The sequence below is a fragment of the Artibeus jamaicensis genome, unplaced genomic scaffold (genome assembly GCF_021234435.1).
Source record: "Artibeus jamaicensis isolate MK-2021 breed Jamaican fruit bat unplaced genomic scaffold, CSHL_Jam_final scaffold_1031, whole genome shotgun sequence".
NCBI classification, from domain to species: domain Eukaryota; kingdom Metazoa; phylum Chordata; class Mammalia; order Chiroptera; family Phyllostomidae; genus Artibeus; species Artibeus jamaicensis.
The window spans coordinates 4653592-4796752 of record NW_026522026.1 but is presented as its reverse complement, the minus strand read 5'-3'; the positions used below and the strand labels follow the sequence as shown (position 1 = coordinate 4796752).

General features: G+C 41.0%; 5 protein-coding genes across 13 annotated transcripts in view; all 5 read left to right on the top strand.

Annotated features, from left to right (window-relative positions):
* The window catches only part of CXCL10 (C-X-C motif chemokine ligand 10), a 2324-nt gene extending 1390 nt beyond the window's left edge, over nt 1–934 (top strand). The window contains exon 4 of the mRNA XM_037150232.2: nt 142–934. Within this exon, the coding sequence (XP_037006127.1) occupies nt 142–175 (34 nt within the window). The 3' untranslated portion in view covers nt 176–934. The remainder of the gene's footprint in view (nt 1–141) is intronic.
* A 27125-nt stretch (nt 935–28059) lies between these two features.
* On the top strand, nt 28060–32946 carry CXCL9 (C-X-C motif chemokine ligand 9). The gene is made up of 4 exons (XM_037150237.2): nt 28060–28181; nt 29725–29851; nt 31329–31413; nt 32677–32946. The coding sequence occupies exons 1-4, from the start codon at nt 28118–28120 to the stop codon at nt 32743–32745; spliced, it is 345 nt and encodes a 114-aa protein (XP_037006132.2). The 5' UTR covers nt 28060–28117; the 3' UTR covers nt 32746–32946.
* A 13470-nt stretch (nt 32947–46416) lies between these two features.
* Nucleotides 46417–87009, top strand: SDAD1 (SDA1 domain containing 1). 2 transcript variants are annotated; one of them, XR_008389804.1, is made up of 23 exons: nt 46417–46639; nt 48165–48269; nt 48718–48816; nt 51064–51174; nt 53602–53673; nt 53759–53859; nt 54607–54664; nt 55268–55342; nt 56318–56419; nt 56980–57049; nt 58204–58307; nt 60452–60509; nt 63039–63097; nt 63694–63770; nt 65157–65254; nt 65363–65439; nt 66069–66198; nt 67627–67721; nt 67856–68046; nt 68151–68235; nt 69313–69474; nt 73213–74497; nt 86948–87009. XR_008389804.1 is itself a non-coding variant. In XM_037150188.2 (22 exons), exons 1-22 carry the CDS (start codon nt 46550–46552, stop codon nt 73258–73260), a joined length of 2067 nt encoding a protein of 688 aa, XP_037006083.2. In that variant the 5' UTR covers nt 46417–46549; the 3' UTR covers nt 73261–76667. The 2 variants fall into 2 exon arrangements, 1 of the variants encoding a protein (XP_037006083.2); XM_037150188.2 differs by lacking the exon at nt 86948–87009 and having other exon boundaries at nt 73213–76667.
* Nucleotides 86950–108774, top strand: NAAA (N-acylethanolamine acid amidase). Of its 2 annotated transcripts, none has more exons than XM_037150199.2 (11): nt 86950–87205; nt 87850–88014; nt 90443–90569; nt 94727–94817; nt 98994–99070; nt 102123–102295; nt 102652–102714; nt 103474–103540; nt 103946–103974; nt 107396–107477; nt 108112–108774. In XM_037150199.2, exons 1-10 carry the CDS (start codon nt 87009–87011, stop codon nt 107469–107471), a joined length of 1065 nt encoding a protein of 354 aa, XP_037006094.2. In that variant the 5' UTR covers nt 86950–87008; the 3' UTR covers nt 107472–107477; nt 108112–108774. The 2 variants fall into 2 exon arrangements, with proteins under 2 accessions (XP_037006094.2, XP_037006093.2); XM_037150198.2 differs by having other exon boundaries at nt 107396–107511.
* A 4135-nt stretch (nt 108775–112909) lies between these two features.
* On the top strand, nt 112910–142566 carry PPEF2 (protein phosphatase with EF-hand domain 2). Of its 7 annotated transcripts, XM_053655707.1 has the most exons (17): nt 112911–114412; nt 118685–118822; nt 123257–123384; nt 123526–123583; nt 124630–124805; nt 126187–126301; nt 127304–127350; nt 128182–128348; nt 128812–128848; nt 128941–129090; nt 131340–131726; nt 133922–134107; nt 135782–135924; nt 137064–137170; nt 139085–139248; nt 139958–140045; nt 141808–142566. In XM_053655707.1, exons 2-17 carry the CDS (start codon nt 118768–118770, stop codon nt 142059–142061), a joined length of 2262 nt encoding a protein of 753 aa, XP_053511682.1. In that variant the 5' UTR covers nt 112911–114412; nt 118685–118767; the 3' UTR covers nt 142062–142566. The 7 variants fall into 7 exon arrangements, with proteins under 7 accessions (XP_053511683.1, XP_053511682.1, XP_037006074.2 ...); XM_037150179.2 differs by lacking the exon at nt 123257–123384 and having other exon boundaries at nt 114268–114412; XM_037150178.2 differs by lacking the exons at nt 112911–114412; nt 123257–123384 and adding an exon at nt 114426–115574.
* The last annotated feature ends 595 nt before the right edge of the window (nt 142567–143161 follow it).

The window sequence follows — 143161 nt, the reverse complement described above, 5'->3', positions numbered from 1 at the left end:
TGGGTTGAAGCAGGAAAGCTCACCCCACACTTTACCTGAGGATTTGGGGTTATCTATGAAATCAGTAAATTTCAAGTAGAGTCCAGACTGAAGCCCTAGTTAAGTGTTTCACACTTTTACATCTTCTTTCTCTTCTTACAGATTGAAAAACTCTTCAACCCAGAGCAAAGCATAATCACTGCACTGCTGATGAAGATGGACCATCATTTCCTTACAAACAGTATTTGTCAACCCAAATGGTCTCTGGATTGCAGTTCTCCTGAAAGGTGACTAACCACAGTCACCAAATTAGCTGCTATTACTCCTGCAGGGAAGTGGATGGCTCACCATCCTGAGAGGTTCAGTAGTAACTCAGCCTTGGTACTATACTTACTATAAGCTATGCTCAGGTGCTAGAGTCTTAGTGAACCTGCCAAGACCTAGCACTGCTTTCCTCACCTTTCCTACCTTCTGAAGCTTATTAGGAGATCTTTTTACTTCTGGACTTACCAGAGTTTTTAAAATCTCAAATAACTAAATGGAATGCAATCAAAATAATACAATCTGCTTTTAAAAGACAGATCTTTACTCCATGGGCTTCTGGGGCCATCCTCTCCAGGGGCTCAGATTCTTCTAGTGGTCATATTACATATATTAAAAATATGCAGAAGCTAGAAATGTATGAAAATAGTATTATTTAATGAAAGACTATACAAAGTAGAATTCTTAGATGTATATGTTTCTTACATTGTTTTCAGTGTTTATGAAATAACTTGTGTAATTAAGTACCACACATGAATGAGCATTGGAAGAAATTTTAAAATATAGATATTTTATTTTCATGTTTTGTAAGAAAAATATGCTGGATGTTTTTCAAAATAAAAATGGTGTGCTCTTCTGGAAATATTAAGAAAGATTATTTAACTGTTGAGAAGCCAAGAAGGTAATAAAGTAATTACAACTATGATGAAGTTTCTGGTGGCTCATTTGACTGGGATATTTATTTCATAAGAAGCTTAAATTGGAGAATTCATAGCCTAGAGAAGCAGGGATGGGTAAAGGACAAATAAGTTCAGAAATCACATTCCTTTTAACTGTACTCTCCTGAAAGGCCCATCATACAAGATTCCTTCAGGACCACTGTGGCATGCATGACTGATGTGTCCTGAGCTTCAGACCCTTACAGCCAACTTTCTATGAGACATCTCCACCTGGATGTCCCATAGGAACATCAAACTCCAAAATATCTTAAACCAATCCCCCTCTCTCCCACATCTATTTCTCCTCCTCTATTGTATGTCCTACTTTAATGGCACTATTATCCACTCTTGCCCAAGCCAGACACCTGGGAATAATTACTATACTCCTTCTTCTCCCTCACCTCACATATCCAATTAGTCAATAGGAAGATATTTAAAAATGCATTTAGTTGGCAAATTATTAGTATCAAGGATATATTTTTAAAACCCTTATGAATAAAAAAGGAAAATGTATACAAGTACTTGACAGAAGAAAAACAGAAGTGAATAGGAATTTCACGGAAGGGAAAAAGCATACAACCTTAGCATATGAAAAGATCACACCTCATTAGAAATTAGGGACATATCCATTCAAATCAATAGGGGATATCATTTCACACCACCAGACTGGCGAAATTTTTTCAGTTGAATAATACTAAGTGTGAGGAAGGACTCAGAGCAGTGAAGAATGCCTCTCACTGCTGGTGAAAGAGAAAATAGCTATGACTACTTTGGAAAACAGTTTGGTATTACCTTATAAAATTTAACATGAACACACCCTGTGTCCTAGCAATTCTACTACATAGATACCATAAATAAATTCTTGTATAAGACATATATGAAAGAGTGTTACAGCAGCACTGTTTATAACAGCAAACTCTTGACACAAGCCAAATGTCCATAAATAGAACAAGTAAATTAGAGTATGTTAATTCAATATAATATTATACAGCAGTGGAAATAAATGAAGTACTACTACATATATCAACATGGATGAATCTCAAAAATCATCTTGTACAAAAAAAACTATATCACAGAAAAGTACATGTGCTATGACTCCATTTACTATAAAGTTTTAAAACCGGCAAACTTTACATTGCATTGTGGAGTTAAGATATATATATGATAAAAACAAACAAAAAGCAAAAAAGAAAATGATTTCCATAAAATCCAGTATGGTGACTACATCAAGTGGGAAGGAAATTCAATCAGAGAGGGGCACGTAACAGGCTTCTGGACTATGATAAAGTTCTATTTTTGACCTAGGTAGTGGGTATGTGAGAATTTGTTCTTTAATCTGTACCTACACATTTTAATTTTTAACTCATGTTCTATTTTACATTAAAAAGGCAAACAAACTAACAAAGAAACAAAAAAACTCTTGAATATTACCAACTGTGAAGTGTATTCACAATATCAAGCAACACTGTATAGCAAAATGGAGGAATAAGAGAGCTATCACTGGAGGTGTAATGTATAACATGGTGACTAAATAATGCTGAACTGCATATTTAAAAGTTCCTGAGAAAGTAGATCTTAAAAATTCTCATCACAAGGAAGAAAACTTGTAACTATGCATGGTGACAGAAGCTAACTGGACTTACTGTGGTGATCATTTCACAATACATACAAATATCAAATCATTATACTGTACAACTAAAACTAATATTATGTTGCATATTAATTATATCTCAGGGGAGGAGGGAACCAGAAGAAAATCTAATGTGTAATATCAGAAAGAGAAAAAAGAAAGCAGAGAGTGCAATCACCTTCTGGTATATGACGAATAAATGCAGAGTACGACCATCACTATGGGAGCCTTGACCGGAACTTCTGTTCAGTGACAGAACTATTAAGTAACAGAACTTCATCTTCCTGTCCTCTCATTTTCTCTTTCTTCCTTACCCCCAAATATATACAAAAGCCCACCTGTCTTATTCTCAACTATCAACTAATTTCCAGGACAGTATTAACCAGTAAAGATTTAAACTGCTCTCTGTTTAAAAGTAGGGTATTTATTTAACAAGTATTTATTTATGCTCCCTATATGCCAGGTTATAAGAAATGACTATATTGCAAGTTTATAATTTACTGTTAATGACAGAGATAAGGTAAATAAATTTGAAATGAAAAACTCCAAAGATACAAAGAAAATGGAGAAAATCAGGGAAGCCCTTCCTGGAAAAGGCATAGCAATGTGGAGTATGACAGACACACTTGTATCTGATAAGTAGAAGGTGAAAAGTCAATTCTAGTACAGGAAACAGCATGTGCAAGGACATAGGTGTGATGCAGTGTACTGTGTTCCATCTGGAAAAATGTAAGTATAAAGTTAGAGGTATGAACATTGTGGGAAATAATGTCGGAGAGACAGATAGAATTACATCACGGAAGACTTTCTATGCTATGCTAAGTATGCCAGCACCACCATTATATAGTTATCTGCTACATTATTTTCAATGTAGAAGATTGCCAGACCATGCTGTAGTAAACAAAGCTCCCAAAATATTAAAGACCTAACACAATAAAAGTTCACTTCTTGCTCACACAAAGCTCCATGTAAGTTGGCAGGGTCCCTGTGCTAACTCAGGAATATAGTCTCCCTCTATCTCAACTGATGGCTGCCACGACAGGGAAGAGAAGGATGGAAGTGGCATTCTGGCTCTTAAATGCTTCTGTCCACATTACCTTGTCCAGAGCAAAGTATTGCCTTATTTAATTGTAATGAGGGATACACACTATAAGGGAAAATATACTTGTCTCCACTACAAATGTAAAAATTATAAAATGAGATTTTAAAAAGTTAAAATAAAGCCAGAAAACAAAACTCATGCAGAAATCTAGCTCAGAAAGAGAAGTCTAGACAGATATTTAAAACAACAAAAGATTATCTTATTAGGGGAGTTAGATTAGATGTGAAGAATTATTCCTCTTCTGGTAGAAAGTTCACCATGTTCTATGCAAGTAAAATTTGATGCACACAGTGAACAAATGGACACATCTATGGTAGTAAGGTTTGTTATAAATCTCAGAGGGACAATCTCTTTTCCCACGGAAGTATATGGCCCACAATGATCAAATGTTGCAATCTGATCTGAGAACATTGGTCTACAAAGAATGGAAAGGGGAAAATGATTGTATTTTTGTCTATTAATTTTCCTTATCAGGCCATATTTAGTTAATTCACTGTTCCGTATCTAGAGTTTGATAATTGGTTGATGCTGTTCTCCCTCTGTTCAGGGGCTGGCTGAGAACCTCAACAGAGCAGTAAGAACATGACAATAACTATTTTGGTGATTCTGAACAAGTCATCAAAGTGTGGTTGGGCTTCTGTGTTCTCATTTATAAAAGAGGAGTAGAACTAGTAATCTTCCAGAAATGTTGTAAGGATAAATAACTATCAGAGTTAATTTTTAAAGTATTTCTAGATCATGATTATAAATGGGTTTTTTTGCTTTTATTTATTTTCCCAAATGTCTACACAGAACATTTTTTAGCATTTTTAATCAGAAGAAAAATTTTTAAGTAAATGGAAACCAATTTTCAAAAATATTAAATTATATTAATTTAAAGGGCTAGGATTTACGTTCTCAGTGACCTTCATTAAATTACTCATCTCTAAGAAAGAATGGAACTGAAAACAGAGCCATATACATACCAGAACTTCTTCATTCTAGGCTTAAAATTAGTGACTTGTGTTAAAAAATTATTAAACTATTACTGGCTATATTTCACGTAACCAGATGATAGTGTTTGTCATTATTATTAATCTTTTTGCTAACCCTCTTGCCCACTACCATTTATTCTGTAAAAAACAGCCAAGATAATACTTCTAGAACATAAATGAGATTATGGCTCACCCCTGGTCTCATCCTTCCAATAGCATAGCATCACACTCTAAATGAAATCCAAAATCCTTCCTCAGAGTCTGCATAACTCTCTCACCTCATTCCTTTCCTCTCCCCCTCCACCTTTCTACTCCAGCCACACTGGCCCCCTATTGCTTCTCAAGCACAGTGAAAAAATATTCTCATCATTTCCATAGCTCACTCCACTTTACTCAGATCTCTGCTCAATATTACTTTCTCAGAGAAGGCTTTTCTCACCTATCTATTGAAAATAGCACCATTTCTATTACTCTCAATCTCTTTACCCTTCTTTAATTTTGTTTATAGCCTTTATCACTATCTGTAAATATTTATTATATAGTTACTTCTTTATCCACATATTTTCTATCCCCACAAAGTTCTATGAGAGCAGGGACTACCTGTCTTATTTACCACTTTATCCTTGGTACCTACAAGAATACTGGGTGTACAGAAATGCTCAATAAATACTTGTCGTATGAATGAAAAAAATGAGTTACTGACATGTGCCATAATCAGAATCCTTCAGAAATCAGTGTTCCCTCCAATGACAGACCTTAAGTTCTTAAACCTTAAAAGAACATAAACTTGGAAATAAAGAGAAGCTTACTAGTTTAGGTAGTTTTGTTGAATCACCAAATAGGCAACAGAGGGAATGGTGACCTTCTCTCATTATAATATCCAATATGTGTATTGGCAAATAGTTGACTAGATAATGGGAGCCCCTATTCGGGAAGAGAATTAAGGTTTTGGGCAGGGGTTTATATGATTTTCAAAAATAAAACCATTTCAAAGCAAAGTTTAATGCAATAATAGCAGCAGCTGTTAAGAGGAGGGGAAATCCATATCCCTTGGGGTTTCATCCTAAGAGAGACTTCATTCCAAAAAAAAACTGTCTTACTTTCGCTTGTGATAGACACAGGAATATTATTTTTATATTATGCAACATTTTCCCAGGACACACAAATCTAATTAAGGAAAGAATAATTTGGCCATCTCATTTCCCAGGCTCAGATGTGAGAAAGAAACTCCCTAGTCAACTTTAGAATGGGAAAGGGGGGAAGAGGTAATCGAAAAAAGTTAAAAATCAATCTAAACTTGAGAGTTAAAGAGTCTCTGCAATGCAATCAGCACCAGAGCGAAAGATTTTTATCTTGGGATCTGTGGTTTTTAGGGTTCAATGACTTCCCTAAGATTACTATAAGCAAAATGTATAAATGTACATATATCAACTTTTACCAGATTCTCACCAAGTTCTATAACCTCCAGTGGTTAAAAATTATGAGTGACTTTTCACTAATTCATTGACCTTGAAAAGACCGTATCAGTTTGTAGAGCATTCACTTCAGGCTACAAGGATACCAACACACATGCCTGACAACTGGGTGGACTTTCATGCAAATGAGACTGGAAATAAATACTTGGCTAGTTTGAGGATTTATTTAAGAAATCTAGGCTGACCTCAACAATCAGGACCTTCAAGGAGACCTTACTTATTCTCATTTCCAAGGTACTCCCATAATTTCAAAGACTGCCTGGACATTTTATTGGCCCTGATAACACACTTTTTTTTTAAACTTCTAGAACCACTGAGGTACAAACTTGCTCTGCTGTTAGAAATTAAAGACCTCCTTCAAATTACTGTATGAGATGAAAGAGAAAGATTTCTGAAATATTCTCAATTTAATCAAATTCAACTTAATAAATAACGTACATCTGCTCTCTTTAAGATCCAATAGCGTAAACAAAGAGAATCAAGACATGATACCTGACCTTGAAATGATAATAATCTAGCTAAGGAAACAAACCCCATATATAAAACAAATGTCACCACCGACAAAAGGTAGGGAATAGTAATATTCAGATAAGTGGTATTTGTTAGTAATCTGATAAAAAAGGAAATCTATTATTTTGGAAGTAATAGATGTCTTAGATACATTTAGTAGAAATATAACATGTTAAATCAAGGAAACAAGTAAATATCACTAACATGCTGTAGAGATACAAACAGTGAAGATAAAAAAAATGTAATATAAAATTAAAGAATATTATATTCTTGCAATCACAAGAATGAAAAGAACAGAGAACAAAGTTATAATCTGTCTAAGTGGAATAAGGGGTATATTGAGACTAAGCCATGAATGTGCCACCCTAAATTGTGTGGTAATAGGTCTTCTCATCTTAATGATGCTTTATTTAAAAAAGTCCACACAGCCTAGGCCAGTGTGGCTCAGTTAGTTGGAGCATCAGTTGGAGCACTGTCCCATTACAGAAAAGTGGCAGGTTGGATTCCCAGTCGGAGCACGTACCTAGGCTGTGGGTTCAGTATCCCATCAGGTGTGTACAATCCCCAGTCTGGGTGTGTATGGGAAGCAACCAATCAGTGCTTCTCTTTCACATCGATGTCTCTCTCTCTCCCTCTCCCCTCCCTCTCTCTCTCTAAAAAGCGATGAAAAAAATGTTTGCAGGTAAGGATGTAAAAAAAAAAAAAAGAAAAACCCATGTAGTAATAAAGTCCATCATAAATAGGCACAGAACAGTATGTGGTCTAGCTAGCTCCATCTTAGAAGCAGCTCTAGGGAAGAGTTGGGAGGGCTTCTAACAAGGGCAATCCTGTTAAAAGGTGGAAACCTTCTATACAATAAACAGGGCAATCCAGTCAAAAGGTAAACTAAATTTTTTTCTCCAAGTGTTTATTTGAGCATACATGAATTCAAAACAGGCAGTGCCAAATCAGAGATGGTTAGGAATACTCTACTGACAGGAGCTAGGGCAGAAGTTTTTATAGAGAAGACATGAAAGTAAAGCAAGGAGATTATTTGATGGCTAGAGCTTAAGCAGTTTCCTTATTTGGGAAAGCCCAGTTGGCTGTTCACTAATAGTTGTTTTATTTCATTTTCTCAGATTTAAGTGCTCTGATTCTGGCTTGGGTTTTGGTTTGCTTACATAGGTTGCCAAGGCATATAGCCACCTTAATCTAATGGTATCCCTGTTTAATTACACTACACAAGAATCTTTGAATATAGTCATAGAAATTATACTAAGCGTATATACCAATGAATTAGGTATTGCAAATCAGTTATATTTCCTGATGACTGGTACTGATGAGTATAAATAGCATGCATGTAGATCCTTGTCTCATCATTACTTTTTCTTGTCAATGTTCATCATTACTCAGAAGGAATGCTAATGGGGGTTGGGTAAAAGACTCAACATTATAAATGCTAAAATAAGTATAAGAGTTATTCAGGTAAGGGAGAGATGACTTAAGGCCGTGGTGAGTTCAGGAAAAATCTGACAAAGGAAGCAGAATTGGAAATACTTCCCTGCTCAAAGTAACATAACGAAATGAAACTATCATTAAACATACAGAAGTTAATTTTGACTAGGGAACAAGAATCACAGAATTGGCACTGTAGACATACACCATCATATACATGTACAGATCTCTGTAAATAGCTCAACATGCCTCTGGGACTAAGTTAAAAAAAACACAAACCTTTACTTATTTCAGGAATGAATTAAGTATATATTGCAAAGGATGAGATCTAACTTTCTCATATTGAGAAAAGTCTCATATTCCAAATAATTTTTGGAATTCAAATTTGATTCAGGTCTCAAAGATAACTTCCAGAAGTTTACTTTTAATAAATTTTACCCTAACACACAAGAACAGGCTTTGTGTGCCATTCTACTCATAATGACTTATATTTATAGAAATACTCTGGTCACTGGCTGACCACAGAGATAGTGTAACAGAAACTTCAGTGACCACACACAACAAGGAATATCCACTTTGCAAGATCTATGGAAAAATAACAAATAGATGGCTCTAGACATCAACAAACAAAATCAATAATCCCTGAACAGTGTGAAATTCAGATTTCCAAAGTTACATTATAACATTCAGAATGTCTAGTTTTCGACAACAACCAATCACAAAGCATACAAAAAATACCAGGAATATATGGCCAATTCAAAGGGAAAGAATAAATTGAACCATTCATGAGGAAGTCCAGACATTCAGTGGACTTACTTGACAAAGATATAGAATCAACTGTCATATATATGCTCAATGATCTAAAGGAAACCATGGACAAAGAATAAAAGGAAGAAGAAAAAAATAAAGAGAGAGAGGAACATAGGTATAAAGAATAAAATGGCAAAAAAATAAGTACCTATCAATAGTATCTTTAAAGGTAGATGGATTAAGGGCTCTAATCAAAAGACATAGAGTAGCTGAATGGATAAAACAAGACCCATGTATATGCTTAATCCATAATGCATATACATTTTAGATCCATAATCTAAAATGGATCCAACAGATCCATTTTAGAACAAAATATGCAGCCCTGGCTGGTGTGGCTCAGTGGATTGAGCACAGGCCTGTGAAGCCCAGTTCGATTCCCAGTCAGGGCACATGCCTGGGTTGCAGGCCAGGTCCCCAGTAGGGGACACATGAGAGGCAACCACACATTGATGTTTCTCTCCCACTCTTTCTCCTTCCCTTCCCCTCTCTCTAAAAATAAATAAATAAAAATATTTTAAAAAATAAAAATATGCACACAGGATAAAAGGGATGAAAAAAGGTATTTCACACTAATGAAAATGAAAAAAGAGTTGGGGTAACAATACTTTTATCATACAAAATAGATTTTAAAACAAAGGCCATACAAGTGACAAAAGAAGACATTACATAATGCTAATGGGATCATTCCAACAAGAAGATATAACCCTTGTAAATACATATCTATTGAACATAAGAACACCTATAAATATAAAACATTGATGAATACAAAGAAAGAGATTGACAGTAATACAGCCATAACAGGGAATTTTAATACCCCATTGACATCAATGAACAGATCTTCCAGACAAAAAAATTAACAAGGAAACAGCAGCTTTAAACAATACATTAGACCAGATGGATTTAATCAATATTTACAGAACACTTCATCCCAAAACAGCAGAATACATATTCTTTTCGAGTGCACATGGATCATTTCCTAGGACAGAATACATGTTATAGGACACGAAACAAGTCTTAATAAATTCAAGAAGCTTGGAATCATATCAAGCATCTTCTCTGACCACAATGGTATGAAACTAGAAATCAGTGACAATGAAAAAAAACTTCAAAACAAACAAACACACAGAGGCTGAATAACATGTTGCTAAACAATGAAAGGGTAAATAATGAGATCAAGGAATAAATCAAAGAGGTTTGTTTTATTGATCAAATAAAAATCAACACACAACAACCCAATACCTTTGGGACACAGAGAAAGCAGTCCTAAGAGAAAAATTCATAGCAGTACAGGCCTAACTCAAAATACAAGAAAAATCGCAAGTAAAAAATCTAAACTATCACCTAAAAAGAACTAGAAAAGAAACAACAAAGCCCAGAGAAAGTAGAAGGAAACATGAGATCAGACCAGAAGTAAATGAAATAGAGTCTAAAAAACAATACAAAAGATCAATGAATCCAAGAACAGACCAGCAAAATGATAAGCCTTTAACCAGACTCATCAGGAAAAAAAACAAGAGGACCCAAATAAATAAATTCAGAAATGAAAGAGGAGAAGTACAACTGACACTAAAGAAATACAAAGGATTGTTAAGAAAAGATAAAGAACAACTATATGCCAACAAATGGGACAACCAGAATGAAATGGATGAATTCCTAGAAACATACAATCTCCCAGAATTAACCAGAAAGAATCAGAGAATCTGAATAGGCAGATTCGGCTAGTGAACTTGAAGCAGTAATAAAAAAAAAGAACTCCCAACAAACAAAAGCCCTGGACTAGATGGCTTTACAGATAAATTTTACCAACATTCAAAGGAGAACACCTCTCCTTCTCAAACTATTCCAAAAAACTCAAGAAGAGGAAAGACTCTCAAGTTCACTTTACAAGGCCAGCATGATCCTAACTCCAGACGATAAAAGACACTAAAAAAAGAGAAAATTATAGGCCAATATCCTTGACGAAAATAGATGCTAAAATCCTCAACAAAATATTACAAACCAAAATACAGCAATGAATCAAAAAGATCATACACCATGATTAAGTGGAACAATTTTTTCAGGGATGCAACTTTGGTACAATGTTCACAAATCAATAAATGTGATACACCACATAAACAAAATGAAGGATAAAAAACACATGATCATATCAATAAATGCAGAAAAAGCATATGATAAAATCCAGTAGTGATTCATAATTTTAAAAAGCTCTCAGCAAAGCAGGAAGAGTGGGAAGATGCCTAAACATTATAAAGGTTATATATGACAAACCACTGCCAGCATCACACTCAATGGGCAAAAACTCCAAGTGTTCCCTTTATATCAGGAACAAGACAGGGATGTCTGCTGTTACCTCTCTTATTCAACACAGTAGTGGAAGTCCTACCCATAGCAATCAGAAAACAAGAAGAATAAAAGGCATCCCAATTGGAAAGGAAGAAGTAAAACTGTCATTATTTTGCAAATGACATGATACTCTACATAGAGAACCCTAAAGATTACATCAGGAAACTACCAGAACTGACCAATGAGTTCAGTAAAGTAGCAAGATGCAAATAATATCCAGAAATCAGTTGCATTATTTATACCAATAACAAACTATCAGAAAGGGAAATTACAAAAGCAGTATCATTCACAATTGCTTCAAGAGAAGCAATAAAATATCTATGAATAAAATTAACCAAGAATGTATAAGACCCAAACTTAAAAAATTATAAAACACTGAAGAAAGAAGTTGAAGAAGATACAAATAAGTGGAAGCATATACCACATTCATGCATAGCAAGAATTAAACATCTTTAAAGAGTCCATACTGCCCATAGCAATCTATAGATTCAAACTCAATGCTTATCAAGAGTCCAGTGATGTACTTCACAGAACTAGAACAAATATTCCAAAATTTATAAGTAACCAGAAAAGACCCTGCAAGAAACAGAGAAAGAATAATGAAGTTGGAGGAATCATGCTACCTAATATCAAACTATACTGTAAGGCCATAGTATTCAAAACAGCATGGTACTGGCATAAAATCAAACGCATAGACCAATAGAACAGAATAGAGAGCCCAGAAATAAACCCGCACCTTTATAACCAATTAACATTTGACAAAGGAGGCAAAAACATACAATGGGCTAAAGATAATTTGTGCAATAAATGGTGTGGGGGAAATTGGACAGATGCATGCAGAAAAATGAAGCCAGATCACCTTCTTACATCACACACAAGAATAAATTCAAAATGAATAAAGACTTAAATGTTAGACTCAAAAACAAGAGAATCCTAGAAGAAAATATAGAGAGTAAAATCTCAGACACTGTTCATAGCAATATTTTTTCTGATGTATCTCCTTAGGCAATGCAACAAAACAAAAATAAGCAAATGGGATTATATCAAACTAAAAAGTTTTTGCACAGCAAAGGAAACCATTAACAAAATGAAAAGATAACCCACTGAATGGAAGGACATATTTGTCGATACCTCTGATAAGAGGTTAATATCCAAATTTATAAAGAACTTGTAAACACAACACCAAAAAACCAATCCAATTAAAAATGTACCAAGGATCTGAATAGACACTTCTTCAAAGAGAACATACAGATAGCCAATAGATTTTTTAAAAGATGCTCAATGTCACTAATCATCAGAGAAATGCAAATTAAAACCACAATGAAATATCACCTGACATCTGTCAGAATGCCTATCATCAATAAATCAATAAACGAGAACTGTCAAGAATGTGGAGAAAGGGGAACCCTTCTGCACTGTTGGGGAGACTGCAGATTGGTGGAGTGAATGTGGAAAGCAGTATGGAGTTACCTCAAAAAATTAAAGATGGAGCCCTGACCAGTGCAGCTCAGTTGGTTGGGCATCATCCTACTGATCAAAAGGCGGCAGTTCAATTGCCAGTCAAGGCACATGCCTGGGTTGTGGGCCAGTTCCCAGTTGGAGGCATGCAAAGACAACTGATCAGTGTTCTCTCACAAATCAATGTTTCTCTCCCTCTGTCTCCCTCCTTTCCCTCTCTCCAAAAAATAAATAAATAAAATTAAAAAAAAATACAGAACTGTCTTATGACTCAGCAATTCCACATCTGGTAATTTAGATAAAACACTGATCTGAAAGAATATATGCACTCCCAGGTTCATTGCAGCACTATTTACAATAGCCAAGATTTGAAAGCAGCCCAAGTATCCATCAGGAGATGAAGGAATAAAATAGCTATGCTACATTGACACTATGGAATACTACTTACCTGTAAAAAAAAAAAAAAAGAAAAACTTATGTCTCATCACATACAAAAGATCATCAATAACATTAATAGCCTATTTCTCATCAGAAACCATTGAGACAACAATGTAGTAGGATGACACATTTAAGATGCTAAGACAAAAAAGACCTGTCAACCAAAAATTCTAATATCTGGCAAAACTATCCTTTAAGAATAAAGGAGAAACAAGACATTTCCAGGTAAACAGAAGCAAAGGGAGTACATTACCATTACAAATGCCCTAAAGGGAATGTTAGAGTCCTTCAGACTAAAATGAAAGAATGCTGGACAGTAAAAACTAGTGGAGCTAAAATGAAAGACACTAGAAGCTGTATGAAGAAATAGAGAACACTGGTAAAGATAATTACATAGTAAAAGAGGAGTTGAGGAGAAAAGGAAGAGGAGAAAGAATGACAGAGGGAAGGAAGTGAAAGAAGTGAAGAGAAGGAGGAGGAGGAACAGGAGCAGCAGCAGTGGCCAGAGCTATAGGCTATATTGCTAAAGAAAAGGCCACATGGAGGGCATTTAATAACCTGGGGCATTTAATAACCAGAGGGCATTTAATAACCTGGGCCATAATACTGGAGAAAGAAACCACAGGAGGAGGCCTGTGATGCCACTTTGGGCATCAAGCTGATTCCAGGCCCAGCCACTATCTGATGGTAACTGTACAAAAATCACTATTTAATAAACTTTGGTTGGGACAGTTAGATACTAAGTGGAAGTTCAAATAACTAAAATCCACATGTTATACCATACTGGGCAACAGGTCATAGTTTAAAATAATTGTGGAATTAGGACTTCCGCCAAGAGGGAGGCGTAGGTGGAAACACTCTGCCTTCTCTCACAACCAAGTTTAAAAACAACAAAGTTTTAGCAACAAAAACGCAGCCAACCCACAGAAAATTGAACCATATGGAAGCCTGACAACAACAAACCATTCAGCCAAACCGGTAAGAGGGGCAGAGCCAGCAGCAGAGTGGGGTCGGGCAGGAAAGATCCACCTGACCTACCTGGGTGCGCGACCCAGGCACGCAGGCAGTGGGCGGATCCCAGGTGTGGAGTTGCAGCAGACGGACCCACTGAGGGCACAAGGCAGCAGGCTGATCTCAGTCACACATTCACGTGCAGATAAACCGGTGAAGGAGCCAGTGGTGAGAGGAACCGAGCAGGCCCCAGCAGGCCCCAGTGGGGAGAAGCAGCAGAGGGGACCGCTATTGTCCCTCTCTGACCCCGCCCCCACATACGCGTCACAAACTAGCAACCTAGGTAGCCTCGCCCTGGTGAACACCTAAGGCTCTGCTCCTCATACCTAACAGGCGCGAACAGAGCAAAACATTATGGCTCAAGAAGAACAGCTCAAAGCCCCAGAGCCAATAACTCTAAGCAATGAAGAAAGAGCCAAACTTTCAGATGCACAGTTCAAAACACTGGCGAGCAGGATGCTCACAGGACTGGTTGATTTTAGTCACAAATTAGAGGAACAAATGAAAGCTAAACTAATTGAAATGAAGGGAAATGCACAGGAAACCAATAGTGATGGAAAGAAAACTGGGACTCATATCAAGGGAGTGGACCAGAAGGAAGGAAAAAATGACCAAACAGAAAAGGATGAAGAAACAAGAATTCAAAAAAATGAGGAGAGGCTTAGGAACCTTCAGGACATCTTTAAACGTTCCAACATCCGAATTATAGGGGTACCAGAAGGGGAAGAGGAATAGCCACACGTGGAAAACTTATTTGAACAAATAATAAAGGAGAACTTCCCCAATCTGGCAAAGGAAATAGACTTCCAGGAAATCCAGGAAGCTCAGAGAGTCCCAAAGAAGTTGGACCCAAGAAGGAGCACACCAAGGCACATCATCATTACATTAGCCAAGATTAAAATGAAGGAGAGAATCCTTGAAGCAGCAAGAGATAAGGAGACAGTCACCTACAAAGGAGTCCCCATCAGACTGTCAGCTGATTTCTCAAAAGAGACTTTAAAGGCAAGAAGGGGCTGGAAAGAAGTATTCCAAGTCAGGAATCCAAAGACTTACAACCAAGATTTATCTATCCAGCAAAGCTTTCATTTAGAATGGGAGGGCAGATAAAGTGCTTCCCAGATAAGGTCAAATTCAAGGAGTTCATCATCACCAAGCCCTTATTATATGAAATGTTCAAGGGACTTATCTAAGAAAAAGAAGATAAAAAAGATGAACAGTGAAAGGACAGCAAACTCACAGTTATTAACAACCACACCTAAAATAAAAGCAAACTAAGAGGACAGCTAGATCAGGAGCAGAACCATAGAAATGAAGATCACATTGAGGGTAAGCAACAGGGGAGTGGGAGAAGGAGAAGGGGGGAGAAGGTACAGAAAATAAGTAGCATAGACGGTAGGTAGAAAATAGATAGTGAGGAGGGCAAGAATAGCAGGGGAAATATAGAATCTAAAGAACTTGAGACACGTGGTCATAAACTAAAGGGGGGAATGGTGGGGGAGGGGGTGTGCAGGGTGGAGGGGAATGAAGGGGGGAAATAGAACAACTGTAATGGCATAATCAATAAAATATATTTTAAGAAATTGTGGAATTATCTACATGATATAGAAGAAAACAGAAATAAGTACCATATTTTTAGGACCATAAGATACACCTAGGTTTTAGAGAAAGAAAATAAGAAAAAATTTTTGAAGCAGAAAATGTGGTAAAATATTTAATAACATAAATAACAATATTTCACCAATGTAAATGTAAAGCTACATTTGGAGTATAAGATGCACCCTCATTTTCCTCCCAAATTTGGGGGAAAAGTACATCTTATAGTCTGAAAAATATGGTATTAAGTATAGAAATAAACAGAAGTTAGTATTATGTAAAAATGAAAAACTTCTAAGCAATTACAATCTAAATATTAAGATAAAAAGAAGGCAATAAACCTGATGATATTAAATATAAGTGAGAATGTAGGGTCAATAAAATTTTTATTTACTCTTGATTCTGATGGAATCATAAAAGGCACACCTTCTTAAGCTGAGTATACACATACTCTATGAACCAGAAACTCCACTCCTAGTAATACGCTCAACAGAAATGCATATGTATATGTAGAAAATGACATGCACAAGAATATTCCTAACGGCAATATTCATTTTAGCCCAAACTGAGAAACAATAAAAATGTCCATCAACTGGATATATACCTTCTGGTATAGTCACATAGTGGAATTCTACAGAGCAATTAAAATGAACAGATCACTTCTCTAGGCATGACATGGATGAATTCCACAAATAAAATATTTAGTGAAAGAAATGAGACACTAAATTGGACATCATGTATAATGACACTTATATAGTTCAAATACAGGTAAAACTCATCTATGATACAAGTTGCCTTTGGGGAAGAAGGGAAAGGTACTATTGTGTTACCGACAGTCCCCATACTGGTGCACATTTCTATATACAAACGTTTTTTTCTGTATATAGATTGTATTAGTGAGTTAGGGCTGTTAAAACAAAATACCACAGATTGGGTGGTTTAAGCAACAGAAATTATTATCTCATAATTTGGGAGACTGGATGTAAAAGATCAAGGAGTTAGCAGTTTTGGTTTCTTCTGAGGCATCTCTTCTTGCCTAGTGATGCCCATCTTCTCCCTGTGTCTTCACATGGTCTTCTCTATACCTGTCTGTGTCCTCATCTCTTCTTATAAGAAGGGTGGGTCCCATCATAATGGATTAGGACTCACCCTAATGACCTCATTTTAACTTAAACACCTCTTTAAAGACAGACACTATTTCTAAATACAATCACATTCTGAAAGTAATGGCAGTTAAAACTTCAACATGCAAATTGGGGAGGACACAATTCAGTCTATAACATGTGTATGAAATTAAGGCAACAAAATAGAAATGGCAGATACTTAAACTGAAAATAGATTAAAGATTCCTATTCAAAATATGTAAAGGTTTGACATACACTTATAAGATCAATACTCTGACTCTACTTGACAAATGATCTTGAAAAAGTAGAAGATGCAGGTATCAAGCAAACAGGAATAAAAATGTCAATAAGAAATTGAAATAAACACTGATCTCAGTTGCTGTGTTTCACATATTAAATTTAAAAAGTAAAATACAAATGACAAGAGAATTGGGAAACTGGCATATGTACATAACAATGAGGGCATTACAAAATTAGCCTAATCTTTCTAGTGAGTAATCTGTTAAAATATTACAAAAGTTATACGAATGTCTTTAATGTTTGTCTTTATACTCCCCAAAAGAGGAAAATATCCCAAGAAAATAAAATCTTTAAAAAAAAACAGTGAGAGCATTTGTTATATTCCTGAAATTATAAAAACAACTCAATGTCTACCACCCGGAATAAACAAACTAAAAATGTAAAGAACCATATTTTAAAATATATAAACTATGTAGATATAAAGAAATGTTTATATACAATATGATTGATTAAAAGATACTATTCAGTGCCAAAGGTCAGACATAGATATGTGTGTTCATGAATCTCCTCACATCAGTCCCTTGATGAAATCCTTCAATGTCTCCTCACCAAGTAGGGACTTTCAATCAACCTCTGGTTCTTGTTCCATTGCTCTCTACCCTTCATCTCTGCCAAAGATCTTATCTGAAATGTGGCATACTTTCTCATGCCTCCTCATCAGAATGCTTCCCCCACAACCTTCTTCTAGTAATAAATTCCTGCCAACCCTTCCTTCCAGACCTAGTCCAAACACCTGTGTTTGAGCCCATCAGCCAGAGTTTTGTGGCCTCCAATAACTGTGCACAATCCTTTATATTACACGACTTCCATTGCTAATGCACTGCAGCTTTCCCCCACTAAACTATGGGGGCAGAGATTGTTGTTCATATGTGTGTCTTTGGAGGCTGGAATTACAATAAAAGCTTAATGAATTAAATAAAATGATAAACAGTAAATGAAGGGTTTCAAGGACATGGACTTTTTTCCTTTGTAAAGGTGCTTAGATAAGTGATTTTAATGTAAATCACTTTAAATAAATTTGGATATTTAAACAAAAGTTATTTTTCTCCCTTTTCAGAATAATGTTCTTCAAGTTAGGCAGCAGCTTCTTAATGGCTATGGTTATACGTCCATCATCAGGCCATAAGCTGACTTGCCAAAAGTCACAGAGCAAAAATATTCTGCCAGCATTTAGCCACAGCTGTCCTCTAAATGATGTCCCGACATTCCCTCCCAGGATAATTTATTCACAGATTTAATCCAGTCCCTAAACTTTAGATAAAAAGCATAAACCGGCCAGGCCAGATATGAAGATCGGTGAAGGAAGAACTCGTTCCCTTCTCTTTGTTCCCTGAAATGCACATACGACATGAAGCCCCGCAACTACGGCTTGTTTACCATACTATAGTATTTTGGAAGAAAGGAATAACTCCCTGAATGGGGAGAAAGCGGAAAAAAGAAAAACCAGAATGCTAAGTAGAGGCTTCAGGCACTTTCCAGAAATCGCCCCTTTTCAAATCAGCCTCCTTCGGGACCAGCCGCAGCTGCGGACAGCAGGGGGAAGTCCGCACTGCGAGAAACCCCAACGGCGCGGGGGATTTCACTCTGAGAAAAGCTTCTCCTTTCACAAGTGAAAGGAAGACTCTGACTTGCAGTGTGACAGTGCGGGCGCGCTGCCTACAGGCCCGAACTGACCCCTGGCGGCAAACCAGAAAGAGGGAAGGCGGGGGCGGGAGGCACACGGGAACCACGGAACCCGCTCGGCCCGGCGCCTGCCGTGACGTCGGCTCGCGTTTCTTTCGGAGCAGGCCCTGGAACTGTTCCAGGCAAAACAGTTAAGACTCTGTCCAAAGACAAATCGGTGATTATGTGATTTCGACAGCGCTGATAATCCCTGGCCCCTTTCCCAGGCCTGTGAGAAAAGCCTGCAAAATCTTCTCCCTGGGTTTCTGTTTCTCCTAAGAGCCCTGTCTAGCCATAAATGCCACTTCTGTGGGACTTCCTCTGTCCTTCTGCCCCCTCGGAGACGTGTTTTCTCTGAGTTTTCAAGGACGACTTCCACAAGGAGGCAGGCCTGGAGAACCAGGACAGAGGAGGCCGCGGCCGGGCCTGGGGCGCCGCGGGCGAACAGCTCCACCCCTCGGCCGCGCACCCGGAAACCCTCCGCGGCGGCTGGTCACCGCGGAAAACCAGCGCCCCGCCTGCTTACGCCTAACTGACCCCGACACCTTCTTCCCACCCGCCACGGCCTGCGGCCGCAGGACCCCTAGGCCGGGCCTGGCGGCCTCCGTCCCAGGGAACAGGCCCTTCTAAAGCCGTAGTGCCCTTCGGCCTCAACCCCTGGCTGGCATGGAAACTGCCCAGTGGGCCCCGCTCGGGCCCAGCGTTCCCCACGGAAGCGAGGCCTCCGGGGTCGGGAGGCTGTGGGGCCGGCAGGAGACAAGGCGGAGGGGTCCCCAGGGGCACAACCAGTACCATTCAGACGACGTGCTTCTGCGGGAAGCGGGAACACAAGAGCAGTGCGAGGTGTGCAAACTGTGGCTGTCGCCTCACCACCGAAGGTTCTGGAAGTTGGCTGTCCAGGCATGCGCAGTGCGCCCCTTAGCCCCCTCTGGGAGCCAGGCGGCCTTTGCAGGCACAGGGGGAGGCCAGGCTGGGAGTCTTTACTGGTGGGCTACTGCTCTCACCTCTGTGTGCATATCTACCGAGCGAGCACTGTGTGCCAGGCTCAGTGCTCAGCCCTGGGCCCAGGTGCAGATTCCCACACCCCTCCCTCGAGGCAGAAAGAGATGTTAGCCGTAGGATTACAGGTAACATTGCCTTGGAAATGAGCTGTACGAGGACAAGCGTGAGGTGTCTTGAGAGTCTGTGGAGGAAGGCCTGATCAAATCTGGTCATCAAGGAAGTCTTCCCAGGGGACATGTCAGACTGGATGTCTAAGGTGGCAAGATTACTAGGCCGTGGGGTAGGCAGGCACAGCGTTTCAGGAAGAGAAACAGCAGGAGCAGAACAATGCCATGGGAAGGAGCATTGTCCCTTTAAGGAACTAAGCAAAGAGAAGGTGATAGAGCAGTTATGCAAGAAGAGGCTGGAAAGGTGGGCAAGGACAGACCATGGTGGGTCTTAGTCTTTATTCTAAGAACTTTTCGTCTTTCTTGCTTTGCTAGAAACAATGGTCATGAGCATTATGATGCTTTGCATTTGATAATGCATTGTTCCCATTAATTTTAACAATCTGAGAGGTCACTAATAGTTTTCCCAGCTGAGGGAACTGACGCTTACAGAAGTTAAGTATTTTGCACTGTCATTAACTAGCAAGGCTGGACCTGAACCCACCTCCACCTTTTGTGTGGTCACAGTCACTACCACAACTAAGCATAACCAAGTGAATAACCACAAGTTTTCTTCAAAAAGATTTCTGTGATGTTGTATTTAGGCAATAATCGATTCATCTAGAAACCAGTCCAAAAATGTGCAGCATGTAACAGAAAATGCTAATATCCATTTCTCCCTTAATTTATAGTATGCATTCTCAATTGGGGAGATGGGAAGTGTTGTCCTTGAGGGAAAAAATCGGTTCTTAGGAAGACTAAAACAATTTTTTAGATTTAACAATGATTAGTGGCACACCAAAGTTCAACCCTACCCAGCAAAATCTTACTTCTTTTCTAATACTGTCATGTATTGCTTAATAACTGGGATACATTCTGAGAAATGTGTTATTGGCAATTTCACCACTGTGCAAACATCAAAGTGCCCTTACCCAAACCTAGATAGTGTAGCCTAGTATACACGCAGGCTACGGGAGTACTTGGCAGATAGTGCAGTGTGGTTGCAGACCACTGCTATGAAGCAAGTAATGCAATTAAGCAGGTCATAATCTCTTTGCTAGCGAGGGGCTTGCATTTCTTTTACATTTGTTGTAAAAAATGCAATACCTATGAAGCACAATAAAATGAAGTATGCCTGTCTATGGTATAGTCTGTTGCTCCGAGGCTACAAACCTGTACAGCATGTTACTATACTGAGTTACTATAGGCAGTATAATGCAACAGTAAATATTCGTGTATCTAAACATAGAAAAGGTACAGTAAAAATACAATATAAAAGATTAAAATAGTGGATTGGTATAGGACACTTATGAATGGAGCTTGCAGGACTGGAGTTTTTCTGGCAGAGGTAGTGGTTGGTGAATGCAAAGGCCTGGGACACTACTGTATACCGCTGTAGATGTTATAAACACCATGCACTCACACTATACTAAATTACTTTTTAAAACTTTCTTAATAATAGATTAACCTTGACTTTTAACTTTCTAACTTTCTAAGCCTTTTAATTTTTATAACTTTTGATTCTTTTATAACACATTAAAACACAAGTGCATTATATGGCTGTACAAAGATATTTTCTTTCTTTATATTGCTATTCTATAAGCTTTTTTCTACTAAAGAATTTTTTAACTTTTTTGTTAAAAATGAAGACGCAAACATACCCATTAGCCTAGGTCTACACAGGGTCAAGATTATGGATATCATTGTCTTTCACCTTCACATCTTGTGCCCTGGAAGGAAAGGTCTTCAGGGGCAATAACATGCATGGCACTGTTGTCTCTTATGATAACAATGCCTTTTTCTAGAACACCTCCTGAAGGGCCTGCCTGTGGCTCTTGAGGAGGTGTCAGTCTTTTCAGAAATATGTCCATGGTGTTTTGCTTCATTTCTTTCTTTCTTTTTTTTAATTTAATTTGGGCCCATTTGAGGACATGCCCAAGAACAGAGTTCCAAGAAGCCATGAGACAGTGCTCCAACTTTAGGCAAGTGACGGGATGCTTATATAAGCAGGAGAACAAAAAGAAATATAGCTATGCATCAGCAGTTTGTTACATACATTCAAGGATTAGAAGTTTTGTATTGAGTGAAGAGGATATACAAATAAGGTAGGGTCATCAAGCACCTGGAGTGGGGAGCCATAGAAAAAAGTGTGGAAGCAACTATTTCTACATTTTTATCAGGGTGTAGAAAGAATAGCCACTGCCGTCTGTAATCATTAGTATTTTCAATTGGAACTGTTGGAAAGTGTACATGGATGGTCTGTGGATGGCCATGGTTAGGAATTTACTGTATTCCCTTGGTTACTGATCAAGTTGGAGCAGCAGCTTAGACACCTCTCCCTTTGCTTCCTCACTCTCTATTAATAAAAACCTTTTGGTGTCGAAGTCCATGTTTTCAAACTTTTTAAGGAGCGTGCTAAGGTCTGCAAAAGCTTCTCCTTAAACCCTTCACTGTGAATTTTCTTGAGGTTTCTTCTTTTCCTTATCCTGCAGTTTCCTTTTCTCTTGTGTCTTCTTCAGCTATGCATTCCTGCTCCAGTCCCGACAACTTCTCATCAGTCAGTTCCTCGGGAGCAACTTCTATGAGCTCCTCAGTGTCATCCTCATCCACACCCAGGTTGAGGTTGTTTACCGTCTCAACCACAGCCTTGTTGATTTTTGCAACTCTATACTATGCTGCTACAATAGGTACAACATCACTACATTATAGAAATTTTTCAGCTCCGTTATAATCTTATGGGACTGCTTCGTACGTGTAGTTCGTTGTTGATCAAAACATCATTATGTGGTGCATGACTATTTTCTTGAGGGAGAAATTTAACTTAATTTAAATTAAATTAATTCATCTCAAGAGAGGCACTAATAAAAAAAGTTTGAAAAACATTGTTCTACAGTAATGAAACCTACAAATTTTAGTGGATCAACCAGAATAAAGGTCGCATTTTTAAAAACTTCTCTTGCAGCTAGATGTGATCATATGAATAAGTTCTGGCTCATGGGAAGTAATAGAAAGTGTTGAGTACAACTTCTTGGATGGGTCTGAAAATGAGGGACAGCCCTGGCCGGGTGGCTCAGTTGGCTGGAGCATCATCCCACAGACCAAAATGTTGTGGGTTCGATTCCCAGTCAGGGCATATTCCTAGGTTGTGGGTTGGGTCCCTAGTCAAGGCACATATGGGAGGCAACAGATCTCTCTCTCTCTCTCTCTCTCTCAATCTCTCTCCCATTCACCTTCTCTCTCCCCCTCTCTCCCTCTTCCCCTCTCCTTCTCTCTCTCAAAACCAATAAATATAACCTCAGTGAGGGTTTTTTAATTATAAAAATAAATAAATAAAAATGAAGGACAGCTGTTTTCTGTCTTCCCATCATCCTGTACTTGGAAAGCAGACGTGGTAGCAAAGTCCTTTTCAGCCATGTGCAGGAGGACCACAGCCTAGAGATGTCAGTGAAGCAATGAGACAGAAAGAGCCGAGGAACCTCATGGAGCAGAACCACCCTATGCGCTCTAATCCACCTGCCTCCATCAGGGAGAAATGCACCTCTATCTTAATTAGCCACTATTAATTTGGGACTCCATTATATATAACTAACCCCTTACTCTTTATTATTATTATTGTGGTAAAAAAATATACATAACATCAAATCTACCACCTTACCCATTTCTTTTTTTAAATTATATTTTATTGATGATGCTGTTACAGTTCTTCTGACTTTTCTCTCTCAGCTTCCCTCCACTCAGCATGCCCCACTCCCTCGAGCCATCTCCACACCCTTGTTCATGTCCACACATCACAACTGTAGGTTCTTTGGCTACTGCCTTTCCTATACTGTACTTTACATTCCCATGGCTATTCTGTAGCTGCCTATTTATACTTCTTAACCCCCTTACTTGTCACCCATTCTCCCACACCCATCCTCCCACCTTTTTATCTTTAACCTTTGGCATTTTAATTATGATGTGTATTAGGGTGGGCCTCTTTGTAGTCCATCTTGTTTGGGACTCTGTGCTTCAGTACTTGCATGTCTAGTTCCTTCACCGAATTAGAGAAGATTTCTTTCATTGTTTTTTAAATACATTTTCTATTTCTTGCTCTTTCTTTTCTTCTTCTGGCACCCTTAAGAAGCGAATGTTGAATTGCTTAAAGTTGTCCCACTGGCTACTTACAATATCTTCATTTTTTTATGGATTCTCTTTCCTTCTTATTGTTCTGATTGGATGTTTTCCCTTCCTTATCTTGCAAATCATTGATTTGATTCTCAGCTTCATTCACTCTACTGTTGTTTACATATAAATGGTTCTTTATTTCAATTAGTGTATCCTTCATTCCTGACTGGATCTTTTTTGTGCTGGTGAGGTACTCACTAAGTTCCTTGAGCATCCTTAAAACCAGTGTTTTGAACTCTGCATCTAATAGATTGCTTATCTCCATTTCATTTAGCTCTTTTTCTGTTTTTTTTTTTTTTGTCTGTTCTTTTATTAGGGCCATGTTTCTTCGTCTCCTTGTTTTGGCAGCCTCCCTGTGTTTGTTTCCATGTATTAGCTAGGGCTGCTTTGACTCTGTGTCTTGATAGTGTGGGCTAATATAGTGGGTGTTCTTTAGAGTCCAGTGGCATAGCCTCCCTTGTCAGTTAAGGTGAGTACTCAAGGCATGCCCTTTGTGTAAGATGAGTACACTCTCGTTTTGTAGTTGAGCCTTGATTGCCATTAGCAGGTCAGTGGGAGGAGTTTACCAAGGCCAGTCAGCTGCAAGAATTGAGTGTGAACACTTACCACCAACCTCCACTCTCTGTGGAGGATAAGCTCTATAGGGGCAGGGTGGTGGTGCTCCTACATGGTCTCTAGCTGTCCACTGGATACACTGGACCTGGGGTTTCACAGGTGTAGGCCAAGATCAGCCCACACATATATTTTGCCCTGGGTTAAGCTGCCTGAGTTATAAAGCAATAGGTTGAGATGGCTGCTACTTGGGCTAGGATTGGACATTTCCAGGGGAAGCCAACCTATGAATCTAGACTGCTAGTTCCAGGCTTGTGGCTCACTGGGGCCAGCTGCTGCTTGTTTGAGATTTAGGAAGTTGTGAAGCATGAGCCAAGACCATTCATATGGAAAAGCATCTTGGGTGGGCCTATAAGTTGGGTGGGACTGAGTCTCTGGGGATCTCCAAGGTGGGTCAAACAGTGCTAGCCAAGTGGTTGGAATTTCAGATATAACACCAGTTTGCTGGCTCTGTGGGGTAAGGGCCAAGAAAAGGGACAGTGGCCTCTGCTTTCCTTGATGCCTGATGCTTCAACCTCCCTCTGTATACCACTGTATGCCCCTCAAGCTGCTACACCATCACTGGAGCCCAGAGGTAGTAAGACTGAGTAGGTGAGTCTGTGTGTGGGTTCTTTAAAAGGAACTGCTAGGGGCTCCAGAAGTTTCCTCCACTGACTCAATCTCCATTGGTTTTTGCAGCCAGCAATTGTGAGGACTTATCTTCCTAGCGCTGGAACCCTGGGCTGGGTGGCCTGGTGTGGGGCTGGGACTTCTTGCTTTGGAGATGTCCCTCGAATTTTCATCCACCACATATGGATGTGGAACCAGTTGGTTCCATGTCTGCACCCCTCCTACCAGTGTGGATGGATGTGATTTCTTTAATTTTATATTTGTCAGACTTCCATTCAATTCAATTTCTGTTGGTTCTGAGTTACAGCCATTCTACATTTCAGCTGCAATTTATTTGTGGTTGTGCAAAGAGGTGAGCCATGTCTGCCCACACCACCATCTTGACCAGAAGTTAACCATTTCTAAGTATATAGTTGAGTTGTCTTAAGTATATTCACATTGTTGTATAACAGACCTCTAAATCTTTTTCATTTTGCAGCACTATAACTCTATACAAACTAAAGACTAATTTTGCCTCACCCTTTCCCCCTACTGTAGACACCCACCTTTCTACTTTCTGTTTCCAAAATTTGATTTTATATATTTTGGATGAATGTTTGTCCTTTTGTGACTGGCTTATTTCACTTAGCATAACCTCCTTGAGGTTCACCCGTGTTGTAGCATGGAACAAAATTTTCTTCTTTTTAATGGTTGCATAAAATTCCATTGCATGTATATACCACATCTTCTTCATCCATTCATCTGTCAATGGACATTTGGGTCACTTCACCTTTTCAAATAAGGCTCTTGTGAATAATGTGCTACCATGAACACAGGTGTACAAATATCTGAGATCCTTCTTTGAATTATTTTGGACCTGTTCCCAGAAGTGGAATTGCTGGATCATATGGTCATTTTATTTTTAATGTTTTGAGGAGCCTCCATATTTTTTTCCATAATGGTTGCGCTATTTTATGTTCCCACTAATAGTGCACAAGGGTTCCAATTTCTCCACTTCTTCACCAACAATTCTTATTTTCTATTTTTTAGAGAGTGGCATACTAATGAGTATGAAGTGATGTATCATTGTGGATTTGATTTAAATTTCCTACTCTTTCATGTTTGTAATGTTGAGCATTTTTTCATGTGCCTATTGGCCATTTGTATATCTTCTATACAGAAATGTCTATTCAAGTCTTTGCCCGCTTTAAAATTTTTTTGTTGTTGTTGCTGTGTTGTAGAATTTCATTTTATATTCTGGATATTAACTCCTTATCAGATATGTTTTGCAGTTATTTTCTCCCATTCCATAGGTTGTTTTTTCACTCTGTCGATTGTTTTCTTTGATGCAAAGAAGTTTTTAAGTTTGATGTAGTCCCACTTGTCTATTTTTTAGCTAATTCCTTGTTCTAACTTAATCATTAAAAATAATAATAAACTAGACTTCCAGTCAAGATGTAGCCACAGGTAGATACGCTTTGCTTTCTCGCACAACCAAAAGAAGGAAAACAAACAATTTAAAAAGAAGAAACAGCCCTGGATGGTGTGGTTCAGTGGATTGAATGTTGGCCTGCAAATCAAAGGATCGCTGGTTTGATTCCCAATCAGAGGTTTGGATTCATGGACAATAAAAACCCCAAGTCAAAGGTGAATAGTTAAGCAATTTATTGAGCAAGAGCAAACAAAAAGCAAGAGTCAAGAGCATAGATCACCAGACAGGAAATCACCAACACCCAAGTACAGACACTTTAAATTAAGAAATGCTGGAGACAGTGGCATTCAGGATTTGTCTAGGAAAAGTTCTGAGCAAAGCATTCTTCTCTTGGGTGGGATTTCAAAGTCACTTTGGGGGCTCTGGTTAAATATGTTTTAGACAGTGGTGGCTATATGCCAAGGGCCTTTCGTGACTTGATTGACCATTCCCTCCAAGAGAATAGCCGGTTCTTCCCCAAGGGAATGATCAGTGTTTATAGGTACTGAGTTAAATATTAATGGTGCTTAGTTTTCCATGGAGAAGGGCTAGTTCTCCCTGGAAGACAGCACATCTATACTTCATTCTTACAATAAAAGGTCACGGCTCAGGCATAAACAGGGGGGATCTTAATATTTCTTTAACCCATCAGGGTTTCAGTACAGAGAGTGAGAAAGGGGACAAAAAAATGAGACAACTGTAATAGCATGATCAACAAAATATACTACTACTCTAATAATAGTAATAATAATAAACTAGCATAAATAACAAAATGAGCTTACCATAGTAAAAAATGATCTGGCCCTGGAAGAAATTAAGATTCTTTTTAGTATACCATAGTAGATTAAGAAAACATAAATAAAGCCATATATTATATAAATGGCATGGAAATTTGAAAAGTGCATTACTTATCTAGACTTTGATATTTCCCATCTGGAAAACACATCTCCAACTCTTGTTTTTTGATATTATTATTATAGTCGTTATATAACCTATTCTTCACCCAGGTGAGCAGCTGTGAGTATACTGAAGGCTCCCAGTGATACTGGTTTCACATCCCTTACTATAAACCATCCATTTATGTGAAACGGAAGTAAAGCATGCAGAAATTCCCTTGGATCTGAGAGTAGGGTTTCCCCCCAGCAGAATCATTTGATCAGCATAAATTGGCTATGAATACCAGCCAATCAGAGTTTAGGGGGGAATAGTATTTCCTAAATAAATATGATTCCCAAGAGCATGTTGTCTAAAGAATTTCTCAGGCTTGAAATCCAATAGAGGACTGACTCAGTAGAACTTCCTTCTACCACTATGAAGAAAAGTGGTGTTCTTCTGTTTTTAGGCATCACTTTCCTGATTCTGATTGGAGTTCAAGGTAAGGAGTTCTGAGTCACATTAGGTTAGTAAAGTCAGATTTAAACTGCCTTAAAAGCCTCTTGATTTGCACAGTAGAGGTGATTGTTTTTTGTGCATCAGAAAGTGATATGAGTCATTCATAAAAGCTTCTCAGTGATGTTATATATTACACAAAGTTCATATCTTACACTTTCCAAATTAAAAAAGTCTTCTCAGCCTCAGTCTGTAAATTCCTGGCATGTTGTAAGTGTTTGTGCTTAACCAATTAAAGATCCAATAATCAGAAAAAAATTCCTAATCTGTTTACTATTTATCTTTGTTACTTTGAGCAAATTAGTGAACTTTTCTAGATTTAAATTTTATCAGCTGTAAAGTAGAGATTTATAGTTATGCTTTATCTGCCTATCTCATGATGTATGGTATATAGTAAGCACTGAGTAAATATATATATTTATAAATATACTTATATAATTATATATTATATAATTCTTACTAATTGTTATATAATTCTTATATATCTTATATAATTTATAAATATACCATCAAGCATTTATATAAAGAAGAAATTAAACCCTTGCTGGTATGGCTCAGTTGATTGGAGTGTTGTCCTGTACACCAAAAGGTTGTGGGTTCTATCCCTGGTCGCAGCACCAGCCAGGGTGCTGTTTGGGGTGTGTAAGAGACAACCAATCAATGTTTCTTTCTCTCTCTCTCAAATTAATAAACATATATTTAAATTTTTTTTTAAATTAAGAAATGAAGATAGTCCTGGCTGGGTAGCTCAGTTGGTTAGAGCATCATCTCAATAGGCCAAGATTGCAGGATTTATCTCTGATCAGGAAACATACAAGAATCAACCAATGAATACATAAATAGATGGAATAACAAATTTCTTTTTTCTTTCTTTCTTTCTTTCTCTCTTTCTCTCTCTTCCTTTCATTCTCTTTCTCTCTTTCTCCCCCCATTTCCTGTCTTTCTCTCTCTCTCTAAAATCCATTTTTAAAAAATGAATGAAGATAGTGTATTTTAAAGAATTTCCAAAACTTTAAAGCACTATTGAAAAGCAAGGCAGTGGGGAGCATGATGATGGTGGTGATAACTGGTTGTTATACATAGAGCTTTCTGTCCAAACCAACACCAAGTGTATTCTACTAAGGTCACATAGTACATGGCTTTGGGAAATGCTTAGGAATGTGGTACATATAGCACACATGAATTAGGTATCTATGTGTCTGGTCTGCAATAGGCATTTCTTAAATATTCGAACATCTTTTTTTCCTAAGGTTGTATAATGTGGTTAAGAGTAATGACTTAGGACTCAAAATCTGTATCTGCCCCCTAAAAGCTGAATGACTTTGTACTTTACTTAACTTATGTGAACTTTAGCTTTTTGTCTATAAAATGGAGGTAATATTTACTTTAAAAGTTTGTGGCAATGTTTATTAGACACTCAGTAAATGGTAGTAACAACCATAACTAAGTCAAATACATAATTTCTATGGATCCCTGAAGTTGAGACATTGCCCTAAACCAGTGTGTGCTACCCATTCTCTTTCCCTTAGGGTCTCCAGTGATGAGGAACAGACGCTGTTCCTGCATCACCACAGAAAGAGGGATGATCCACTTCAAAGCCTTAAAGGACCTTCAGCAGTTTCCCCCAGGCCCTTCTTGTGATAACACTGAAATCATGTAAGTACAATCTCATCCAATGTGTGTGTGTCATACTGGCAGAAACATAAATTGATTGTGATTATTACCTCAGAATGCTTGCCCATACAGACACTTACAACTCAGATAGTTGCTTCTCTGTAAATCTAACCTACTTCTTTTCTTTCTTTTTTAAAATATATTTATTTAATTGTTGTTTAAGTACAGTTTTCTGTCTTTTACTCCCATCCCACCCCCCAATCTTTATTTTCTTTAAAAAAAAGTAAGTAATTTTTTAGGGATTAGGAACAAATGTTTACATATTACAAAAATAATACATGTTCATTGTAGAAAAGGTTTAATGCAGATAACCCAAAAGAAGAAAATCAATATTTATAATTCTTTCATCCAGTGACAAGTACTGTTAACTCCTTGATATGTAGTTTTCCTTATCTCTCACATTTGCTTTGTGTGTACATATATAAACACAAAGTATATATACATATATTTATAAATACAATGTATATACACAAATAAAATCATACACTACATACTGTTTTGTAATCAGTTTTTTCATTAACATTGTGTCATGAACATTTCTTCATGTCAGTAAATCTTTTGTAATGATATCATCTTTTTATAATAGTGTCACTTTAATGGCCAAATTATATTCCAGCATATTGATGTACCATAATTTGTATGATCAATGCCCAAATGTAGGTTACTTCCAGTTTTTAGCTATTGAAATTAAACTCATTATGGCAGTATTGTGTCTTAAATTCATTTCTATTAATAATACCTTTCTAGAGAGTAGAATTTCTAGGTTAAAGTATATGCATACTCTAAGTCTTCTGAAGCCTAAATCAAGGATGATATGGAGAATGGCTACTCTCAGAGTGTACTGAAAAATTAAAGAAAACAATCTTTGAATTATCCCCGGAGACTCTGCTGGGTGATTTAAACAATTCAACTAGTCTTGTTTTAGAATAATATTTTATTATGTTTTAAGTAGTTTCATTAGAAAATGTGGCAAAATTCATGCTGATTTTATTGTTTTTGAAAAAAAGTAGGTATTTTATTTTGCTTCTTCAGTTAAGCATAAATAGCTATTTCCAAAACAAAAGAACCAGTATCATCTTTAGATATGAATTTCTCCCATTGCATACACCTGTTCAATTTTTTAAATTTATGGTTATGTGTTATCCTAGAAATTCATCTATGTCCCCTCACACATTTAGAAAATGAAAAGGCAGTTGAAGGGGTTAGTCAAAGAATATATATGCCTAGCTCTTGGGCAGACAATAGTGTGGTGAAGTCCGGGGGGGGGGGGGGGGCTGGGTGGAGGTGGATAAAGGTGGAGGGAAATGGGGGACATTTGTAACTATTGTCAACAATAAAAAGAAAAGAAAAAAGACTGGAAGTCTCAGATGCTTATAGTAAAGCTGTAAGCACAATCTAACTGAGGAAACACTTAAATTATTAAAAGTTTTTTAAAAATGTCTTGCTATTTCTTTGGCAGTGCTACAATGAAGAATGGGAATCAAACATGTTTAAATCCAAATTCAAGAAATGTGAAAAAATTGATTAAAGAGTGGGAGAAACAGGTTGGTGAAAAGTAGGAACAAAATGTTCTTTCTCTTAAAAATTAACTGGAAAACAAAGAATATATGTAGTTCTTTTAAAGGTACATTTTTAAAATTTATGTTATTGTGCTCCTATCTTGTTCCTAGAATGATGTCTTCACTTGAGGTATAGTTATATTCCTGCAGAGAGTATCTCTTGTCTATCACACCACTAGAATGTAGGTACCATGAGGGTAGGGAGCTTATCTTTCTTATTCAACACAATAAATATGCATTGAACTGAACAGTAGTCTACTGAGGATAGAAAGGTAATAAGATATACTACTTTCCTACTGTAGAAAATATTCTGATGATAAATTAAAGTACAATGTGGCCTTGGCCAGGTATCTCCATTGGTTGAAGCATCAACCTGATATGCCAAGGTTGTGGGTTTGATGCCCAGTCAGGGCACATACAAGAATCAGCCAATGAATGCATAACTAGGTGGAACAATAAATCTCTCTCTCTTAAAAAAATATATTAAATAAAAATTAAAGTACAATGTGAAATATAAAATAAAAATATGTACAAGAATCTTGAAGATTATAGAAGGAGTAATTAATTTTGCTGGAGAAAGGGACAAGGATAAACTATTAAGGGTTAGTTTTTATATCAGGTATTTGATTTGGGTCTTGAAGGAGGGTAAGGATATCATGAAAGAAAGAATAAAATTATGAGAGAGCTTTCCATGTTCAGGAAACCTCAGGTTTATATGGAGTTTGTAGGGAAGGAATTAAGGGATTGAGGTTACAAGGTAGACCAGGACCAAGTGGGAAGAATACTGTATGACACTCTGAGGTGTTTTGTTTGAAGAGGACCTCAGAATATCTAGTGCGGAGTGTGGCTTCTGGAGTCCGACGGGCAAGTGGTTCTGCCAAATACTAGCTATGCAACTTTGGTCAAGTCACCCTCTCCAAGCCTCCGCCTCCCCATGAGAGAAAAGTGGATGATAATAGTACCAACCTCAGAAGGTTGTACTTGGGACAGTTGGGCCATAAGCAAGGTTGGAGTGAGGGTAGTAATAAACTAGGAGAGTGGGCAAAAGAAGACCAATTGGAGGACTTTACCTCCTCCTCAAAGTGGGCAAAGAAGAGAGAATCAAAAGGAGCCCCTTTGAAAGTAGAGCAACTTTAAACCAGTTTTGAGGATAAGGAAGGACCACAATCTGGAGAGTTCAAATATTGTATAAGAAAGGAAAAATGGTAAGATGAAGAAACATCAACCTTTCTCCCCCTCTCTTTGCAGGCCATCCGAAAGAAAAAGCCAAAGAAAGTGAAAAACATCAAAAAAAGCAGGAAATTCCAAAAAAGTTAAAAGATCTCAGTGTCCTCAAAAGAAGACTACATGAGCAACCACTTTACCAACAAGCATTTTGTGTTAAAAAGGTTCTTTTTCATTATACTGAAATAATTCCAATAGGGGATGGCCCCTTAATCCATAAACTTGCTTATCTGACTGAAATTTTTAAAGCATCACTATAAAATTGTAATTAAAGCTAGGAAGTGGCTTTTAAAATCCAAATGTTAAGAATTATTAGAGGAGACTTCCGCCAAGATGGAGACGTAGATGGAGGATCCACCTCGCCTCTGTGCACAACCAAATCTAAGAACAACTATTTTTAACAGCAGTCACAACCAAGCCACACGGAAAATCGACAATACGGAGTCCAAAGGACAACTAGATACTCGGCTGGACCGGTACGAGGAGCCAGGCCAGCAGCGGAGCAGGTTAGCAAGAAAAAATTCCCGGGCGGCGCGCGGTGCGCGCAGGGAACCGAGAGCGCAATTGCGAGCGAGCTGGCTGCCGGAGCGCACAAAGAAAGGGGCGCGGTGGGTCGCTCAGTCGCGCGCATTTACGTGCGGAGAAGCCAGTGAGAAGGGAAGCCGGCGCAGGGCAGCAGGCTCGCGCAATTCCGATCGGATAAACCCCAGGCGTGCGGAGTGACTGGAAACACTGGGCTAGCGGAGAGGAACGCCATTATTCCCTCTCTGACCCCGCCCCCACACACAGCGTCACAAACCAGCGACCTGGGTCGCCCCGTCCTGGTAAACAACTAAGGCTTCGCTCCGCTCACTTAACAGCGCGAACAGACCAAAAATGGCTCTAGGACAACTCAGAGCCCCAGAACCGATAGACCTAAGTGATGAAGAAATAGCCAGTCTTTCAGATGCACAGTTCAAAACACTGGTTATAAGGATCCTTACAGAACTGGTTGACTTTAGCCACAAATTAGAGAAACATATGGAAGCTAAATTAATAGAAATGAATGGGGATACAAAAGATTCCAATAGTAATGGAAAGAAAATTGGGACTCAAATCAAGGGAGAGAACCAGAAGGAAGAAAAAAATGGTCAAACAGAAAGGAATGAAGAAATAAGAATTCAGAAAAATGAGGAGAAGATTAGGAACCTCCAGGACATCTTTAAACGTTCCAACATCCGAATTATAGGGGTACCAGAAGGGGAAAGGCACAACCACCAGTTGAAAAATTATTTGAACAAATAATAAAGGAGAATTTCCCCAAGATGGCAAAGGAAATAGACTTCCGAGAAATCCAGGAAGCTCAGAGAGTCCCAAAGAAGTTGGACTCAAGAAGGAACACACCAAGGCACATCGTAATTACATTAGCCAAGATTAAAATGAAGGAGAGAATCTTAGAAGCAGCAAGAGCTAAGGGGACAGTCACCTACAAAGGAGTTCCCATCAGACTGTCAGCTGATTTCTCAAAAGAGACCTTACAGGCAAGAAGGGGCTGGAAAGAGGTATTCCAAGTCATGAAAACCAAAGATCTACAACCAAGATTGCTCTACCCAGCAAAACTTTCTTTAGAACGGAAGGACAGATAAAGTGCTTCTCAGATAAGACCAAATTCAAGGAGTTCATCATCACCAAGCCCTTATTATATGAAATGTTAAAGGGACTTACCTAAGAAAAAGAAGATAAAAAAGACGAACAGTGAAAGGACAGCAAACTCACAGTTATTAAGAACCACACCTAAAACAAAAGCAAACTAAGAGGATAGCTAGATCAAGAGCAGAACCATAGAAATGAAGATCTCAGGGAGGGTTAGCAATAGGGGAGTGGGAGGAGGGGAAGGGGGGGAGAAGGTACAGAAAATAAGTAGCATAGACAGTAGATAGAAAATACATAGGGGGAGGGTAAGAATAGTAGGGGAAATACAGAATCTAAAGAAATTGAGACACATGTTCATGAACTAAAGGGGGAAATGGTGGGGGAGGGGTATACAGGGTGGAGGGGAAGGAAGGGGAATAGAGCAAATGTAATGGCATAATCAATAAAAAAAATTAAAAAAAAAAAAAAAAAAAAAAAAGAATTATTAGAGGTTATTGTTTGTCTTTATTCTTCCACCTACAACCAGCTGGATTTCATCACACTTAAGAGCATAATCTTAGTAACACCCACATGTGAACAATTCCCACATGAACACATCCAACAGTCAACAGCTGGTTGAGCAGCCCTATGCTTCCAAGATCACAGCCTGCAGTCTCCAGAGAGTATTCTGAGGCAAGCCAGCAAGCCCCAGCTTGTCAGCATGCTGATAAGCCAAGCAGTTTGGAGTTGAGCTGGACCTCGCCAAGCTGCCTTGGCCACCGGCATCTGTATTTGAATCAGCCTATAGGCCTCCCATGCAATGCATCTGAGAGATAAATGCTCTTTCTTTTTTCTGGGGACCACCACTGGAGAACACTGGCACTTCACTTTTAGAGTCTTCTATCTTGCTCTTGAGACCATGCGACTCCATCTTTGCCTGCCTAGGCTGACTACGTTATTTATGTTATTCCCTTTTGCCTCAGTCAAGACAGTTCCTCCCTGTTCTACCACAATTCATCGCCTGCCTCCTCTGCTACGTAGGCCATAATCTTGCTGACCGGAGTTGTAACTCTCATTCTTTCCCCAACACCCCACAGGCCTGCAGTCTTCTTCCCACTCATCTTCACTTGACCCAGGCTTCAAGATTCAGTTCGCTCATGACTCATAAATGAAACCTCCCAGACACCTGGATTATCTTAAAACTCCTATTTCACTTGTGCTCCACACCACTCAAGTGGGCACTTAATTATTTTGAATCGTTTTTTGTGTTAATCTATTTCTCCAACCAGATTGTCAGTTCCTTAAGGATAGAAGCCAGACTTTATTTCCCTAAAACTGCTACTGTGCTTCATATACTGTAGAACCAGGTTTTAGATAATTTCCTAGTTGCAGGTGTTACAAGTAGGAGGACAACCAGACCATCTCTCAGAGCAGGAGCTGGCTATCTATTGGCTACTCAATATTAAGTAATCCCTGGTAACTTCTTTTAGTCATTATCTTCTGGCCGCTGTCCCTGCAGCCACCGGGGATGATGCAATATCCTTGTCTTATTATGACAGGATGTAACTTGGCCTCTCAGCAGGTAAGAAGGAAATGTTTAAATATTGGTGGATATTCTGAACCGTTTTCATAAAATATACAAGGAAGGTAGAATGGTAGAATCTTACAATGAGACTCTTCCAAAGGGCTTTAGAAATCAACCAGTGTCCGACCTTTCCCCACCCTCTACAGAAATTCCTTCAGTACCATTCCTGACAAGCTTGGTTTTCTATGATCTGACAAGAAAGCCACTAACATCCTTTCCAAAACTCATGGTAAAACTCATCCCTACTTATTTGTAGGTAAATAGGGATGTCATTGTCATTAAATGTCTTTAAACTTTTTTCAGAGTTTGTAAAGTATAGTGATTATTGACTGCCCCACCAGGTCTAATGAAGAAAGGAGGTTTTAAGATACCAAGAGCTAGATAGAGGGAGCAGCAAATCCTGTTAGTGGAGACCTCTACAGGGCTCAGAAACTGTCTTAAAGAGGAGGTTCAGTGAACTGTGTAGGATAGGATGTCTTTGGCCAGAATTTAAACATACACCTATTTTCCCAAGTTTAGTTACTCCTTATACCCCAGATAATTTTCAGTGCTGGCCAGTGGTGATTCCACCCACACAGCGTCTTAGCTAATCCTGAAACTCTAGCTTCTTTCATGTAACTTCCCTGAAAAATCTAAATGGTCCCTAATTTGAGAGTCTGTGACCCAGTCACCATGCATCTCACAGGTAAAGTGGACAGTGTATAACTAAGAACCAGAAACCACATGTTATGACATATATGTAAATGATAATCATTCACCATCTGTGTATGTATATACTCTCCAAGCAAATAATTAAGTTCAAAGCAGTAGTACCATATATACCTTGTACTCTGAAATAATTTCTTTGTTAAGACAATGGTATCAATAAATGAATCATTAAGCAGAAAACAAATCTTGACTTTTTTATTGTCTTGAACATACACCTCAACTATGATGTGCTTAACAGTAATTCTCACATGTCTTTATTCATTTGCTTTCATCTCAAATAAGGTGTAATTAAGATACGGACATGGAAGCCCTTTAAAAGGCTCTTTGGGAACAGAAAAACAGTCTACGGAAATGTGACAGAAATGTGACAACAATGCCTTATAACAACATTGACTTATAAGAGTTTATGTGGCATGAAATTTATTTTCTAATCCAGAAGGATAATTCTATTCCAATGAGATATATACCCAGGGAACAAACAAAAATGTCTGCTTTTATGTATTCTAAAAGTATATATGTTCAAATATTATAAAAACTTTAAGTAATTATGGTGGAGATCTAAGCATAAGAGTGCAGGAAATTTGGGCTGGAGGTATGCAGTATGGGCTCTAAGAAGGTTGGGGGTGGGCAAAGAGTATCAGCCTGGTACGTTTGAAGCCAGATGTTTGGGCAGGTGGCAGCTGCTGATTGTGGACATGACTACGCACAAGGGCCTTAACCTGAAAAACAGCAGAATGCTGGGCACAGAGCTAAGATTCTGGATTCTGAGATATCTGGGTTAAGATCAAAAGCCTACCACTTATTAGCGGTGTGACCTTGGTTCACAGATGCTGTTCAACTTTCCTGTGCATCAGTTTCCTCGCTCAGGGCTGTGGTGAGAAACAGACCCAGTGCAGGTCTTGGTGCACACAAAGTAGTGAGTGTCAGTTCCACCCTTGACTGTTTACCTGTGCTGCCTCTTCCGTGCAGTGAAGGATGTTTCTAGGACTGAAAAAAAAATAGTATGCAGGAAAAAGGAGATTAACAGCCTGACTGACCAGTTCTCAATATCTATACTTTTATACTCAAAGTCCAGGCCACCGGTTTCTCTGTCTGAGGCTGTATAATAGCCTCCTCTTTTCCCTGCTGCCCTCTCTTCAACTTTCATCTTCCTTCCTCACCATTCATGACAGTCAGAATGCTCCTTTTGAAGAATAACTCACAGAATACCACCACCTTGCTTAAAATTCAGTAATTTAGCCCTGACTGGCTTAGTTTGTTGGGCTGTGCCCTGCAAAGCAAAAGGTTGCCAGTTCAATTTCTCGTCGGGGCATGTGCCTCAGTTGTGCATTCATTCAGTCCCTGGTCAGGGCACAATAGATCCAAGTTTCTCTCTCACATTGATGTTTCTCATCCTTTCTTTCCATCCCCCCCTTCCTCTCTCTCTAAAAAATAAATTAATTAAAAATATATATATTTAAAGTAATTTAGAATGACACCAACCATACCATGGCCTACCGAGCCATATATGAGTTAAGCCGTGCCTGCTTCCCTGACCATGCTCCCTCCCTCACTTACTGAGTCCCAGACTCACCTTTCTGTCTCTCATACACACTGAGTTCATTTCCTTCTCCGCACCTGTGCATATGCTCTTCCCTCTTGTGCTGGGTTGTGCTATATATCCACTTGGTTAAGCTGGGACCTCTTCCCCAGAATGCCCTTTCCTGTGTGATTCTAGGTTAGATTTAGCCAACGAGACACTTGTGTGACATTCATGAAAAAGAAGTGAAGGAGTGGCCATTAGTCTTGACTAGACATAATGACAGACTTCCCATGGTAAGTTTGGTCTCCCCGGATCCCAGCTTCCCCTTGCTCCCTTCTGTGTTCACCTGTCTTCATGACTGTTGGCCTCATGACCGACCACGGTCCCAGGCCCCCCACCAGAACTTGGAAATGTTCCCACAGAGGCTGTGGTTACCAAGAAGCAGTGGCTTTCCACAGGCCCTTAGCAGGCCCAGTTTGGCGGCTAGACAGGCGTGGCTTCCTGGATGTCTGTCCGGAGCTCCTGTTTACCCAGCTGTACCAGTGCTTCTGACAGCTGCGTCAGTCAATCTCTCTCCAGTCCCTTGACTGTCCTCCCAGACTTTCCCTTCCTGAGATCACCCCCTCATCTGCTGTAAGATCTGATTCCTGTAGTCAATTCTTTATTTCTGTAACACTCAGAGTGGCTCTGCTTCCCTGATACACCTGTACCTGAAATATTCCTCTTTGCAAGGCCGTTCCCACCTCATCATTTGAGTTTCAGCTTAAATGCCACTTCAGTCTCCTTCCTCACCACCCCTGGTGAAATAGCCATCCTCTCCCAGACCCTCTAGTGTGGTGCTTTCCAAAGTGGGGTGTACGCACCCTATGGGTTGATAAAATTAGAATATTTATAATGTTTAATGTATTAAAACATATTTGAACATAATATATGTAACGTATAACACTTTAACAAATGAAAAAGGAACTGAGGATTTTCTGAACCCAGCAATTATACTGGCATCTTCAGTGAATGCCTCTATCTGGCATCAGTCTGTCATGTGCCAGTTCCATAATGGGGAGGGGCTGACAGGTGGCCTCATTCAGTCACTCGCTTTCTGCACATTGCAACGATGAGTTGCTACTAATGTGGGCACAGTCCTCTTCAGCTAATTCTAAACTACAACCAGGATTATGAAGATTATAAGACACATTGCTAACTAAGCCAAACTTCATGAAATGGGCAGGTGGCTTTCAAACATATCTGCTAAGACAGCCATATAAAACGTAATACTAATAATGTAAATGTAAACGAGTAAAAGAATAAACTTACGTGCAGGGATTGACTGTTCTAATGTTACCTAAAAGAACCTTCTGGCTATGGTCTGTTTCATTCTCTTTTATCACATTCAGAAAAATCAATCAAACTTCATCACAATCTGAAATTATCTTTTACAATATTTACATCGTTATTTTCTGCCCCCCATCACATCATAAACATTAAGTTTCTTGCCTGCAGAAAACCGCATCCATAGTGCCTACAGCAGTGCCTGGCACTTAGGAAGCACTTAATATATATATTTTAGTTGATTTTATGCTTCACCCCAAATTGTTTCCAGGCCTTTGCAAATCAATCTCAAATACTCTTATCACAATCATCCAAACTTGCCATGATCACTGTGCCCCCATCTCTGCCCCTGCTCCATTATTCATCTGCTCCCCTCAACAACTCCCCACCCCACCCCCATCAATCTGACCCTCACCCATGTATATTCAACTTTTGCTTTTCCATGATTCCATCCCAGAATGCTCCTGGTCACACTGAAATCCTCTCCTGTGACTTCCCTGCATAAAGTGACTTTAATTATTAGGAATTGTTCTCTGAAATAAAATTTAAATTATTTTGCTATACCAGAAAGCAGTTTGTATCTAAACAAAGTTTATGCATTAGAGCAATCGGTAAAGAAATCAGTAAACATAGTTCATCTGTAAATTGTGCTTTTGAATTTAAATGCCAGTGTTATCTCAGTTAATTAAGAGAGAGGTATTTCTTTATCCCTCCAGGGAAAATGCAAATTTGCCTTCTTATTAAAAAGGAATATTAAAAGGCAGATTGCAAACACAGTGCTTTAGGGTGCTATCACTTTCCATTCTGGCATATCTACAGACAGAATGAAATAAGGCGAGAAAGATAAAAAGGCAATCTTCCAGTACTGGTAAGGAATTAATTATCTCCTAGTTTAAGGGAACACCTGAGGCATTTGGACACCAAGTTAGTTGAAAATTTAAAGGAGGGTTTTTGACCCTCCATTTTAAGGAGGTAGGTAAATCACAAAGGAGCAATCAAACTGAAGTCTGTAAATAAGACCATGAACTGGGGTACACTGATAAGAGAGCAGAGGGAAAGATGTCAAATTATATATAACTTTCTTTAAAAGTCTACTATACAAATAAAGAAATCCCATTCTTTAAATATAGTACTTCATTATACTGTTTTAAGTTCACTGTTTGTTTGTTTTTTAAATTTTATTTAGTTATTTTTCAAGTACAGTTTTTTTTGTCTATTTCTCCCATCCCAGCCCCCCCCCCCCCCCCCCGCCCCGTCTCCCCACCTCCCTCCCATTTCCTCCCCGCCCCCCCCCCCCCCAGTCCTCATCCCTGTGTCTTTCACACTTGCTCCTCAAAATCCCTCCCCTTTTTCTTCCTTAAATTCCCTTCCCTCTCCCCTCTGGTCACTGCCCACTTGTTCTCTATTTCGGTGTCTTTGTTTTTATTCTGTTTGCTTGTTTGTTTTGTTGTTTAGCTTCCTGTTAAAGGTGAGATCATATGGTATTTCACTGTTTGTTTAATAAAGAATTTGTTTTGTTTTGTTTTGTTTTCCAAAAAGGATCTGCACTCTCCCTCTTGGGAGCACGCCTGAGGTTTTCCTGTCCACTCTTCTTCACCACCCCCAGATGAGCAAAAAAAAAAAGAGAGAGAGAGAGAAAAGAAAGGCCAAAGTTGCTGGTATGTCCTTCTCCAGGGTCCAGACCCCGCCTCTGTGTGGAGGTGCTCTCCTGCCCAACCAGGGCTCGTGCCAGGCCTTTCCCTCCCCCTCCTGTTTGTCTTTCTCACTCCTAACCCTGAAGGGCCCTTCTTTGGCCTCTGTAACTTGTTTCCTGAGCCTACACAGTCCAGCTGGCTCACTTCTACTACCCCTGTACATTTCTAAATAAACTTTCTGTTATAATTTGGAAAAAAAGAATGAGAGATGATGATCTTTAAGGTTTCTCCCAAAACATTATTCCCTTTCATGGTCTGTCCAGGATACCGTACTTTTTGCTTAGTAGATACCTGATGGCTTAATTTAGCCACCTTTTATAGTGATGCTTCCTGTACTCTTAAATGTTTATATTTTAAAATAACTGCCATGTGGAACTAGTTTAAGACCACCAGAATGTAAGAAGGCCACTTCTCTGGTCTTAAATTATTTTGATAACAATAAGATGGAAATCAGAAGACTCCAAAGGCCTTTATGCAATGCCAAATAATGCCCAGATAGTTCTCACATTGCTCCATTTCTCTGCTTGAAGGTAAGATTCTCTAATTGATGAACATGAGATAAAGGGGGGGGAATGTGGGGGGAGGGAGTGTGCAGGGTGGAGGGGAATGAAGGGGGAAAATGGGACAACTGTAATAGCATAATCAATAAAATATATTTAAAATTTTTTTAAAAGATTCTCTAATTGTCCAATTGCCCCCGTGGGTCTCACAGGTGGAGGAAGACAACAGGGGGAGGCTGTTCCTTTCGTAACTGAGTCCCTGAGGACAGTATAACCAGGGGAGGGGAGAGAGGTGTGCACACCACTTTTAATTATTTCCTGAAGTAAGAAAGATCTTTGAGGTTGTGGTCCCTAGAGGACTTCTCACCACAATTTTCATATCATTTCCGTCACAGGGGAACCAGCTTCTTCCTAATAATTTCTAGAAATAAAAAAAAGCAAGTGAGCATGATTTATAAGCAAAGAAAGAAATAGGGAATTTATACACATTACATGTTCTCTCCCCCTATTGTAACTTGTCTTCTGAAAAGGGCACAACAAATCCTTACAGACCTGTCTTAGAAATAAAATTTAAATATACTAGCCACAGACTATTACACTTTCCATGAGATGGGTCTCAAGACAGGAATTTTCCTAATGGGTTTCTATACCAGTGAAAATCAGGAACAGCCAGACTCAATCGCATGAATAGTCTTTCCATCGTCTGAATTAATTTTGTAGTAACCGCAGAACAAAGCAGCAAATGGCAGCAGGTTCAGCCCGCACAGCCAAGAAATTTGGCAAAAAGCTAAGGGAAGCCTCTGTTTCTGTTACCCATTGCTGAGATTAAATAATGACATTTGGTACAGTGGTCTATTCACCAAATTATCAGAGATCTTTCAAGGGCAACTAAAATGTTATCATGCTTTGAGGTTTTAAGTGTAGAGATATAGAAAATAAAACCATTAAATGATTCTTGAGAATAATCTTGACTTTAATAAATTGAATACGATGGTTTAAGCAAAAAACAAATCAAAGAAAGATGATGGCACTAGTCCCTGGTGAGCTTGGGGTGATAGATGTGTCCAAAGGCAGACCTGATAGTTCTCACCATCCACAAAGAGGAAAGGTAGATGCAATTGTGGGCAAAACTCACATGAAGCTGGAGAGAGAGAGGGTGGGGAAAGAAAGAACAATAAAAAATTAAACTTGTCTTGAAAATAACTAAAATTTCTTCTAGTACCAGTTTTCTGTCGAGTTCCTATGATGTCATTTTGTAAAAGCGTGTGATTTTCTCTTTAAAAAGAAAAGCGTGAGCTCCCTCTAGTGGTTACACTAACAGTTTTTAAAAACATGTTTTTATTAGAAAAGTATTGACACATGCCTAGCTTTTCTGAACATAGCTCTAGTAAGAGAGACAATAACTAGAACTCTCATGTTCATCACTTACTGTTTTTGAGGTAGATTTTGACTGTGGATGTCTAAAATATTTTAATTTCTTACTTTAATAAGTCACACAATTTAAGGATAAGAAGAAACTAGAGATTGTTCATTCATTCATGCAACCAATACTAACTGATTACCTACCATTGCCATGCATTGCTCCAAATGCAAAGGCTGGGACAGTGAACAAAACAAAATCCTGATTAAACTCATAACCTAGTGCAGAAAGACAGGCAATAAACAATTAAGCCTTCTAGTCTAGACTCCTTCAATAAAGAAATTTTTAATCCACTTGAACTAAAATATTATGATTCATTCTACAATTATAATAGGGTCTCTTCTGCAAAGCTATAAAGGATATTTTCTGTTCTAGAATAATTTACTTAAGGTTAAAGATAACTTTGGGATCAAGAAAGATGGAAATTGCCTTTTATAATTTAAGACTAAATATAGAAATGAATGTGGCATTGATCTGGCTAATGTATAGTAAACATATGTATATCACATTGCACATAATATAACCATTATTAACATTTTTAAAATGCATATTCAGTTAGTCACTCTAAATACATAGAGTTGTCCCTCGTGATCTGTAGGGAGTTGGTTCCAGGACCTTTTGCAGATGCCGAAATCCACAGGTGCTCAAATCCCTTATTTAAAATGGCATAGTATTTGCATATAACCTACACACATCCTCCTGATTACTTTAAATCATTTCTGTAGTACTTATAATACCTAATAAAATGTAAATGCTATGCAAATTGTTGTTATACTGTATTGCTTAAGGAATAATGACAAGAAAGTCTGTACGTGTCAGTACAGATGAAACCATCATATGTAATTAGCTACATAGTACACATCAGCAACAATGCAACTTTTATTTCCCAAATGTTTTCCATTTTCAGTTGATTGAATCCAAGAATAAAGAACCCATGGACATGGAGGGCTAACTGTATTCAGTTAGCCACTCTCAGCCTTAATTTTTTTTCAATCTTCAACCAAGGACATTTTTTTTCATTGCTTTTAGAAAAAGACAAAGGGACAGAGAGAAACAAGCATTAATTGGCGGTTGCCTCCTTGGCACGCCCAGACTAAAGAAGGAGCCCACGTCCAGGTAGGGGGTCCCAAGCACTTGCACCTCGACAAGGGATTGAATCCACAACCTAGGTGTGCACCCTGACTGGGAATGGAACTGCAACCTTTTAGTTGTGGCATGACACTGTAACCAACTGAGCCCTATCAGTCAGGGTAGCCTTAATTGTTTTTATCTATCAAAAACAAACAAAAAAATACTGCCATCAGGGTGTTTGGGGGTAAAATGAGCCAATCTACATGCCCTCCTTGGATTAGCATATAAAGAGTTTCATCTCCTGTTGCATAACCTCTCATCTGACTCATTTTCCTCATCTCCTTCTGTGATGCACACTCCCCTTTCAACCCTTAGTTACACCAAAATTCTGGCCATCCCTTAAATCCACTAGATTTTTTTTTCAAGCCTTTGCAGCTGTATATAGGCAACTTTCTTTATTTAGAAAGCCTTTCCTTCCTGCAGAACAACTCCTCATCTTTCAGAATTTCAATCAAATGCTACCAAAACTTGTGAAACATTCCGATTCCTCTATGCTGTTTTGTCCTCTTGCTTCCATTGATCTATTGTAAGAACTTTTTAATTCGCTTTAAACTGTGTCCATCTATTTGTCTCCCTCACTGATCTGTGAGTTTCTTCAGGGCAAATGCCCATGCCTTATTTATTTTTGTATTTCCAGCACCTACCCTGGTGCCTGATGTATAGATTGTGAATAAAAGCTTGTGACATAGCTGGAGTGCCTTATTCACAAGTCACATTTTGGTGACTTAAGATGAATATTCATAGCATATAAGCTTACAATTTTGCCAGGCAATATATTAAATAATGTTAACATATTCTACTTTGAGAATGCTTTTTCCTTCACTAATACAACCTAAACAAATTTTTTGGAAAAATTATGTATATGAATTGTTTTAAAAAAAGATTTATTGCTTACTTTTCTTAATCACTACACAAGCACTAGATTCAATGATTAATAAAAAGAAGTCATTTCCCAAATGCAGCTGAAAACCTAATCATGTTTTTGCATAGTGTTCTTGATTTTGCGTGTGCTCAGATGTAATCAGAGTTGTCTTGTTTTGTCTGGGTCACAGATGACCTTGACTGCAGTTGGTATTCTGTGAGACTGTTTATTGTAAGCAGGAAAACACCACGGTCCACGGACTAAAGCCAGATTAGTTACCAGCTGACAGCTGTCAGGCTACTTTCTTATCTAGATACAATCAAGACTGCCTGGATTGAAATCTCAGCTTCCTCATCAGCTATGAATTCAGGCAGTCAACTTGTCTGAGGCTGTTTCCTCATTTACAAGGTGCAGGTAATTATAGTACTTATTTTAGACAGCTGTTCTGAGGATTAAATGAGTTAATACACGTAAAGTGCTTGGAACAGTGCCTAGCGTAGGGTAATCAAGTGTATTTTTGTATTAACAACACCCTGTCTCGTACATTCATTCACCATATTTATTTTTGCCCTGCAACATTGTATAAATGTGTTTTCTTCAGATTAGCAGGATCTGAATTTAAAACTCTAGCTGAAGAGTACTTACAGAGGTTATAACAGTATCTGATACTTAAGCACAAATTCATTTTCATTTTTTAAAATTTTATTAAAGATTTTATTTACTTTTAGAGAGAGGGGAAAGGAGGGAGAAAGAAGTGAAACATCAGTGTGTGGTTGCGTCTGGAGCGCCCCCTACTGGAGACCTGGCCCAAAACCTAGATTTGTGCCCTGATTGGGAAGGGAACCAGCGATCGTTTTGAACCAGGACCCTTGCTTTTGTAGGCTGGTGCTCAATCCATTGAGCCACTGCTAACAGGGTTACTTTGCATTTTAAACCAATTAATATACCACTTTTTTCCAGTCCGCATTCTTTGTCCTTATCTGGGTCACGCTGAGTTGAAACAACACGAAACAACACAAAAAAACATTTTTTAAATTATACCCCCAAAACGCCCCCAATTTACGCCTGTCTTTGCGCTCCCCCCCATTAAAAATAGGATAATACTATCTACTCCCAAGGATATTTTTAGTTCCGAACTATGGGATGTGAGATTAAAAATTTTAAAAAGCAAACGAGTAATCCTAATCTGTTTCGCAGGTTTATCGGGATGATGAAATAAACTAATTTGCGTGAAAAAGCGCTTTCCATTTCAGAATATCTCGGGAACGAATACGTAGTAGCAGAGGCTGGCCGACAAGTAAAAATATCGTAAAATCCAACGCTGAACAGTTCGGCCGTGAGAGTAAGTTTGATACTCTGAGGCTCCCGTAGTCTAGGTCACTGTAAGAGCCAAGATGGCGCCGCTTGCTGAGCATCCCACGTGCTGTTTCCGGTCGTACTCGGAAGTATGATTCCCGGCCACAGCTGGACTGGTTACTAGTTTCCAGCGGTGCACGTTTTCTTAAAACTGCTCCTCGCGGAGCTAGTCAGCAGCCAGTATGTCCAACAGGAATAATAACAAGCTGCCCAGCAATCTTCCGCAGTTGCAGAATCTGATCAAGAGGGACCCGCCGGCCTACGTGGAGGAGGTGGGATTGCGGCGCGGGGATACCAGAGGCCGAGGCGCGACTGGTTGACACCCACGGGGTTGGGGAAACGTGGAGTGAAGTTCGGATCCTGGATCGCCGCGTGTTCTATTTTCGGGAAGAGGAAAAGGGCTGGGGAAGGGACATGCCTTATGATTCTTTCCCCACCTCTTGGAAATTTGCTGTCCATTTGGATTTTTCCTACTCGGTAGACCCCGCTGCCACAAGTCCTTAAACATCTCATTTTGCTTTAAGGTTTATCTCCCGACCTCACAGAGATAGACAAATAAATCTTCCCCAATCTCCAACTTCCATGTAGGTTTCTGTTTTCTTTTCAGAAACTCTTAACTTGAATTAATTAGTGACACGATGAATCGTGTCTTAGAAGGCTTTCAACCAACTGTTTCCGAGAGCCTGCGCTTTGCACTGGGCTGTGGTGGGAAGGAGGTGACATTCTCAAGTATAAGGAACAGACCCAGGAGCTTAGTATATCTCGTTAAGCCAGGATTCAATCTCTTTGGAAGCTTACCTGAGCGGGATGACAGAATTTGCTTCGGGAAAGGATGAGGTTGAAGATTAGGTTCAGTCCAGCTTGTGAAGGAATTTGTATACTGACCTCATACAGGTCAGGTCTTAAGTCCTGCTCTTGGAGAAAGCCGAAGGCCTACCAGTTTTATTGGGGAGATCAAGAGTTATGTTTTAAAATATCTGGTAAACATCCAAACAGAGATATCAGACAAGTAATTGGATATATGAATTTGGAGTTCACTAGACTCTTTAGGGCTTATAATATAAAGAAACATTCATTCTCACAGTGTCACTGTGTCTCGCTTTCCCTCACTCTCCCATACACAGACACACTCAGAGCCGTGGTCTAGGCATGAAGAGTGGGTGCAGGGACCCAGCTGATGCCTAGTGTTTCAGCGTTAGATTGTTGAGTTATTGTTACGATTAAACATGATTAAATGAGATCATGTACACTGAGCTTGACACATAGCAAGTGCTGAATAAAAGGAAGCTTTTATCATTATTTCTATGTGTCTGTTACTTTTGGCTATTAACACACCTTATCTATAACTCCAGGATAAAATCTTAGTATTTAAGAAGGGAATTTTGACTTGAGCACTTCATGTACTTGGGAAATACATAATTTATATTTTCTGACACTGTATTTTTTAGAGCATAGACATGAGTGCTCTGTATACAGAGACAGTGTAGTAGGGGTCATTTGGATGATAAATGTCAAAATAGGGCCAGAATCTGAGTTTTTGACTTTTGGTTTCACCGTTTGTTACACTACATCACCTAAATTTCTGACAGTAAAGGAAAGGATCTTTAGATGATCTATGATGTGCATAGTTTTCAGAACTTATTTTGAAATGTGAGGGCAAGGAAGAGGTAGTGTTTCTGCATACTTTGCTACATGATTTTCTCCATGCCACTATCAAGGACTTTAAGTAATTTTTCATTCTGTATTGAGCAAGTCATATAATAAAAGGTGACTAACTTGAATTTCATTTTTCTATAGTTTCTGCAGCAGTATAATCACTACAAATCCAATGTGGAGATTTTCAAATTACAACCAAATAAACCCAGCAAAGAGCTGGCAGAGCTGGTGATGTTTATGGCACAGGTAAGAAGATAATTTCTGTATAAAACAAATACCAATTGTTACACACAGTTTGCAGGGTTATTTTTCCAGTAATATTCAACCCCATTCCACTCAAAAGTGGAAGCTTTATTTTTTTAAAAAAAATTTCACTTTCCCTTCTTGCAAATTTTATTTTCTTTGCATGGTGAGTTAGAAGATTTTGCAAGAGCTTTTCACAGAACCACCCAGAGCAAAACTTTCTTCAAATTCATTATAAAATAGATTCTAAATTATGTCACACATATTTTAATAAAACTAGAGGAAATATGAAAGGGGTTACAGAAGTTGGCATGTTGAAGAAAAAGATGTGATTTGGAACCATCTACCTCTGTGAAATAGCCTTTACTCTCCTAGTGCAGAAAGTCCGAAGAATGTGCATATGAATTACAGGAGAGAAAGAGAGACTTTAGGAGTCTTTGCTTTGTTACAGATTGGTCACTGCTACCCGGAGCATTTAAGTAACTTTCCTCAAGAGCTGAAAGATCTTCTCTCCTACAATCACACTGTCTTGGATCCAGATCTTCGAATGGTAGGGCCAGTAGTTGTATTGATAACTTGTGCTGTTTGTTTGTTTGTATGTGTATGATACATGTTTAGATGAAAATAGCCTCTCACCTAACCCTCTTTTTAAAATGTAAAACAGGATGTGTCACCCCTTTCTTAAAACTCCCCTGTGGCTTCATATTTATACTTAGAATAAAACTTAAACTCATGAAGGCCTGTAAGTCCCTAGATGATCTGCTTCCAGCCTGTTTGTTTGTTTGTTTAATCTTACCATCTTTCCTGCTATACTCCTCTCTCTCATCTTTCTGTTCTTCCAGCATGCTAACTTTTCCAGGGGGTCTTTTCCCTCTTTTGAATAGGCGATTCCTTCTAGTCATTCAATTCTCATGTGCATGAAGAACCTTAATTATAACTTATTGTTTGTATATTGCTTATTTTAATACATTTATCCATTAAATAGACAGTTTGAACATTGTCGCTTTAGTGGTTGACATTGGCTCCTGACCCAGATCCTCTTTACTAAGCCAGGGCACCCATTTCCCCCACCCAGTGGCCCCCAGCTGCCCTCTCTCTGGAGTATTGTCCTCCCCTAGCTGAGAGACCTCTCACCTGGGAGGTTGCCCTTGCAGCTCACAACCAGTACCTGACCGACCTAGTGAAACGGACACCCAGCCCCTTCCCTCAGGGTGGGTCCCACCTTGTGTTGCATTTTGTGCTCCAGGACCTCTCTGTGTTCAGAGTAAAGCTTGCTTCCAACCAGGGACACGTCTTGCTCCCGCTGCCTTAGTTCCTGTCTAGAAGAGAGAACACCCCAGGCAAACCTCTGTGTTGAACTGGAGTCTGCTTCTAGGGATTCAGCCTTTAGCATTTTTAAATTTTATGCATGAGCTTTTCAAATACCTTTACCACAAGTAGAACTTACATAAATATTAGGATGACAAAACTTACAGAAATGCTAAGTCCATATATGCAACTTTGTTTATAGTTCTCTAAGATTTTACTTAATTTGATTAGGCCTGAAAGAAAAAGAGTATCATCTCAGACAGATGAAGGTTGCAGGCTTAGAGTTGTCAACTAGGACCTGGCAGCCCAGCCCCAGAGGCTTCAGACTCAAACCATTAGTCAGAGGACTTACGCTGTGGACATTTTCAAGTTCCTCTAGGTTGTGTAGATTTGAGACCAGACTGGTCTGCAGGCATTATTAAATAAGTAAAGGTGTGTGCATGTTTCTTTATAGTATGATAATTAGTAGGTTTTTAGAACAATAATTAGAAATTTTCTTTGCTAGGAAACAAGGAATTTAGTCTATGTAGTTAGTATTACTCTTTAGAGGAATCATTTAGAACACCCTGGTGGGTCCTTTTTTTAACTGGCTGTTATGGTGGCCACCAGTCTTATTAACGTCTGGACTGACTTTCTACCTGGTATATTTGCTATTTTTCTAGGACTTTTTGAATCATTTGTAAGTTTTTCTTCATTACACAGATAGAAGCAGACTATTTCTAGTGAAAGAAACAAAATACCCATGTATATTAACTTATTTACTTAATAAAATCAGTAAAATGAAATTTTTATGTTACTCTTTCTTCAACAGTGTAACTACCTTTTAATATACTTTTTATTAGTTTCTTTTGAAAGCATTGCTATTTTTACTATTTTACATTCAAACTGTTAACCTCCTGGCCTGTGGGAGGCTTCTTTTCTCAGCAACACCCCTGATGTTTTTGAAAGCATCCTTGCATTCTGGCAGAAATACTTCCAGACTCTTTGTTTTTCCTGCTCCAAGACTTGGAATTAACTGTTCTCCCAGGATTATTTGTTCCGTCTAATGGAGAAGAGAAGTAAAGGGAAAATTTTTGCTACAAGAGTGCTATAACCACTGTTAGGCCATTCTTAGTACTAATAATACTTCAGAAGAATGCCTTGTAGGTCACAAACTCATTCCATTTTAGTGTATTATGTTATGGTTACCCCACCTTACCTTTCTGGATTCATTGATCACTGGGTTTTTTGTATGCTGACCTCCCCGTGTAAAGTAGCCACAACAACCTTGTTTTACTTCCTTTGTGGCACTGAGATACTCTTGTTTATGTGCTTACTTGCTTGTCTGTCCTGTCTTCTGTTGCACCCCCAGTGTGTAAAGTCCTGAGGACAGAGATTATCTGTTCTGTTCTGATGCCTAGAATAACGTCTGGTTAGTAGGAGACATTATGCTCTATTTTCTTACCTTAACTTTCATTACCTTACCATATGTTTTCTTTTCCTTCCTAAGACATTTTGCAAAGCTTTGATCTTGCTGAGAAATAAAAATCTCATCAATCCTACAAGTTTGCTAGAACTCTTCTTTGAACTTCTACGTTGCCATGATAAGCTGCTGCGAAAGGTAAAGAGCAAAATTGCTTATCTTCATATATCATTTTTCCTTGCAGTGACATACAACTTGTAGAGTGAATTCTTGATGTTTCACATTGTTGGATCCAGATAAGAATAATTTCAATAGGAAAAAAAATCAACCGTTGTGTGCATGCAATATGTTGGTAATGGCTAAACATTTACTGAATGCTTACTTTTGCCAGGTACCATTCTCAGAGCTCTGTAAGTATTCACTTGTTTACTTGCAGAATTATGTAGAGTTTATTGGTAGTAGTAGTAGTGGCGGTGGTAGTGGTAGTAGAAGTATTTTGTAGATGAAAAGGCTGAGGGAGAGTGACATGCCCAGACTCATGTGGATTTTGAGTGGTGGGGCAGGAATATCCTCGTGAACCCAGGCAGGCTGGCTCCAGGACCCAAGCACTTTTCCACTGCGCTTTACTGTCTCACTGAATCAGAGCACAGACCAGACGCTCACAGCCATAACCACCCCAACCTTAGCCCCCAAGACACTGACTTTTTTTATTACTGTTTCCTTGCAACTTTGCTTATATAAGTAAGATCAGAAGCTGAAGGTTTATGAAAGAAATTTAAGAAAAAAATATTGAGTTCACATTTATTAACAATAATTTTTTTCAGAGTGCTTAGAGACTGCTATTTGGTTTTAGCAGTTGTACTCCTTTATCTAACTTGTGAGATAAAAGTTGTCTGTGAGAGCATATTTTGGACACCTATGATAAATGGAGCAACTTTTGTTTTTTATCCTCACCTGAGGACATTTTTTCATTGCTTTTAGAGAGAGAGGAGGGAAGAAAGAAACACCAGTTGGTTGCCTCCCTCATGTGCCTGGACTGGGGAGTGAATGCACAACCTAGGAATATGCCCTGATCGGGAATTGAACCTGCAACCTTTCAGTTATGGGCTGACATTACAACTGAGCCACAGTGGCCAGGGCACAACTTTCCTTTTTTTAAAAAGATTTTATTTATTTATTTTTAGAGAGGCAAGAAGGGAGGGAGAAGGAGAGGAAGGGAAACATCAATCAATGCGAGGGAGGAACATCTCTCAATTGCCCCTCACATGCCCCCATCTGGGGATGTGGCCCACAACCCAGACATGTGCCCTGACTGGGAAATAAACCAGTGACCTTCAATTCACAGACTGGCACTCAGTCCACTGAACCATACCAGCCAGGGCTTCTTATTTTAAAAGACCAATTTAATTGAGATGAAATCCACATGCAATTCATCCATTTAAAATGTACAATACAGCAGTTATTAGTGTATTCACAGAGCTTGCAAATATGTAGTGTTTTGTATTTGGCTTCTTAGCATAATGTTTTCAAGGTTTATCCATGTCGTAGCATGTACTAGTATTTCTTCATTCTTTTTGGTTGCCAAATACTATTCCATACTATGTATGTTTATTCTACATTTTGTGTATTTATTCACCAACTAATAGACATTTGGGTTGTTTTCACTTTTTGGCTATTATGAGTAATGCTGTGAATATTTGTATGTATATTGGTATGGAGCTATGTTTTTATTTCTCTTGGGTATGTGAGGTCTGTCCAGAAGGTATCCAGCCCTGTAATATAAAAAATAGAAACATTTACTGAAGATAGAAGGTACAAGAAATATTGTACATAGGACAGTGACACCTCAGTCCCCTTCAAAGTTGGCACCTTGGGACCTCACACAGTCGCCATCAGCTGCACTGTCATCTTTTCCTGAATCTCATCAACGGTCTGAAATCTCTTCCCTTTCAAAGGTGATTTTAGTTTTGGAAAAGCCAGAACTCACAGGGCACCAAATCTGGGCTGTAGTGGGGCTGAGTCATCTGAGTGATTTGATGTTTCGCAAAAAAACTGCTCTAGTCATGATGCATGAGTGGGCATGTTGTTATGATGAAGCTGCCAGTCACCAGTTGCCCACAGATGCAGCCTTCTGAATTATCTAGTTTTCACGGAGGAATGTTCCAGCTTAACACAAAATTTGATGTATAGTCATTGCTCTACTCGCTCAGTCATTTTGAATGCAGTGGCCACACAGTGCACATGCTCACTCAGTAGTGTCTGCCGCCCTCACTGACCAGTACAGTAGAGTCGTCATTGTTCCTGCATGTTCAATCCAGTCCACTCTCCTTGGCTGCCAGGTTATATGAATGTCACGCAAACCATTGTCATATTAACAATGGCTGGACTTTTTCTGGACAGACCTCATATAACTAAGCAGGAAATTGTTGGGTTATATGGTAACCCCATGTTTAACCATTACTTTTGCATTTAAGGTGCTGCTTTTTTGTTTTGCTTCTGGTCTCTTTTGTGATAAAATGAAAAGTAGATAATATTAAATCCTCTTGAGCATTTGTACTTTTCTCCAAATTAATCAAAGTTTGAAATGTTGGTTAATATGTGTATGTTTTTATTTCTTTTTCTTAGACATTATACACACATATCGTGACTGATATCAAAAATATAAATGCAAAACACAAGAACAATAAAGTGAATGTAGTAAGTACCCTTTTGTTTTCCTCATTTGCAGCATGGTACCATCAGTGAGTGTATTAGGGCTTCTTTCTCTTTTTATTTCCTGTAGGTGTTGCAAAACTTCATGTACACCATGTTAAGAGACAGCAATGCAACTGCAGCCAAGATATCCTTGGATGTGATGATTGAACTCTACCGAAGAAACATCTGGTAACGTATATGTATTTGGCTCTTGAGAAATAGAATCTTTCGTTCATTTGTAATTACTATAGAGCATATACACAAATATTTTTCTTGATCTTGAGCTCTTTAATATACTTGTTATAGGTGAAGTCGGAAGTAAAAATAGAGACAACCCAAATAACTAGCAAGAACAAGGGCTACCATTTGCTGAGCACATACATTTTATATTACTTTGTTCGCCCTTCAGAACAAAGTAAGGCAGCTTCTCTGGAATCATTCTCATTTGATAGGCAATGAAACTGAAGTTCATAGCACTTAAGCTTAGGAGATAATAAAGGGCAGAGTTGAAATTCAAAATCAGATCTTTTTGACTCTGAAATCTGTGCTCTTTCCACTTTGTCACTCTGAAGATTTTCAAGTCAATTTATCCTATTTTTGTAAAATATAATGTTTTATGAATTTAGTTTGTTGGTACAATGTTTCCATCTCATGTCTTTTGCTTTTCTTACTCATTTTTTTAAACTATAAAGGTAGTGGTATCCATGACAACAGAAAACTTGGAAAAGCTGGAAAAGTTTTTTTTTTAATATTATTGACAGTCCCACTACCCAGAGACAATCACTTTTAATAGTTTATAATAATTCCTTCAGCCTTTTCTTTAGCATGAATTTTTACTGTTAGAATTTTGCTATATTGTTTTTATTCTGCATTTTTTGTTTCACTTCTCTTCAGTAGGTTCCTCTGTCATTAAAACACTCATTTGTGTTCCCCCAGGAACGATGCCAAAACTGTCAATGTGATCACAACCGCGTGTTTCTCTAAGGTCACCAAGGTGAGTGCCTGTAGGGCTGTGTGAAGGCGCTGCGTGCCGGCCTTCTGCTCCCCAGACAGAGGTGAAGGAGACGGTGTATGAGGAGGAGGGCCTGTGCAGATACACAGCTCATGTTACCGGTGCTCATGTTAGGCCGCTTCCCTGGTTCACCAGTGTGTGCTTTAGAGGAGTCAGACAAAAGTATTACGAGTTTTTAAAATGCTATGTGTTAAACAATAGCTTCAGCATTTATATTTGTCCTATAATTCTTGACTGTTCTTTTATTGGGCTCAGACACAGCTGAAAGAAATTCAAGGATATGTTTGCTTTCTATTAAAAGGATCACTTTTTGTGTGTGGAGGGTGTGGAAATTTTTGACAGTTTGCTTGAAGTGTAGACCCTAGATGTTTTTATCTAAAGGTTTTTTTAATTAATATATTTTTTAGGACAAGTAATGTTATAAAAGCATTATGTTCTAATCAACAAAATGAGCTCAAATCCCATAACTTTTGTATTTTTTCTCTTCAGATTCTAGTGTGTATTCATGTGTAAAGAGTAGACAGAAGTATTCATTCTTGTTGTAAGGTGGGAGGAGTCATTGACATTGTTCTGATTGGCTGTTAGATATTAGTGGCTGCTCTGACATTCTTCCTCGGGAAAGATGAAGAGGAGAAACAGGACAGTGACTCAGAATCCGAGGTCAGTTTAATCACAGATGCTTCTGAATTTTACATTTAATCAGATTTCACTGTTGCTCTTGTTATAAAATCTATGACTGTTTAAGTTAGAAGCTTACATGTTACCTTTATCCTTTATTGAGTTCTTTAGTGCTGAGATTTGATTGCTTGGAATCTGTCACTTAAATGCACTAAGATCGGTTAAGTAACTAATAAAACTTAGATTCACTGAGCCTCCTGAGTTCTAAAGTAATACCTACATCTCACTATATAAACTTAGAATGAGAATTGCTGCTAACATTTTTGAGGTGAGTGCCGACATCTTGGAAGTTCAGAGTAGGGTGATAGAAAGGAGTGATATCGTGGCATCTTTAATGGGGAAATCAAGATAGGTAATGTTATGAAATTTTCTTTATTAAAAATATTTTGTATTAAAATTTAGAAGGCTAAAACCAATTTTTCTTATCTCCACTTACCAGTTCCTTCCCCTTGCATTTATTTATATATGTGCGTACATTGTCTTATAGATGCAGTAGGTTTTTAAAAATATATGTAAATAATATATGATCGTTTGGCACCTTGCTTCCTTTGTGTCCATGTATATATAGAGGTACCGATGCATTTAGATCTTATTCTGTTAGTGCATACAGATCTATCTTATGCCTTTAACCATTAAATGATATTTCTGAGTATGAATGTGTTATAGTTTGAGTATTTTCCCGTCGATATTTGTTTCCAGTTTCTTTTTTCAAATAAAAACATTTGCATCCTGTCAATATATTATACTTCAGTGAAAATACAAAAATAATCGTAGTAAAAAGTCTTCATATGTGCTTGTTCATGCACATGAAAAAGTATTTTTATTGAATTTTAGAAGTTATGTTTATTTTTGTGGCTTTGTGCAGAGTATAAGTATGAAGAAGCTGTTGAAAGGATTACTCTTTGTTTCTATGCATGTTTTATTTATTTACGGTTTTACAAAGTAGTTTTTCTTTAGGATGAAGGACCAACCACACGAGACCTGCTGGTGCAGTACGCCACAGGGAAGAAAAGCTCCAAGCACAAGAAGAGGTTGGAGAAGGCTCTGAAAGTGCTCAGGGTGAGGCTCATCTGGGAGCGAGTGTGGGGGTCGTTAGACGGGAGGACAGGCTTCTCACCAGAGCTTTTAAAAAGAACTCGAAATCACGTATTTGAAAGTCTTGTGTAATGAATTTCTAATCACTAATTTTAGATAAATATTTTCAGCTCTAGCAAAATCTGTGACTTGAATAAATTAATTGATTAAATTTATTTGTCACTAGTTCTGATAGAGATGACCTGTATTAGGGTGTCATTGGTAGCATGTCTTCTCAGAACAGACACACAAAAAAAGTACGTTTCATAATTTGTGGTATTTTGGAAATCATTAATTTGACCCTCATGTGGTTTTTAATGTTTGTATTTCCAAATTCCTTTAAGTCTTACAGGTACTAGTAGATGATTCTTAAAAGACAGAAGCCATCTGTACTTCTAGTTGAAAGAAAGGTTTTGAGAACAACGATTTTTTAAAATCATGTGGACTTGATAACAGCTTTTAGTACATTAGCACATTTAACCCCAAGGGCCTTCTGAATTATTGTGATTCAGAAGGTAAATATTTTTCCTCTCCCTTTCTTTCAGAAACAAAAGAAGAAGAAAAAACCAGAGGTGTTTAACTTTTCAGCGATTCACTTGATTCATGATCCCCAAGGTACTATAGTTATGACTTCCACAGTTCCTCATTCATCTGATCTCTGCCTGTTTAGTTTCCTACCTTCAGAGCTACCAGGGAATAGAAGATCTCTGGTGCTTATAGACAATCAGTCAGTCCTCAGTTGCTACTATTTGGTTGTAGCCTAGAGAATTATGTTCTGAAGCACTGATTCTCAGTCCACAGCAATATAAGGAAAATGTGGAAGAGAGTTTTACCTTTAATAAACACAATAGTGGTAGGACATTGTATTTGACAAAATGAAAAACGGACAATTTTTTGTTAGCCCCTTTTTTTTTTTAATCTGATCTGTGGAAACCAAGTTTGGGAAACTATGTTCTAGAACACTACTTCTCAAACTGGAATGCAAATTGGAGTCACAGAGACAATATATGAACTATACTGGAGCTTGAGTCCTGTTATCCCCAGAGACTGATGAGTTGGTGTTGGGTGCAGATGGGCATTGGAACTTTTAATGCTCCGTGTACTCTCATGTGTAGTAGTGTTCGCTAGCCCTTCCTCTACCAGGGGTGTCCAGCCTTCTGGTGTCTCTGGGCCACACAATAAATACACAAAAACTAGTGAAAACTGACAAGCAAAAAAAAAAAGGTTTTAAATAAATTTACAATTTTGCGTTGGGCTGCATTTATAGCCGTCCTGAGCCACATGTGGCCCACGGACTGCAGGTTGGACCCCCTAAGCCATTGTTTCTCAAACTTCAAGGTACATAGGAATCACCTGGAGATGCTATTAAAGTGTAGATTGATTTAGTGTGTCTGGAGTGGGGCCTGAGATTCTGTATTTCTAATAAGCTGCCAGCTGATGGTGGTCTGTGGACCACATGTCGAAAAGCTGGAGTTGTAACAGCTGTTACATGGAGTACCTATTAAACAGTTCCTCAGCATGCTGATGCTAAAAATCTTAAGCATCCTTAAAACTTAACTCTGGGCACTGTGGAAACCATGTTGATCTGTGTGTAAATCTTTTCACCTGTCATGCTGCTGTTTTTACCCTCGTGACTCAGCACAGTGATTTGAGGCATAGCCCTGTCAAAGTCTCTAATCAATTGTAACCACTGCCTGTCTCCACATCTGTAGATAATGTTGTGCAGACCATGGACTCAAAGCGTACTTCTCTGACACTCTCTTTTTTAGATTTTGCAGAAAAACTGCTAAAGCAGCTAGAGAGCTCTAAGGAGAGGTTTGAAGTGAAGATGATGCTCATGAACCTCATTTCCAGATTGGTGGGAATTCACGAGGTTTGAATTACATTATGTTTCTCTTGGTGGATATTAGATAAAAAGTTTGTCTTTTTCTTTTAAGATTTTATTTATTCATTTTTATAGAAGGGGAGGGAGGGAGAGGGAGAGAAATATCTCTGTGCATGAGAGAAACATCAGTCAGTTGCCTCTTGCCCCTAACTGTGGACCATCTGCAACCCAGGCATGTGCCCTGACTGGGAATCTAACTGGCGACCTTTCAGCTTGCAGGATGATGCCAAAACCACTGAGCCACACACCAGTCAGGGCAGAAATAGCATTATTCTTGGTAAAAAGAAAGCTAGCACTAAGGTAGAGGAGTGGCTTAATTTTATCCACCCACAGCATTTAAGTCCATGGAATTTAGAGAAGAATAAAGTCTTCCACTCCGAAAATATCTGTTTTTATTATTTGGTTTCCTTATCAATAAGTATGGATGTTAAATTGCATATATATTCAGATTATGGATAAACTATTTTGTGTTCTGTTTTTATATGTACTTTATTGAACCTGATTCCACATACACATTTTTCTGAGCCAACATAACCTATGTATTTTTATTGACTATTACTACATTTTGCAGTTGGTTTATTCCTTCATAGCTTTTCTGACTTCAGACCACTCTAGTGGTAGATTGTCACATTTGCAAAGCTGAATTCTGTGCTCGTTTATTTTATATTAGATTACAAGAGGTCTTCGGTGGTACAGTGTATGTATATTTATAGTGTATTTCACACATACTTTTGTACTAAATGCCATTGTGGAAGAGATTGCCAAATTCTTAGGCTGTAAGGAAATGACCATTGAGGTTGTTCCCTATTATTTTGCTCTGGTGACTATTGCTGTTCTGAAAATCATTGACTCTTTTGCTTCAAAAACATTTTTTAATGAAAAAAGCAAAATGGGCTTGACTTGTTTATTGAACATCAAACAGTAGAGATGTCAACTTAAATTCGAAAGTACATGAGTGCAAGTACTCATTCCTTTTTTCTCTAAGGAAAAAAACACAACATTTTGGTGAATAAATTGCTTTTTCTCCATTGTCAACATACCTTAGTAATACCAAATCAATTCTTGATATATTTGTGTGGAAATTCTATGTTTGGCCTAAATTTCAGTTTGCTAAGAAAGCAAAAGTGAGTTATAATTTAAGTATACTTAGCGTGATGGAAATGATGCCAGTGTTTATAGCTGCTTGCAGTTCAATATCTATCCTTATATTGACCCCAAGTCTTCCCTGTTACTTCTCTGGTTGTGGTTTTGCTCTGTGGCTAAAAGTTTTTTTAAATTATTTTTACATGATGAACTTTGAAAAAAAGACCAGCCCACTTCCAAAGTTTCTCTTCTTAATGTTAAAAATTGCAATTACTTTAATAATTGGACCCATGTTACCTTTACCAGGTAGACTCCAGAGTGGTAGTATTTTTTCTCTAAAGGAGAGGGCTCAGAGTAATTCTTCCAAAGTGGTTGGTCTGGTATCTAATAACAACCAGAACTGTGGGCAGTTTTCATGATCTGACTGCAGTCATACCTCAGTACTCACCAGCTTCAGAATTCGTCACACCCTGTACTTGTATTTTGGTGAGAAGAACGTATTGGTTCTCAGTGCTTGCATGGGACTTGTCACACTTGGTAGAAGTTGTGTGAGTCACAGTGCTGCCTTGCAAGAGAAAGTGCTTCCTCGTTCCGTACTTGTCGGTTTCAGCGCCTGTCCTGAGTTCTGGAATGAATTAACGACATGTACCACTATATACTAGATGCTATTCTCATTTGAATGACTATTTTGTCCCTTGCTTTGGAGACTTAAAATGAATGCTCTTCCTCCCTAGAATCCTCTTTATCTTTGTAGACTAAAGAATTACTACTGCAGCCACACAAATTTTAAAAGTAGTAAATGTTGCATTTTGGTTGCTTTTTCCCCCTGGCTTATTTTGCATACAGAATAAAGTTCTTTCTTCCTTGGCATAATTAGGATAGCAGCATAGCCTTCTTTTCCTTGGTTAACGTAGTACTTTGAATGATCCTGGGGCACAAATGCTTGTTGAGGAAAAAAAGTGAAAAAATGATTCCCAGTTAGTTGAACTTGGTGATATAATTGCTTCAGTTACATAAATATTAAAGTCAATGCATTTATTTCCCCACAGCTTTTTCTCTTCAACTTCTATCCCTTCGTGCAAAGGTTTCTGCAGCCCCACCAAAGAGGTGAGCCTTCCACTTGCTGTCTTCCTTTGGAGCCTTGGAGTTAAAATAACCACCAGAATTTTTTGTTCTGGAATTAGTGAAGACAAAGAGCGAGGGGTAAAGTATATGTTCTGTTTCAGAGATGAGGGGAGGAGCCCTGTGTTTTCTTCCCAGAATCTGCCATGTTAATTGTTCTGTTCATCAACTTTAAAAAACAATTAGAGGTGGGAGGGGATGGACCAATAAATCGCTTTTTCAGAGCAAGTCTTTTTTTTATATAGTAGCTCTCCATTATATGCAGTTTTGCTTTTCGTGGTTTCAGTTACCCAAGGTGAAAAAAATGTTAAGTGGAAAATTCCAGAAATAATTCATAAGGTGAAATTGTGCACCATTCAAGTAGCATCTTGTATTGTCTTGCTCTGTCCTGCCTCATATGTGAATCATCCCTTTTTCTAGCACATCCACACTGTATATGCTACCTGCCCATTAGTTACTTAGTAGCTGTCAGTTACCAGATTGACTGTCAGAGTATGACAGTGATGGTGTTCCAGCAACCCATATTTTAATTACTGGTGGCCCAAAGCACAAGGGTGGTGATGTCGAGAAGTGCTATAAAGTGCTTCCTTTAAGTGCAACTACATCCTTTCAGTGAAAAGGTGGGACAGTGCAGTAAGATATTTTGAGAGAAGAAACTACATTCACATAACTTTATTACAGTATATTGTTATAATTGCCCTTATTAGTTATTATTGTTAAACTTTTACCTGATTTATAAGTTAAACTTTATCATAGGTGTGTATACAGTTGACCCTTGAACAATGTGGGGATTGGAGGCACCAACCCTCCACATAGTTGAAAATTCCTGTGTAACTTTTGACTTCACAAAAACACAACTGTTACCTGTTGACCAGAAGCTTTACCAATAACATATGCAGTTTATTAACACGTTTTACATGTTATGTGTGTTACATACTGTATTCTTACATAAAGTAACCTAGAGAAAAGACAGTGTTAGTAAGAAAAGTATAAGGGCCCTGAGTGGCATGGCTCAGTGGGCTGGGCATTGTCCAGCAGATCGAAAGGTCGATTCCCAGTTAAGGGAACAGGCTTGGGTTGTGTGCCAGGACCCTGATTGGAGACGTGCAAGAGGCAGCCTATTCATCTTTCTCTCGCACGTCGATGTTTCTCTCCCTCTCTTTCTCCCTCTGTTCTCCTCTCTGTAAAAATAAATTTTTTTAAAAAGAAGTGTAGGGAAGATGTAGGAGGCACCTCTCCCTTAGTCCTCCACCTGTGTGGAATGGGGCTTTGGCTGAGGTCCCTTCCAGAGTGGAGAGATTCTTCTATTCACATTATCTCCAATCTCCCTCCACCTGGGATGTGAGAAAATCCACAGTATCTACCAAACGCCGAATGTGCCTGAGTCTACCAACCTGAACCCCATGGCAGTGGAGCATAGCCAGGTGAAAAAGAAAAAATAAGAAAAACCATTAGGAAGAGAAAATATATTTACTGCATTTTTTGGGAAAAGTCCACGTAGAAGTGTACCCATAAAGTTCAAACCCATGTTGTTTCAAGGGATGGCTGTGTATAGGAAACAACCTATGTGTGCAGGGTCAGGTGCTCTCTGAGCTGAGGTGTCACATCCCCCGGGGGCTCTTGAAATGTATCTCCTGTGGGCATGACAGTACTACTGTAACACTCATGTGGAAAATTCTAAAATAAATGCTCATGTGGAAAATTCTAAAAAAGAAGTTTGTCCTTTTGCTGTAATTTTGTAATAGATACTAGGATTTTATCTTACTGTTTTCATTGCCCTCGTGTGTATTCTCAATTAAAAACAACATGAAAGCAGGAAAGAAGAGAGGTTTGCTTTTGCCTTTGAACTTGAACCTAGGTAGGAAGGAACTGAACATTTCTTGAATATCTAACGTGAGCCAAGCACTGTGCCAAGTGCTTTACATACATAATTTCCTCTAATCCTCTCTTCAGTCTTGTGGAGTACAGGGAAAAAGAAAAGGACAAGGTCACTCAGCAAATACATGGCAAATGAGGATTGACTTCACTTACTTTTGCCAAAGGCGGTGTTCTTTATATATACTGCCCCTTTGTAGGGACAGAGTGTGTGTGCGTGTGTGTGTGTGTGTGTATTCACTTAGTGATTTCTAGGCCGGGAACTGCATTAGGCACTAAGAATTTCACAGTGAACATCCTCACCTTCATGTAGCTTACATTCTAGAGGGAGATCCTGAGAGTGCTGCATGTATGTGCAGCAGGGAGATGAAGATGAGTGTTTGAGGAAAGAGGAAGCAAAATACAGACAATGCTGGGGCAGGTTCTATTTTAGATTATGTTGTTAGAAAAGACTCAGTACGCTAGCAATCGAGTCGGGACTTGAAAGAAGCCAGGGAGCCACGCAGCCATCGGGGTTGGGTGTCCGTGTGGAGTAAGCAGCAGTAGCGTTAAGGCCAGAATGTCCTCACCATGTTTGCTGTGGTTGGGAAGGCAGAGCAATAAACTGACTATAACCTTTCTGACCTCTTACATTTTTAGAAGTAACAAAGATCCTTCTGTTTGCTGCGCAAGCATCTCATCACTTAGTACCCCCAGAGGTGAGAACTTTAAACCTTACTTCTGTCTGGACCTGGAGCATGGTGCATAGGAGTGTTACTGTTAAGCCTATCATGGTGGCTTTTTCCACAGGTCTTACTGTCTCTTCCCCCACCCCTTATTTTTAAGTGAGTAGAAGAGGCATTTACTCTTGAGATATACACAATTTAGTTATAGAAACTGAAAAGAAAACTACTATAGAAGGTAAACTTTGTTTTGGACAAGTTGTTGACAATTCTGATGTTAATTTCCAAATTTTATGGTGGGAGGGTAAATTAATAGTGATCATTTTTCAAAGCTGATAATTCCTTCTTTTGATTAAAACAGTATTTGGATTGCATTGTCCATGGTCATAGCAATTTCTTTATATTGAAAACTAACATTAAAGGAGAGACAAATTTAATCCGAAGTTAACCAAGAAAATTAAAACCCCAAGTGGAGTATTTTTATCTGTTTTCTTCAGTCTTAATTCTTTCAAACTCTCAAACGGAAGGTGGAATGCTATTTTCCTGCTGTGAATAATCTATTGTTCTTCATCCTTGGGTGTTTGAGTGGGTACAGGTATTTTACCAGCGCTTTTCTTCTATTCCCAATTCAGATCATTCAGTCACTGCTCATGACCGTGGCCAACAATTTTGTCACCGACAAGAACTCGGGGGAAGTTATGACAGTAGGGTATGTAGAACATGGCTGGTGGCACTGGGTGTGTTTTTAATGTGCCAGATTTGCTTTAATATGTCCAGGATTTCAGCTGGCAACGTGGCCTCTGGGAAACCAGTTTAAAATACACTTCAGCCTTGGCTGGTGTGGCTCAGTGGATTGATCACTGGCCTGCGAACCAAAGGGTCACTGGTTCGAGTCCCAGTCGGGGCACATGCCTGGGTTGGGGGCCAGGTCCCCAGTAGGGGTCTTGTGAGAGGCAAACACACACTGATGTTTCTCTTCCTTTCTTTCTCCCCTCTTTTCCTTTCTAAAAATAAATGAATAAAATCTTTAAAAAAATACACTTCAGTCTTCTCGGGAAGCTTGATAGTGTTATTGGTCAGAATTTTGAGGAAGGTGCCTTGACTGGCAGGGCTCACTTGATTGAGCATCATCCAACAGACCGAAAGGTCACTGGTTTGATTCCCATTCAGGGCACATGCCTTGGGTTGCAGGCCACGCCTGGTTGGGGTGTGTAGGAGAGGCAGCTGGTCAGTGTGTCTCTCACATTTTGATGTTTCTCTCACTCTCTTTCTCCCTCCCTTCCCCTCTCTCTAAAAATGAACAAAATAATTTGTTTTAATTTTGAGGAGGAAGAGAAAAGATATTTCTCTTTTAAATCAGCATTTTGTTTTTTTATTAGCTTTACTTTTTTAAATGAGTGATTGTTTGGCAGTCTAAGTGTTTTTCTCCTACCTCTACCCTGAATTCATATCTTCCCTTTGGACAAATGATTTGTTAATTGAATCGCTATTTATACATTTTTTTATTTCTTTTTTGTCTTTTAAAAAAATTGTTCTTGTTTATTCTGTTACTGTTGGCCCAGTTGCCAGGTAGAGGGGAATAGTGGAAAGAAGGGGAAGGAATGAGTCAAAAAATATGTATAAATCACTTTTTAATCCCTAGGCAGTGCAATAGCCCTTTTGATTTCATTCAAAAAATCTTAATGAGTGTGAGCACTGGTTTAACAGTGATCGAATCTGTCCTGATAACTAAGCAGTATGTTAGGAGCTGCTTTTTACTGAAGTCTTGTTGGGGTAACAGCCCTAAAGACATTTAGCTTTTCTTATTTGACCTAGTCCCTTCTCCCCCTAGAACGGGTGAATAAATGCTGCCATTATTTACTTGACAAAGAAGATACTGTTTCTTATTGCACAAGTAGAGGAAATGGCTGTGAACTCTCTGGAACAAAAGCCCTCTGAGGCTGCCCACCCTCACATTCTCCACCATGCTGCAGCTTTGGAGACCTAAGCTCTACAAAACCCAACTTCTGGACCTTTTTCGTCTTTTTTAGGAAACCTGTAGTTGGAGCATATGAAATTGCTGTTTCAGTTTTTTAACACGATTTTCCTTTTCTAGAATCAATGCTATAAAAGAGATAACTGCTCGATGTCCACTAGCTATGACTGAAGAGCTTCTCCAAGACCTGGCACAGTATAAAACTCACAAAGATAAGAGTAAGTAGCACGTTTGTGTCCGTAGACCAAAGAATATAGAGTGATTCATTTTTTATCTCAGTAGACTCTTTGCTCTGGAGTTTCTAAATTAAAGGTATTATTTTACAGATGTAATGATGTCTGCTAGAACTTTGATTCAACTCTTCCGAACACTGAATCCTCAGATGTTACAGAAGAAATTCCGGGTAGGTGAAGTGTACACATGTTGACCTAATGGTTATAGTCTCAGAAGAAGGTAAAGAGTAAGACCCTACAGTTTGAGTTTTAGTATTTGTCATGCTTATGAGTATTGGTGATACGCATAATTTTATTCTTTCAGCTCAAAATATAGTTAATTGAATACCATTGCCTTAAATATTCTATACTTGACATGTACTCTGATGATGAATGAGTCTTACAGACCAGTCTGGCTATTTTATCTTGAAAGCTTTCGACATCACTAACAGATTAGAATCTCAAAGGTCAGTCAGTAGCTGATGCCAGTATTGAATGGTCTGTCTCTAGCCAAATGCCATCTCTTGGGAATTGGGAAGGAAGAGAGATGGTGATCTCAAGACTTAAGAAGTGGAAGAGTTATTCTCTAATACCTTCCAGTTTCCTGAGCTGGGTCAGAAGAAAGCAGGAAAATAGTAAACAGAGTTCTGGCTTGGGGTATTTACTTGGACCCAAGGTGTGAGTGGACTGTTTCTTGTCATTAGATTACTTCATTTTTTTGTGTGAGTTTCTCTTCTAAATTCATAATCCTAGAGAATCCTTTTCATGAGTGATGTTTTACAATCTCATGACCATATTAAAAACGATTCCTTTCCTTTAGGGTAAGCCTACAGAGGCCTCCACAGAAGCAAGAATACAAGAATATGGAGAGTTAGATGCTAAAGATTACATCCCAGGAGCAGAAATTCTGGAAGTTGAAAAAGAAGAGGAGAATGCTGAAAACGATGAAGGTTCATGTTTATTTTACTATTGTTCAGAATATCATCTTGCCAGTATCGTATTGACTTTGAAATCTCTGTGTTGTTTGAACCTTCATTCAGCAGGTTTGTATTGAGCGGTGAATATGTGCCAGGCACTGTTACAAGCAGTGGGGATAAAATAGGCATGGCTCCTGCTGTTAGGGACCTTACACTCTAGTGTAGGAGAGGTCTCTTCAGGTCCTTCAGGGTGGCTGCCCCTTACCAAGGGTATGCTGGTCTGTTGGGAAAGATAACAATTTTTTGTTTATTGCCTGGAAAAAAATTGGTGAGGACTAGTCCTTAGCAATCCTCCAAGGTTCTCTTGTTGACAGAAAATGCTTATTGAATGTGTCAAATGCTTGAGGAACAACATCATTCTGCTTTCTAGGGTTAGCCTTTATTACATTGGTTGCCAAAGGCTTTCTTTCTGTTCATTCATTCACGATTTCCTCAAAGCTTTCTTAGGCATTAGCTGTGGGCTGGCCACTGTCAACACAAAGAAGAATGATATGGTTCCTGCCCTGAGGGCCTTTCGTGAACAGCTGGGGATCAAGTGTTAATACGATTTATGATTGGAATGGGGCAGAAGGACAGGAGAGAGGTCAGGTCCATCTCAAAGGTTCAGAAAAGACCCCAGAGAGATGGTGACTCATGAGCTGCATTTTGAATTGTAAGTGAGGAATGGTAGAACAGTAGAGACTTTCCAGGCCAACTGTGAACAAAGCCCTGAAGGGTTTAGGAAACGATTGCAGTACAGAATGCAAGGTAGAACATAGCCAAATAGCCGGCTAGAGACTGAGTTGGAGCCTTATCATGAATGGTTGTCTATATTGCACCAAAGGGCTGGGACACTGTATTATGGAACATGGGAACCACTGATATTGCAAGTGTCTGTGGTGGCTCTGTTAATAACTCTAATACCCCTTCATTGTGGTGTCTGCAAGACATCCAAAATCTCCCACCTCCATTTCTGAATGACTCCTTCTAACTAGTTTCTAAAAACATTTGTTAATATGCTTAGAAGGGATGGATATTTGCTATGTAGCCAAAATAACTGTACAAGTGCAGTTTTGATGTTCATGGTTTGGTGGGAGGAACTTGGCCTCTATAGAGTCACATGATTTCCGTGATTTCAGTGTAGGCTGTGTTTTGTAACTGTCTTGGGGCAGGTTACTTAATTCAAGAGTCTGTTCCTCTTCTGTGTGGAGGAGGTTTCAGCTCAGGGTAGATACTTGGTCAGTTCTTATTTTCTATTCCTTAAATTAACTCAATTGATGTGACATATTTAACAATAAATATTGCTCGGTTCTTGGTTCGTAGAGCCAAGTGAGATTGTGAAGGTTAAGGTTTCACTCGATTTATCTTTATTTGCCATGAGTCCTCGTGTGGTAGACTAGCGGTGTGCTCTTTCTCGCACAGACGGGTGGGAGAGTGCCAGTCTCAGTGCGGAGTCAGATGACGATGGGGAGTGGGTTGACGTGCGCCACTCTTCCGACGAAGAGCAGCAAGAAATCGTAAGTTTCAAAATTCCCTTCTGTCAGTGTGTCACTCAGATATTCACGAAGACGTGATCTGTGCGGGGCCTCGTGGGGGCCTCAGCTCCCTCTGGAGCCAGTAGCCGAGCAGTCGTTTGTTCTGTGCTCTGCAGTCCAGGAAGCTGAACAGCATGCCCGCGGAGGAGCGGAAGGCCAAAGCTGCAGCCGTCAGCACCAGCCGGGTTTTAACACAGGAGGACTTCCAAAAAATCCGCCTGGCCCAAATGAGGAAAGAACTCGACGCCGCCCCTGGGAAAGCCCAAAAGAGGAAATATATCGAAATAGACAGTGATGAAGATCCCAGGTACAAAGCACACACCCCAGGTCTTCATTGGGCTCACCTGGTAATGAAAGTGTCAGAGAGGAATTCTACCCTTGTGTCATGTTACATTTTTTCCTTCATTCCAGGGGTGAGTTACTTTCTCTCCGGGACATTGAACACCTTCATAAAAAGCCAAAGTCTGACAAGGAGACAAGACTAGCAACTGCAATGGTGAGTGAGGCATATCGTTCCCTGGTCCTTTTTAAACAAACAAAAAAAAAAAAAAAAAAAAAATGGAATGTGACCCAGAACTAGTATAGGCATGGAATGGTAGGTAGTATTTTATTTTCATGTTTTGAATACAGGTATACTGAACATAGAATAAAATGCATAGGGGTGAGACGTTCAGGTAGATTGAGTTGAACAGCTGGCTAGCCACTATCCAAACCGTATTGTGGAGCCCAGAAAGCACTATTACATGAATGGTAGCGGGAGGCTCATTACATTTGTAAAAGCCGTTAGAGAAAAGGAGGGGGGTGTTTACAGTTGTTAATGAAAAGCCAGTCAGTTGGATTCTGCCTCTGGCAATTGCACCCTGCCTGCATTTCCATCTTCATTTTCTGTGCCTTTGCTTTTTTTAAGGCATCAGTGTTACTGGCTCCACATAACCCTCTGCATTTCATTTGTACTGATACCTGTTGAGATAAGTTTAAAAAACCCGTGTTCTTTCCATGACTAATGTCACTCAGTAGGTTGGGCATCATACCACAAACCAAAAGGTCACCTGTTTGATTCCCAGGCAGGGCACATGCCTGGGTTGGGGGCCTGGTCCCCATATGCAGGGGGCACACGAGAGGCAGCCAGTTGATGTTTCTCTCCCTCTCTTTTCTTCCTCCCTTCCCCTCTCTCTAAAAATAATAAAATCTTAATAAAAAACAAACCCGTGTTCTTTCTCTTCCATACCTTTGCGTATACCATTATTCCTACATTCTGAAATGCTCTACCCCGCTGTCCTCCTTTCTCCCCACCACGAATGCCTTCAGTCTGCAAAAAACAGCTCACAGTTTTTCCTTTCTAGGAAGTTCCTCAGACCTCACCAGGCTGATAGGACCTTTTCTTCCATTGAGCTGCCCTTGCCCCATTCCACTGCATCAGGGTCTGTTTCCCCTGGGCCGAGTCCCCGGAGAGCAGGGACTGCTTCCACTCATCTTTGTGTCCTTGGCATCCAGTAGAGTGGCCAGCACAGAGGAGACGTGTATGTTGATTAGCTGTCTCCTGAAGTATTTTCTTATCTGCTTGTGCTGGTAGGCTGGGAAGACAGACCGAAAAGAGTTTGTGAGGAAGAAAACCAAAATCAATCCATTTTCCAGTTCTACAAATAAAGAGAAGAAAAAACAGAAAAACTTTATGATGATGCGATATAGCCATAATGTCCGCTCAAAAAATAAGCGTTCCTTCCGAGAAAAGCAGGTAAGTTCAACTTCAAGCTTGACTGGCTAGAGTAGTATTGTCATTCTAAGATACCTTTACACTTGGAGTGGACTTGTGCCTGCTGAAGACCTTGCACTGTGTGTCTTAGGGTTCATGGGAGGTGTTTTTGGAGAGGTGGAAGATAGGGCATGTAAACTCTAGACCTGACCTGGCTGAGACTCGTGTGAGTGACCAGAGTGGAGTCTGTTTTTCTCTGTAAGTACAGGGATGCAGATTTCTTTGCTAAAATTCTGACGTTTATGTGAAATGTCGAAATTAACTGAACACAATTTTTGAGTGCTTATTATAAGCCTGATACATTTTATAAAAGCAGTGATTATGTGTGGTGTTATCTTGGAAACAGTTTTAGTGAAGCAGTGCAAACTGAATAGTTCTGTTGTTGGTACATGTCTTTCTGTAAAGCCTTTATGTTTACAGGTCTTTGGGATTCCATTTCACCCATTTTTCATCGTTGATGGTTAGTCTTGTGCTGGGCTGGTTTATTTCAGTAATTCACTATATAAAACAAATTTATATTTCTGCTGGGGGTGTTTTCTAACTGTATTCTGAAGAAGCTCCAGGGAATCCGGTCATGGGTAAACTGCTCCCACATTCTGAACCAGTCTCTTCCAAAGTGCTAGTCCAGGACAAGCCTTCTGGGCCTGAAATAACGGCCAGCTCTCCAGGGCAGTGTTCTGTGTTAGTATTAACTGAACCACGTCAGTAGTAACTGAATTCAGGCACCACTTTAAAGTCTGCTGTCTGTTTAGTATTTCTAGTTCTAAACTGTGTTTAACAACATTAAATAGTAAAGTGACAGCATTTTGCATACAAGTTGTTGAAATTGAGGTAAAATGAAAGGTGCCATTTAAGATTTAAAATTTCCCAATTCAATTTAAATTCATAGTTGAGTTTATTAACTCCACGGGTTTATCTTTCATCAGCCCTTTGTAAGAGTTTATGGTTGAGGGAATAGTAATAGTCGATGGGCCTTGCTTCACTGTGAGGTCTTCGTGACCTTGCTGCATTTTAGCGGGGCCATTCCTGCACTCCCACCTGCTCTGTTTCTGGGACGCCCTTTGGGCACGACCAAGAAGCCTGGCTTTGTTCCTTGTCAGCATGTTAATGTAGCCAGTATGTATCAGTATGTGCTGCTACTGCAGCTCTTTTCTTCCTTTCTTATTAAATTTATTGGGTGACACTGGTCAGCAAAATTATACCGGTTTCAGGTGCACAGTTCTACAACATACTATCTCTACACTGTATTGTGTATTCACCATCCCGAGTCCTGTCTGCTTCCATCACCATTTAGTCGCCCATACCCACTTCCAACTCTTTCCAAACCCCTCCACCGAGAGTCACCACACTCTGCTGTCCATGTCCATGAGGTTTTTTCCTCTCTCTTGTTTTTTTTCTTTTGCTTTTTTCTATTTTGCTCAATTCTGTCCACCCACATCCAGCCAGATACTGTGATTAAAATGATATTATAGATGAGAAAATAAGACCCACAAAAATGAGTCTGAGAAATTACTTCCTTAGCTATGCAAATTAGGTTAAAATGAATTTGTTAAATTTTTCTACCTTAAGTGTTCTAGCTATTCTGCCTGTGTACAAAGAAATACCAAGACCCAGATATGAGCCAAAGGCAGGGAATCAATAAGATAAAATCATAAAATTTTAAAACTTTGAACATTTACATGACAACTTCCAATCCCCTCCCCACCCCCAAAATGAATACCTTCCTCTTGTTACAATTCAAAAGCTAGCTCTGGCTGGTGTGACTCAGTGGACTAAGTGCCAGCCTGTGAGCTGAAAGGTTGCTGGTTCGATTCCCAGTGAGGGTACATGCCTGGGTTGTGGGCCAGGTCCCTACTTGGGGACATGTGAGAGGCAGCCAATTGATGAGACCTCTCACACATTGATGTTTCTCTCCCTCTCTTTCTCCCCTTTTATTTATTTCAAATAAATAAAATATTTTTTAAAATTCAAGTGTCTAGGAACGAAGGAGTGGTTCTCAGGAATTAATGGAATAGTATTCATTACCTACTTGAGATGCGTACACTGCCCTTGGCTATCTCTTTCTAACTTTGGATTTATTCTTAATAATGTTTTACTTTATATTCTGTGTATTTTCTTCAGGGAAATGTAAAACTTTATTAAGGGCTTTCATAGATGACTTTGAATATTGGTCCTACAGTCTTTTTTTTTCCCCCAGATCTTAAGGTTTTCATTTGCAAGTTCAAGAACCCAGTTTTTGTGGTTATAATTACTGATTTCATTTCATCTTATGTGTATCCGTGAGCCGATGGTAGTTGCTTTCATCTGTCAGCTGATGGTTGTTGGTGCCAAGCCAACATCTGCAGGAATCTCCAGTTTTGGGTGCGGTGAAGAAGGAAACTTTATTCAGTGCAAAACAAGCTAGCTCAGTTGTGATGCAGCCCTGGGGCTGGGTGTCCCTAGGGCCAGGCCCCTCTCTAGCTGTACAGCTCTGCTGTGCTCCATGCTGGTCTGCTTTGTGCTGTGCTGGTCTGTTCTGGTTAGATATCTTTCTGGCTTCAGTTCAGCCAAGGAGACTCAGTCTTCAGTGGGAAGGGAAAGGGCACACCCAGAGCCAAAGGGGAGCTGGCTTATGTGGACAGAAGTCCCTCCTCCCCCACTTTGTCCCTGATTGGTCTGTCCTTATGCAAATGAGGTCTCCAGGTTCTCAAAGTTTGATTGGTCCAATAGGCACAGTCCTTGGTTAGAATAGAGCTGTTCTGCTTGGTCAGAGCTGCACAGTTGCAGTTGGATGGGGAAAGCCTCAGTCCTGTTGGTTGAAATAGGATTCCAGGAACTCCTTTTTTTACAAAGACTGGCTCAGATAGCAGAAACATGGGGCAGGCGGACAATTTTCAGCAAAGGCAGGCAGTTCACAGCACGCCTCTTCCTGAAGTGCAGTTTGTGTGAGAGGCCGCTGTGTAGAAACGGCTGCTGGGCACTGTTTCTCTTGTTTAATTTGAGCTTAGCCACATGGAGCCCGTGGTAGGTATCTTCTTTCTCAGAATTCATACATCCAACACAGAACAATTAAACAACTTACAAATTAGCCTGTAGTAATTTTTGTCTTAAAAGATAATTGTCAGTGTTTTGATTCTGAGTTAATCTCTTCATATTTGAACCATTATACAGATTAAGTGTTAGTAATTAATTAAATTTTTCTTAGTTTATTTACTGCATTAAACAAACCCATTTGAAAGTCTGCAAATAAGGGAACATTTTTCTGTGTTCTAAATTCTGTATTATAGAGTCATGTATATGGTCTGTATGTGCCGTATTTAGTGGAATATATGTGATCTTGGAGAAGGTGATTGTGAAAAAAATCTCTTCTCCTGTGGGCTTTGATTCAGACAGCGTGTCCCACCCACCACTCTGGAGTATTATGAGCTGTATAAACCGGAGATTTGTCTCTGGGTGTCGCCCCTGGTAATGCTCCATCTCTGCATTCTGTAGCTGCTTCTGTTTTGAGCTGTTGTCACATGAGGTAGGAACAGTATTCAAGAGCTTTGCCAATTTCCTGGCCGTAAGGAGGCCCTCGCCTGGTTACAGATCTGATCTTTTATGGAATATTTTGCTGTTTGTAGTTTTTGAGGACGATTTTTAACTTAGTGATTCAGTTTTGGTACACTGTCATGTAACCAAATTAGTATAATTGGGTACTCAAGAGTTACCGTGTTTCAATGTTTCTTCTTTATCTTCCAGTTGGCATTGCGAGATGCACTTTTGAAAAAGAGAAAAAGAATGAAGTAACCTGGACAAGCAAGTTTCTATTCCAAGAAAAAAGTTAAATTTGTGTCAGTACTGTATAAATTAATAAATGAAGAATGTTTACATTAAAAAGTCCAGAAACACTGTATCCTGAAGACGAAAGTAAATTTGGCAGTGATTTGGTGTTTTATTTTGGAGATAGATAATGGTGGAGATGTCTGAAATGTAAATAGTAGTAATGTTGTAAAATCATTTTCATAATCCCTCATTCAAGGCATTCCCAGCTTATTCAGAGGATGTGGGGGTAGGTGTATATGTGTATGCTCAGTGCAGTGTAAATAGTTCCGTAGTAGAGATAGTCCATATTTCTGTGGGGTCCCAAAGGCCTCACAGATTAACTGTGCAGGGGACTGGAGTTCTATATTCTCTTCAAACAAAACAGGACAATGTTACAAGAGTAAGAGGTTCTTACTTGTAAATAGGCTTACCTGCCAAAACAGGTCCATGCTGTACAGATTTTTGGTAGATAGTGTAGCTCTTTTAGTCCATCCAAAAGATTTAATTCTTTGTGTGTGTGTGTGAATGCTAGGTAAAAACCTCACTTTTTACATTGCCTTAAGCATGAATAGTAATCTTGGAGTGTCTTTATCATTTGGATCACTCACTGCCATAGAGGGAAAAGAAATCAAATTGGTTTCCTTCCTTTTTCACCGTGTAATATCCGTGCCCATAAAAAGGCTTCTGGTGTCAAATAGGTGCTCTTACGTGTTGAGCAGCTGTGTTCCCCTCTCGTGGGTGTGCGTGAGTGGACTCCAGGGGACGCGGAAGCGTGGTTAGTCTCTCTCTTCGCAGGTTGTTGCATTTGGAAAGTTTGGTGCCTTTTACCTCGGATTTATTACATAATATTGTGGTAGATGAGAAAATTACTCTTTGTTACTTTAAATTAAAGTAAAAAGCAATTTTCTGCCCACTGTGAATTAGAAAGCAGCTCCTAAAACTTTTCTTGTCCCGTTTCCAGTATCGTCTGTTCACTTTCTAAGTTCAACTTTAGCTTTATGTGAATGAAACTGTGTGACTGGGGCTTAGTTGTGAAGACCTTGAAGTTTAATGATTAAATTGCCCTGGCCTAGTGCAGCGAGCTCACAGAGTCAACCTCAGCAACTTCGGTGTTTCATGGAATGTGTCTGATGCAGATTTGAATGTTCGGAGGCTGGGAACTTCCCTCTTTTCTGTTTGCATTTTTGAACTAAATATCTCTTGTGTCTAGTGCGAGAGAGAGGTAAGTAAAATCAAAATGGCATAGCAGTGAGGTCCAAAGCTTTGCTGCATGAATTGTGATGGTGTGTGAAATTTCACCCTTTGCCAGACTCTCCCATCCTACTTAGATGCCAGGAGACTGAAGTCCAGTCTGCGTTCTGATTTGGTTCTACTGTGGCCTCACCCTGCCCTTCACTGAACTTTATGTGCAAGACAGAGAACTGTCTGGCTTACAAAGGTGCAGTCTTAACTCTGTTTTATTTCTTTAATCCCATGGTATCTTATCTCTATATTGTTCCTTTTACTATTTTATAAATCTTTTTGGAATAGTTTCTGTTTACTGTAAATTTGAAGAGCACAGTCTCACAAGGTTGGATGCTGCCAGCAAAGGCAGAGTGACCTTTTAGGATGACTTTTACCTTGAAGAAGTCACCAGAGTCTCGGCTTCCGCTTTCCAGTCTCAAATTTTTGTCAGCACTGAGAACAGATCCCTTTCTGAGGTGAACTCTCATTGTCCAAGTTCATAATATGTATAAAGCAATGTTTAAATCCAGAGTGCTATGTATATATGTATAAATCTAGAGTGCCGATATCATGTAAGTGATCTTAGCACGTTCCATTTGAAAATAAGCACAAAAGTTGAGTCTGATCCCTGCCATATCCCCAGTGCTTTGAAACCTGACCTACCTCGTTGACTCTTCTTGAGAGTTTTGAGAACTAATATATAAGAACTTCCCATGGTATTGGCCTCAAAGTAAAGCATTAAGTAAATTTCTCACCAAAAGTTAGGTACCAGTTTTTTATTTTATCTTTTGCTTAATGTATTTGAAATGACCATTGCAGTTGCTACAGATATTTGTTTTACCCCTCATCCATTTTGGGGAACTGATTTGAAATACAAAAATGTGTATCAAATGCTTATTATATGCCAGGGGTGTCAAACTCCTTTTCCCTGGGGGCCACATCAGCCTTGTGGGTTGCCTTCAAAGGGCCAAGTGTAATTTTAGGATTGTATAACTGTAACTACTCCCTATCAGTTAAGCAAGAGCTTGGCGCTGCCACCTGGTAGAAACAAGGTGCCAGGCCAGATAAAACGTGGCGGAGGGCCGGCTGCCGCCCACCGGCCTTGTGTTTGCCACCTGCACTGTATGCGGAGCACCCTGCTAGATGCCGGCTGGGTTACAAACACAGTGTTTGTGCCGTTTAGAAACTTTGAATCCACTGAAGGGAATAGACTTACAAAATAACTGTATAATACAAGGCCACTTACAGAGACATTAGAAAAGGCACAGCCTAGGACTGGCACATCCTGAAGAAGGGGCAGTTCAGCTGGCAGGATCGTGACATGCCTCTTTGCTAAAAAACTGATGCTTGGGGTGAACAGGGCAGCCTAGAAGATATATTCCTGAACCATAAAAAGTTATGGTTTAAAAATCGGTACAACTTTTTAAAGATTATAGTTAATACAAATTTTATTTTTATTCTTACTGTAATTCTTTTGAAACTTTATAATCTATGTAGAATATTGTATAGAAACTGTATTAATCAGAATAGAGTTTAATCAGTTTGAATAGTTTGTTTTTCAAACTATTTTAGATAAACATTTTTTAAAACTGTCATACTAAGTGACATCCTTCCATGGTATGTAAATAAAACTAAAAATTAACTATTGCTTACATATTTTTTTAAAATGCTGAATATGAATAAAAAGCTAAATTACTGACATGGATCCTTTTCTCTTTTAAGAGGAAATAACATTTCCTCTCATTACAGTTTTCAGTGTGTACCTATTTAAAATGAAACTACGAATGGAAAGCACAGCTAATTCTGTACTATTTAAATACCATGTATTTGTATAGGGCAAGCTTTATGTGGTCATCTTATTTTCTTCTGCAAATTCTGCTTTCATTGTTTCATCAATTTGATCTCAATAGGAAATGTTTATAATAGGAATGCTTGTAAATAAACAAAGTATTTATAGTATAATTTAATTATGCATGAGAGATTAGGGAATAATAAAAGTCCAGGAAAGATGCCAAATATTGAATATGATATTCTTTGGTGTTGGAATCATATGAGCATTTTGTTTTCCTGCTTTTTTAATCTTTTACAGTGTACATGTTTTTTACTTATGTTGTTGTATAAGAAACAACTTTATTTGAGGCAGGAGAATAAAGGTGCCTTAAGACTCACTCTTGTGAACTGTTTTTAAGTCAGAGAGGAGTGCCCGTGGCCAAGGCCAGAACTGATGTGCACGTGTGCCAGGGGAGTGGTGCTCTCGCCTTCGGGACCACTCACGCTTGTTTACTGACAGGGTGCCGGATGGGACCCTGGTCCTCTACCCAGCAGTACCCGATGTTAGCCAAAGTGCTATATTAGTATAATTCTTATGGGAAATAATTTGTAGTATGTGCCAAGGACCTAAAAAATAGTCGTAAGCTTTTACTCAAACCCACACCTGAGCATCTCATCAAACACAATGGTCCAAAATATGGCAAGAACTGTGTTTGGGGTTGTTATGTTGCAAGTAACAGAGTACACATCTAAAAATAGTCTAACCAGTGTGGAGTCTCACATGAGAAATCTGGAGGTAGACAGCTGCTGGTCTGAGTTCAGTGATGCCCTCGGGGTTTTGCTTTGTCATTCTTAGTGTGTTGAAGCCAAATTCTGGATTCAAATGCTGACTCTGGCATAGCTAGCTGTATGACCATGGGCAGCACTTTTGTGCCGCAGTCTCCTTGTCTGTAAACGTGGAGATAATGATAATACCCTTATGTTCATAGATATTCCTTATGTGTTTAAGGCAACAGGAAAGGGTATTGTCCCAACTCTTTCCTTTACTACGAAAGCAAAAGTGTTCACAATATCCCTGCAGCAGCCTCCCCTGAGGTCTCGTTACATGGCTACCCTAAGAACACAGCCAAGAAAGCAAGAAGTAACAATTGTTGGCTTCTCAGCTTAGATACACCATAACCATCTGGACAAAGCTGGGCTTCTGTTAGCAAGGAAGAGGAGGAAATGGATTTTGGATAGTCAGCAAGCAATGTCTATAAAAAGCTATCTGTGGGAACATAATTTATAGTGGGGAAAATGGGTGCAAGGTAGTATCTAAAATGTGGGATTAGTTAAGCAACTTGGGATGTTGTTACTAAATGGAATATTCAACCATTAAACAATCACTGATAAAAGTTACTTAAAGTGCCCTTGCTGGTGTGGCTTAGTGGATTGAGTGTCAGCCTGCAAACCAAAGGGTCACTGGTTTGATTCCCGGTCAGGGTACATGCCTGGGTTGCCAGCCAGATCCATAGTACGGGGCGTGCTAGAGGCAACCACTGATATTTCTCTCCTCTTCCTCCTTCCCCTCTCTCTCAAGAAATATCTTTATTAAAAAAACTACTTAAAGGTAAGGTAAAAACACTAGTGTGTGAAAAATGTTAACGCTATTTTAAAAGTAAAGTATAAAGTAATTTTAAGACATTTTTTATATTTTTAGTTGATGAAATTGAGATGTCTCAAAATGTTTGCAACCAAACGATAGTCTTTTTTTTTTTTTGTACACTATTGTATGTTTTTGCCTCTTATGTCAATATTAATTGACCATGAAAGTGTAGGTTTATTCCTGGGCTCTCAGTTCTGTTCCATTGATCTGCCTTTCTGTTTTTATGCAGATACCATGCTGCTTTGATTACTACGGCCTTGCGTAGTTTGATATCAGGGAGCATAGCAAATCTTTTTTCTCAAGATTGCTATGGCTCTTCAGGGTCTTTTGTGGTTCCATATAAGTTTTTGAAATATTTGTTCTGTGAAATACACCATTGATATCTTGGTAAGAATTGCATCGACTCTGTAGATTGCTTTGGGTAGTTTGGATATTTAATGATAATTCTTCCTATCCATGAACAGGGTAGGTGCTTCCACTTATTTCTGTCTTCTTCAGTTTCCTTCTTCAGTGTCTTATAATATTCTAAGTACAGGTCTTTTACTTCCTTGGTTAAATTTATTCCTAGGGTTTGTTTTTTGTTCCTTTTTTGTTGTTGTTAATTGTAATGGGATTGTTTTCTTAGTTTCCCTTTCTGATAGTTCATTATTGGTATATAAATAGCAACTGTTTCTGAGTGTTTATTTTGTATTCTGCTCCTTTACTGAATTTATAAGTTTTAGTAGTTTTTGGTGGAATCTTTAGGGTTCTCTATACACAGTATCATGCCAACTGCAAATAAAGACTATTTTATTTCTTCCTTTCCAATCTGGATGCCTTTTATTTCTTTCTGTCTGATTACTGTGGCTAGGACTTCAGTACTGTGTTGAATAAGAGAGGTGAGAACAGACATCCCTGTCTTGTTCTTAATCTTAAGGGAAATGTGTGTAGTTTTTGCCCATTGACTATGATGTTGGCTGTGTATTCATCATATGTGGCCTTTGTTACATTGAGGTGTGTTCCTTCTGTTCTCACTTTGCTGAGAGTTTTATCATAAATGGGTGCTAGATTTTATCAAATGCTTTCCCCGTATCTATTGATACGATCATGTGGTTTTTATTCTTTGTTTTGTTGATATGATGTATTATGTTTGTTGATTTGCACCAGGCTTGCATCCCTGAGATAACTCCCACTTGATCATGGTGCGTGGTCCTTTTTTAATGTGTTGCTGGATCTGGTTTTCTAATATTTTGTTGAGGGTTTTTATATCTATGTTCATCAGGGATGTTGGCCTGTAATTTTCTTTCTTTGTAGTGTCTTCATGTAGTTTTGGAATTAGGATAATGCTGGCCTTGTAAAATGAGCCTGGGGGTCTTCCCTCCTCCTGAATTTTTTGGAATAGTTTGAGAAGGATGGGTGTTCTTTGAATGTTTGGTAAAACTCACCTGTGAAGCCATCCAGTCCAGGGCTTTTGTTTATCGGGAGGTTTTTTTGAAATTACTGCCTCAGTTTCATTAGTTGTAATCTGAATCCAGATTCTCTGGTTCTTCCTCACTCAGTTTTGGGAAATTGTACGTTTCTAGGAATTTATCCAATTTTTCCAGATTGTCCAATTTGTTGGCATATAGTTATAATATTTTCTCACAATTCTTTGGTGTCAGTGTTACTTCTCTTTCTGATTATTTTGGTCTCTCTTTTCTTCTTGATGAGTGTAGTTAAAGGTTTGTCGGTCTCGTTTATCTTTTCAAAGAACTAGCTCTTGTTTTCATTGATCTTTTATGTTGTTTTTCTAGATTCTATTTTGTTTATTTCTGCTCTGATCTTTATTATTTTCTTTCTTCTCACTTCGAGCTTTTCTTGTTCCTTTGGTATCAAGTTATACTGTTTATTTGAAATTTTTATTGTTTCTTGAGATAGGCCTATAATGGTGTGAATTTCACTCTTAGTACTGCTTTCACTGTGTCCCAGAGATTTGGGTTGTTAGGTCCATATTTTCATTTGTTTCATGGTATCTTTTCGATTTTCTTGATCCCATTGTTAACCCATTTGTTGTTTAGCAACATGTCATTTAGCTTCCATGTCTTTATGTTTTTCAGTTTTTTTCTTGAATGATTTCTAGTGAGAGAATATGTTTGATATGACTTTAATCTTCTTAAATTTATTAAGACTTGTTTTGTGTATATCCTACTGCTTTGGAGTGACATGCTCTGAAGGTATTGATTAAATCCATCTCATTTAAGGTGACTGTTTCCTTGTTGATTTTTGTCTGCCCTATCCATTGAAGTCTGTAGGTGTTAAAATTCCCAACTGTGACTATTATTACTGTTGATCCTTCTCCTTATGTCCGTCAAAATTTGGTTTACATATTCAGGTGCTGCTATGTTGGGTGCATAAATGTTTGCAAGGGTTATATATACTTTTGTTGGATTGCTCCCTTTATCATTATGTATAGTGTCCTTATTTGTCTCTTACTATAGCCGTTGTTTTAAAGTCTGTTTTTGTCAGGTATGTGCTGCTACCCTAGCTTTTTCTCTTTTCTACTTGCATGAAATATATTTTTCCATCCCTTTACGTTTAGTGTGTGTGGGTCTGTGGTTCTGAGATGGGTCTCTAGTAGACAGCATGTATACATGAGTCTGGTTTTTTGTCCATTCAGCTGCCCTCTCTCTTTTGATTGGAACATTTAAGTCATTCACATTTAAAGTGCTTATTGATAGATTTTTTTTACCATTTTATTCTTTTAACTGTGATGCTCTGTTTTTATTCTTACTCTTTTGGAAGGGCGTTTAACATTTTTTGTAATACTGATTTGGTGGTAACAAACTCCTTTACCTTTTTCTTGTCTGGGAAGCTCTTTATTTCTCCTTCAATTTTAAATGGTAGCCTTGCTGAGTAAAGTGGCAAATGATAGTCTTGACATCATTGTCATGGCCTGCACATTAATGAAGTTGGTCTAAAACACCTAAGATAAAACAAGGACCAGCATCAAAATTTGCAGAAGGGTAAGTCGGTAGCTTGTAAGAAAATTCTAGGAAAAAAATAGTGGAAATTTTTTAATTTTTAAATTTTATATTGATGTATAATATATGCATTTTTTAAAAGTACAAGTACAGGATAAATACATCCCTGTTATAAGCACCCAGATCTAGAAACAGAACATTACCAACACCTTGGGAGCTCTCCTCAAGAAATGCTGCAACATGGATTCTTTTTTTAAAAAGATTTTATTAATTTATTTTAGACAGGGGAAGAAGGGAGGGAGAAAGAGGGAGAGAAACATCAATGTGCGGTTGCCTCTGGCATACCTTCCACTGGGGATCCAAACTGGCCCTGCAGCCCAGGCATGTGCTCAAACTGGGATTGACCTGGGGACCCTACAAGGTGACCTTCAGATTCACAGGCCAACACTCAATCCACTGAGCCACACAAGCCAGGGCGCAGAACACACATTCTTAACAGAGAGTGATGTGGGCAGAAACATGGGTACCTATGATGCCAAGTCAAGCAGGATGATTCAGAAGAGTCTGATTTAAGAGTCTTTTTTCTTTGAGATACATAAAATAATGGTTCTTACAACTTAACAATTTTTTTAATGTAGTATACATATGAAAATTGTTGCTCTGTGTGCTGAGACTATAGCCGATTGAGTTTTCTTTCTCTGCACATATTAAACATGTACAATTTACAGTTTTCCAGAGAAACAGAACCAGTAGGAAATATAGATGGATGGATGGATACATACATACATACATACATACAAACAAAATGGGAACTGACTCACGAGATTATGAAGGCCAAGAAGTCCCATGATCTGCTGTCACAAGGTGGACAAGCGGAAATGGTGTAATTCAGTCTGGGCCTGAAGGCCTGAGAGCCAGGATTGCTGGCGTCTTATCTGGAGAGGATGAATGTCCCATCTTAAGCAAAATGAGCAAACTTGCCCATCTGCTGCCTTGTTCTATTAAGGCCCTCAAAGAAAGGGCTGATTGCCACCCGCATTGGTGAGAGGGATCCTCACTCAGGCTACAGAGTCCGGTGCTGTCTCTTCTGGAAAGACCCTCCCAGACACACAGAAATGACGCCTGTTTAGCTGGGCATTTCTTAGCCCAGTCACTTTGACGTATAATATTAACCATCACAAAACATTTTGTAATGCTGCTATAAAATGTTTATACTAAACATTTTTTAAAAATAATCTAAAGCATTAGTTCTAGCTTCATTCTTAGCAAGATCCAGTTTTTGAGTACCTGCTTTTCTTAATATTTGAGTTAAAATCAGATTTAGAAGTGCTTTGAAAGGGAATTTGACCAAGTGGGAAGGTAAATTACGGACAAAATGGGAACCTAATTCTAGAAAATGTTACAAAAGGGAAAGTTGAAAATAATTACATGGTAACTAAACTGAATTAGTTCTATTTCACAGCTTCTTATTTTAGGGATACTTGAATTTTTCCTTTTTGAAAAATTTCATAAACATTTTATCATTTTAATTGTGATATTTTTGAATGTACAGAAACAGAAAATATTGAAACAGCAATCTCCCAGATTTATTTATTTTTTATTTTTATCTTTTTTTTTTTTTTTTTTTTTTTTTTTTTTACTTTAAAGAACTAGAAGATCAAGAATATAGCTACAGCCCCACTCAGCCATCCGTTCTCAGGGATAAGCACTGCCTTACCCACGCCTCTTTCCTTTGGTTATTTTTACAACATTTGTGCATGTGTATGCATATAGTAGACAGTATGTATCATTTTGAAAGATACATAAATAGCATTGTGTGTATTTTTTGCTAAGTAACTCAACATCACATTCTTAAAGATTCATTTTAACTGTTGTAGAGTTTTCCATTGTTTATCCATAAATCCACAATTCACCCTACTGCAGAACAGTTAGATTGTGTCCACATTTTCACTATTTAAAAATTTTGCCCCAATAAGTGTCTTTGCACATGTCTCCTTGGGCATATTTCTTCTTAGAGTCTTCTTTACCCACAGTTTGCATAGAAACCTAGAAATGGGATTCTGGGCTGTAGGGTCCATGACTCTTCAACTTTGCTGGGTGATGCTACGTTCACAGTCCTGCCAACAACTCAGTGAGCTCTTATTTTAGCTCATCCTTGTCAACACTGGTTATTAGACTCTAAAACTCTAGACAGTCTATTGATGAAATGGTATTTACATGGGTTTTTATCATTCGATTTTTCCTTTTTTTGTTTTGAGAGTATGTTTATTAAAGCTGGGGACAGTGAAACAAGGAAAGACTTGGGACAGAAGAAGCATTGGGAGGGGGCCTAAGTGGGGCTGCTGTTGCCTCACTGGGAAGTAAAACAGCAACAGAAGTGAGCCAAGGCAGGGTTGCTGCTGGCTCACTGAAGAGTCAAAGAAGCGTGGGCCTTGCAGACAGGTTCAGAGGTTAGCCTGGGGCAAGCTGCTGCACCGTGGCTCCCCTGGTTGAAAGTCTCATCAGGACCCTTGGGGTTTAGGAGCAGAAAGTAAAGATGTGCGCTGAGAGGGGAGAAAGGTGTGGGCTTGTTCCCGAGAGGAATGGCTCCCATCGAGCTCCCTGTTTTTCTATCCATTTGTTTTTCTTTTCTGTTGATTTGTAGAGGTCTTTATATCGGGATACCAATTCTTTGTCTATTACTTACTTTGCCAGTGTTCCCACAGACAGGCAGTGCCATTTCTGTGATCAGCTAAGTTCCCATGCATGCTTTGGATCTGGGGACTTTCAAAACCAGTTCTAGATCCTTTTAAAAATGTACACCTTTTTAGAGCAGTTTCAGGTTCACAGCAGAATGTAGAGTTCCCATATACAGTATCCCCTGCTCCACCCACCTTGGTACAGCTTCCTCCATGAACAGTATCTCCTACTGTTGGGAACCGCCCTGCCTGGTTTCAGGAGCTGTAACCTCGCCGTGGCTAAGGCTGAGTGAGCGACCTTCAGACCATAAGCCACTAAGGAGACAAAGCTTATCTCCCTGGGAGGAGTGCGGCTCCTGCTCCTTTTTTCATAACTGGCCCCCAGTGCTTGATCAGTTAGCCAATGACGGGTAAGATTGCCCAAGGGGGGAATGACCTAAGACAGGCATGACCATGTGGGGGCCCCAGGGAAGGACTTGGGGGCTATGGAGAAAGGGGGTGATGGACCCTCGCCCCTCAGCTTTGACAAAGCCTGACTCCCCTGAGTGAATGAGAAGTCTCTGAAAATTCCTTGGCTATCTGCCTCCTCTGCCTGACTTAAGCCTGAGACAATGACAGAGGGCGGCGCAGCCCTGTGCTGGAAAGGGTGGCCTCCCCGAGTGATCAGACCTGAGAAAACATATGTAAAGTCCTGTGAGGTCTGCTTTGCTAAGAACGCTCTTAGTTAAATGATAAAGGTCCAAGGAGGAAATGAGTTTGTTTCCCAAAGTTTTGTAGCCTTTTAGCCGATAGACCCTGACTCAGAAGAAGCCCTAATAGTTCTTTGTATGCTATCTACTGTTTGATCCTTACTGCCTGACAATGATTAATGAGCTGTACCTGTCTTCCTGCACAAATTAAACACAATAAAAGCCTGTCTAGGAAAAGGTCAGTGCGCTCCCCCCTTGAGGGAGTAGCCATGCAGTCCCTTTTCTTCCACAGGACTTGGTAGTCTGTGCGAAGTTGTCTCTTGTCTCATCCACATTGCCACGGGCACTGCAGGCTGGTGTCTGCGTCATCCTACCAGAGTTTCAAATGTGTTATAGCTGATGAGTCTACACTGACACATCACTATCACCACAAGTCTGTAGCTTATGTTGGAGTTCACTCTGCTTCTGTGCATTCATTCTATGGGTTTGGACACATGTCTAATGCCATGCATAGTGACATGGATCTACCATGTTAGTACCACACAGGGAGTTCCACTGCCCTAAAAACCCTCTTTGCTCTGCCTGTTCTTCCTTCTCTTACCCCTGACAACCACTGATCTTTGTACTCTTTGAAAAGTGTTGCCTTTTCAGCATATCACAGACTTGGAATCATAACAGTATGTGGCCTTCGCAGATTAGCCTTTTTTATTTCGTATTATGCATTTAAGTTTTCCCCATGTCTTTTCACCGTGGGATCACTCATTTCTTTTTAGTAGTGAATAGTATTCCATTGTCTGGGCAGAATCACCAAACTCATTTCTCAAGATGTGTCTCCAGTGTTAGGCCATTGCATGATTATATTAGGAGGACGACTCAATTCCTCTTTGGGTCTGGGTTAAAGGTCTCAGTTCCTCCAGTCAGGGGCTTTTCCATAGGCTTTCTTCATTGTGCTCAGGACATGACAGATGTTCAGCACAAGCATTCCTGGAGAACGAGAGGAGGAGGCTGCAGTGTCTTGTGTTACCCAGTCTTGGAAGTCAGATACGCCTCAGCTTTATTCATTAGAAGCAAGTCACTAAGTTTAGGCCATAATGGGGTGGGGGAGGGGGGATTTTTTTTAAACTACCACACAGCTTTTAAACTGAACAAAATGAGATGCCGACTATGAAAAAAAATAGTCTCTGATACCATCATCTATCTTCTCTCACTCCCCACAGAGGTAGGTTTTAAACTGGAGGCTCTGGCCTGCAGTAAGCCATGAGCTCAGGGCACAGCATCCCTGAGGTCGGCACAGCACAGAAACAGTGGGAAGGAGAACGCACAGAGCTTTGCGATTTCAGACCTCCCTTTCTTCATCTTTGTTTTAAACTGGCCTATAACATACCTATGACTTTTTAATAGAATAGATTATATAAATTATATTTAGTTCAGCCTAATTGTGAATAACACCTGTTTTAACATGCTGTAGATTCGTTCACTCAACACATTTTTATCATAGTTGTTTTAACCCTTGTATTTGTTTTTAATTTTTATCTTTTTATATCAGTCTCTAAGAGACTGCAGTCACTTATTTTTTTTTTAAATGCAAGCACTCCTCTTCGAACACAGCTAACCTGTGTTTGCCCCCTTGGTGACTGTCTCAATGGCTCAAAGCTATGGCTTAAGCAGGCAACTGCCGTTCCTCAGACTTTGCAAATAAATTAAGATCTGGGCCTTGACTTAGATTTTAAGCAAAGGAAGAAACAGGAACAAAGGTGTGAAACTTTATAATGCAGGGACATGCAGGCCATAAAACAAGGGAAAAAAATCAAAGATAGTGATGGTGTGTTCCATTTGACAAAGGGGGAAAAACCCTAAGGGGAAAAAAAACTTCACAAGTTTCTGCTACACATTTACTCCATTTTACCCACAGACGACCCTGCTAACCATTAAAAACGACTCATCGTTACTTAAGTCGGGTGATTTTCCCAAGTGTTCCATCTCCCAGGTACTGGAGTCTCCGAAGTCGGGGAGGGCCCTTCCGGTGGGAGACTGTGGGTGGAGTTCGGATTTGACAGCCCGGCTGTTGGCCAGCGGGAAGGCTCTGCAACTGTGTGACCTCGGGCAACTTGACTTTTCCAAGCTTCATATTTCGCACCAAAACACAGGGATGAATTAGTAGACCCTGTCTTTGGGCTTTCTCTGATGATTAAATGAGACAGAGACGTCAAAAATTCTTGGCACGTGAATGTAACTTTTTAGCTAATTTTTTTTAACATAAAGGAGGTGAGCTTGTTGAAAAACAAAAACAAACCTCTCCTTCGTCTTATAAAATTCAGATAAACCTTTTTAGAATTTAAATATGAGCAAATGTGGCAGAGAGGGAGAGGCTGTTCCCCTTCTATCACTATAGGACTTTCTTTGCTACTGAAAATCATTTTCTTAACCTTCTCGAGGCCACAATTTACACTCTCCAGGCTGACGTGGGTGAGATGGGGTAGGGAGTGGGGGTGAGCAGTCTCCGGGCCACAAAATTTAGCGCCCTCGCAGGAGAGAGAGCGCGGCGGCACTCTGGTCGCAGGACTCTGGCTGCGGCCCAGGCGGGACGGAGGCAGCGGGGAGGTGCGGCGGCGGGAGCAGCTGATCTGGCCGTTCAGGGTCCTGGGTGACCGGGCAGATCGGGCTGCCTGCGGGCTCCGCCTCCAGCCCTCCTGGCACCGCCTCCAGCCCCGCCTCCTCCTCCTTCAGCGCTTCAACCGGCGCTGGCCTTGGCTGCTTCGATCCTAATTGTGGCCACCCAGCCGGAGCCATGCGGACTGCGGGCCCGGGGACGTGCCTGGTGCTGCTGCTGCTTTTGGCCGGAGCTGGGGTGTCTGCTGTTTCCGTGCCCCGAGATCCGCCGCTCTTCAACGTGAGCCTGGACGTGGCCCCGGAGCTGCGCTGGCTACCGGTGCTGCAGCACTTCGACCTGGACTTGCTGCGCGCCACCATGGCGCACATCCTCGGGTGAGCGCGGGACGGGGTCTGCCGGGAGGGTCTGCCCAGTCCGAGTGCAGGAAAGCCCAGGCGCGTGGCCCACTGTGTTTGAACGGAGACTTGTCACCCCTTCCCTCCCCCTCTGTTATAGCCTCGCCCTCCACCACCCCCCTCCGCCCGGCCTCTGGAGTGCCTCTGGAGTGTGGAGGGGTTGGCGGGGACCAGAACTGGTATTTGCTGCTGCTCTAGGCAGCATCAAGGTTGGGGAGGATCCGGCGCGGCTGGTTTGGCTTTCAGGTTCCGTGTCACCAGTGGCACGCCCGTCCTCAAGACATCCCAGGTCAGGGTGGCGCACGAGATGTGGCCCCGGATGCTCAGCTACTGAATAGGGGACGCAGCCCACGTCCTCCTCGTGGGCTTCGTGGGCCCTCCAAGTGCGCGCCTTTGGGGACTATGCACTCTCATCCTTTCTACTTCTGTGAAAGTTTCAGTTTTTCTCCTGGAGGCTGGGGATCGGGTGATGCGGGACCTGAGCTGTCAGATTTCTGGGGAGGAAGGCACCGAGCACTCGGCCCTAAGGACGAGAGCGTTAGATACTCCCAACCCCCCAGGCATACGCACTCGCACGCCTCCAACAAGTGAGCTCAAGCACCCTCGTGACTTTTCGTTTCTAGGGATACGGTCCCCAAGTGGGTCCATGCAGTAATGCGAAAGGCGGTCAAGGAGCTGGAAGGCTCTCTGCCCCAGCCCTACACCGACGAGGTCCGCGGCATGTGTGACGTCCTGAACTTCAGCCTGGCCGACTGTCTCCTCGTTAACCTGGCCTACGAGTTCACCGCGTGAGTGAGTGCCCCACGCGGCGTGATTAACGTGGGCTGGCTTGCCAGGATCACCTACCACATCTGAGTGGGAGCAGACGTGTTTTCAGTGTGATGAAAACAGAGCGGAGACCGGGCTGCCCAGAACCCTCCCAGCACTTCCTCTTTGCCTCTGTGTAAATCTGAGCAGCAGATGCGTGGGCTCCAGGCAGCTTCTCTGACCTCAGCACTGAACTTTTCCTCTACCTGAAGCCCCCTTTCCTCCCTCCACTAATCCCGGCAGGATCCCACTTTTGGAACTCTGCCCGGCGTGTACTTCCCAGGAAGGTTTTGGAACTAACCCCACTCTCCTCTGGACTCCGTAGCTAAACCAGCGACCCTCCAGCCTTATACTGCAGGGGCTCCTCCTAGTACTGATTCGTCCCCTGCATTTCTCCCCCTATGTTTGTCGTGCCTCGTGATCCTGACTCCTCTATTCCCGCAGCCTGCTCCCTTTAGGGCTGGGGTCATAGAGAACATGGTTCTGGCGAATAAGACCAGCCAATATTTGCTACGCTGAGTGGGCATGAGTAAAAAAATGTGGCGCACAAACGTGGAAGCAGTGTGGAGTGCAGGCCGACCCTAGGCAAAGTGCAGGGGGGCCCTGAAGGCTCCATTGACGCCTTAACAGGTTCTGGCATTAAGAACTTAGACTAGGTTTCTGCCTGCAGGATTTAACTGTTTTGCAACCAGATCAGTCTCATCTAGTAACATCTTGCAGATACTTAATGGCTTCTGGCTGCCAAAAGATGATGAAAAAAGTTCTTGGGATAATGGAACTTTACTACGCCCCCTCCTCTGGCATCTTCCCAAAACAACTGGGCAGAGTAGGTTCAGACGTACTGTGACTGCCTTTCTTTTTAGGAATATGTTTTTGGGATACATGGCACAAACTTGTTAAATTGAAGTGCTTTTCAATTGAACTAAGTTAATTTGCCATTCTTCATCATTCCCTACCCCCGTCTTTTCCCTATTCTGACATGTGGCTTTTCTCAGTGGAAAAAAAAATCAATTTGCATGTTCACTTTCACCTTCTTTTGTCGGAATCACTGATTGAAAAAGTTCTAGTAAGAACATTCTAACTTTGGAATGTGGTATTAAGGTATATAGTGAATTGCCCGACAATACAAAACAGACTCCACTAGCGTTAACAAAGGAAATGTTTTATTCTCATTTCTGATGCAAGGCCTGTTGAATCAGGATAAGACTCACTACCCTACACTGAGCCTGCTGGGTGCCAGACACTGGAGACGGCATTACCAGTAGTGATGCAGAAACCAGGCCTCAGGGGAATGACTTGCTGAAAGTCAGGTCCGTGGTGAGTGGTTGGAGCTGCTGCTGAAGGCGGGTGTGTCCCGTGCGCTGCAGTGACTGTCCCAAAGCGGAGCCCAGCTCCCATTTGCCCCCCTGTGCTTGTGGGCTGCCTCATGCAAAAACTTTTGGACCTGACATGGCAGTACCGTGGTCTTGCCAGTTTTGAAAAATCATCTTTGAGATTCCACACACTTCGCTTTAGCCACTTCCGGTGTTTCATCAGTCCCTTCCTCGGCATGAACTCTTTGAAGTTAAGATTAGAAACCTTGAAAAAAATTAAAACCTGACTAGGTTTCCTTCTTTAAACAGAGGAAATTAAGTGACATTTGTTTTCTCCTAATTATAAAGGTATTATATAATCATTCTAGAAAATTAGTAAATATAGAAAAGTGGAATTGACCACATCCTATTACTCAGAAATGACCATCAGTTCTTCAAGGTGTTTCCTCCCAGGTTTGTGTGGATACACATCCCCCCCCCCCCCCAACTGGATGTGCTGTGTGTAAATATTTTTTCCCACATATCTTCAGAGAATACAAACACTTAGATATCTTATTAAACCTTCTCCTCTTTTTCTCAAACTACTTTTCTCTGTCTGAGGCTTTTAAAAGGATCCTTTTCTCTAAAGGGGACAGGAAAAGTGCCAAGCCCCTAAAAGCTGACCATTCTACTTGCTTTTAGAAATTCATGGAATGGAGAGGTGATCTTGAGCAAGCTTTAAACGATGTGTTGAACAGACCACACTGCCACACGGAGGAGTAAGCAAAGCTCAGTTCTAGCCGAGCCCAGAAGGGGTCAATTTCAGATTTAGATTTAGAATGAAATTCCCGTTCAGTATGTTTTCAATGCTGTGTGTGCCAAGGGCGAGGGTCTAGTAACACTAAACACCGATGAGCTGTGCTGGAAAATACAACTGGTTGTATTTTCATCTTGAACTGTGAATACATACTCTTATACAAGAATGATACAGCTTATGTGTCCATTGTGAGGAATAACAATTGTGTTTTACTCTAAGGTCTTATCTTAAAAATGAAAAGCTCATTTTCCTTTTTCTTATTTTTCTCATTCGTTCCTGTTGGACTTTCTGCTTTCTCAGATTCTGCACCAGCATTGTGGCTCAGGACTCCAGAGGCCACATTTACCATGGCCGGAATCTGGATTATCCGTTTGGGGACTTCTTACGCAAGATGACTGTGGATGTGCAATTCTTAAAAAGTGGGCAGGTACGGTCTGTATAGCATAGGATTCCAAAATCTGAGTCTTACTAACCCAAGTTAGCAATCATTAGGATGGCCTACTTCTTAAATGTTATTGGTTTAAGATACAAAAAACATCAAACTCCTGGAAAAACAAGCCAGAAGAAAGGTTTACATCAATGATGCTTATAGAAAGAAGCATCATCTATTATTATTATTATTATTATTATTATTATTATTAAGCACCTAGTTAGAGAGGTCCGTCCATATTCCTCAGGGAAATATGTGTGAGGGTGTGCTCTCTTGTCCACCTGTGATGCCTAGTCAGCTGTTTCCTCCTCTTTCCCATGTTTAGGCTGCTCCTGGAAGAGGGGCGTGGGGGGGGCTGTATGGTGTAATGGCTAGAAACACCCAACTTTGGGGTCTCTGAGTACTAGCTTTGAATCCTGCTTCTCTCACTTCCTTCGCGAACCCGGGAAATCACTCAGACACATTTTGCAGACTACAGCTCAGAGAGGCTAATAATTACTTTATAGAGATAATTATAAAGGTTAAATGAAGTAAAATCTATGCAAAGCATGTGGTAGATGCTTGATAAATGTGGCCCTTTTATAAGTATGATTGACCCCACCACACTCTTATGTATAATCTTTAAGAAAGTGTACTGAAGTCATTTTATTTTCATCATAGTAAGGACTAGTAACACCAAACTAACACTCGTGAATTGTAGCCAGTTGTGTTACTTATTTAAATGTATAATCTAATATGCACTATTGTCACATTTCTGGGGAAACTTTTAGGGAAACAGCACTGAGTTCACTGAGTAGGCAGAGCATGCTATTGCTGTGAAGCAGAATGGAGCATTCCAAAACCAGAGTTTGGTTTGGGGGGACATTGTTTAAGGACAAGGACTATATTCCATTTATCCTTTACATTGTTTTTATTTAACATTTTATTTATTTATTTTTAGAGAGGGGGAATGGAGAGAGAATGAGAGGGAAAGAAACTGAGAGACATCCATCAGTTGCCACTCACACACCACCCACAACCAGGGGACTGGTCTCTAACCCAGGCATGTGCCCTGACTGGGAATCAAACTGGCAACCTTTTGGTTTGACAGAGGACGCCCAACCCACTGAGCAGCACCAGTCAGGGCTTGTTTATTCTTTGCATTTAGAGGTTGAGTCACAAATATGAAAAACTTATTTAGGGACTTCTGGTCAAGATGGAAGCATAGGTAGATATATTTTGCCTCCTCACACAACCAAAAGAAGGACAACAAAAAATTTAAAAACAAAAAATAACCAGAACTGCCAGAAAATCAAACTGTATGGAAGTCTGACAACCAAGGAGTTAAAGAAGAAACTCATTCAGACTGGTAGGAGGGGTAGAGATGGGCATCCGGGGCAGAGAGGATGCGCACAGCAAAGCAGCTGGAGGACCGAGTGGTACCATATTTGTGTGAGGTTAAACCAGGAGGAACAACTGGAGAACAAGACAGACCAGGCAACCCAGGATTCCAATGGGGGAAAATAAAGCCTCAAAACCTCTGGCCATAAAACTTTGTGGGCATTGCGTCAATAGGAGAAGCTCTTAGCCTCACAGTAGAGTTCGTTGGAGAAACCCACAGACTCCTAGAACATACACAAACCCACCCACACAGGAATCAGCACCAGAAGGGCCCAATTTGCTTGTGGGTAGCGGGGGAAGTGACTGAAAGTTAGCCGAGAGCCAAGCAAGTGGCATTGCTCTCTCTTAGACCACTCCGAGAGGGAACACATACTGTGCCAGAACAAGGCAATGTGGGTTGTCCCCCCACCGGCGGGCATACCTAAGGACACTTACAATGTAACAGGTGTGCCAAGACCAAAAAAAAAAAAAAAAAGGCCCAAATGAAAGAACACATCAAAAGTCCGAAAATAGAACTAAGCTATGAAAAAATAGCCAGCCTATCAGATGCAGAGTTCAAAACACTGGTAATCAGGATGCTCACAGAAATGGTTGAGTATAGTCACAAAATAGAGAAAAAGTGAAGGTTATGAAAAGTGAAATAAAGGAAAATATACAGGAAACCAACAGCGACAGGAAGGAAACCAGGACTCAAATCAATGATTTGGACCAGAAGGAAGAAATGAAAATTCGACCAGGACAGACTAAAGAAACAAGAATTCAAAAAAAATGAGGAGAGGCTTAGGAACCTCCAGGACAACTTTAAACCTTCCAACCTCCAAATCATAGGGATGTCACAAGAAAAGGAAGAGCAAGAAATTGAAAACTTATTTGAAAAAAATAATGAAGGAGAACTTCCCCAATCTAGCAAAGAAAATAGAATTTCTAGGAAGTCCAGGAAGCTCAGAGTCCTAAAGAAGTTAGAACCAAGGAAGCACACAGCAAGGCATTTAATTATTTTTTTCAATTTTTAAAAATTTTATTGATTATGCCATTACATTTGTTCTATTTCCCCTCCTTCATTCCCCTCCACCCTGCACACCCCTCCCCCACCATTGGCACATATAATTATATTACCCAAGATTAAAGATGAGAGATTCTTAAAAGCAGCAAGAGAAAAGGAGACAGTTACCTACAAAGGAGTTCCCATAAGACTGTCAGCTAATTTCTCAAAAGAAACCTTACAAGCAAGAAGGGGCCGGAAAGAAGTATTTCAAGTGATGAAAGGCAAGGACCTACATCCAAGATTACTCTATCCAGCTATCATTTAGAATGGAAAGACAGATAAAGTGCTTCCCAGATAAGGTCAAGGTAAAGGAGTTCATCATCACTAAGCCCTTATTACATGAAATGTTAAAGGGACTTATCTAAGAAAAGAAGATTAAAAATGTGAACAGTAAAATGACAACAAACTCACAACAATTAGCAACTGAACCAACAAAAACTAACTAAGCAAACAACTAGAACAGGAACAGAATCACAGAAATAGAGATCACATGGAGGGTTGTCAGCAGAGGGGGCACTGGGAGAATGGGGGAAAAGGTACAGGGAATAAGAGGCATAAAATGGTAGGTACAAAATAGACAGGGGGAGGTTAAGAATTGTATAGGAAATGGAGAAGCCGAAGAACTTATATGTACGTCCCGTGGACTTGAACTAAGGTGGGGCAGTGGTGGTGGGAGGGGGTTGCAGAGTGGAGGGAAACAAAGGGTAGGAAAAAGAAGGAACAACTGTAATAGCATAATCAAAAAATATACTTTTAAAAAAGAAAATAAAATCAATACACATAAAAATAAAAAAACATCATTTACTAAATATTTATTTGGTCATCTGCTTTTACAAACAAAAGACTTTTTCTATTACATTTTCAAATAACAGTTATGGCTAGTATAGCTCAGTGGATTGAGTGTTCGCCTGCAAACCGAAGGGTCAATGGTTTGATTCCTAGTCAGGGCACATGCCTGGGTTATGGGCCAGCTCCCCAGTAGGGAGCATGCAAGAGGCAACCACACAATAATGCGTCTCTCCCTCCCTTCCCCTCTCTAAAAATAAATAAATAAAATCTTTTTAAAAAAGGTTCAAACAACACAGGGTTTCCCACATACTGCTACTTCTAGGGTGGAGCTTTTTAACCTTGTTCAGGTGGGAACTCCTCTGGTGAAGCCTATTGGTCCCTTCTCAAAATTATGGTTTATAATACAATATAAAATGCATGGGAGTACAAAAAAACATTGTGTTGAAATGCAGCCACTTCAATATCATATTTTCTCTTAACACATTAAATAGTAAAATTTGGCAGTGGCTCTGATGCCTACCATAATTTCTTGATGGTGATAAGTGTGAATGGTATTTCAAGACAATGTGTGTGGAGCATAGCAAAATAGACATGATACCATTATATACATGAAAATGTCTGCAATTTCTGCTGGTGACAGAATAACAGACACTGCTATAATGACATGGTTTGTTGCAAGTGTTTATTACAGAACAAGTGAAATTTCATTTAGAAGTCAGTGCAAGTAAAGATGTGCTCTTTGTTTCCTACCCAAGGTCACAGGTCTGCTGAATTCTATCCAAGGTTGGATAGCCTTCTAGAAGGCTATTTCAGGGTTTTTATTCTATTGTGTTGGAACCTTAGAAGAAAGAAAATTCATGAAATGGTGGAACAAAATAAGGCAATTACAAAGTATATTTGGTTAGGAATGGTAAAATGATACCTTATTTCTTGATTTCAGATTGCATTCACAGGAACGACTTTTGTTGGCTATGTGGGATTATGGACTGGTCAGAAGCCATACAAGTTTACAATTTCTGGTGACGAACGAGGTAATCGAAATGAACCCCCAAGCATTTTTAGCTATTTCCTTGTTCAGTTTTATCCAAGTACTTCATTCACTCACCCAACAGAACACGTAGAAGAACACCTACTAGAGTCTGTGGCAGGGACTTGCATTCTAGCGGGGCTGGTCGGACGGTGTGCATGTAAGCAAGGAAGATGACTTCAGGTAGTTATAGGCACTACCAAGAAAGTAAAACAGGACAGTGTGATAGAGTGAAGAGGTGCGGGGGCAGGGTGGTCACTGCAGCTGGAGGGTCTGGGAAGGCCTGACTCAGGTGGTCCGGGAGCCAGCTCTGTAGAGGCTGCATGAAGAGTCACCCCAGCGGTGTGACTGCAGCATAGAGTAAGGAGAGAGTGACCTGAAAGGGGGAGAGGCAGGCGAGGCCACGGGGAGTCTCCTGGGGAGGAGTTGGGGTTAAACCTGATGGAAGCTCTTAAGGATTTTAGGCCTGGGAGTGAACAGATCAGATTTATATTTTTAACTATCACTTTGGCTGCTCTGTGGAGACTGAATTGTATTGGCTTAAGATGGAAGCAGAAGTGGGTTATGAAGCCGTTGCAGCGATCTAGACGCTGTTTGATGGCTTTCCACGGGCAACATCTGTGAAGCACTTCACAGCTTACTGTGCCCTTTCTCATAAGCTTCCTCATTAGAGACTCACAACAGTCCTGTTACATAGGCGGGGCTCATAACATTAAACCCATTCATTATGTGGAGGAGGAAAGGGAGGCTATGAGGAGAAATGACAGCTAGTGGGTGGGGGAGGTGGTTCTTAAATTGATATCACAGGTCCCGGCCCACACCTGTGTGTATCATACAATCCCACTGCCATTCTCCGAATCTCAGGGGACATCATTTAGCCCCACAGTATGTGGGAAACCCAGAGACAGACAAGCACTTGTCTCTGACCTCAGGAACTTGCAGCTGAGTAAAAGAGAAATTCACAAGGAATCTCTTAAAATTTAGTGTTGGCTGTTGATGAACTGAGTTGACTTCCTGTTTTTGTTCCCTTTGCTTAGGTGTATTCTTACCTTTTGACTTAAATAAGGCTTTACCAGGAAGATACTGGTTGAGTATATAGGAGTCAGTTCTTTATTCTAACATACTTCTTCACCATTTTCTCAAATGTCAGCTTATGAGTGAGGCTGGTTCTCAAATGGTACTCCAACCACAGCATGATAGTTATGAAGATTTGACACAGGATGTCTGTAAACACAGGTATATTTAGTAAAAAGATTGACTTCGTTTCTGTCATTTTATCATTTAAATTGTTTAGCATACTGATTAGTAGAATCTAAGGTATGAGCAGCTTTAAAATAATGGAGTTATTTTATAATATACGCATTTAATTAAACACTGTCAAACTGCTTTGTTAAAACTTTTTAAAGCCTTATTTGAATGAAAACTCTATTTTCATCTGCTAAGATTGAGTTGAAATGCCCCAAAAATAAGAGAACATCATCTCTGGGTCGAGGGAGATAAGATGTTCGAGTCAGTTTGGGGCCATGGTGGAGAGTGCCAGCAGGGCCTCCACCCACTGCACGAGGAGATGCCCAACCAACCACCTGGCCGCTGGGATCTCAGGCTCCGCAGCCAGCCTGCTTCAGGTTATACCTTGACGCTGTCCCTTGCTGGCTGGGTGACCATGACCAAGGTGTTTACGCAGTCTGTACCTCAGTGTTCTTATCTGGAAAGCAGGGGTGATAATCGCTGGTGTGAGGAAGAAGGGAGTTCTCGTACTTGAAGAACTCAGAGCAGGGCCTGGTGCAGAGGAAGGGCCAAAAAAACATCTCCAGGACTGACCTCCTCTGACACCCAGATTGAAGGACCCAGCCACCATCTCAGCGTCTCTGTTCTGGTATCTACTAAGTCTCAAACCTGACAAGCTTAGACAGACCTGTTGCTTTTTTCTTTCCTTCTTTTCTTGCCTCCGCCCAAATCTGTTCCTCTCTTGGTTTTCCATGCCTTAAGAAATGGCACTTCTAATCAGCACAAGGCCAGCCTGTACCAGGAGAATTGTACCAGGAGAATCCTTTGACCCTTCACACCTCAAAACTGATCAGCTCTGCCACCCAAACTAGACTGTCCCTGCCCATCCTGCCTACCTTCACTGCTCGGCTCGCTGCCATCACACCTGTCCTGCTGCTGTCCCTGTTCCTCTAGTCGCCCTGCTCCTCACCCTTCTATAAGTCTTTCTTTATCTAGCAGCTAGCACGATCAGGTTGTTCCTCTGTTTAAATCCTATGGTGATTTTCCATTTCACTTGTAACCAGTCCAAAGTCCTGACTCTGACCTCAGAACTCTGTACCTCGCTTTAGGCCCGCCTCCTTCTCCCTTCCTCCCTGCACCTGCCCCGGCCAGCATTCATTCTTTCCCTGACATCTGTCAGCCTTGCTCCTGCCTTAGCTCCCGACACCCGCACCCTCTGGAATGCTCATCTTAGCTCAGGTGTTCACAACACAGACAGGCTGTCCTTACGTTCTTCTTGAAAGAAATCTTCCCTTGTCACTCATGATTACATTATTCTTATTTTCTTTGTTCGAGTTATTCAAATCTTGTTTGTTTAATGGTTTGGTCACCTGAGCACAAAGTTGGGAGTCTTTTGTAGAAATAAATGGCAAAAACTTATTCAAAGGTGCAAACCAGATACACAAATAGACAATACCCAGGGTATTCCGAAGAAGAAAGAGTTTTTATAGTAAAGAGTACATTCTTGAGAAGAATGAGTCATGCATACTTAGCCTCTGGGTTGATGGGAGTTGGCAGTCTTCCAGGTGTCAGGGTTCTGGGTGATGGATGTCAGGCTGTCCACACCTGTGGACATTCCTTTTGAAGTTCTCTGAGGAGTTATCTTCCCATATCTATGTCAGCCTGTCTATCTGTCTACCTACCTACCTACCTACCCTGGCATCCATACACTACTAAAAAGATCAAATGTTTACACGTTCCCTGGCTAGTTAAAGCAGGAGTAGAATCATTTCTTCATGCCTCAGCCTACTTGGTTTTAGCAACTTAGCAGTGTGACTGCAGTGACTCCATTTTATTGCTTCACTCTCCTCAGTACACTACTTTCTCCTGTTTACTGTTGAATGGGAGGGTCTGGACCAAGTCAGGGTATGGCACTGTTTCATGAAAAGGACCTATAAGTAAAGTGGCCCCCAAATGCCAAAGGAGCTGAGAGGCCAGAGAAAGAAGCAGACAAGTGCCGCTGGTTAGTTTAAAGAATTTTAACTGGGAACTTACAGAAATGCTCTCCTGGGTGGCAGAAGAAAAGAAGAATCACCCCCCAGACCACCTGTTTCGTACACTCTAAGAAATGAACCTACATACTCCAAAAGAATGTAGGGCTGATCTAGGGAAAGAAAGGGACCAGGTAGTGGGCACTGTGGTACCAGGGTGAGTTAAATAGATAACAGCCAGGGCAGCTTGCCCTTGGGCGCTCTGCCCCTGAGGAAGGACTGCATGGTGGAGGAAGGTTAACAGCAGTCCACGAATAGCCTGGAGCCTCTGTACACGTTCCAGAGTTCCACCAGGGAAAAGGGGAGTGGGGCCGAGGGTTCTGGCAGATTTGTTTCAAATGGAGTCAGCTTGTCAAGATGGAGTCAGCTCTATCTGAACAACCACATAGTAGGTGTTCAACGCTTATTTCTTGAATGAAAATTATTCTTTCAAAATAAATCCCCTACAGAGATTTTTAAAGATGTTGAAAAATAATTTTGGGAAATGATGGTAAATTTGTATTTTTTTAAATGTGAGCCTGAATCAAACTTAAAAGCTCTGAAAAATATGTATTCTCTACAGTCTCTGTAATACATGCTGAACCACTTCTCATGGTAGCTTCATAATTTTACTTTGCCTGAGGTAATTAATAGAGTGATTTCCTTGAACATAATTATCATTGTTCCCAGGCACCAGAAATTCTGTGCATACGTGTGATACACACGTGCACACACACACACACATACACTGAACACAGAATCTTTGGGGCCTGGAAATGATACTTTCAGCTTCATCTTCGAAAACTGTATGCAAATAAAATCACTCTTCAACCACCAACCTTTCTCCCGCATCAGCTTATGCTATGGGAAAGAAATAAGACTTAAGGAATTTTTTTAAGTGGCGGTGATTTGTGTATATATTTATTGTTCCTTCCCCTCGGCAGATAAAGGCTGGTGGTGGGAGAATGTGATTGCTGCCTTTTTTCAGAGACACTCTCCAATCAGCTGGCTTATCCGCACTGTGAGTATGTTGACTGTTGAGCCCACCGCGCCCTGACTGCATCTTCTAAACCGTGTTCCTGCTGTGATACTCTGTGTTGTTTAACAATGTTGTTCTTAATGTAAGAAGCTCCTGGAAAGGAGGAGCGTCTAAAAGTTGGCAAAGTGCTTATCAACCATTTTGATCATAGGTGTCAAAGATAAACAAAGCTGGACACTAGTTAAAGTGGTAAGGACAGATTGTAGTCAATGGGGTAATACTGCAATAGGGAAAAGTGTCCTGCCTGAACTGAACTTTGATTTGTAGAGAGGTGCCTGGGTGTTTGAAAGGGAGAATGAGGGAGTAGGGAGGGGCGATGGGGAGCACAGCACAGTCAGAGAAGTGACAAATTACAAAAAGCTGAGCACAGAGGTTGCTCCTGTAAAACGTGTCTGACTGGTAGGCGGGGAGATGGGGGCGGGGTCTTCAGGTGTTGGCTGGAACAAACAGCACATTCTTTTGGCACTGTTCTCGGAGGAAAGCTTTCGCTCTTCTAGGCTCTTCTGGCTGATCTAACAATCAAATTGACATGAGACAGATGAGCAGGAGAAAAATTATTAAAGTTTGGTAATTTTTATACCTCCTGTATACATGCAAGACACCCAGAGAAACGGAGGAACTCTCACCGAGGTGGTGGAAGCCATTACCTTAAATACCACATTCAACTAAAAACAAAAGGATATGTTGGGGGCGGGGACTCAGCTACGGGAGGTGGCCAGGAAAAGCACAGCAAACAAGAGTAAGATTTTTAATAGATTGGGCGTTACAAAATAGTCACAGGGATGGAAAGTACAGCATAGGAAATATCATCAGTAATATTGTAATAACTGTGTACGGTGCCAGGTGGGTCTTGGGAATATCACAGGGAACACTTTATAAAGTATATGATTATCTAACCACTATGCTGTACACCTGAACCTAATACAAAATACTATTGGATGTAAATTATGATTGAAAAATTTTTTAAGTAAAAAAAGTGAGATTTTTATGCAGGTTTAAGTCCAAGCCTTCCCCACTGATAAGTTTCTAGAGACTTAGATACCTTCATCCTTGGAGACATCCTCAAAGGCGGGGAGTTCCCTCACCAGCGGAATGTCTCTCACAAAAGGGTAACTTCTACCCAGTTTTCAGAGCTTCTGACACGTCTGGTGTTCCTTAAAAATAACCAGCTTAAAATAATCCTTAAGCCAATGAGACACATTTGGGGCTGGCAAATTCTGCTCCCCTACAGCAGCCTTGAGTTTTCTCAGACTTTCACTCTAAGGGGCCTAGGGTCATCGTAGGGGGGTGGCCTTGAGCTGTTAGAAACTATGTTAGTGTTCGTTCCAGGCTTTTTAGGCCAAGGTGAAGGCCTGGTCAAGAGGAGGGCTCAGGGGAGGCTGGCTAGCGTTTGGTCAAGGAGGGAATCTTCATCATAGGCCAGACTTTTCCACAATAGCTGGCTGAGATAGGAGATAATACTATGCTTTTCTTCAGATATAGTTGTGCCCTCCCACCTTAGACTCTCCATTGGCAAATATTCGGCTTAGCAAAACAGATGTATTAGAAGGCAGCGCTGCACATGCACACAGAGGAGCATCTGCTTCACAGGACCTGTTAGACAGCAGAGCTCCAGGCCACGTGTAAATTGTCGTTTGACCACGGAGCACGTGCCTTCTACAGCACATCTCCGGTGCAAGGATCTGGCTCTGCCTGGCTTGGCCTTTTTGGTCCTTGAGATGCACGCTTTGTGTGGGCTAAGTACACCCTCCTCTTGTAATTGAGCCTTGGTTGCTATTAGCAGGTCAATAGGAGGGATTTAGCCAGGCCAGTCAGCTGCAAGGATTGGCTGTGACCACTGACCACTGACCTCCACCCTCTGTGGAGGATCAGCTGTATAGGTGCTCCAATGTGGTCTCTAGCTATCCACTGGTTGTGCTGGCCCTGAGGTTTCCTGCAGGCAAATGTCAGTCCCCACCTGTGTTTTGCCCTGGGCCACCCTGCCTGAGCTATAAAGCAATATGGGATGGCTGCTGCTTGTTCTGGGATTACAGATTCCCAGGTGAAGCCAACCTGTCAATCTAGGTTGGCTGCTGGTAGTGCCAGGTCTGGGGCTCACTGAGGCCAGCTGTACTTGTTTGAGAGGATTTAGGAAGTTGTGCAGCATGAGCCAGGACCAGTCATTCGTTTGGAAAAGCAGCTTGGGTGGGTTGGTAGGCTGGGTTGGGCTAAGTCTCTGGGGATCTTCAAGGCAGGTCAAACAGTGTTGATGGAATCTGAGATACGGCACCAGCTTGCTGGCTCTGTTGGGGGAGGGTTTAAAAAAGGAACAATGGCCTCTGCTTGCCTTGATACTAGACACTTCAGTTTCTCCCAGTATGTCACTGGTACCTTGCAAGCTGCTAGCCCAGTGCCGGAGCTCAGAGGGAGTGAGTCTGAGTAAGAGAGTCCATGTGTGGGTTCTTTAAGAGGAACTGCTTGGGCTCCAGCAGTTTCCTCCACCGACTTAATCCCTACTGGGTTTTGCAGCCAGAAGTTGTGGGGACTTATCCTCCTGATACTGGAACCCTGGGCTGGGGGGTTTGGTATACAGCTGGGACTTCTGGCTCCCGAGATATGCCAACTGAATTTTTATCTACCACATGTGGGTGTGAGACCAGCCCATTCCACATCTCCACCTCTCCTACCAGTCTAGATGGAGGTGGTTTCTTTAATTCTGTAGTTGTCAGATTTTCATTCAGCTGTATTTCTGATGGTTCCTAGTGATGGTTGTCCTATACTTTAGTTCATTTTGATGTGTTTGGGTGAGCAGGTGACATGTCTGCCTATGTTGAAATTTGACTGGAAGTCTGTACAAGTCTTTTTGTAAGCGTATGTATGCATTTCATTTGGGTCTGTACTTAAGAATGAAATTGATGGGTCAAAGGTAGATGCATAATTAATTGAAGTATGTAAATTAAAGCCATACAATTCATCTTTTTGAAGTGCACCCCTCACTGATTTTAATATATTCACACGTATGATGGTGCTAATGCAGGGTTGTCTCTCTGTTCAGACCCTGAGTGAATCAGAAAACTTTGAAGAAGCTGTTTACAAATTGGCCAAGACTCCCCTTATCGCTGGTGTGTATTATATTGTTGGTGGCATGTCTCCCCGGGAAGGAGTGGTCATCACCAGGAAACGAAATGGTCCAGTGGACATTTGGCCTCTGGATCCTTTAAATGGAGCGTGAGTAGAATTAAAGGCTGTGGTCATTTTACATTAATAATTTATTATTTTTTATTTTTTAATTTTATTTATTTATCTTTAGAAGGGAAGGGAAAGAGAGAAGGAGAGAAATATCAATGTATGGTTGCTTCTGATGCATTCCCTGCTGGGAGCTGGCCTGCAACCCAGGCATGTGCCCTGACGGGGAATCAAACTGCGATCTTTTGGTTTGCAGGCCTGTGCTCAATCCACTGAGCTACACCAGCCAGGGCCATAATTTTTTTAAATAGGTGAAACTGGAGGTGTTTTCTATTTTATATATTCCTTCTTTAGTTATGACTGCAGTGACCTTGATGAGATGATTTGCTCTGTCGTAGGTGGTTCCGAGTTGAGACAAATTATGACCACTGGAAGCCAGCACCTGAGAAGGATGACCGAAGGTAGGGCTCTGTCTGGTTTTCAGTGTTTTCTTGTGGTCAGCAGAATGTGCCCCTCCTATTACAGGAACCGAAGAGGACTACGGGTGCTGTCCCCTCCCCAAAAATATACCTGGGGCCCCTTGCCAGTGCTGGTTTGGGCTGGGAGAGTGGGGGACCCAGGGGAGCACCTGCTGGCCATTGCTTGGGTTTTGGGAGCTTAAGGTTGTCCCTGGCTTCGGGGTGAGAAGCCCTAGATTCCACCACCAGCTCTGTTAACAGCTCACTAGACGGCCTTTGGGCCTGTGTTCACCCATCTGTAAAAAGAGAAGATAGAGCAAGATTCATGGTTTTCTATGTAAGACTTTTTTTTGGAAGGAAAACACTTTCATGCTTAAGTAAATAAATAAACCAGTTGGGGGCTTTCATTGTCACTTCTGATTTGGAAACTTCTATAATTTTCAGTCAGCATGTCCCAAAGAGCAGGTATTTCTCCTTGGCTTTACTGCCCCCCACCCCAGGGGTTTGCCAGCAGCTCTTCAGCTCTGCGGCATTTTCAGCAGCTTGGCTTCCTTGAGCAGATGGGGCTCATGGGCTGACTGTTGAATTCATTCCACCTGGGGGCCTGGGACCCTATAGGGAGAAAACATGCTTGGGGGCCAGACCTGTGTTGGGAAAGGGAGATCATGAGACTAGGTCTCACGCTGAGACCCCCAAAATAAGAACTGGTGGGGCTGAGGGTTTCCTTAGGCGATGAGTGAACTTTGACCACTGTCCTTACAGAACACCAGCCATCAAAGCCCTTAATGCCACGGGCCCCGCAAACCTCACCCTGGAGGCCCTCTACCAGGTAACTTGTGTTGGGATGTCCAGTTTTTGCTCAGAATGTTTGATGTCTTTCTTACAAGTGATTTAAGAAGATATTCTCTTCTGAAATCAAGTAAAGGTGGTAGATGCAAATGCTAGAGTAAGAGTTTTGCCTGGTTGAAAACATTACAAAAAATGTCAGGTGACATTTTCTGAACTTGTTTCTGTATAGGTTAAAGTATCTATGTTCTCCTGTGGCTTTCCGCATGTTAGGAAGAGATACAGAGGTAATTAATATGTGTTCATTGTTTCGAAGGAGAAAGGAGTCAGAAGTCTGAAACTCTGTCACTCTGAGATAGTGTTAAGTGGTGTTATTCTTCCTATGGATATTCTACATGTATTTCTTCTCTGTCTTAAGAGTTTTTATAATATGATTTTTTCTATGCAGGTTTTGTCTGTGTTTCCGGTTTATAACAAGTAAGTGACATCTGTTCACATCCGTTCACACGACACCCCGGAAAGCGGGCTCACGGGCTTCTTGGCTCGGCACGGGTACGAGGGCTCCTGTGGAACCGGCTTCCTGGGGGCTGTGGGGACAGCAGTGGACAAAACACAGCCTCTGCTCTCACGGGACTAGTGTTCTACCGACTGGGTGGGGCAAAAAAACAAACACATCATAAGACAGGTGGGAAGTCCACGAACAAAAACACAGGTGAAGAAACACAGACGTTTTCATCCTATGTCAGTTTGGTAGCTTTCACTGGTTGGGAGCTCCTTAATTTTGCTCTTAGAACTAAACTGTAGACATCTCTGGCTTTCCTTTGTCTTCCTGGGCAGGTTCTGTCACCCCATGCTCAGTCCACACATGGTTTTGTGTCTCAGTTCTTATGCCCTTGATAATCTACAGCCTGAGGTTTTACCCCCATACTCTTCTGAAGAGAACCACTGAACTGTCACTGCCATGGCCACAAGAATCTTGGGTAAATCCAAGAGGCGGCCAGCACCAAACTTGTGCAGGAAGCTGAAGGCCCACTGTCAGCATCACCGCAGGGCTGCGGAGCCCACCAGCCTGCTCGTCATTGTCCCCCTCCAGGTGTTGCCTGAATGCCTTACCCTGAGGCCAGCTCAGTAGGAGTGCTGACACCTTTTGCTTGTGTGGTGGGACTTAACTTACTAACATGAAAGAGGAAGCAAGCGCAAGTCAATACAGAGTTTCAGCTCCTTCCTATCAGTAAATTCCCCGAACCAGCTTTTCCTACTTATCATTCTCACTTCTGCTTTCTCCAAGACAGGAATATCAAAATAGTATTCTTCAACCCTGGCTGGTGCAGCTCAGTTGGTCAGAGCTTTGTCCCATAGATCGAAAAGTTGCAGGTTTGATTCTCGGTCAGGGCACCTACCCAGGTTGTGGGTTTGATCCTGGTTGGAGCATGTACAGGAAGGCGACCCACTGGTGTTTCTCTCTCTCTCTCCCCACCTCCCTCTTCCTTCCTCTCCTTTCTCTTTCTCTAAAAGCAATTAAAAAATGTCCTCAGCTGAGAAATAATAATAAAAAAATATTCTTCAAGAAACGGCCTAAAGCTGACAAAACCTGTAAAGTGATTTTTAATTTCAAATAATTTTTTTTCCTTTTTAACAATCCTCTTTTACACAAACACAAACTAGGAATTTTCCTGATGGCCTCTAGAATAACTTTTGTGTATGGGTGCTTGAAGATTTATGTATAATAATTGTTCCAAAATTGGAGTTATTATTTTTACTTTGTACAGTAATAGGAATAAATCTTCAAAATACCTCTTTGAAAGTTTTTTTAAACAGCGTGGTAAAAAAATTAATGCTAAAACATTTATTCCATAAACAATATTCTAGCAGCCAAACACAGAAAAACAACACTGCCTAGGTCGTCAGTATTTTACCAGTCTGCTAATGAGGTATTTGAGGAGCAAGTTGCACCCCAGTGTTTGGAGGGGAGCAAAACACAAACAAAAGACCCCCCTGATCTGTAGCATTTATTAGCTTCCATGGTGCGCATACTCCTACCTCGCCTATTTCAAGCTTATGATGGGCTCATAAACATCCTGCATGTTCAACAATGGCTCTCACCAGCCTGGGAGAGCCAGCCCCAAATGCACCTTCACTGGACTTCTTCTGGTAGGGCACAATTTTGCCCAAGAAATAGTCATCTGAAAAATAAGCATTAAGAGCCTTTTTTTTTGTATTCTTGCAGTTGTTAAAAATTATGACTGTATCTTTTAAAATTGGCATAATAAAATACTTTTTTATTTTAATAAAACATTTTCATGCTGTGTACAACCCCTATAACTTTTGTAATCCTTACCTGAGGATATATTCATTGATTTTAGAGAGAGAGGAAGGAGAGAGAGACATTGATCAGTTGCCTCTTTTATGTGCCCTGACCAGGGATCTAACCTGTGACCTTTTTCAGTTTACAGGTTGATGCTCCAACCAACTGAGCCACACCAGCCAGAGTAATAACCCCTATAATTTTAAATAGCTGCATAGCCAATTGAATGTTGTATAATTGAGTTAAGCATTCTCCAATTTTTAGTTTCTTCTCTGTTAAAGCTCTGAAATAAATATATTTGTGCATATCCCCCCCCCCCCCGCTTTTGGATATTTCCCTTGCCTGAATTTTTAGGCATGGAGTTGCTGAGTTAAAGGTTGTGAATGTTTAAATGGCATCTGAAATGTTTTATTGATGTGGAGTTATTAGAAACTATAAACAGCTTACAGAGTAATATTTTTGTCTATTGTATAATTGAAAGCCCAAGAGGAATTGCATTTAAAGGATAATCACCACTGAGCCGGGATTAACACAGGTCCCGGACTCTCAGGCCCTTTGAGTATGAGGTCAATAGAAATGAGTCTGAACAGAAGTTAGCGCTATTCTGCCCCCATGTGCTACACTGCAAAATTACACTCACCTGCAATAGAACATCTTCGGCAAAACTGTGACGGAGAATAGAATTATGACTAAGGTAAATAAACAGCCAAAGTCTTATTCCGGGAACCTCGATTATACCTGGACGAGCTTTGCAGGTGCTCATAGTGCTTTCTTCAGCTGGGTGTATGATTCAGTGTAGGGCCACTAAATCTGCCCGCTCTTAAGTAACGTAGCTCCAGATGCTTTGACCATGCATTCCAGCTGGTGTCCAGCACAGGCAGTAGGTGAAGGGAGTGAAGGGAAGGGGTCCTGTGTGCATGTGCACACCTGGCTCATGTTCTTCAGGTCTCCTGCCTTGCAGAACGTTGAGTAAATGGCATTGTACTTTCCATCCCCTATATTGATCCCTGAACTTTAGAAATGCTGCCCTGGCCTTCCTCTGACCCTCCCTTGGTATGAGGATACCTCTGGGTGAGGGGCATTTGCCCATCCAATCTGGCTTAAGTCCCCAGGACCCTGGAATTCCCTGCCTAAAGAGCACTAAGCCCATTTCCAGGGCCCTTGAGGTCCACTTCTGTGGGTGGTGTGTAGCCATTGTGGACAACCTGTGGGCCTGGCGGGTGGCCAAGGGATGTTTGCTGGGGGTCATGTGTAAAGCCTAAATGCAAAGATGTAGGTGTCCACATAAGTGTCCATGTGGGGTAGGGCAGAGCAAGGGGTGAGTGAGGGCCAAGACCTGCTCTTCCTCACTGCCACAGCATGGAACTCTGAGGGTGAGTTCCACTTGGCCTTTCGTGGTGTTGTCAAAACAAGAGGAAAGAACACCTTGAATGTATAGTCATTTGAACTTTAAATTTTAAATATTTTCATATATGTGGACCTCTATTTGTATTCTTGTCTTAGGTCCCAGTGTTAGGGAAGGGCTTGCTATTATTTTTTCTTCTTTGGGACATTAGGGAAATGATGCATATATACTTCTCTCACTGTTTTTAGCCTCACAGTTTATACTACGGTAATGAGTGCTGCCAGCCCAGAGAAGTACATGACGCGGATCCGAAACCTGGATTAAAAGGAAGTAAGCAGAAGAGTGAATTCACCTGCTTTGAAAGGTTTGCTAAAGTTTCTTTGAGGTGGGTGGAGGGGTGGGTGTGTGCTGGTATTTCTCACAGAAGGTGCTAACATACCTAACATATATGCACATGTGATATTTTGGGACAGGCATCTGGCATATGATTGTCATTTGTGTCAGATGAATGTCAGTATGAGTTATTTCTTTCCAATCGTCTGTATGGTGCCCAGAGTCCTTTGCTGCCTTATCAAAACCTGCTCTCAGGGTAAAGGGTTATCTCTTCACTTACCCGGAGAGGAAAATGTTTGGTGAGACTCATGTGTCCCCAGAGTGACAGTGAGGTAGGCCCATCACCTTTGCAGCAAAAGACAGATACTGAGGGCAAAGGGTGCCCGCAGAATTTGTTTTAGGCATCAGCGAGCTTATAGTTGAGAGGAAGGACTTGAGGAAAAAGCCAGAATCCTTTCTGTTGTCCCCAAAACCTTCTGGGCAGCCACCTCCTAAGGGGACACCTCTCCCTGTTGCAAGGATCTTCTGGAGTTTGTAAACCTGGCTTGATAAATATGGTCATTCACATATCATGGGAATGTTAAAAATCAGTGTTTGGATTAAGGGTATTTGGTTTTTTCTTCCCTTACAGGTGATTTTTTAAAAAAATGGAATCTTGAGGAACTGCACTTTAAAAACTAAAAGTGAAAGGACTGTATTATTTTATGGACCATACAGGCTTCTTCCTTATTAAACTTTTCAACCTTGTGAACTGGGGAGGGGGAGGATCACTTTGGAGCTTGTTTTGGTGAAATGGGTAACAGGCCTCTTGTATTCGCTTCCCTTTTCGGGTTTATCCTGCCCCTCCCCGACCTTTGTCCGTCCTGGCTTGACAGACATATATTCAACTGACTCAAAGATCGTTGGTCTCAGCAGTCGAACCACATCCCAGCTTCTCACCAAAACGTAGCTATGTTGTTCCACCTAAGCTTATAAGGAAATGAGCTCTTCGTTCATTATGAAGTATTTCTGGAAGAATCTGAGAAGAAAAGATTCTTCTCAAAGAAATGGAGAGCTCTCGTTGGAATAGAGCCTGTTTGAATATTCGTTAGTCTGACCTTTGATCATGTATTTCATGTGATGAGATTCTCATTTTTTATAATGTTTCTAACATGATGTACCTCTTTTTTCTAAATAGCTACTTTCTTACTTTGTGAAAGCAATATGCAACCAAATAATTTCTGATGGTCACTTATCACTAGTTAATAAAATGCTGAAAAAGACGTTGGTGAGGAAAATTAAAATTTCCAACACATTTAGTGGTGTCTTCTCCTTATATCCTAAACAGCCATCCTGAGGAAGCAGGCCTCGTAGATTAAGTTAGGATTAAATCAGGATTGTCAGGATTTGAAGGAGCACACAGCTGCTTTGTAGAATTTGAGTTTTTCCCACATACGTATGAAGGAAACTTCTTTGGGGACGAAGTCAGAAAAGTCTAAGAGTGGAGCTGATTGGACAGCCTTGTCTAGTGTACCAGCGGCAGGAAGGGGAACCGCGCTCCGAGAGTGAGGTGTCAGCAGGGCACAGACCCCCCCTCCCCTTGCTGCAGGCCTCTCTGGTCGCCCAGAACGTTCTGCTGCTTCTTGGGCAGGGTCGGGCTAACACTTAAATTGCCATCGTCCAGTGCCCTTTTTAAAATCAAATATCAAGAGTAATTTACTCATGCTGAACACACCACCCTGCCACTGATCAGAAGTTTCTACTCATTCGTCACATTTCATTCTTGTTTTCTTGAAAACATACTATGAGTTTTGAATGGAAATTTGGGGAATACCCTAAGTTTAACCGGCTGAAGTGGAGCCCTTGAGAGCTTTGAAGCAGGGCAGTCACTGAAGTCATGGAAAACTCTGGTTGCTTTTGAGATCTTTGTCCTTTGTGCCATGTGGGTTCACGCAGGCGGGCCTGGATGTAGATGTATGGGTTTTTTTTAGTCTCTCCAAATTTCAAATGTATTTCTTTTATTCAGTTTTGGAAAATGCTTGATTATCACCTGAGAATTAGTCTCCTACTTTCTCCTGTGTCTTCTTCTGAACTCTGAGTATGAATATGACACCTTTTCTATCATACCGCTATGTCTCTTAGCCCCTCTGGAATTTTGGGGGCAGGAGAGTGAGAGAAGTGGATTTCCCTCTCAATGATGTATTCTGGGTATCTATTTAAAGATCTTCCCCCCACCCCGTAAGTCAGAAATATTTCTTCATTGGATTTATCTTTTTTAATATCAAGAATAATATTTTTATGTTAGATGGACTATTTGGTCCTTTTTCAAACCTGCCAGGATCTTTTTTTTTCTTAAAAGCATCTTGTTGGGCAGGGCCCCCCCCAAAAAAAGCATCTTGTTTTTTTTGATTTGGTGTCTTTTGTTATGCTTCTTACCCCATACTTATTTTATATTACGCTTCTAAATTCCATCAAGTGCTCAGGTATCCGATTTTGCTGTTTGTTTTTGCTGGCTCTCACTTATTGAAGCTTCTACAGTGTTTTATAATTTTGGATGGTGAATTTGTGGTTCTCTGGAAATCTTGAAGGCCTGGGTGATGGCGCACCACCCAGAGAGGATATGTGCTTGTTAATTTCATAGCTATGATTTCTTAGAACACTCAAGTAATATAAATTGAAGCCTTAATTTATATTGTACAAAGGCAGACCTGACGTTACAAATTCATTAAGAGCCCCATCTCTTACATAGGCTGAGATATTATTTTAAAAATCCTCACTCGAGGATATGTTGATTCATTTTTAGAAAGAACCCTGGCCGATGTGTCTCAGTGGATTGGGTGCCTGCCTGCAGACCAAGGGTTTGCCAGTTCAATTCCCAGTCAGAGCACGTGCCTGGGTTGCCGTCCTGGTCCCCAGTAGGGCCTGTGAGAGGCCACCTATCAATGTTTCTCTTGCATGTTGACGATGTTTTCCTCCCTCCTCCCTCTCTCTAAAATAAATATTTTTTAAAAAAAGAAGAAGTAGGAAGCAGAGAGAGAAACATGAGTGTGAGAGGGAAATACTGACCAATTGCTTCCTCCACACAGCCCCACTGGGAGCCGAACCCCCAGCCTGGGTGTGTGCTCTGACCAGAGATCGAACCAGCAAACTTTGGGTGTACGGATGATGTTCCAACCAACTGAGCCACCCAGCCAGGACCGTCCTTCAGGGCCTTTTTAATTTTTATTTTTAGAGAAAGGGGAAGAAAGAGAGAGTAAGAAAGGAAACTTAGAAATGCAAATGAACTTACTTGCTTTATAGATTTGCTGGCTTTCAAGGATGATGTGAGAGGAGAAAAGATTTTCAAAATCAAAGTTGAGGAGCTGGGGAAATGATTACATACAATCTTCTAATCTGAGAAAAAGGTTAGCACCTGGAGGGTGTCAGAATGGGCCACCCCAAAATCTACCACTTTGGAATGAAGATCGTTTTGATCTGAAGGCAATGGAGAATCACCTGCTACAACAGGAAGAGTTCTCTGCCTTCCCCTGTCTGCTGAAGGCAGGGCGTGACTCCGCGTTGGTGGAGGTGGTCCTCTCTGTACCGCGAGGAGGAGAGCACTGAGAGGCCTCAAACAGACTTTACTAAAATCACCTGGATCTTTCATTAGTTCTCCCATCAAATTCTGAGTCATTTCTCCACACTTCGTCTTTTTGAAGCTGGACAGTAAGAAGCTAGGAAAATTCCTTGGCAAGTGGAATGTGGACACTGAGACAAATAGCTGAGCAAATTGGCCCAACAATTTACAGCCAGATACAGAAGGTCACCTGGGCAGAAAGCCCCAGGTGCCAAGCAACAGGTGCCAGGTCTTGTCCTCAGGGTGGTCTTTTCTCTCTGGCCAGTCATCACCCCTGATCTTTCCTCCACAGAGATAATATCTAGGCCTCAGTACCTAGAGGCCTAATACCTAGGCTTCAGGACCTGTAAAGCAGCAAAATTAGATGGGCTATGACAAAACCAGCTGAAATGATCCCCTGCCAGGGTGCTGGCCAATCAGTGGAGATGACGACCCTGAAAGGGCACACCTAGAGCTCTGACTGGTGTGGCTCAGTTAGCGGGGCATCATTCTGCAAACTGAAATGTCACTGGTCCAATTCCCCATCAGGGCACGTGCCTGGGTTGCAGGTTTGGTCCCTGGTCAGGGGCATACGTACTAAAGGCAAACAATCTATGCTTCTCTCCCTGTCTCTTTCCCTCCCTTCCCCTCTCTCTAAAAATAAATAAATAAAATCTTTTTTTATAGGGTACACCTGGATAAGCTGATAAATATTTTATTGAAATCTTCCTTAAGACTCTGAGCCTTTCAAAACCCTCAAACCAGAGGTCCCAGTGCTGTGCTCTCCCCTTGGAGCATGCCCATGCCCTTCCCTTCTTCCTCTTCTTCCCCCCACATGCACCTGTTAAACTCTAAAGGACTGCATGAGACTTGCAACCAAGGGAGCAATGGGCCGCAGCAGCTCCTCCCAGGCTGACCCCCTGAACCTGTGCCCAAGGCCCTCTTTCCTGTGGCTTTTCAGTGAGCTAACAGCAGACCTGTTTTAGCTCACTCCTGTCCCGTAAGTTTCTGGAGAGCCAAAGCAGCCCCACCCGGGCTCTCTCCTGTTGCTTGTTCTATCCTAAGACTTTCCTCGTTTCACTTCCCTCAGCTTTAATAAACATCCTCTCAATATCAACTGGACTCGTGTTGTGAAATCTTTGCTGCATAAAGTCAGGATCCTACACACCACTGACGCCCTCTGGGCTTGGTCCCTTTCAGGTGACAGTCACACAAGGCAACATCTACTAGCCAGTTCTCACTGAGGCAGGTCATCAAGAAGACCTTGAATAGATGAAGATCTAATACATGCATACTGAACAAAACTTTCATGCCATAAACAAATCATCTAACCTACTGCTGCAGAAAGTAGTCAGCTGCTTAAAGTCAGTTTTAGAGCTGCAGGGACTTCAGAACCAAAAGCTAATGCTGTGCTAATTGCAAAATGATCATTTCACACTGGAGGACTTGGACAAGATCCTAATTTTATCTCCACTAAAGGCAACTGGATGAGCAGGCTATTAACAGGAGGCTCAGTTTCTGTGCTTGTGCCCAACAGGAAACATTCATATTTTAAGCCTTAAAGAAAAAAATTACCCTCACTGAGATATAGTCAGTAATTAGGCTGATGCAGTACTACAGGGTGGTGCAGAAGTAGGTTTACAGTCATGAGTATATGAGGCAGAGTTTATTCTGGTATTATTAGTTATTAACTATTGTGTTTATATTATAACTGTAAACCTCTTGCCTACCCCTGTGTTCCAGTGGCTTGCTTTTTCAGTTAAAACTATGGACATCTTTTCATGGCAGAGGTTACTGCTTTTTTTTTTTTTTTAACAAAAAAGACTGTAGTATTGTCCTATAGGCATGTACAATAACTTATGTAACCCATCTACAATTTTTGAACTTTTAAGTTGTTTCTAATATCTCATGATTACAAACTATGTTCATGAAAATCTACCTATACTTTTGTGTGGGTGTATGGTTTTATCAGATACTCCTAAGTGACATTTCTGGACCAAAGGGTTTGCATATTACAGATCTGTAATTTAATAAACTAAATACATAATGTAATAAGTCACAATTAAAAGTTAATCTAGTTTAATTCCCCAAAAGTGAAACAATTTAGATTCCCACCAGCAGTGTCTGGAGAGGGCCCTGCTCTCAATAACACAGCATTGTATCAGTCTTTTAGCTTGTAGTTAATTTGGAGAAAAAAATATTAGCAGTCAACCACTAACAAGCAGTGAGAAAATATGAAAATACTAAAATCAGACAAAAACAATTCAAGGCCCAAAGGATTTTTAGTGGTTTTATTTTATTTAATAGGCCACCCTCTACCAAGAAAATTAAAGAAACATAAGCCTTCATGTATTATAATTATAAAATTGCCAATGGCAATTTCATATGGTTTAATCTAACTAATTACATTATTTCAGTACACATAATGCAAAGATTCGGAAATACAAGGGTAAATTGCTGAATCTGGACTTACAGAAATCTTTAAAACATTTTTCCAAAGATGGGCAGATGGGGAAGAATAACTAAGGATAAAGAGGATTTGAATAACGTACTTAACAAGCTTGACCTACTAAATATATGTAAATAACAGAGTGTCAATTTCTTTGCACAGTCCCATGGAATATTTAGTACCTACCCAGGCATACATGGGCATCTTAGATTTACTAAAAAACTATGTTTTCTGGAAATAGTGATTTACAATTGTTTGGGTTATATGCTAGGGAAAAAATGTTCTTAATAGGAGTCAATGAGGAAAGGCAAGGTGTTTGTTTAATCAAGTTTTACAGAAAGAAAAGCCAGCCTCAAGGAAGACTGCCTTCTGTCCTGCTTGGCTTCATCGGGGACCCCTCTAGGCTCCGTTGCTGGAGCCCACGGTCCCTTCTGCCTCATCAGCACTCTTCTGTTTCTGGGTTAAGTAGCTCAGGCGTCTCAGACGTGGCTTCAGGAACATAGGCCCCTAATCCCTGAGCGTAAGAACACTTGGAACTCTGGAGGGGTGGGCGTGAGCAGTGGAGAAACTGTCTTCAGGAGTTGGGCCGGAGTGTGAGGCTGGTACCCAGCTATGCACCCTACCCCCTTTCAGATCCTCCTGCAGGCCTGATCTGACTGAGGTCAAGGGGTGCCTACTGCCATGAGGCAGGGAGCCCTGCTGCGTGGCCAGGGCAGTGGGTGACGTCATTGCCTCTCCGGGAGAAAGCATGTCAGATGAGGCCTGCAATTCATTTCTTGGACTCCAGATCTGAAAGAAATTAATTTAAGCCTGGGATCCCTCAGCCTACTCGGAAAACAGGATGTGGACTATACCTGTACGTTAAAGTGGTTCCTGCCTCGTGTTTCACAGGGAAAAATACCAAAGAAGGTAAGAGCTTTCTTTCTAGCCTGAAGTACAGAAATGGATGAGACCACAGAAGCGACACACGTACTTTCACGCAAGAAACAAACGCAGATTTGGTTTGGGGGCAGAGGTCAGAGCAGGCGCCTTTGTTATCTCACTGACTTACCCAGAGAGGGAGGGCCTCTGCTGTGTGTTCCGAAATCTTTGAGTGCTGGGTAATGAATCTTCCTTCTGTTTGGGGGGTTCACTTAGTGGGCAGATAAACAATGACTTATGTTATTTAATGATGATGTCCAACGATGACGATGCTGAGTCGGTCCCGGAGGGCCGAGGAGTCTCAGCCGTGCAGCGCCGACACGCTGGCTGCCTGAGAGGCAGGCTCTGCCGGGGACTCGCCCGCAGGAGAAGCGGCTGCTCATCACCAAAATGTGCTGAACGATTCAACCATCGGAGGTGACATCAAGCTAATTGTTTGTGTTTGATCTTTGTCTTGAGACTCTTTGTCTTGACACGTATTTTCTTTCTCTTTTTTATTCCTTCTTCTTAATGACTTCTAAAACATCCTCAGCTGGTCTGACACAGTGTCACTTTCTTCTCTTAGGCAGCCGAATGCGGTACCTATTTAGTCAGAGTCACTTTCTCATTTTTTCCCATATATAGAAATACTTTTGAAACATGTAGTTTACTAATTTTTAGTTATAGAAGTTATGATAGAACTGTTTAAGTTAAAAATGAAACTTCCCTACCTAACCACATTCTCCAGAGGTAATCACTGTTAACAGGTGCGTGCTCTTTGAGTCTACTCTGATTGCTGTATTTCTTATACTGGTGAGATCACATTAAGTACTGTTCTTGGCCGCCTTTCTTCATGTGACAATATATCTTGGAAATATTTTGTGCTGTTACATGTAGGCTTGCCTTCTTTTTGTCCTGGCTGATCATGGCTAAAGGCTATTCTATTTTTTTTAATGTACCATGGCGTTTTTTTGTCAACTCTGTACTGACGAATACCTAAGAAGCTTTTTATTTGGGGGGAAGACAATTTTAAAGAAATTTCCGAAAGCTCCTTTATGTTTTTCATGATGATGACAAACATCTGTGAAGTATTCCTTGTATGGAACCTCATCCCACCCTCATAACACCCCAGCAGTGGAATCATCCTGATCCACGCACAACAGAGATCCAGGTGGGGCCCCACGGAGCCCCTCAGCAGGGATGCCACACATCTGGGCCAGTATAGTGATGGCTGGGTGCCCCTCCCCACGACCTGTGAAAGCATATCTCTTTTGTTCCTGGGGACCCAGAGTTAGTTACAACTGAATATGCTGCCTGATGGGAGACTTTATTTCTTTCACTCCTAGAGGTCACTTCACAATTTGTATTGGTTACTTTAAATTTTTTTGCTTTCTCATTCTATAGCCATGTTATACATATTCCTACTTTCAAGTCTTTCTTTACAGGGTAGGTGATTTGACAAGGTTGTCTCATCCTACCACTATGGTTGGATTTATAAATGCATAAGAAACAAGGTATCTGAAGGGCAAAAGAGAACTTGGGTAATGACAACAATCTCTGACCCAGCAATAGTCAGTATCCATCACAGTGGTTTCTGCTTGTCTTAGCTCAGGCTGCTGTAACAAAATGCCATAGACCCAGTGGCTTAGACGACACGTTTATTTCTCAAAGTTCTGGTGCCAGTAGCTTTGGTTCCTGGTGAGAGCTCTCTTCCTGTCATGCAGACAGCCACCTTCCCACTAGGTCTCCACACGGCAAACAGGAAGAGCTCGGGTCTCTCACTAATCCCATCATGGGGCCCCACCTTCATCACCTCATCTGGACCTAATCATCCCCCAGAGGCCCCACCTCCAAACACCATCACGTTGGAGTTTGGACATCAACATGTGGGTTAAGGGGACACATTTAGTTCATAGCAATGCTGCGTTAGATAGCATGTCTTTTACTGCCTCCTAAATCTGAGCCAGGGAGAGACATGTTTTTGATTGTTGATATTTTAAAATACATGTGATATGAGATTCAGTCTATCAACATATGTTGAAATTCTACTGTATACTGAGAGCACTTTAAATATATTACTTATTATTCTCAGTGATATACATATGACAAAACAGTCTATGAGGGGTTAAATGGCCAAGATCTAGAAAGAAGCTGACCTGGAATTCTCCACCCCATCTGTACACTTCCAAAATCAAAATGTTGCACTATACAACATGGCCCTATAGGCAGTTTAATAATTATCAAAGCAATTTTTTAGTCATTGGTAGACTCAGTCATTGCTGATATTCCTTCCAGCTCTAAAATGGTGCGGGATTCGGTTCATGATGGCTCCTCACTTTACCTCATGCTCAGTTTCTGGTTACATGACATCTCTTGTATATGGGGAGCATTTTGCTGAGAAGAAAAAAAAGAAAAGGAAAGAAAAGAAAAGAAAAGAAAAGAAATTATAGTCTTCTTTTCTTTGACTATATTTAAAAATCAATCAACAAAAGTAAGATGAGCCTTTCATTGGGTTTGCAAGGGAAAAGATAACAACTCCTTGACAATCCCCAATATAATAACCTCCACAAATAGAGGAAGGTGAGTGAGACAGAAGTGAGGAAGGGGGAAAATATCAAAATAGAATCCACTGTTGACATTGTCAATACATCTCATATTGCTTCCTGAAGAAGAGCTAAAGATTCATCTTTCCTCTGTAAAAATAAATACTCGTATGGCATGAAGTTAATTCAATTAGTATTTATTGAGTCCCTCTTATGTGTCAGGCACCATGCTGTTGAGTCCTGGATATAAAAATGGTGAATTTGCTTACACAAGGTGTTTGCTGTTGTGGAACTCACAGTCTAATGATAGAAAGACAGAATCTAATAGTAGAAAGACACAAAAGAAAACTTTAATATGGTTATTGCTGTGATGGAGGTGTGAGTAGGATACTCAGGAGCTCATGGGGGGGTTGGTATGTCAAAACTGGCTTCCTGAGCCCTGGCTGGTGTCGCTCAGTGGATTGAGCGTGGGCCTGCGAACCACAGGATGGCGGTTCGATTCCCAGTCAGGGCACATGCCTGGGTTGCAGGCCGGTTCCCTGCAGGCCAGTTCCCAGCAGGGGACGCACAAACGCAACCATACATTGATGTTTCTCTCCCTCTCTCCTTCCCCCCCTTCCCCTCTAAAGATAAATAAATTTAAAAAATCTTAAAAAAAAATCTACTCCAGTGAGTTAAAAAAAAAACAACAAAAACTGGCTTAAGAAAGGTGATGCCTAAGATAAGCCTGAAGAACTGAGTAGATTTAGCCAAGTTAGGAGGAATGGAATAGGAGGGATATTCTAGGAAAGAGCAAAAACACAAAGGTCACTGGTAGTCAAAGAGCAGAGTTTGGAGAAAGTTGAGAAGAAAGATGAGGCTGGAAAAGTAGGCTTTTGAGAAAATGAGTTCTATTTGTAATACATGGAATTCAAGGCACTCCAGTGAAAGCTTAGCAGAAAGCTGGGTATATGGGGCTGATGTTTAGGGATGGCCTGGAATGAGGTATAGATTTGAAAGGGGGGAATTGATAGTTGAAAATCTGAGGTATTTAAACCATCCAGGGAGTTTGTACAGAGTGAGAGATGTTGTTTGAGACTAGAATACAAATAAAAATCGACATTTTAGGAATAGACAGAGAAAAATGAGCTCAATAAGGAGAAAGAGTAAATACTCAGAGAGACAAGAGTAAATAAAAGAGAGTCTGGCCTCATGGAAGCCCGAGACTAAGGAGTAGAATTATGAGGGGTGACTTGAGGCAGATGAGCTTACTGTTGTGGCAAAGTAAGGAATGAAAAGATACAGGCACTGGAGACATCAGCATTAAAGGTTCTGATGAACAGTGAGGAGGTAAAAAGTGGTCTTAGGAGGAATTAAGGAGAAAATATGTAGTCTATTCCTGGAGGAGAAGAACAGAGAGGTTGGATTATACCTGAAAAGACATAGGAGGTCAAAGGGTGATTCATGGTGACAATGATTTGATGATATGATGATGATGATGATGATGATGGCGATAAACTAATTTGAGCAGAGAGGAAACTTCAGTATGTTTCTAGATGTAAGGGAAAAGCTAGTAGAAAGGTTGAAAACATAGGAGAGATATGTAATGATAAATGGAGGGAATTTTCGGGGAGGAGCACCTCTTATGCACTGAGGTTGGAGGGGTGATAGTCTCAACATCTTTAAGATGTGGGACACGAGGTTCATAGACAACTTGTTCAACCTGAACTAATGCTTTGTCTGAATCTTTCTACTGCAGATTCCCCCTGCCTTCTATCAACAAACAGTTCTCTTTCCCTTGGACCTGCTGTCTGTGTTCCAGAGAAATAGTGTTCTTATACCATGGGAAGTGGTACCTCAACCCAACATCATTTTGCTTTCCAGAATGCAGAGAAAGGTATGTGTTTCCCACCCCCCAAACTAGTTCTGGGTACCCCAAAGCTCATGTTGCATAGGGAGAGACTTGTCAGGATAGAAGCAAGAAACCATTATTTTTCTCCTCACGCAACTCTTTAAAAAAACCCTCACCCAAGATATTCTTATTGATTTTAGAGAGGAAAGGAGAGAGAGACAGAGAGAGAGAAACTTTGATGTGGGAGAGAAACATCAGTTGATTGCCTTCTGTACACACCCAACCAGGGATAGAACTCACAGCCGAGATATGTGCCCTGATGGGGGATTGACCTGCAACATTTTGATGTACAGAATGATGCTCCAACCAACTGAGCCACCCAGCCAGGGCATTCTCCTTACATAACTCTTGAAAATCAGCACCTTCTCATGTCGTGGCCAGCAGCAGTGTTCAGCTGAGTATCTTAGGACTTGGTGAAGTATGTTTGACAGGAGGCTGAGGAGAGGCAGCCAGAGGTGTGGGAGGAAGCAAAGGAAATGGGGACAGCTCCTTGTTTATGGGTCTAGCACATCTCTGTAAGCTAGTGGCTTCTTTGTTTTCTAGTTCGGCAATATGTCCCAGGCTCATCTCGCATTTTTGGCCCCAGACCAGGAATAGGGTGTAGGATATTCATTGCTGCCAGGTTGGGTATTCTTTCTACATTATTTTAGTGAACAGATGCAGAAAATACATATTATTTATTAAAAAATAATGAAAGAAGTCATCATGGCCAATTTGTATTTAGAATAACAGTATTTTTACTTAACAACCTTAATATTATATCTCTGTCTCTTTTCTCTTTATCCCTAATGACATCACTATAGAATTATTTAATATATCCCATAATATATACATAATAGTTTCAGAATAATAATAACAACACGATTTTGTAAGCAATACGATCACTGAAAACTCCAAGATTTCTTTGTAGTGCTTTTGTGCTTCAGCTGTTTACTAGAGGTGAACAAACTACTGAACTTTCAAGCCATTTGAAATTACTGCTTTCTGTTTAGTGATGCCACCAATTTATACATGGTTATATTCACTTGTTTAACTTTCACTTTTGATTTTTGAGAGATTGATATTTTTCACATTGATTTAGGTTTGTTTTATAATTTTGTAAAACATTTATACAATTCCTGTCCCAGTTATCTATTGCTATGTAACAAACTATTCCAAAACGTAGTGGTTTAAGACAAGCATTTTATTCTGCTCATGATTTGGTGGGTCAGAAATTTGCAAAGGGCCCAGCCAGGTGGGATCAGGTTTGTCCCTGATCCTCGGGGCAGCTTAGGCTGGAGGTGCTACTTCTAAGACAGCTGTTCATGCAGTGTCTGATGTCTTGGTGCCCTTTGGCCTTTCTCTCCCCAATGGTTGTCTTGTTCTTAATGTGTGGTTTTAACAACAAGGTGTATTTGTAACTTGTACCCAGAATTTAGTCCATACCAGGCCAGGGCAAAGAGGAGTTCAAGTGTATTGTACTGAGCTGTGGGGAAAGGATCTGAAGCTATCCTGTACTTCACAGTGCCCACCTCAGTCAAAGATGACCCAGGCCCTAGAGAGAGAACTGGAAGGGAGGATAAAGAGGGAGAAAGAGGCCTTACCTGCTCCCCCTGCCCTAAGCAGCCAAAGCAGGTCACAGGATATAAGTATGAGGTCTGTCCAGAGAAAAGTGCAGCTATTAATATAATGAGAATGGTTAGCACTACACTGATGTAACCGGGCAGCCAAGGAGAGTGGACCGTAATGTGCATGTGTGAACAATGTGACTGTCAGTGGGGGCAGTAGATGCTGTTGAGTGAGCATGTGTACTGTGTGGCTGTCACATTTAACATGACTGAGTGAGTAGAGCAACAAGTATGCATCAAATATTGAGTTAAGCTTGAACTTTCCCCCTCGGAAAATACTCAGATGACTGAGAAGGCTTTTGGGGATGATGCAATGAGTGCAGTGCAAATAAAAGTGTGTCACAAATGCTTCAAAGACAGTCAAGAATCTGTTGAAAGTGATCCACGTTCTGGAAGGCCTACGACAAGCAGTACACTGAGAATGTTGAATGTGTACAGGCTGCAATCAACAAAGATTGGAGACTGATACTGTGAGAACTAGAAGCTGATCTGCGGATTCCAAAAACTACTGCATCGGAGATTTTGATGCAAGATTTTGGCCTGAACCGTGTCATGGCAAAATTCATTCAGTGGCTTCTGCTACCAGAGCAGAAGGAACATGGTGCTACAGTTGCTAATGACTTAATTCAAACCACTGCCAATGAACCAGATTTTCTCAAGAAGGTTACATCCAGAGATGAATTGTGGGTTTACAGTTATGATCTGGAAATAAAGACCCAGTTGTCCCAAGGGAAGTTGCCTGGTTCCCCATACCTGGAGAAGGTGCAGAAAAGTCACAGCAAGATCAAGACCATTTTAACTCTGTTTTATGATGGGGGAGGTGTTGTTCATCGTGAGTGTGCCCCTCCTGGCCAAAAATTAATAAGGAGCACTACCTCAATGTTCTTCATCAATTGAGAGATGCAATATGATGAAAACGACCACAGCTATGGGCTACTGGTGATTGGCAGCTTCATCCTGATAATGTGCCTGCTCATGCATCATATCTCATGCAGAGTTTTTGGTAAAAGATTGAATCACCCAGGTAACTCAGCTCCCCTATAGCCCAGATTTAGTGCCCTATGACTTGTGGCTTTTTCCAAAACTGAAATTGCCTCTGAAAGGGAAGAGATTTCATACTGTCGATGAGATTCTGGAATATATGAAGGGGCAGCTGGTGGCAATTCCAACAAAGGATTTTACAGACTGTTTGAACAGTGGAAGAAATGCTGGGAGAACTGTGTGAGGTTCCAAGGTGCCTGCTTTGAAGGGGACTGAAGTGTCATTGTCCTATGTACAATGTTTCTTGTATCTTCTATCTTCTTCAGTCTCCATTTTTCAGAGTGTGTGGCTGGGTACTTTCTGGACAGACCTCATGCGTCTAGTTGGCAGCACTTGCCTTGAAGTGCTTGAGGCAAGGCGATTCCAAACCCACTTCAGGGAACGTTTGCGGCCATGATATTCCTGTGTTGTTTACCCCTTAGCACAAATAAGAATCATGTGTGGAGCTTGTTCAACATGCAAATTTCTGGGTTCCCTGTGGAGATTCGGATGCTGTGAGTCTAGGGCAATGTCCGGACTCTGTGTGTTTTTGTGTGTTTTCCACGAGTTCCTAAAGGGCATGTCGCACTTACCCTGGGCACTTCTTTCACTCTTCTGAACGTGGACTTACAGCCTCATCACTTATTATTTAGTAAGTGCCTTTGAGAAATATGTACAGTACAGCATCTTCTTCTCTCAGAGGAAATCAAATTCAGCTTTGCTTGATTTCCTCCCAGGTTCTTTTTTCCCACTCCACCATCATCTTTCTTAAGGAAATCAGCAAGAGTTGTATCAGCTCTCTAGTGCAAGCTAAATGTATTAAATCGGTCTGTCTACTGTTCATGAGGGTGACCCGAGTGAACCTGCAGGCCTTCCTTTGTAAGCCAGCTTTACCTGCGAATGCCTCATCCTTCACTGGCGGCACATCCAGGCCTGGAGCTGAAGGAGAATCTAGTCATTGATGTGGACAGCTGTCCTCCCTGAACCACAGGCCCTAAAGCCCATGTGGAGAGTTAAACGTACTCACGCCACCCCGCGGTAACAGTCACCTTGCACAGCTCCTGGCAAAGCGAGAAGCCCGAAGGCTGCCTGTGTATCTGGCAGTCAGCACAGTCATGGAGGTATCATAACGGGGCGCTCTGAGCCTGAAGGGTGGTCAGATATGGGGAGGGCCAGTGCAGAGCCCAGCAAGTGCTCATCACCGTCTGTCATTATACAGTGTGTAGTCATCTGTGTGGTTTTTGTTTTCCCTGGTCATTTATCCAGTTCATCGCCTTTTCCAGATAAGGACATTGAGGCCCATGAAGGTGACTTGCCTGAGGCCATATAGCTGGTCATGGTCGCTTCAGGCCCAGAACCCAGATCTCCTGACAGCCAGTCTGTTGTTACAAATCAAAGTGTCCTCCACCCCCAGCCACTGCATTATGCCACCCTTCAAGGATGCTGCGTCCTTGCAGTCCCCCCCACCCCCCGCTTTCCTTATCCTTCTCAGAATCCTGATGGTGCAGCCTTTTCATCTTTACGCACATAAATGTTTTCACTAAAAAGTGGGAACTCCCATACCCCTCCAGTGATATGAATATAACCAAGGGGTAAAAATGGAGGTGGTGTGGGCAGCGTGAATGGGGCGAGAGCACCCCGGCCAGTGGGAAGGCAAGTCCTTCCTACCAACAGCAACAAGCAGTGCTTCCCCCACTATCGTGTCCCTACATTACAGTGGAGAGGCGCCCCCACCTCCCCCCAGGCCCAGGGAACCCCAGCTCACAGGCTTGCTTCTCCGTCTGTGTCCCAGCCTTCAAGGCAGCAGCCCTGATCCAGAGGTGGTACCGGCGCTACATGGCACGCCTGGAGATGAGGCGGCAGTGCACCTGGAGCATCTTCCAGTCCATAGAGTACGCTGGGCAGCAAGACCAGGTCAAGGTGCGCTAGGATGTGGGAGGGGGCTGCCTCCAGCTCTGCCTCGCAGCCCCTGGGCAACAAGGAGCTGCAGCCAATCTGGACCACTCCTGGGTTCTCTTCTCACTCACCTCTAAAGCCTGGTCTGCTTGGGTTCTTCTGCAGCTCCACGATTTCTTCAGCTACCTTGTGGATCACTTCACCCCCAGCAGTCACAACGAGAGTGAGTATGAGCTTCCACATGGCACGTCCTCCTGTCTCAGGGTCAGAGGTCTGGGGGGAGATGGACGATGCTCAGAGTGAAAAAAGCATGCATCTGGGGCAGCCAGGAGGACAATAAACAAACAGCGGAGTGGACTTGTAACATAGGTTCTTCCAGAAGCACACCTGGAGACAAGACTTTTGAGGGCAAGGAGTTTATTTGTTAAATACAGGAAACAGGTAGGGGCAGGGGTGGGAAGGGAGTGGGAAGGGATTCAGGGAAGGGAACGCAGCCAAGAAAGGGCGGCCTACTAAGTCAGCAACTCAGTGCACATGGCAAGTACTGCAAAACACGCTCCTCGGAACAGTCCCACCTGAAGGCTGAGCGGACCACAGTCTATATGGCAGCTTCTGAAAGTTCTTGGTTGAAGCTGCTGAGAGGGCCAGGCAGGAAGGGGTGTTAATTCCAAAGCATTTTCAGGCCTGCCAAGCAGGGCTCTCTGTGCATCCAGAAAACCCCTGAGGCCAGAGATGCAGGGCCAGGCAGTTAGAAATTGCCTGAAAGGTCAGAGGCGTCCGCCCCTTCACGTAACTGCCTGCGAGCCTTCTCCCACCGGGCTTTTTCCTTTCTTTTTAATAAACCCAGGCCCCTAAATTTCCATCCTTTCTAAGTCTAACAAATCTGAATCTTTTAAAACAAAGGTACAGTGGAGATGACATAAGACAGAACATTTGCCTCCTGCCCATCCTAACTTGCGGTCACTTTTCCCCTTTCTTTCTCTGCTCCTTTCCTGAAGCTGATGCCAGGCTGGTGCTCATACTGTCCTTTTATTCAACATCTGTTTGTAATAAGGTTGTTTAGATTCTGTAGGAACTTAACTCTTACTTATGTCAATTAGCCTATGGTAAAGAACTGGTTTTGTTATATGATGTTTTACTTAAAGTCGCTGACTGGTTGACGATATTAAGCGAGGACTTACTGTACAGTCTGGGGAAAGACCACTCTGTGTTGCCTGTGGACTCACTGCACGTCTGATCGTCAGCTGGCCCCCCTTCTGTCCCAACTAGGGGACTTCCTGAACCGCATGTTCACGGAGGAGAGCGGCCCCCAGGACTCTGAGGTGGACAACTGCAGTGACTATGAGTCCATAGAGGTGCCAGACAATTACACGGGGCCACGCCTCTCCTTCCCACTCCTTCCCGACCACGCAACTGCCTTGGTGGAAGCTTTCAGACTGAAACAGGTAAGCTCACCTGGGAACCTGAGTCATGTCCCACTCCACGTGATGAGCAGATGGAGAGCAGACCGGCGCGGAAGGACTGGCCAGAGCTTTAGGGTGTTTGTGTCATGGGCCCACTAGGGAAATTCCCCTTCCCCTTTGCTTAGCCAGACCCTGTGATCACTCACCAGGTCCCGTGCACCAAACTCCTAATCACGTGATCTCCCTTGATTCATTCATTGCACAGATAATTGCTGAGCTCCCCTACCTGCCGGCTGTGCTCCGGGCACTGGGGATACAGCAGTGAGCAAGACAGGCACAGAGCCCTGCCCTCACGGGGCTGGCTTTCTAGTGGGGAGACGGACAGATAATAAATAATGATATATGAGTAAATTCTGTTTTCATTCTCTCCGTTCAGAACAAACACTTGCAAATAGCCAGACCCTCCCTTGTTAGAATAGGTTATTTATTAATACTTGACCAGGCCCCAAGTAAATTGTGTATATTATAGAAAGTGGTAAGAGCTATGCAAAAGAATAAACTAAGTTCTAGGTGGGAGAGATGGCAATTTTATAGAGTGGTCTGGGAAGGCGTCAGGAAAAGGTCATTTCTGAGCAAAGGTCGAAGGTGGTGAGGGCGTGCTCCATGTGGACCTCTGGGGGAAAGCATTCCAGGCAGAGGGAGCGGATGGGGAGGCCCTGAGGCAGGACCTGCCTGGGCTGCTTGGGGACCTTGGGAAGGCCACTGTGGCTGGACAGGAGGGAGCCAGGGAAAGAGCATTAGGAGATGGAGGCCAAGAGGATAGGGGGCGGACTTTTACTCTTCTGAAAGAGATGGGGTGGCACTGAGCACAGAAGTGCTACCATCTGGCTTGCTTTTTAAAGTAATCATTCCATTTGCTTAACAGAGTATAGGGAGCAAGGGCTGAAGCAGGGAGAACAGTCAAGAGACTACTGCGATAGTCCAGGAGAAAGATGATAGTGGCTTCAAACGCTGGTGGTAGAGGCAGAGGGGGAGGGATGCGGTCAGGGTCTGGCTCCTGGCCAGACTCCAATCATCCCCTCTTTCATATGAATTAATTCACCGCAGGAGGAGTTAGGGCGATTTTCCCAGTGATGCCAGGGTCACGCAGTACACGCAGCACGCATACACTTACTCATGCTTTGCTGAGACAACATAGAGCCTTGCACAGAGCAGAGTGAGGAAATTGGTTCGGTATTTGGGTGACAGTGGAAAACAGAAACAAGGGTAGAGGATGGGTGAAAGAGAAAAGATTTGTGCACAGGGTCCCAGGGGCAGTTTACTAGGGCCGCTTTTGGGGCTGTGGATGATTGGGAAGACCCACCTTCCTTCAGGAATATCAGTGCTGTTTTCTTCCCTCACTCCCTTCTCTTCCTCCTAGTAGCAGCTACATGCTCGCTATGTCTTGAATCTTTTGCACGAAACTAGAAAATACCTGGTACAACTGCCAAACATCAACCGGGTCTCGACCTGTTACAGCGAGGAGATCACAGTGTGTGGTAAGAGCCGGTCTGAAATGGTTTTATGTGCTAGACCCAAACAACAAATCTCTGCCTGGATGGGGAAGGAGGAAAGGCAGGGCTGTGGGGAGACTCAGTGGCCATGCGGGTGGCCCAAGTTCACTCCTTCACACTGACAGCAATCGCAAATCCACTCCATAGCTACTTAAATGAGAGGCGGTGCAGTGAAAGACCATGGGGTCGCAGGGTCCAGCCTCAGCTTTATTTTCCCAAGCACTTTATATTTGACCCCAACTCATGGTCTCTGTTCAGAACAAAATCCCTGCAAATAGCCAGACCCTCCCCTGTTAGAACAGTTTATTATTACTTGACCAGGCCTGGAGGCCTAGTGAATTATCCCTGCCATCCGCACATGTTCTCCCAGACAGAAATCCTGTGACAGTTTTCTCTGTCTCCTTATGCTTCCAGTGATGTTTCAACACCCATTAGAAATTGACACCCCACTTTAACTTAGGGGAGGCAGACTGTGCTACATCATGATGTCATAAACTAGCACTTCTAAGCCACGTAGAACCTATAGCTAGGTCCTGAAATGGTCTTGAATTTTTTAATTAGCTTCCAATATTTGAAAATTAGAGAATTTCATGTGAAAATCCAGATTTCCAAAATCTCTTAAAAGATCTTATAAGCCTGGCCCATAAAGTGAGTTGCAGCTTCCTGTATTAGAGGGGCAAAACCTCCCCCTTTCTCATCTGGGTTTGCAATTCTGTCTGACCTTTGCTTCAGCTGTTTACCGTTTATGAAAAAAGGTACAGAACATACAGAAAAATTATACATAAAAAGGTATTGTGCTTTCAATATTAACTATCCCTACAACAAAAGAAATTAATGTTTATCTTTATCTTATGGATGAAAAAATGAATAACCATAAGTTTCTTAATCTTGTCAGTTTTTTCTGGGCATTTTCTTTTTTTATACTAAAAAATAAGAAACGATGGTAAGAGCCAAGCAAAACTGATATTCTTTTTTTACTTGTGTTAGGAGATTTACATGGCCAGTTGGACGACTTAATATTTATATTTTATAAGGTATGAATGTTCAACTTAATTCCTGTCTTTTTCTGAGGTTGAATTTAGAAGTTTGAATGCACTATCTATTAAACAAATTATTAATTATTGCTTGGATTTATAAATATTAAATATACACAGTGTATTTATACATATATAAAGTATTAGACCACATAGTAACAAATATGTAATGTAAAAGCCAGGAATGCATTGCATTCTATTACATATTTGTACACTGTTTTAAAAACTTTTAAGTACAACTGAGGTTAATAAAGAGAAGAAATCATTCAGCGATTGATTTTCTTTTTTAAATAAATAAAATTATTTAATATCAAAGCAATCAAAAGCTATTTTCATAGTCACTTTGAGCTATAAAATATAGAGCATATAACAACATATATGAATATTCTATTGATGTAATATAACTTCATATTTATATATATGTATATATACTACATTTCCCGAAGCATTTTGCCATGTATTGTCTTGTTTAATCCCGAGGGATCTATGGCACTTGTAATAACAAGTTAATTAAAGATAGTGCAGCCAGAACTTATGACTGGCCTTTGGATCACAAGTTCAGTGCCCCATGCACACACCACATGACAACAATCCGGCTGTATGTAAATATTTATTCTGGTGAGCATGTCATAACCTCAGCCTGGCTGGAAAGGAAATATAAAGCCAATAGAAATTATTTCCATCTTTTACTGACCTTTCACATTTGGAGGAAAGCCAGAAGCCTCAGAGCTGGTGTTAGATCTGATGTAAGTCAAATACATGGCCACTTAACCTGATTTCCTACTCCCTTCCTTCTCTGCCTGTTCTTGGACTTGTCTGCTTGTTGGGAAGAATGGCCTCCCATCACCAGAGCGAGCCTATGTGTTCAATGGCGACTTTGTGGATCGAGGCAACGATTCAGTAGAGATCCTGATGGTTCTTTTTGCCTTCATGTTGGTTTACCCCAAAGAGTTCCATCTTAACCGAGGAAACCATGAGGACTACCTGGTGAATTTACGGTACAAACTAGCACGTGCTTGGTGTTTGATATTTACTTGTTGCAATTGTAAAAAGTTACTTTGTCAGAGCTTATTTGTTAGATGCTTTTTAAAAGTAGTTTTTCAATTTTATAAAGTAAAATATATGACATATGATATCTTAAAATATTTTTTAAAAATTTACACATTATCCTACTTTTCTAATAAAACCATTATTTTTTTCATATATACACACTCTTTATCATACAAACAATAAAGGTTAACTATAGAAAAAGTAAGAAATATAGGCAAGCAAAAGGAAGAAAATTAAAATATAGGATACTTTGTCTACCCAGAGAAAATGTTACCATCATAAACATGTTGGCAATTAGTCTCTTTTCTATATAGTTAAGTACATGTACATAGAATATGCATTTTATAAAAATGCAGTTGTGCCATAGCTATTTTCACTAAATTTCATATCTCTTTTTCCTTCTAAATCTAGATACGGCTTCACCAAGGAAGTAATGCATAAATACAAGGTGCGCTGCCTCTGAAAGCAAAAGTTTCTCTGAGTTCGGAAAAGTTGGGTGAATTATTTGAAACTTAGTATCTCGTTCACATCATTTTTTAGATGCATGGCAAGAAAATACTAAAAATGCTGCAAGATGTTTTCTGTTGGCTCCCCCTGGCCACGCTGGTTGATGAGAAAGTCCTGATTCTTCATGGCGGGGTGTCAGACAGGACCGACCTAGAGCTTCTGTCTAAACTAGACAGGCACAAGGTACTGGCTGGGTAATGACACCATGCAAATTTCACCAAAATGCCCAGTGTCACTGTCAACATAGATGTCTGCTTCCTGGTATCACAGTCCTTATGTCTGTCTGCAGAAGGTCCCTATTCTTTGACTCTGCGCTGGCACAGGGACCCTGTTGGGAGCCAGACCTTTGTGAACCCTTGAGCGGAGGTGGAAGAGGGGAGGCCTGCAACATTTTCAATAGCTCCCTCCGAAGCTCCTCATAAAACCCCCTTTCAGAGTCTCTGCAATCTCAACCTTTCACATTCTTGACAGAGAGGGAAGGCCCCAGGTGGTATGGAACCAGCTCTTAGTATTTCCTTTGCCTATTCTGCAGGTTGTGTGGTACTTCGCTTTTTTTTTTTTTCAATTTAGATATTTCTAGTCAGCTGCATCCAGGGAGAGACAGCAAGTCACAATAGAGCAGATTATCTCATGAGGAGGCTCCCATTTCATTATGTAAACACAGGAGAAGCAGGAGCTTTGGGAAACAATACTAGAGAACAGTGTATTTTCTGTAGTTTAGCAGAAAGCCAACTTCCCAACAGCTGGTTGGCAAAGCTCCGGGGAGGAAGATGTAGTGATTTGTGCAGAGTCCGGGACCCTGTGGCAGGAAAGCACAGAGAAAACTGGGCTCTGGGGTCAGTTATCTGCATTCAGTCCTGGTACAGTCTTGGCATCTCTGTGCCTCAGTCTTCTGTCTACTGTATATAGGGATGCTACCTCATAGGGGTGTGAGGGCTACCCAATTAATGTGTGTAAAGCTCGGATTGAGGGTGCTAATTCATAGCATTAAATGAGGATGCTAATTCACAGAGGTGGCCTCAGGATTAATCAATTAATTCCTGTGAAGTGCCCCAAACAGCCCCTATTTGGAAAGGGCTCTCTGTATATTAACAGTGACATTCTCCTTAAGAATCAAAGCTGAGCTCTATCTTCGAGCAGATAATAGCATCCTTAAAATGGAGTTACCTGAGGATGGAAGGGGTGGTGGGGCTGACAGCCTGCCCCTCCATGTGAGTCGGCAACGAGAAGAGCAAGAGGTGGTTGTGAATCTGCTCACGTTTTGTGGTCTTTGACTCTCTGGGCCCAGGGTGGTAACGGCCCAGGAAACAATTCGCGCTTGTTCGATGTTAGAGAAAAGCCTCTGTTCTACTGTCTCTGATCCGGATTCCTCTTCAAACATCATTCGGGGTCTGCTGACCCTCTCTGAGTGTCCTTCGTTGTTCTTGCCCTAAGCCAGTCCACACTGGGACACGACTTTCTGGTACCACAGCTCTTATGTCTATTTGCAGAATAGATGTTCTTTGACCATGTGCTTGCACAGAGACCCCGTGGCGAACCAGGCCTTTTTCACTGATATCCTCGCGGAAGTCCTGTCCCTCAGTTTTCACTGCGGCACTCGGGCCTGCCAGGCATGGCTGCTCCATGCTGCAGCTCTGCTCTGTGGGCTGACCCCTCTCTTTCCTGTAATCAGAATTCTCTCCGCATGTGTCCTCTACATTCTCAGCCTGGTCACAGCACCGTGATGGCTCTGGGTCAGTGAAAGGGACCGTACTCAGTCCTTCTTCCCACTTAGGCTGAAAAGAGATGATCCCTTCCCCTCCCCTGTCCTTCCTCAACAGGGGCGATTATAGGTAAGATAGGACAACCTGCAACAGCAAGCTCGGGTTTCTCCTTCCCCACCAGTTCTCAGCCATGAGCTGCATCTTCTCCTCCGCTTTTAGCATCTGAGAAACAAGCAGAGGAGTCGATAAGCACTCATCTTCCTGACAAAGGGGTGCCCTTTCTCATCTTTGTCTTAAAGTCATTAGGCTCCCAGAGAGAAATCACAACATAGGGTAGCATTTATTGAATCATCTGTGGTGAAGGACCAGGTTTTATAAATTTCCTATTTGTCAAAGAGTAAAACTTTTGTAAAATACAACATATATAATTCATATGTATATATATATATATATGAATTACCAGAAAAATGAAATTCAAACAAAAAGTGGAAGCCCCCTGATTATGAGCTTGGATCTCATAGCCATGTCAAATGGCTGTAAGAATTTCTGAAGGCTCACTCTCAAGTTCCGTGACTGTCTTGTCCCGAGCCAGAGCAACCGCTCACCGCCAGCGCTGCTCTGGGCCATTGGGCCCCAGAGTGAGGAGGAGCGCGGGCGTGACGCCAAAGCGCTACTCAAAAAGGACCTCTGGCTTCGCTCACCATCTGTGTGTTTTCTGGGCATTTGTAGATTGTTTCCACCTTGAGGTGCAAAACAAGAAAAGAGAACGAGAAGCAGGTGGAGGAGAAGGGACAAGCCAAGCAGACCGGCTCTGCAGGGAGCCCCTCGCCGTGGTTTCTCCCCCAGAGCCGCTCTCTCCCCTCTTCGCCCCTTCGACTCAGCTCCCACCAGACCCACAAAACTGGACGCTCCTCCAGCGTCCCCTGCGGTGGTCCCCTGGCCCCCAGATGGCTCTCCTGGCAGGCGAGGCGCTCCGTGGACCTGGAGTTGGAGAGGTGCCGGCAGCAAGCCGGCTTCCCGGTGATCAAGGAGAAGGAGGAGGCCGGGCCCTCCGGGGCAGAAGCCGACTCGGAAGCAGGGGAGCTGCCGGAGCCCACTCAGGAGGAGTGGCGGCAGGTGGGTGTGGCCAGGTGCTGCGCCACACTTTGGCTGCGGTCAGGAGGGACTAAGGATTTAAAAAAAACACAATCAAATCTCATCTTTCCATGTAAATTCAAGATTTTTTTTTTGCCCCTCTTTCTCTATCCCTGGAGTTAGAACATCCCCAAAAGATGTTCTTATTTGCCTAATGACTCATATATTTTAGAGTTTTAGGAAGGATGGAAGATGTCACGGCTAGGCTCTTTTGCCCCAGTAAGCTTGGTTTAGTAACCTGGCATCACTGGGGTAAAACATAAGCCACGATTTCTTGGATGCTATTATATGGTTTTTTTGTTCATCTGTTTTTTAACATGTCAGAAAGGTGGCTGCTGTAGCTCAAAGACGAAAGGGCTGTGTCAGTAGCTTCTGTGCTGTTTCAGGCAATCAAAGGCTTTTCCAAAATCTCCAGAACTGTGTCACATGGCTACTCCCAGCTGCAAGGAACACTGGAAAATCGAGTACTTAGCTTGACACATTGCCACCCAGACACCCAGAGTTTTGTTAGCATGGGAAACTAATAGATACTGAGGAGGTATTCAAAGTGCCTGCCAAAGGCACACCTCGTTTTGTTGCACTGCACTTTATTCTGTCCTATGGATGTTGCTTTTTTTTTTTAACCAATCAAGGGCAAAACCGTTCGTCTGCAAAAAGCTCACTTCATTGAGCTTTGAAAGCTCACTTCATTGTAATGAAGTGCATTACAGCTCACTTCATCGCGGTCGTCTAGAACCAACATGCGATATCTCTAAGGTGGACCTGCAGCTGACTCTGGCAGCCAAACGAAGGCACATTTCACCAGGGCAAGACTGTGGCAGGGAGACCCCTTTAAAAACTGTTATTGTAATCCAGCCCTGGCTGGTGTGACTCAGTGGACTGAATGTTGGCCTACAAACCAAAAGGTTGCTGGTTCGATTCCCAGTCAGGGCACATGTCAGGGTTGCGGGCTAACTCCCTAGTTGGGGGTGTGCCAGAGGCAACCTATTGATGTATCTCTCACATGTCCATGTTTCACTCCCTCTCTTTTCCCCTTCCTTCTCTTCTCTCTAAAAATAAATAAATAAATAAAATCTTTCAAAAAACATAAAAACCCTGCTATTGTAATCCAAAGGGGATGAAGATGGTGGTCTTGTGTAGCAGTGTTAATAGAATTGTGTGCACATGCTGGTATTCAACTGTTTTGACCTATAAAAATGTCAATTTTTAGTGGTTCATCCAATAACAAAAAGGAAGGAATTCAGAACTATTTAGGGGCTACCATTACTAGAACCTGCTGAGTGATTGGATGGAGGGTGTTGAGAAAGAGGTGGAGGTGCAGCTCTCTCCCCAGAGAAAGAGATGTTGAGTTTAAGTCGTCTTCTCTCTGTGTCATCGACATGGCCTTCAATATCAGCTCAGAACCTTTTTTTAAAACACAAGTCTCTTGTTTTGCAAAACATGACTTAATAATAATGTATTAATATTTACACATCAAATGCATTTTCCCCTTTAAAGTACATTTAAGAAAGTATTAGGTGTCATCAGCCAAAATGCACCCAATTATTTCGTACGAGTTGGGTAAAACTAGCAGTCAGTGTTTTCCTGAGTAGTAACAACAGACTAGATAAGAATCTGAATTGCTAGAAAAATTGCTCAGCTCCTCTGCAAATTCCTTCAAAAATTCTGAAATTACTTTAAGAAAGAAAATGTCCTATCGCACTTTCCCAGGACCACATCTGGCCCTGCGATGCTGCATGAGAGAGACCCTTGTTGGCCCCAGGACCCCTGCCTTCTCTTTGGGGGAAATGTCCGGGAGCCTGCAGTACTGGTGCCGACTGACGGTGGGGTACTGGCCAAGACCAAAGCTCTGTCAGAGCAGCTCCTGTTTTAATCTATGCATTGAGCTTCCAAATAAGATTTATTTTCAAGAAAGTGGGTATGTACTAGTCAAACAATATGCACATGCATGTACTCATTTTTTAATAAAAAATTTGCGAATCATAGAGGTCCAAAAGCTCTATGTCAAATATTGATTGCATAAACATTTATTCACTTATCTCTAGTCAAATATCTTTTCTTCTTCTCCTGCCCCTCCTACTCTGCTCCTCTTCTTCTTCTTCCTCCTTTCACAGGAATGACTCTCGATGAATATGGGCCTAGTTTTTAGGAAAGACACCGTCTCTTGTTCTCTCCAGGTCGTAGACATACTGTGGAGTGATCCCATGGCTCAGGACGGCTGCAAGGCCAACACTGTTCGAGGAGGAGGCTGTTATTTTGGGCCAAATGTGACAAAACAGTTGCTGCAGAAATACAATCTGCAGTTCCTGATCCGCTCACACGAGTGCAAACCCGAAGGCTATGAATTCTGCCACAGCCGCAAGGTGGGTGGACCTGTGCAGTATCACAAAAGTACTCCCCATTGCTCCCGGGGCCTGGAAGGGCAATCGCTTTTCACAGTCAGCTGTGCCTTGTATCTGTTATCCACTCACTCAAAGTAACTAGGTCCTTTACAGTCATTTATCCTTGAATTTAATAGCCTTTTTATTTTATAATTATTATGTATTCTATTATAGTTATCCCAATTTTTCCCCCGTTGCCTACCTGGGCACAGCCCACACCTTGCCCCCACAGTCAGTCCCCACACTGTTGTCCATGTCCATGGGCCATTCATACATTATATCTGACTGGTCGCTTCCCCTTCTTTCCATTGGTATTTCCCTCCCCCTCCCTTCTGGCAGCTGTCAGTCCGTTTCATGTTTCCGTGTCTCTGGTTCTGTTTTACTTGTTAGTTTATCTTGTTCATTAGATTCCTCTTACAAGTGAGAGGTATATGGTATTTGTCTTTCACTGACTGGCTCATTTCACTTAGTGTAATGCTCTCCAGTTCCATCCATGCTGTTGCAAAAAGTAGGAGCTCCCTCTTTCTTTCTTTCTGCTGTGTGGTACTCCCTTGTGTAAACGGACCACAGGTTTTTGATCTATTCATCTACTGGTGGGCATTTAGGCTGTTTCTAGCACTTGGCTATTGTAAATAGTGCTGCTATGAACATAGGGGTGCATGAGTTCTTTCGAAGTGGTGTTTTGGGATTCTTAGGATGTATTTCCAGCAGTGGCATTACTAGCCTCTTTAAAACTCACAATTTGATTGAGGCCACTGCTTATTGATACTCTGAGAGGAAAGTAAGGGGAAGTATGTTCCCATTTCATGGGTGGACATGTGGGCTGGTGTTTTCCCAGTCATATCCCTATTGTTTTGGTGATATTCCTCACTGTTGCCTGTCTCAAAAAAACACTCCAGGGTAACAGGATTTCAGCACTGTGCCCCAGGCGGGGATTCTGGATAGTTTGTCCCCTCAGGATCCTAATTAATGTCCTGACTAATCTTTGCACATCTCTAAACCCTATGCTGTTTGCTGAGCCTAATACCATTAAGGTGAGTGTATTCCCAGAAATACTAACTCTACAGGAAAATAACAGGCTTCTGTGCAAAAAAAAAATTTGAGATCCAGTAGTGTAAGAAATGTTTGGTTAAATGTTTTTATAAACTTCTTTATTGCAGGACTTCTGAGAACATTTAATTCCCTATATTCGTAGTGAATCTCCAAGAAAAGATTCAGTGACTAGCATTTCCCAATGTACTGACGATGGTACTTGTCTCACTGAGCATCTCAGGGGGCACAGCACTGTAGGGAACTGCTTTGAGGCCTCACACCAGCCACAACCTGATCTGCCTGCTGGTTGTATGGCCATTCTCGTTTGTTGGGACTTGGTTTGTCTCTGAGTTGAATCAGTGAATTTTTTTAATGGCATCTGCTATTTTCACTTGGGACAAAAATGTGAAGAAAATATGTTGTGGATGTTCTATCAGAAATCAAGTTTTCATTACTTGACTCACAACTCCTGCCGTACTAGCTTTAATGACTTAAAAAAATAAGACCCATAGGCAAGGTCAGGGAGAAATGGCCACCCCTGAAATTGGGTTGGGCCCTCTAGGACTGAGGGCAACGAGTTCTTCTGTGAAGCCGAATGCCTGTCTCTCTTCTTTCTTGTTTTAGGTGCTAACCATCTTCTCTGCCTCCAACTACTACGAGGTTGGCAGTAACAGAGGGGCCTACGTCAAGCTGGGGCCGGCCCTGCGCCCGCACATCGTGCAGTATCAGGCTAACAAGGCGACCCACAGGCTGACCATGAGGCAAAGGCAAGACTTTCCAGTGAATGATTTTCAGAAAAACAGAATTATAGTGTATAGGGACTCTTTACAGTATCAAATGTCCTTACATTCAGCTAAATTCTAAGTGAGAAGCCAGCGTTTAGCTCCATCAGCAGTAAGGTCGACCTATAACAGACATACTAGACAGGGGTCTCTTCCTTCTCCATACACTCAGAAATCTCTGTCTACCCCTCATTAATAGAGGGAGCAAATGTGCTTCTTGAAAATTTGCTTTTATTGAAATTATTCTCAGTGGGTGCATTTTGAATGATGTCCAAAGACCAGGCCACCAACTCTTTCCAGGGCCACTCTTCTGTTTTCTCTCATCCTTGGAAAGTTTGTGCTACCCTATGGACCCCACACAACAAAGGTTCTTTCACTATCTGGATGTAGCAGATGGGGTTCAGAGTACACATTTGTTAATGATGGCCCTCCCTCCTAGGAAGGTGATATATAATACTACTTCAATGGCTACTTCTGTTGCAGTGATTCTGGATTGTAATCTTTGTTGGAACATACCACATATTAAATGTTATTATAAAGAATTTATGTCTCATAATGAACTTATGAAATACATCGTGTTAATAACATTCAGCTTTATAGATGAGGTCATTAAGGAACAGAGGTTACATCAGCTGGCCCATGGTCACACAGCTAATAAGCAATGAAAGTTGTCCTTGACCCAGGCAGTTGTATTTTAGAACTCACACACCAACAACCATGCAACACTGCCTCCCATCAAGATGTCCCCAGAGTATAAAGCTACTAACAGATACTGTTTTGGGGGGACCAAAGAAGGGGAAGGTACCATTTTTATCCCTATTTGCAGAGGGGCAAACAGAGGTAGAGCACAGTTACATAACTTTGCCATGAGGGTGGCCTTTCTCCAGCACGTCCACTCTAACCACTATTCTGTACTGGGAAAGACAGCATCCCGCAGACTGATCCTGTCTGCGCACGGTAGGGAGACGTCGGGGAGCGGTGGGGAGAAATAGGAAGTAGAGCTCTTCCCTCAAAAACTGAGCCCTTGGTGGTTTGAAACATTGAGAGGTGAAGTGTAGTAAGAACCTAGGACTTTTTCTTCTGTGGTAATTTTTTTAATGTTCCTTTTTTTTTTCCTGTCTCAGGATTAGCCGAGTCGAGGAGTCGGCTCTAAGAGCTCTGCGAAACAAGTTATTTGCTCATTCCTCAGATCTTCTTGATGAATTTAAGAAGCACGATAAAGATAAAACTGGTAAGACTAACCAAGTAAAATATTCATAAGGGGAGCTGGCCAAAAATATTTTTGTTTTTGCAGTAGTTAGCAAATAAATATTTGTTGAGTGAACAGATGGCCAAAAGACCTCTTTGATGACTTCCTCCATTTTATTCAACTTAGTGTCCCAGTTATCTTTTCTAAATTTTAAAATTCCATGCTCTTGGCAGAATGTGAACTTGGCTGAATATAGATGGGGATGGTGAAAAGAAATGGAGTCAAGGGCAGGGTGTCAAGGCCGGAACTAAGCAAAAGCAACAGGAGGCCCTGGCCAGGTGGCTCAGTTGGTTGGAGTATCATCCCGTACACCAAAAAGTTTATAGGTTCGGGTCCTGGACGGGGCACATAGCTAGGTTGGGGTTCAATCCCCAGTCAGGGCACATACAGGAAGCAACCAGTAGATGTATATCTCACACTGATATGTGTGTGTCTCTCTCTCCCCCTTTCTCTCTAAAATCAATAAAAACATATCCTTAGGTGAGGATTTAAAAAACAAAACCAACAGGTAGAGCCAGTTACAAGAATGTATCCAAAAAAAAAAGTCAATAATTTGGCTTCTTGTTGTTGTTAAGTGTGTATGTTGTTGGCTAAAAAAATCTGTTTAGTTTTTTTATAAAATACAAGACACAGATTTTATTTTCACCAATAATGTTATTGATTTGGATATTTTGAGTATGTTGGCTATCTCCTACATAGTAGAACAATGATTTTTCTCAGTTAATCTCTTAATTTGATCATTACCAACTTCAACTGGTCCGCCTGCCTGGGTAACATCCATCCAGCGAGAAGTCTTCAGCACGAAACTTTGCAAACCACTTTTGACACATTTGATCAGTCACAGCACCTTCTCTATACACTGCACAAATCTTCTTTTGCACTTCAGTTGCATTTTTAACCTTTCTTGAAATAATATAACATAATATCCAGAAAATGTTGCTTATTTTCTTCCATCTTCAATATAAATGGCTACACAAAAATTCAACAATTTGGTGTTTTTTAAAAAATGCACACTGAGCCCTGGCTGGTGTAGCTCAGTGGATTGAGCATGGGCCTGGAAACCAGACAGTTGCGGTTCAATTCCCAGTCAGGGCACATGCCTGGGTTGCAGGCAGGTTCCCAGCAGGAGACACACGGGAGGCAACTGTACATTGATATTTCTCTTCCTCTCTTCTTCCCTTCCCCTCTAAAGATAAGTAAATAAAATCTTTTAAAAAATGCATGCTGATATGACAGTTGTCACAATGCAGTCTAACAAAACTGTTTTGAATGAAGTTAAAGACAACTAAGTATTACTAGAGCCATCTTATGAAAAAAAAAGACAACTTTTTTGGCCGATCCAATATTTATCTGTTCCATGTTCTATTAATCAAGCTAGAAATGTTGTCTTAGCTCAGTGGAATGTGTAACGAACATTGGCTGCATGTACCCATATTATAAGACAGCAACAACCATCACATAGTTATAGTAATATCGGTTGTACGAACAACTGATGCTGTATATGTGTAATGATTTATACAGTTATGTATAAGTCTTGTGTGGCTTCCAGTAGCATTGCCATACTTAGCAAATAAAAAGGGGATGCCTAATTAAAGTTGAATTACAGACAGATAACAAATAATTTTTAAATGTAAATATATCCCATGCAATATTTGGGATATCCTTATACCTCATGGTCTGTCTGAAATTCAGATTTAACTGAGCATCCTGTATTTCATCTGGCAACTCTGCTTCCCAACTGCACTTCATCTGCCATGCCCAACAAAAATAATGACAGTGTTCGTTATTTCTATTACCTCTAGATAGTAAGAAGAAGGTCAGGATAAAAGGTATGCAGTGTTGGGCAGGAAACTGGACTTGCAGGTGACCAGTCAGCGAGTTTGCTCCTTCCTGTAGGTTTAATCCCCCTGGGCGAGTGGGCAGCAGCCGTGGAGTCGGTGCTGCGCCTGGGGCTGCCGTGGCGGGTGCTGAGGCCACAGCTGGTGAATAGCTCAGCAGGTAACATGCTGGAGTACAAGTCCTGGCTGGAAGACTTGGCCAAAGAACAACCAAGTTTCAAGGTAATGGTGAGAAAATGATGAACGAGGACATATTGTGGACCACAAAGCCTCTTATGGGCAACTTTGAATTTAAAACAATCAAATAATAAGAATCTGAAAAGGAATGGAAAAAGGGAATAACTATTTGTTGGGTTTCCATATGTCAGACTTCAGTTTATCCTTAACATCACCCCAAGAGATAATATTATCAGCCCCATTGTACCCATGAGAACACTGATCAGAGAGGCTGAGTCACCTGCCTCAGGTCACAGAGTTTCTAAGTTATAGAGCTGAGACTCAAAGCCAGGTCTGACTTCCATGGCTTCATGCTGCTTTCTCCATTAAAAAAAGTATTTATTCAGTAAATACACATTGAATGTGTGTATGTATATGTGTATGAATGCTAGGTATTTTTAAAAAATAGCTTTATTGCAATATAATTCATATTCTATGCAATTCTTCTGTTTAAAGTATACCATTCAATGATCTTAAGTATATTTGCAGATATGTGTGGCCATCACCAGGCCCAGCTTTAGAATATTTTTATCATGGGCTACATACGCTTAAACCATCAGATTATTTGGTAGGCTGAAGGGGTCGAGGGTGAAGAGATGGTAGAACATCTTCAGGTTTTTCCAAGAGTGTTTTAATGTCAGGATTGATTGTGTGTTGACCATGTATTAGGACAAGCTAAAGAAGGTATAGAAGGAAAATGAGTTTTTTCTTGCAGAACATCCAGTCAAGTTTGCTGGAAACACTGTATCGAAACCGATCCAACCTGGAGACCATTTTTAGGATCATAGACAGCGATCACTCAGGTAAAGGCACCCATTGTCCTGTCACTCCTGACACATAACAAGTATTTTGCCTCCCACCTGCTGGCCTCCTCCCTCATTATTTAGCTCTCTGCTCAAGCATTGGGGAGCCAAGTCAGGAATGACCATGCATATAAATGGCAGAAACTAGAAAAGTACTTCAACAGTGCCAGCAGTTTGTGCAGAAGAGGGTTTGAAGAGAAGAGTGAGGACCAACTGAATAAGGACTTCTTTTAGCAACAATGATTATTAATAGCTGTGATAGCCCTTATAGTTCTAACAAATATAGGTCTAACAAATAGCCACAAAGTGATGGAGAGCATCTGGAATAGAAAGGCCTTTGCGATCTCACTCCTGAAGTATTTTTAAAAACCTTTTCACTTTGAAATACTTATGCATTCATTGGAAGTTACCAAAAAATGTACAGTGAGGTCCCATATACCCTCACCTTGTTTCCCTAAAGGTCCAAGGGCCTTTTTCAATATTATTTCTCCTGTATTTTTTAAATGTATAAATCACATACCGTATAATTTCCCCATTTAAAATGTTCAGGTTAGCCCTGGCTGGTGTGGCTCAGTGGATTGAGCACTGGCCTGAGAACCCAAGTCACCAGCTCAGTTCCCAGTCAGGGCACTTGCCTGGGTTTTGGGCCAGGTCCTCAGTATGGGGTGCATGAGAAGCAACCACACATTGATGTTTCTCTCCCCCTGTTTCTCCTTCCCTTCCCCTCTCTCTAAAAATAAATAAATAAAATCTTTATTTAAACAATGTTCAGGTCAGTGGTTTTTTCGTATAGTCACAAGTATGTGTGACTATCACTGCTATCTAATTTTAGAACATGGTCATCACCTGAAAAAGAAGCTCATACCCAGTAGCAGTCACTCCCACTCCCTGTCCCTTCTCCACCAGCCCTTGGCCACAATTAATCTGCTTTCCATGTCTATGGATTTGCCTGTTCTGAACATTTTATATAAATGGATCCATAGGATATATGGCCTTTGGTGCCTGGCTTCTTTCCTTCACTTATCATAATGTTTTCAAGGGTCATCCATGTTTTAGCTTGTGTCAGTTCTTTATTACTTGTACAGTGGATAATAGTCCATTGTATGGATATATCACATTTTGTTTATCCATTCATTGGTTGACAAACATTTGAATTGTTTCCACTGTAGCTATTATGAATGATGCTGCTGTGAATATTTGTGTTCAACTTTTTGCGTGAACATGTTTTCAATTCTCTTAGGATATATTCCTAGGCATCGAGTTGCTGGATCATTGAATAGTCTTGGAACGCTTGTAAAAATCAACTGACCATGGGTCAAAGGCTTTTATTCTGCTTAGAATAAATTAATATATATTTGGGATGATTTAATGCAGAATTTCTCAGCAGAGGCACTATTGACATTTTTGTCTGAATAATTCTCTGTTTTGAGGTGTATCCTATGTATTCTAGGATGCTTAGTAGCATCCTTAGCCCTTACCTACTTGATGCCAGTAACAACCCCCTTGCCCCAGTTATGGCAATCAAAAATGTCTCTAGACATTGACAAATGTCTCTAGAGGGAGCAGAGCAAAATTGCTTCCAGCTAAGAACCACCACTGATTTAGTAGTTTGCGCCATTTCCCTTGGGTTTAAATTAGATACTAGGCTTTGGTTGCCTTCGTCTGTTTCACAGCAGGGAGCAGGTGTTCTTGTAAGAATGTGAGAGGAAATGGCCATCGAAACAGACTGACTAACTGAAGCGACTTCCCCCTCTCTGGTAAGGGTTCATCTCACTGGACGAGTTCAGGCAGACTTGGAAGCTGTTCAGCTCTCATATGAAGACTGACATCACAGATGACTGTGTCTGTGACCTTGCCCGGAGCATTGATTTCAACAAGGATGGCCACATCGACATCAATGAGTTCCTGGAGGCCTTCCGCCTTGTGGAGCAGTCCTGCTTGGAGGGCAGTGACTCAGGCTGCCCGCAGGCCCCAAACACTAACGACGGCGGAGCCGGCCAGCCAGGAGCACACTAAAGAGTTTGGTTTCTGTTACCCACATTGCCTCATAAGTGATGCCAAGCTTGTCACCGCTATAGCTCCCTTATTCTCCATAGATTTATGGAGCTTTATGCTGGAAATTTGCTGACCAACATGCATCACAATTCCCTGTGTGTTTGTGGGAGTCATGTGTGTGTGTGTGTGTGTGTGTGTGTGTGTGTGTGTATTTTTAAATATATAGGAACAAACCCATTTCAGAATTTTCACAAGGTGGGACCCAGGTATAGGTATTTTTAATTCTGAAGTTTACCCCATAATGAATCACTGATCATTCAACACCCTCATTGTTTCTGTTTTATACCTTTTATTTGTTGTTTTTTAAATCCCATACTGATAAAGGAAAACTATGGAAAATTATTTACAAAATCCCGTGACCCAAACATATGGATTCTCTTTATTATTTACTTTTTCTTACTATAACTATAATATTGTAAAATTTAATTGTTCTGCTTTTTAGAATAAATCCACATCTAATTATAAATACTTTCTTATGTTTTACATAGTCTTCAAGATTGCTAGTTTAGTCGGCCAAGATGGAGGTGTAGGTAGACACACTGTGCCTCCTTACACAACCAAAATAAGGACAACAACAATTTAGAAACAAAATAAAAACCAGAACTGCCAGAAAATTGAACTGTATGGAAGTCCTACAACCAAGGAGTTAAAATAGACACATTCATCCAGACTGGTAGGAGGGGTGGAGTTGGGAGGCCAGGTGGAGAGGGGTCGTGGCAAAAAGAGTGGTGGCACTGGGCAGGCTAGGCAGCAGCTGACAAACCCCAGGCGCACTAGTCGGCAGCGGGCAGACAGCAAGGCAGCGATTGTGAAGCGGGGCACAGTGCACAAGGCAGCTGGCTGACTGGACGGTCCCACATTCCCATGCAGATAAACCAGGTGAAACTGGGGAGCAAGACAGACCAGGCAACCCAGGGTCCCAGCTTGGGGAAATAAAGCCTCAAAATACCCATTGAAAATACCTGTGGGGGTTCAGGTGCTGGGAGAGACTTCCAGCCTCACAGGAGAGTTTGTTTGACAGACCCACAGGGTCCTAGAATGTACACAAACCCACCCACACG

What these genes read in the sequence shown, in the direction of transcription:
- CXCL9 (XM_037150237.2), top strand. Translation starts at nt 28,118, where the DNA reads ATGAAGAAAAGTGGTGTTCTTCTGTTTTTAGGCATCACTTTCCTGATT. An exon ending in TGTGATAACACTGAAATCAT is followed by an intron (nt 29,852 to 31,328) that starts GTAAGTACAATC and finishes TTTCTTTGGCAG; the next exon opens with TGCTACAATGAAGAATGGGA. An exon ending in TTAAAGAGTGGGAGAAACAG is followed by an intron (nt 31,414 to 32,676) that starts GTTGGTGAAAAG and finishes CTCTCTTTGCAG; the next exon opens with GCCATCCGAAAGAAAAAGCC.
- NAAA (XM_037150199.2), top strand. Translation starts at nt 87,009, where the DNA reads ATGCGGACTGCGGGCCCGGGGACGTGCCTGGTGCTGCTGCTGCTTTTG. An exon ending in AATTTCTGGTGACGAACGAG is followed by an intron (nt 94,818 to 98,993) that starts GTAATCGAAATG and finishes TCCCCTCGGCAG; the next exon opens with ATAAAGGCTGGTGGTGGGAG. An exon ending in CCCTGGAGGCCCTCTACCAG is followed by an intron (nt 103,541 to 103,945) that starts GTAACTTGTGTT and finishes TTTTCTATGCAG; the next exon opens with GTTTTGTCTGTGTTTCCGGT.
- SDAD1 (XM_037150188.2), top strand. Translation starts at nt 46,550, where the DNA reads ATGTCCAACAGGAATAATAACAAGCTGCCCAGCAATCTTCCGCAGTTG. An exon ending in AGGCTCTGAAAGTGCTCAGG is followed by an intron (nt 56,420 to 56,979) that starts GTGAGGCTCATC and finishes CCTTTCTTTCAG; the next exon opens with AAACAAAAGAAGAAGAAAAA. An exon ending in GAATGCTGAAAACGATGAAG is followed by an intron (nt 66,199 to 67,626) that starts GTTCATGTTTAT and finishes TTTCTCGCACAG; the next exon opens with ACGGGTGGGAGAGTGCCAGT.
- PPEF2 (XM_037150178.2), top strand. Translation starts at nt 115,503, where the DNA reads ATGGAACCTCATCCCACCCTCATAACACCCCAGCAGTGGAATCATCCT. An exon ending in CCCCAGCAGTCACAACGAGA is followed by an intron (nt 123,584 to 124,629) that starts GTGAGTATGAGC and finishes TGTCCCAACTAG; the next exon opens with GGGACTTCCTGAACCGCATG. An exon ending in AATTCTGCCACAGCCGCAAG is followed by an intron (nt 134,108 to 135,781) that starts GTGGGTGGACCT and finishes TTCTTGTTTTAG; the next exon opens with GTGCTAACCATCTTCTCTGC.